Raw genomic sequence first — 144,179 nt, 5'->3', positions numbered from 1 at the left:
TATATAATACATATGTATATAGTTACAAAATAAAACAGTAACTGTTAGTTTCCCCCTCTACCTTATTAAAATAGGCTCTGAACAAGAACAGTAATTTTTGCACTATACAAGGAAATAAAGATGATTTCATGTGGGTTATTTTTCAGCCAGCCAGCCTATTAAATTATAATTGCTTTAGACTAAAAGCAATGTTAGATTTTAATTGTACCTAAAACCGAGCCTCCTGGCTTCATAATTCAGGGATACCTATTCTATGTAAAATGTCGTACAATTTTAACCAACTTCTTGGGTGGGACAATTTTTTTTTAATAAAAGCTTTTAATAATGGGTTGTAGGAGTAAAAGATTTATCTATAACTTACATTTAACATTGTTCTACAAAACATCACAAATCACTGAGGTTCATAAACTAATGTAAGCTTATATTCTCAAAATTTTGGATACATTTTCTAATGAAATAGAGATCAACATGTTCTAACATTCATAGTTCCCTCAAAGTGTGTTGAATCATTTCAGTTGCCTAACTTGACATTGGAAATCTTTCAATATCTGTAGGACTTATATACCCAACCGCTGACAAATTAGCATCAGAACCTTAGATGTACCTGGCTTTTCCAGAGCTCCATTCATATTTAGGGTGTCCCAAAATTCACGCAAGAAGTAATTTTGATAGAAAACACAGGTTTATAATTAAAAAATGTAAATTTTTTATTAATTCACAAAGTATATAGTATAGGGTTATGTATGGAATAGGACAGTGGGTAAATGGCCTCCACGGCTTTGCTGGAACATATGCAAAGCCGTGGTCTTCATTGGTTTTCATTGTCCCTGCTCCTGGGCCATAAATGGTACTTGGTAATGCTTATCAAATTGAAGGGATTGAAATCAAAGGGCAACGGATATTAGAATCTGATTCAATAAACCAAGTAAAATTAGGCTTTTATTTTGTTGTTGTTGTTGTTAATGCTCAAGCAAAATCAAATCTTGAGTGAATTTTGGGACACCCTATATAACCCAAATTAACAGGATCATGCCACTATGGGCACTACTTTAATACTTCTGGGAAAACTATTTATGATCAGACTTATAGATCAAACTTAGAGATAAATTTTCTTACATTTCCAAACTATAGATGATGTTATCATTGACTTAACATTTGGTGTGTCCCAGCCTGTAGGCATTGTTGACATGAAAACACTAGAATGATTTAATGATAAGCACTGTTTCTCTCTCCTAGAGTATTTGTTTGTATAACTACCTGGCAAAATCAGAGGCAACCCAAAATTATCTATACATTCCGATCAATATTCTTTCACCCAAAAAACAGATAATGCCTTTATCTGAATCTTTCCCTTCTGTACTTTATAAAAGCAAACCTATTGAGCAGAATTTCATTATGACTTATTATTGTTATTCCTTGTTTTACCCCTATTCATATTTTAATTCAATCTTCTATTAAACACGAATTTAATAAAGGCCTAATTGCTAACACAATTTTATTTTTAAAAAATCAAGAAATAAACTACATTGAACTAATACTGGTCAAACAGAGATAACTTATAGGTAGACAGACCATTTCAGATATTACAAATTTATCTGCTCTTTGTATCAGTCTAAGATTAAGTGTAGGAGAAATAGCTTCTTGACAAAGTAAGTAACAATCTAAAATATTTTTAAAAGGGTTGTGTTTTGTTTTTTGTTTTTTTTTGTAATTTCATGTAAGACCATGAATTCGGGCATTTTAAATACTGTTTAAACATAAAACATCATAGAAAAAGGGAGACAGGCATCCTATATTCTACATATGTGAGTTTATTATGAAACAGAAGCCAATAACTAAAACATTTTTTTCTAGGAATGTAACTCATAAAATAATATAGTTTAATATTGATTTTAATGAAGTGAAACTTTGCTTAGCCAGGTATATTAGTTTCCTAAGGATTCCATAACAAAGCACCTCAAACTTAGTGGCTTACAACAAGCAAATCTATTGCCTCACATTTTTGGAGGCTGGAAGCCTGAAATGAAAAGTGGGCAGGGCCATGCTGCTTCTGAAATCTTTCAGCTACTTCTTTGCCTCTCTGGGCTCCTTGTGGTTTGCTGGTACTAATTGGGCTCCTTGTGGTTTGCTGGTACTAATAAATCTCTGGTGTTCCTTGGCTTGATGCTTTGTAACTCCTGTCTTTGTGTTTATCATCACAAGGCATCCTCCCAGTGTTTGTCTGTCTTCACATGGCCAACGTTTTATAAGACGCTGGGCATATTGATTAAGAGACCATTCTACTCTAGTATGACCTCATCTTAACCAAGTACATCAGCAACTACAACATTTCAAAATAAGACCATGTTCTAAGAAGTACTTGAGTTTAGGACTTCAATATTTCTTTTTTGAGGAAATACAGTCCAACCCATAACACCTGATATTTTTATTATTTCCAAAGCCGACATAAACCAACTCAGTTTATCAAGGAAATTTGGATGCATTTGCCTGCACACTTTTTTTTTGCTGGGGAATCGACTGAGCATCTCTGCCACCCACGGATATTACTGAATTGTTATAAGGGCAGAGAGATGAATGCTTTGAACATTTTGCAAATTAAAACATGTTGCCATGGGCAATGATTTGCAATTGTGGTATCTCAATCAAAAGTTATCCCAAGTTTTAAGTTACGCATAAGCTACTTTTTGGAAACACACACATGCGCCAGACACACACACACACACACCAAACAAACAAAAAACACAGGTGAGCTCTATTAGTGCTAGGACTTTTCTTTGGAGGTTCAACTGGAGGAAAGTACTGCTTTCTCGTTCTAAACTTCAAAATAGACATCTTTTACTCATTACTTCTTGTAAACATGAGATAAACAGTGGCTCCCATGTATTTTCTAGGTTTTTATTTATACACCATTGCTGTGCTGAAGCGTTTAGTTCTATTCTAGAGGAATTGGAAGCATTACAAAATTCCTAAACCATGCCACACAATGGTGTGTCCTCGAAGTTTAGACATGGTCAGTACATGTATTTCTACTTTAATCCACTGCAGCAGGGAAGACAAATGTGATTTATGTAAATATTTACAGGATAAAGAGTTATTGAATAATCCCTATGGGAGTGTTTGGCCGTCTTTCTGCTCTGGTTGCTGCTGGTACTGCTTTTACTCCCAATTCAGGCCCTTTAAAATGAGCTATAGCGAGGTCACAGGGGGAGCTTGGGTCTTTCTGCTCAAGGTTAGCAGGACATCCTAGCTCCTGTCTTCCTTCCTTTATCTCTGAGAGAGTCATGGCAATAGAGATAGATTTACAAGAGAGCATGAGATATGTTTCTATATGATTTTCTAAAAATATGTTGGCATATGTTGATGTGTTTAAAAACTTCCTGGCTAATACAGATTGATTCCTCCAAATATTTTGTGGGTTTTTTTTTTTGTTTTTGTTTTTTGATTCATCAGACAAATCACTTAAGTTGTTCATTCAAAAACAAAACAAAACAACTTTTAAAGGCCATGAGGAATATTCTTTTGTTTACAAAAGACAACTCAATGTATTCTTAGCATGTTGTTTCAAGGTGATAATTAACAGGATTGAGATTTCACTTAAGGCAATTATTAATTCCTAAATGACTTAAGAAGCTCAGCACTTACCCCACCCAGGAACTTGCCCTGGGGGATCCCAATGTCATCAAAGTGCTAAGACTGACATTATTTTAGAAAAAAATTCCCTCTGCCTCTCTGCCACCTGCCTTCGTGTCTTGTTATCCACTTTACCATTCTACCATCTGTCACACCACTGAAGTGACCTACAATTAAGAATTTTGAAGAAAATTCAATCTAAATTATGATTGGACACAGTTTTTTTGTGTGTTTTTTTATGGCCCTCAAAATATAACATCATTCCCTTGCATGGCGGTCTGGAGAGGACTGGCATGTGCATGGAATAACCTTCCTGTCTTAATGACCGTTAATTATGCATTTGATTTTCAAAAGGGACAGTTACATGACAACCACACAGTTGCTTTTCCAAAAAAAGAAGAAAAAATTTTCTAATTATCTTCATATTTTCTTCCTGGACATATAATACTTTTTCTTTTAGTTTTCATCAAATAATTTCCATATACCATGAAGTTACTTTTCATTTTCTTTATAAGCACATAATATAGTAATTATCTTATTAGTATGTTTTTAATACAATATAAAATGTTTTGGTCATATAAAATATGTGTTTTAAAGGGAAAACAAGAATGACTAATTTGAAAAAAAACTGCTAAAAAGATCAATCATACATTCTGAATAGTAATGTAAAATTGCATGAATTTTATTTTAATATCTGTATTCCAAATGCCAGATGGTCCCACAATGATAAATCCTATGAGAGGAGGAACACTTCTCACTTTATTTTTAATGATTTCAAAATTTATTCAACTCACAGATTTGTTAAACACACTGCAGATACCTTCTTGATTTCCATATTTTCTAATTCTTAAAGACAACACATTGCCATTTGGATTAAGTTTTAGGGCAAATTAAGCTGTATCATTTGGAAGTATAATGTCAAACATCACTAAGTAAAAGGGAGATGGAAATAAAGTGGTTGGATTATTAAAAGAAAATTGAGTGTGAACTCTCACTCATAAAATCTTCTCGTCTTTAGGAACAACATACTACTTGTTTTTAATAGATTGTCAACTAAACACATTCAGCCACTTAGCTGCTGCTTAAAGCCGAAACACAACCCCCAGCCCTGCCTGTTAATATCTCTAGAGCCTATGTCCCAAGACCTCCAATCTGTTTTTGATAAGTTATCGTTGCTAGAATGATCTGACTTGATAGTGAATCAAGAGGTCTTCCCCAACTCCCATTCTCTATTTTGAAGTGATAAACTCTTGAGGGACACATCCCAAAGCAAGCCCTCCTTCACCTCACAGTACCTCAACCCTGTGAACACAAGTCCATTTCCTAATCTAAACATTTCTAACTCTTCACAACTGTTGATATGACAAGAAAGTCTTGTTGGTTTTATATATATATATATATTTCAGAGAGGAAGAGAGAGATAGAAACATCAACTGGGAATCAAGCCCGCAACCCTGGCATGTGCCCTTGACTGGAATTGAACCCGGGGAGCCTTCAATCCATAGGCAGACGGCTAGGACATACTCTGAAACACATACTTTTTATTTTAATATGTTGAGTAATTGTCACACTGTATGAAATAAATCGATCTTTACCCACTACAAGCCATTTCTGCTGACCATCTGAGTGAATGAAGAATCTTATAATGAATAAGGCATACAGGGTATGGAGAAATAACCCTAATGGAAACATTTGATTCTTCAGCGCCTTTCAAAAAAAACATAAGGTATTAAAACCACATTGACAGCCAGCTATCATAGTTATATATCAGCATCTGAGCATTTAGTTAAACTATATGCTCTTGATATATATTCAAAAGGGGCTGTAAGTTATGCATTTAATACTATACTATATCTCTACTTTCCACATTAATTATATATATATATAAATTTCCTTACATTTCCAAACTAAAGATGATGCTATCATCTTTACATGTAGTCTGTTTTCTGAGAACATTTCTGAGCTATGGTTCAAAATATTCACTATAATGTTTAAGCTGTTCCTTCAATGACAAAAACAATTAAATTTGTTGACTCCACTACTGTGAAAACAACATAAAGATACTTGTGTCCTCTTTTCCTTATTATTTACTCTTCCTCACTCATTTTAGATAAGTCAATGAGCAGAAATGAAACGAGCATGTGAGACTTTTAAAGGCCAGCTGCTGCTGTTGGCATGCAGTTGAAACTAATGGCTAATCTTCAAACACAGTGCCAGTTTTGCTTAAACCCGAATCCTCTTTCATCCTGACAGTCTATGTTTCTGAGCCAAAATCAGGGGACAGTTCTTGGATTCCTGAATCTTTTATTTGAGACAAATGTAGGATAAACAGATGCTGTGTAAAAGAGAAGAAAAATGTTGTTTATCCTCATTTAATTCTGGATGATGCTTTCTTTTTAGTTTGTGTTATTATTTTGAAAGAAAAATATGGAAAACATTTTCTATAAATTATCAAAGATATCCTCTATACTTATACACTATATATATTTTTACTTTCATTATTTTATACATGACCCAGAAATATTTAAAATTAAATATATTGGCATCGCTCTAAACCAGTGATGGCGAACCTTTTGAGCTCAGCGTGTCAGGATTTTGAAAAACCCTAACTTAACTCTGGTGTCGTGTCACATATAGAAATTTTTTAGTATTTGAAACCATAGTAAAACAAAGACTTGTATTTTTGATATTTATTTTATATATTTAAATGCCATTGACAAAGAAAAATCAACCAAAAAATGAGTTTGCATGTCACCTCTGACATGTGTGTCATAGGTTCACCATCACTGCTCTAAACCATTTCACTGATATGTATACAGTTTTCGCTTGTTGATATGATTTAGCATTCTTGTAATTTGATTCTTAGTGTTGTGTTATTTTTAAATAATTTCCAGCCCTAGCCAGTTTGGCTCAGTGGATAGAGTGTAGGCCTGCAGACTGAAGGGTCCCAGGTTCAATTATGGTCAAGGGTACATGCTTGGGTTGAGGGCTCTATTCCTAATAGGGGGCTTGCAGGAGGCAGCCAATCAATAATCCTCTCTCATCATTGATGTTTCTATCTCTCTCTCCCTTCCTCTCAGAAATCAATAACCATATATTTTTAAAATAATAATTTACAAATGGCATAATTCAGAATTTATAATATAGTGCCTTTATAGTGAAAAAAATATTTGTCTAGTTACAAAACTAATGTCTTATAGCAGTGATGGCGAACCTATGACACGCATGTCAGAGGTGACACGCAAACTCATTTTTTTGGTTGATTTTTCTTTGTTAAATGGTATTTAAACATATAAAATAAATATCAAAAATATAAATCTTTGTTTTACTATGGTTGCAAATATCAAAAAATTTCTATATGTGACACGGCACCAGAGTTAAGTTAGGGTTTTTCAAAATCCTGACACGCCGAGCTCAAAAGGTTCACCATCACTGTCTTATAGTTATCATAATGCTAATTCAACCTTGGCTTCTAATTTTTCTGTATTTTAGAAAACATCCATATAGCTATTCAAAAGAGAACATTGAATAAACAAATTAGACAATCTAGTGAAATAAAGTGCTAAAAGTATGTCTCTTTTAATTGAGCAGCAATCAATTTGGTGAATTTTAGTATTACGTTAGAGACTGTTTCATAATTGACCTGTCATCTTACTTGAAAAGTAACATTAGTTGCCCAAACAGATTAAGAAACATAGGTTTGTATTAATTATCCTATATAATAAAGAGCTAATATGGTAATTAGACTGAACAACGGAATGACCATCCAGATGACCTTCCAGATGAAGCTGGGGCTACAAGGGCCGAGCCCCTTGCACAAATTTTCTGCATCAGGCCTCTAGTACATATATATAATGTATCTCATATATGCATATTTATGTCCTCAAGTGTTTATATATGTACTTATAAACATGTATATTAATATAATTGTGCCATATTTAACACAAACAAGCAGAACAGAAACAGACTCATAGTTACAGAGAATAGGAGTATTGGGGGATAGGTGGAAAAGGTAAAGAGATTAAGAAGTAAATAAATTAGTAGTTACAGAATAATCATGGGGATGTAAAGTACTTCCTAGGGGATATAGTCAATAATAATATTCTAATAACTATTTATGGTGTCAGATGGTTTCAAGATTTATCGGGATGATCACCTAATAAGTTATATATAAGGTCTAATCACTGGGGTGTACACCTGAAACTAATATAATATTGTATTAAAACTGTAATTGAAATATAAAAATGATTTTAAAAAATAAAGTGCTAGTGATATATTAGGAACAGAGAGAGGCAGTTTGAGGAAAGTAGGATCATGGGAAGTGAAGAGATGGTCTAGACTAAAGTATGGTTGGCAACTTTTTTCTTAAAGGACTATGTAGTAAATATTTTAGGTTTGCCTGCCTTTGTTTTCTTGAATCTACTGTTATAGTGGAAATCATAGAAAACAAATAATGAATGGAGAAGCTGTTCCAATAAAACTTTATTTACAGAAAAAGATAACATTGGAGTAGAGGAGGACCTAATGAATAGGTTAGAGTAGAAGTATTTTTATTAAGAACCCCAAGTATATAATTATGATAATGATGACGATGATTTTTCAATATAATTAGCCCTAAGAAATACAGATTTTATGTAAATAGAATGATGCAGAAATATAATATTTATAAGATTTAATTTGATGTCTGTGAAACAGACATATTGTGAGAATGAGCTAGGAAAACAATTAGAAACTTCCCATGAAACAGCCTTCTTCTATGCCCCCAACCCTGCTATCATGCTTAGTAACTTCTCCATCCAAAGGGATGAATCTACCAAACTCCTAGACAATCAGTTCCCTAACCAAAGAGCCCCATCATATATTGATTATAAGAAAGTTATTTGTATTCCTATATCTAAGCAATACACACTTACAATGTGTGTTGAAAAAATACGACTTCACATACTATATAGAAATACATCTAACATATGCATATTGATGAGATAACCTGGGAACTAGGTGTTAACAAGTTGTATAATCTGATTGAAAGCAGGTAGGACTTTTTTATGTATAAGGCAGACAAGGGCAATTTAGTAGAAGAGATAATATGTAACTAGGGTTTGTGTAGAGAGAGTAAATCAAATTTATTCAAAAAAGGAAACAATGCAGGGTTGGAAAGTGGAAATTTAGATGAGAGTCAGGTCATGAATGGCTTATTGTATCAGATTACAGAACTTGCTCTTTATTCTCCTGTCAATGCTGAAGGAAATGGAACTAATGAAACTGGGAAAACTGATTTAATACAATCAAAGATGTATTTGAGGAAGCAGAGGATTCTAGTGTATGGACTAAAGCAAGGAGAGCCTGAAGACAAGGACACCATTTAAGCATATCATCTCTTTAAGCATATCATTTTAACTTTACATTTAACAAACATTAAAACTTTCCAGTGAAATTACTTTTGTAATCCATAACCATTCAAGCAGTGCTACTCTTAGAATATGCATTATGACCGTGTTTTCCTTCAGCGTATTTTTTTTGGAGCCAATAAACCTCTTCATATATCTTCTTAAAGTGGCAATCACCACTACATAATTCTCTTCATGTCTTATTAATATTGCAATAACCATTAAGACTATACAACATATATCTTAGTAATAGAGCAATAACCATTAGTTTATTTTAATGCTAATAACATATGTAAACATGTCACTGTAATACATACTGCTAAGTTCATATTCATTCATTGGTTGTTGGCTTTAATAGTATAATGGAAAAGGAGATAAGTCCTAGAGTGGGAAGTCATGGCCTTTGGAGTCAGATAGGCCTGAACTTCATTCTTGGCTCAACAATTTTCTCATTAGGAACCTGAAGGAGGTTTTTTTTCTCAGATTAAATTTTTAATCTCTTTACAAACATGGATGGTAATGCCAATCACACAGTGTGTTGAGAATATTAAATGATATATGTGAGATTTCTAGCCCAGTTACAAGCATATTATAGCCCCAAATAATATGAGTTTCTTTCAAGATTCCCTTAACTCTACATAATACAATAAGAAGAAAAAGAAAGTATCATAGAAATGGCTCTGCTGTGTGTGTGTGTGTGTGTGTGTGTGTGTGTGTGTGTGTGTGTGTCGCGGGTGGAGATGGAGAACTTCTGCAGGCTGAATAATGAAAAATATTAAAATGAGAACTGAAAATTAATTTTTATGCCCCATATATTCAAATAATTGAAAGCGTGCCAATGATTGACTAAAAATTTTAGCAATTATTATAAGTCATCATTAATATCATGGTGGGTTAAATGAAGTTCCTAAAAATAAAGTCTGCAAAATGATACAAATGGTGAGAGAAGTTATCATTTGTCATGCCTATATTACTCACATGGTAACATATAATCAATAAAGCACATATCCAATTTTTCCTAACATCTGCTTTTATGGTAAATAACATTTATCTTTAGAATCACCTTCATTTAAATACCACAAAAATGTTAAGGGAATCTACACTGTGGTTCTTAAAAGAGGATGTCTGAGTCCATTTGTGTGTGTGTTTGTGTGTGTGTGAGTGTATTTGTGTGGTGTGTGTGTGTGCATGCACATGAACATGTTTCCATTCAGAAGATAAGAAGAATAAAGCTGGAAGACAAGAAGGCCACTACAATTGACACAGAAAGATAGAAGTATGGAACAGTGGCAATAAGGATAACAATAGCCAAAACTGACCTTTGTTCGAGTCGGGATCCAGCATGGGTGACCCGTGGGAACTGAATCCAGTACCCTGTGTTCACCAAGCTCATAACTTGCTCAGAACAGTAACTGCATCCATCAGGATCGAGTTTTTATGTGAGCAAGGTATTTATGTGCCAACAAGCTCGCCGACACTTTCAGGTACTGCATGGCAAACCACATCTTAAGTGAACTATGTGGTTTATTCGTAAAATAGATGCCTATAATATTGTGTTGTGTTAGTTTTTGTCCTCTGACAGGAAGAGACTATGAAGAGAGATGTACATGCAAGATATTTGCTGATGGGGAGAAGGTAAGGCGGGTAGCCTAAACTTTAGACAGTTTACTTCCTGCCTCTATCTCTGATGAATCCTGGCTTCTACAGAATCCAAATGGCCTAACCTTAGAGGCCCCTCCCTTCCTGTTTCTTAGAGCATTCACCTTAGAAAACATGGCATTGTGATGTCTTTGCTTTTTTGAGGTGTCAATCTTTTAAATAAGTTTTTTTTGTGTCAATTTTACAAGCCAGGACTGTCTGTCTCAAGGGCTGAGGAGGCCCCCCCTTTCAAATGTAGTCACAAAGGAGGGTAGTGCCCCTATTTTCTCAGGCTCTGAGGGAGGATAGGACCTCACTCCCATGGGCACCTTGCCCCAAGTTATAAAACTCCCTGCTATCATGGAGATAGAAGAAAGTTTACTGTCTTTGGGTAAGACCAATTGGCAAATGCAGATGGACTTCTGATTCCCCAACCAAGGTTGCCATAAAAGGTATCCTGCTTTTCTTTGTAATAGACTGAGCCCAGTACCCTGGCCACCTATGGTCATGGCAATCAACAGGGTGTGGCAATGGCACAAACATAGTTGTGGAGACAGGGAGTCAGCAGTCATTTTGGATCGCACAGCAGGAGAGCTAAGCAGTGCATCTCCATGTCCTCTCTTGTCCATAGTGCATTCTTCTCTCTACAGGTTCAGGGAGCAGCTCCTTCATGGTTCCAGTGGGCCTTTCTTCGGGGAGGGGGGTTTGGAATGCGAGGGAACTTCCTATATTTGGCCTCAGTACTGTAACCAATTCTTACCCTTACCTCTTCTACTATTCATTCAAATCCCCCACGTCTGCAGCTAACACCTCCTCTGGTTTTAATGGCTTACCTGATGGAATAACCCAAGTTTCCACTCCTGACGGACATGAACCCTCAGCAATCATACCCTCGTCAGGCCAGGGTTACTGCACAAATCCTTTCCTGATTACAGCAGGACAAAGAGCTACTGGGAGGCTCCACTGGATTCTAAACATATTGTCTCGAGAATCTTCATTTCTTTAGGGCTGTTGCAAGTACGGTAACTGAAGGTGAAGAAGCAGAGTCTCCCCTCCTCCCTCAATGTTTTTATTGATTTCTGAGAGGAATAGAGAGGGAGGGAGAGAGAGAAACATCAATGATGAGAGAGAATCATTGATCGGCTGACTCCTGCAGGCCCCACGTTGGGTGTTGCCCTGACTGGGAACTGAAGCGTGACTTCCTGGTTCATAAGTGGATGCCAACCACTGAGCAACACCAGAGTCTTGACAGGACAACTGACAGAATAACTTCTCTGCATTTTACTGATGAAAACACTGTATGGTTGGAAGAAAGAAGCAGAGAAGCAAGTTCACTGCTATGAATAAAGCTGCCCCATCCAACCTTGAGGGGTGCTTGCAGCTCCACCATAACCCCAAATGCAGCTAAGGACTTGTACATGATGGGCCTTTCCCAAACTCAAGGATCTGGGTGCAGGACAGGAGAGGAGGTGCTCCCTCAGAAAGGGAGGTTTCTTGACCTTTCCTGGGAGCACAAGGCAGAATAGCTCCTAAGCCCACAGAGTCTGCCCCGGTCCCACTGCAGGTGGGTCCTGGTCCCCTTACCTTGAGGGTAAGAAATGTTATTTTACCTAAGACACCAGTGCCAGGATATGGCTTAATGATAGTGTGTTAATAGATGATGTTTGGAAATAGTTCAACATGTAACATCACAGTAAATGCCACCTTACTTGGAACTGATTTACAGGAAGATTTAGTGACATCTGTTCACACCTAAGTCACTCATATAAAAATAATTTTCAAGGATGAAACTTATGAGAAATTAATTAGTATTTGGTTTGCCGTAAAAATATTAAGCTAATCCAATTCTTATTAAAAACAACAAATAATGATATCCTATAAGCACAACAACATTTTGGATAGTCTTTACAGACTTTTGGGAAACCTTTTCATAGCAGAGTAATGGAATGTATTAAAAAAAATAGACAATTTGAAAAGTAATTCATTTCACTTCTATCTATTTTGAACCAGAATCTATGACCACTGAGAGAGTGTTACATGGTGGAAGAGCCTGTGTCTAGGGAGGAATTTGACATATTTAAATTTGCTATGATTACCTTGTCAAAAACATGGCCAGACTACTGTGACGATATCAGTCCATAATATTGTTAAGGTGAAAACTATTTTTGACATTTTGACATTCATATTTACATTTCATATATATATACATTGATTCATTATTCTAGGAGAATTTTGATCATTACTTATTTTGTTCATTCTCTGTCTTATATTCTCATAGATAAAAATTAACCATATAAATTATCTTGGGTCAGCTGCACTTGACCAGGAAAGTTGATTAGTGGACAAGAAAAACATTTTGGTACTTAAGGGAATAAAGTCTACTCAAGCATCTTTTCTTCAGAAGTGTGTATTAGCTTTCATTTGTATAACAAATACTCAGTATGTCATTATTCTTTTCCCAACTCTTCAATTTTTGACACTTGACTGTAATTTCTTTATTCAATCTTGTGAGGGAAAGGCAGCAGGGTTAGGTTAATACAGTAACTCAAGACAAATGCCAAGAGTATGTCTTATGAGACTTATATTCTCCATAGAGAAAATTACAGAGGCAGGGAGCAAGGTGATATATATGAGTGTGGCACCAAAGTTCTACAGATGGATGTAGATATATTGAGTTAGGCACTTAAAGCAATTGCTTTCAGTCATCTCAATGATAAGCAGCCACCGATGAGATGTGTGCATTTGAGATGAAAGAGCTTAGTGTAAATTTAAATCGAATCCAAAGTCTGACATTTACCTCATTTTGGTTGGAGAGGAAAGGAATATATTTAAAGTTGAGAAACAAATTTAAATGCTCAGCATGAGTTAAAGAGAGTTGGAAATTCTGTAATAGAATCTTCACTTAGATTCACTGCAGAAAAATTAGTTGATGACTACCTCATATATTTGTATTTACATAAATAGAAGCCTTCTTTGATTATGTACTGAAATAAGATTAATGTGTGATGACAAATTAGAGGGCAATCATTTGATTGTTTAATTATAAGAGAAAATCAAGAAAAAAGACCAGGATCATTAAAAATATACATAATATTCTAGGTTCATTCAATATGAATTATATCACACACAGAGCAGACAGAATGCTGTGATGCATAAAATAGTCATAGAAGCCCCCTGACTATATTAAACAACAAAATATAAGCTGCTTTTCATCATAAATCACTGTGAATTTAGATTTTCAAAAGAATTTATATTTTTTAATTATGGTATGGCCCTTTCAGTATAAAATGTCCCCAATGTATTTTAATAGGTAAATCAGAAAAACATAGGTCAATGAGACAGAAGAAATCAGAAATATTGGTGAAATGTTTTAGTTGGCCATTGAATAATCCTGAGGACTCTCCTCAACCCCCATTTTTGGGCACATGAGTATGTGCAGTGACTACGGAAGGAATTACAGGTGACATCCAACTAACTGGTCAACAGCTTCTCAGGAAGCTCTCACAGTCTGAACATTCACCTTCATGATGAATGTGGTTGGGACACAAGAGATGACAATGACCAATACTCAGATAGTGTTGTTTTTTTAAATGTTATTATTGACTTTTAAAGATAGAGGAAGGGAGAGGGATAGAGAGATAGAAATATCGATGAGATGAGAAACATCATCAATTGGCTGCCTCCAATTGGGATCGAGCCCACAACCTGGACATGTGTCCTGACCAGGAATCAAACCTGTGATCTCTTGGTTCCTGGGTTGACACTCAACCACTGAGCTATACCGGCTGGGCTGCTCAGATAGTTTTGACCAAGAAAGGGAATCCTTTCTAGTTGTTTGTTCAAAATGTAGAAATAATGGAAAATTTTAATTTTATTTTAATGTTATCTAAAAAAAAACAAGTTCTACAGGATGATCACAGTTTAATCTTAGCTTAGGTTTCCTAAGAACACCCCTCACCTTCTTACAAAAACAGAGGACTATTCATCTTTGTCCATTGACACACATTGTCCCAGGACAAAGTAGATACATTTATTAACTTGTTTATCCAAAATAACTACTATTTTTCATTTTTTGGATGTTATCAAAATATTATTTTTTAGTGTTATCTTTATTGTTGAAAGTATCTCAGATGTCCCCTTTTGTGTGTTTTTTTTAAACAAAGACTTTTCTTACTCAAAGAGGAATTTCTTGATATATTTAAAATAAACCTATTCTTCTAATTACATTCAAAAAGCTATTACTTCTGCTATTTATCATCGGGTTTGCAGGACATACATATATTCCATATGTGTTCTCCTTGTGCCATTCCTCAAAATAGAAGAATTTGCCGTTACAAATGTGTAAAGAACTATAATCTGCCACAGTTTCAGATTCTGGCAGAGGACATGAGATTCCTGGACCACAAATAAGGGAGTTTATTATTCACTGAACAGTAGGCAGCATGAATTTATATTTGCATTGGCTTCCACTTGGCCCTCCAAGCTCTACTGTGGGACAATCTGGAAGTAAGCCCGACTACAGAGTGCACCGACAGGGGATCTGTGCAACAGGTGAGGAGCTCTAAGTCTATAAAAAACAACATTTTATGAGATGGTTACTAACAAACCTGATCAACTTTGCCCCAGATGGAGACATTATCCTTCTCAGACTCATCATCTGTCCTCTGTCCCCAAAGGGGAACACTATTTCTATCCTCTAAGGCTCTTTGCTATACAAACATCCTTGAAAGTAGAATTGGGAACAAAAGTTATCACAAGACATGTAAAAACACTGTAGAGGGTTATCTTAAAAACTTAAAAAACAAACTATTTGAGAATCAGGTAGGAGGTAGAAAGCAGAAGTAACAGTACATCTCAAAGAAAAAGATGGAATCAAATGAAATAGGAAAACGAATCCCACTTTAGCATTACATGTGCCAATTAACACATAATGGTAATCAATATCTTCTCAGAGGTAGATTTCTTCCTATTACATGCCTTTAAAAAAAAACAAAATGTGCTCTTGCTCTTTCTCTATTGCTGGAATATTTGGGGAAGTTCTTGTGCCCAGTTGATCTTCTGTTTACTTTATTAATAATATTTTTAACAGACACTGTTACAATTGAAATATTTTGTGACTACTACATGCAAGGTTATGATATAGATGTTGTAAGCCAAGGAAATACTAAGCTCAATCACTTTTTAAGAACTTTATTAAAGAAATAAAACACAGTTACAGGTAGTTAAACATAAGCATATAAACACACACAGAATAAAACACATTCAGATACAATAAATGCCACAGAAAATAAGTTCTCATTAAGTCACGGACTTAATCACTTTTTAAAAAGATTTTATCATTTGCAATAATCCTAAACAGGCTTTTTTTCATTCCTTTTCAATCAGAGACATAGCTTGTTTTCATTGGCTTGAACTTGCTATAGATTTGTAGCATCATCTAAAAGATATGGTCAGTTTAACCTTCATCAGCCTTATTGTAACTTTTCCCATGGTGCCCCAGAATAGATTTTTTTCTGAAATTTACAGCTGCTCCGCTCTTGGTGAATTGGAATTGGCACAGAGTACATATCTCAAACAGTAATTTCCCATTCCTAACAGTACAGACCCAAAGTGAAACAAATCCATTGTCCCAATCAAGCAAAACCTCTCAGGCAACTCATGACTAATTGAAAGTTTCTCTTGCTTCAATGTTTCTCCCCACCATAATCAACAAACTTTTTCTAACTGACTATACAATCAGAAAAAGTAAAATATTTGCTTTGCATTTCTTAATAGGTTCTCAGGGAAAACTTATGGTACTTCATTTATTTTAACATTTGGCACAACTATTTTTGCCCTTACATAACAGTCTATCACATTCAGTGACTTCCACTCACCACTCATTACTCTAAGTGTGCTCACTTGGTGTGTATTTTTCTATTAGTAGTTCATTGATCCTCTTGTTTCTTATTTGGAGAGCTGAATAATGCCTAACTGGTGTGGCTCAGTGGTTGAATGTCAACCTATGAAACAGGAAGTCATGGTTCCATTTTATTTCAGTCACATGCCTGTGCTGTGGGCTCAATCCCTAGTGGGGTGTGTACAGGATGCAGCCCATCAATGATTCTCTCTTATTATTGACTAGAGGCCCGGTGCATGAAATTTGTGCACTGAGGGGGGGGAGGGTGTCCCTCAGCCCAGCCTGCACCCTCTCCAATCTGGGACCACTCAGGAGATGTCCGACTGCCAGTGTAGGCCCAATCCCACCCTCCACCCTGCCAGCCTGGTCGCCCCCAACTGCCCTCACCTGCAGGCCTGGTTGCCCCCAACTGCCTTCCCCTGCCGGTCTGGTCACCCCTAACTGTCCTCCTCTGCCAGACATCTTGTGGTGGCCATCTTGTGATCACATGGGGGTGGCCATCTTGTGTGAGGGCGTGATGGTCAATTTGCATATTGCCTCTTTATTATATAGGATAATATCAACCATCTTGATTTTTTCTTTTTCTCTTATCCCCCTGCCCACCCCACTCCACTTTTGCTTGGCTGCACATTCTTCCTCAGTAATTAATTTTAAAATCTTGATTAATTACTTCAAGTGTGTCAGACCATGTGTTCCATCATGAGCATGCAACCTGGGCCATCAAGAAGGAGCCTTTGCTTCTTCCAGCTAAAACTGTAATGGAGAAAATAGGCAATGAAATAAACAAATACAGTGCAGTGAAACATGTGCTAGTGGGTATACAGTAGCATGTATCAAATGTGTAAAAGATCAGGGAAGAGAAGTCTAGGCTGAGTCCTGAAGACTGGAGTTCACTTTCTTCCTCATCCCCTTTTTCTTCTTTATCATCATATAAACTTCTCTTCTTAATATTTATTACTATTAACATAATGTGTACATCTGAGCCTCTATAATATAGTTCAGAGCTTAGTCTTATTTTGAATTATATTTAAATCCTATATCTGTTCATGTATCACTTTATAATCATTAAACTCCTGAGATTTTTGGCAAAATATATATTATAAAATTATTAAAAGAATTTTTCATTGAATTTATTAGGGTGACACTGGTTAACAAAATTATGCAGTGCACAATTTTACAACACATTATCAGTACACCTTATAATGTGTTCACCACCCCAAATAAGTCTCCATCTATCACCATTTATCTCCCTATACCTTCCTTCATATCACCCAAACTCTCTATCCCTTCAAACACCACACTACTATAAAATTCTTAAATGTGTTTTGTTTTAAAATTAGCAATAAAAATAACTTAATTTTTACTATAGGGACATTGGTTAAGAAGAATACTACAACATAATTTCATCTAAATACATATACTAAATACATATAACTACATACGAGCAATGTATAGTGTTTCAAAATTTATGTAATGCAGCAAATCTTTGCCATAAACATCAAGAGAAACTGGATTTCCTTTTGATAATACCTCATTGTCATATAGTGCCTCTCACCACATAAGTTCAATTATAAGAATACCTTTTTTATTAGGCAAGTGCTAGTGGTTATTGCAAAGACATTGAAATCAGAGGGAGTTTGCCCTAGTTGGTCTGGCTTAGTGGATAGAGGGTTAGCTTATGGACTGAAGGGTCCTGGATTTGTTTCCTGTCAAGGGCATATGCTCAGGTTGCAGGCTCGATCCCCTATGTGGGACGTGCAGGAGGCAGCCAATCAATGATTCTCTCATCATTGATGTCTCTCTCTCTCTCTCTCTCTCTCTCTCTCTCTCTCTCTCTCTCTCCTTCTCCCTCTCCCTTCTTCTCTGAAATTAATTAAAATACTAGAGGACCAGTGCACGAAATTCGTGCATGGGGGCACGGGTCCCTCAGCCCGACCTGCACCCTCTCCAATCTGGGAGCCCTCAGGGGTTGTCCTACTGATGGCTTAGGCCCACTCCTCATGGTTCTCTTCTCTCTGTGGACCTGCCTGTTTGATGCCACTGCAGGCCCTGGTATCTGCTCTATGTGGGGGCCTGTCTGCCCCTCGGCACCATGAAGAGGGGCAAACAGCGCCCTGCTATCTGCTCGCCGCAGGGGACTGGGTTGCTGCTTGCCCCTTGACCCCGCAGCAAGGGCTTAAAAGACTGTGGGACTTTGTTTGTGCTGAGGGGACTGGGCGCCGCCATCTTGTGGCTATGGGCACTGCCATCTTTGTTGCGAAGTAACAGTCAATTTGCTTATTCCATCTTTATTAGATAGGATATTCTAGCCCTAGCCAGTTTGGCTCAGTGGATATAGTGTCAGCCCGTGGACTGAAGGGTCCCAGGTTAGATTCTAGTCAAGGACACATACCTTGGTCAAGGTGTGTGCAGGAGGCAACCAATCAATGTGTCTCTCTCACATCAATGTTTCTATCTCTCCCTCTCTCTTCCACTCTCTCTTAAAAAAAAATCAATAGAAAAATATTACTGAGTGAGGATTAACAAAAAAAATTATATATATATACACCAGAGGCCCAGTGCATGAAATTCATGCACAGGGATGGGGGCCCCTCACCCCGGCCTGCACCCTCTTGCAATCCGGGACCCCTCAGGGGATGTCTGACTACCAGGGGGATCGGGCCTAAGCCGGCAGCTGGACATCCCTCTCGCAATCCAGGACTGGTGGCTCCTAACTGCTTGCCTGCCTGCCTAATTGCCCCTAACCACTCCCCTGTCTGCCTGATCACACCTAACTGCTTGCCTGCCTGCCTGATCACCCCTAACCACCTCTGCCTCACCCCCACCACCACAGCTTAGTCCTGAAGAACATCCAAAATGATGTCCGGAAGGTCGTTTGGCTGTCTGGTCTAATTAGCATATTATGCTTTATATATTATATATATTATATATATATATAATTTTTTAAAAAAATAATCAGGTCTCTGCTTTAACAGCCAGAATGAAAAGATTCCCTCTTCAGCTCTATTCAAGAATCATCTGAGACAACCTAACTCAATGCCACCTCTTGTCTCTGAAGTTGACAGAAAGACTCCATTGAGACCTTGTCTTTCTCCTACACAAACGGTTTGCACACTCTGAGTCTTGTTACTTGATCAGGACTCCTTTAAAATGTACTGCTTCAGCCTCAGCGTCCTGCCAAGTCATCGATATTTGGATTGAAGCAGCCAATCTGAGGAATGTATAACTTGTCTCCTTCCAAAAAAGTCTTTCCTCGAAACATGTATTTCACACTACTGTTCTAAAAATCTAGCATAGTATGAACTTCTAAACCAGAGTTAAAAAAAAAGCAACCCACATTTCCCAGAAACATTCGAACATTCATTAAATGTTCTTTCTTCATGATTTTTCCATTCTTATTCTTCACTTTGTGTTCTGAAGTAATCTCCCATTTTTGTAAAAAAAATAATAGAATTAAAAATATTATATTAGCAATATAAATGTAATGTTTTATTATTTTAAAAACTCATAGGGATTATTATATTTTACATTTCTGTCAACCTTGTGAGATTGGAAAAAAATAAATTATTCTCATCCTCATATTACCTATTTAAAAACAGGGGTATATTAAGGACGTAGTGTATCTTTAAGCCCAGAAATACTAAAATAAAGGTCAGAGACTAAACCTGGGATTTTTAAAATTAAAACTTTTTTAAAAAGCATATTATTGATAATGCCCCATAGGACTTTCTTTTATTGTCAGCTGTTCTATGGACTTGTGCTTTGACTAATGAATTGGAGTTAAAAGGAAATTTAAATTTATTTGTCTGCAGAATCTCAAATTACTATGCACATTCATAATAAAAAAGAAATCCTGTTTTTCACATTCAAGATTGTTTTAATTTGTATCACATGAAGAAATAAGCAAAATCATCAGACTTTATAGTCTGATGTTCTATTTGATAACCTGTGTTTCATACTTTCTTTTATAACTTCTTACGAGTCCTTGCATTTGCATAAAGCCATTTACATTTTTTAGAATAATTAGGCATACATAAAGTAGTTCATTAATAGCAGAATTTTATGCTTATATAATATAAATGACTCCTAGCAATTAGTGGGGTGCTTAGTTTTGCCTGAAGTTAGAAAGTTTTATTTTTCTTTCTTTTTGACCCTTGGGTCAGAGATATAAAGCTATGTAGAAATTTGTATAATTATCTTGTGGATTTCAAAAGTTCTAGAATGTCTAATCAATTTAAGTCATGAGTTAGCTTCTTTCTCTTTTTTTTCAAAACCTGTAAATTCAAGAAATATGTAATTTAATCAAGAACATATATTTTTATCTCACTTTAACTTAGTTCTTATTATCAACATTCTTAGCCAATATGCTAAAAATCAATTAATAATTTATTAATCACTACATTGCTGGCATTTTAAAAACAAAAACTTTAAAAAAAAATTTGTACCCAAACTCACTTCATTCATGCATTCATTTCTCAAATATTCATTCCATGTGTCAGCTAGATAACTGAATAGAAAGAAAAATAGGGCATGCCCTTCTTTTGACTTTATATATCATAGATTCCTAAGAAGCAGGCAAAATAGTAAAGGCAGAATATAACAACTGCTATAATAGAGGTGAGTGTGTGTGTGTGTGTGTGTGTGTGTGTGTGTGTGTGTTGCTTCCCTGACACAGAGGAGCAGGACGCACGCTGTCTTCAGGTCGATTGGTTGGCAGGGGAGCTTTCCCAGAGAAAGCTGCTTTTACAGGATCCTACAGTGTTTGAAACAGTTTGCCAGATGTACCAGGTAGGAAATAGGGGAAAGATACAAACAATCTTAAAGTGCACGGATTTTTCAGGCAGAATGAACAAAGTGTTACTGAGAAAAAGGAAGGTGAAGGATGTGAGCCAGGTGCCTTAGCTGGAGAAAAACTTTTAAATGTTAACCTTGTGATGGAAGAACTTGGCTTGAATCCAGCTTCTACAGTAATGACTGTTTCACCTTGGACAAATTACTTGACCTCTATAAGGCTTGATTTTCATATTTGAAATATGGGGATACATAAATATATCTTTGATGGGTTTGTCAAGTTTAAGTAAAATAATAAAAATTAGGTAGTAAACATAGTACCTAATTCTAATCAAATTTCACTTATCAATGTTTTTGCTGTTATTATTATTATTATTATTATTATTAGGGCTTTATTCCATTGGAAGATCATTCCAAAATCTGGGTGGAGGACTCATTGGCAGAGGAAGACACTGCTGGCTGGGGAAACTTTCCCTAGCATATTACATCTATCCAGTGTATAGAACATAAAAACAAGAACATTATCTAAATTTATTTAGTGCCTCAGAAAGAGAGAGAAAGAGATTTTAAGGAATTGGCTCCCATGACTGTGGGGGCTAGGAAGTCTGAAATCTGTAGGGTAGTTGGCAGGCAAGAAACACAGGCAGAATTTCTACATTAGTCTTCTGGAAGAATTCCTTTTCCCTCAGGAAATTATATATATATATATATATACATACATACATACATACATACACTAGAGGCCCAGTACACGAAATTCGTGCACGGAGGGGAGTTCCCTCAGCCCAGCCTGCACCCACTCCAATCAGGGGCCCCTCAGGGGATGTCTGACTGCTGGTTTAGGCCCGATCCTACAGGGATCGGGCCTAAACCGGCGGTTGGAACCCCTCTCACAATCTGGGACCTCTGGCTCCTAACCACTCACCTGCCTGCCTGCCTGATTGCCCCTAACCCCTCTGCTTTCCTTCCTGATCACCCCTAACTGCCTCTTCCTGCCTGCCTGATCACCCCTAACTGCCCTCCCTTGCTGGCCTGATCTCACCCCCAACTGCCCTTCCCTGCCAGCCTGATCTCACCCCTAACTGCTCTCCCCTGCCTGCCTGATCGCTCCTAACTGCCTCTGCCTGCCTCATCGCCCCTAACTGCCCTCCCCTGCCAGTCTTATCTCGCCCCCAACTGCCCTTCCCTGCTAGCCTGATTGCCCCTAACTGTCTCTGCCTGCCTGATCATCCCTAACTGCCCTCCCCTGCAGGCCTGATCTCGCCCCCAACTGCCCTCCTCTGCCAGCCAATTTGGTTCTGATTGGTCAGTTTCTATACCAGTCAGCATCAAAAGGTCTACCTCATAGGCAGCCATTGGCTCCTCACAATTGACCCAGATTTGGTTCTGAGTGGTCAGTTTCTATGCCTATCAGAAAGGTGAGGCTGATCAGCAGCACCGGTGGAAGCCTGGAGAGAAATGGAGGCGCGGCTGTTGGCCAGGCTGGGAGAGAAAGAGAGGCAAGTTCTGATCAATAGCTGCCACAGAGGCTACGAATCAGGCCCTGCCTCTCTCTCTGCAGGCCTCTCTCTGGGCCTGATCAGCAGCCCCCTAGGCAGGCAGGCAGTGCTGGATTGGGGCTCCGCAGTGGCCTCAGTCAGTGCTGGGTCACCATGGTAACCCAGCACTGACTTCCGGTCTGGTCGAGACTTTGGTCCTTATGACCCTGGCTCATACACACACACACACACACACACACACACACACACACACACTAGAGGCCCGGTGCATGAAAATTTGTGCACTTGGGGTGGTGGGGGTCCCTCAGCCCGGCCTGTGCCCTCTTGCAGTCAGGGAGCCCTTGGGGGATGTCCGACTGATAGCTTAGGCAGAGTGGGCTTAAGCCACAGTCTGGCCTCTGTCTATGGGCGGCGACTGGCAGGCCGATTGGGGGCCAGTGCCGCCAGGGAGCGACCAGCCCCACCCTCCATTGCCCCACTGCCACCACTGCCAGTTGCCACTGCCCCTTCTGATCGCCGTCCCCTCCCTCTGCCTGCTGGCACCCACCTTGGCTGGCCTGGTGCTGCCTGCTCGCCAGCCCTGTCCCCTGCCAACCAGTTGTTCCGCCATTTAGTCGATTTGCATATAAGCTTTTTTCTATCGGATATATATATATATATATATATATATATATATATATATATATATATTTCAGAGAGGAAGGGAAAGGAAGAGAGAGAGAGAGAAACATCAATGATAAGAAAGAATCATTGATTGGCTGCCTCTTGCATGCTCCCACACTGGGGGATGGAGTCTTCAACCTGGGCATGTGCCCTGATGGGGAATCAAACCGTGACCTCCTGGTTCATAGGTCAAAGCTCAATCACTGAACCACCCAGGCTCAGTTTCTCCTCTTAGAGCCTTTAACTGATTGGCCTTCACATGAAAGAGGATAGTCTGCTTTACTCAAACTTTACTGATTGTAAATGTTAATCACATTTAGAAAAAAAAGGACTTTGCAGCAACATCTAGACTGGTATTTGAGCAAGCAGCTGGGCACCATGGCCTAGACAAGTTGACACTATAATTACCATCACAATAGGGCCCATGCAATCTAGATTTAGTTTAGGTCAATGATAATCTGTGAAATGTCCTAGAGCCAGTGGAAGGTGAGGTTGGCATTCTAGCCCCTAGATATCTGACTCCGTACTCACACCACACCATCTCCTAATAGAAGTAGATATGGAGAAGAGAGGATCCCTGTGAGAGCTATCTCTATTGGTGGTGAATGAGAAAGAAGAGTGTAAGTAAACGTGTTCCCTATAGTCTATTTTGAATGAATGAGTGGGTGGTAGAGAAATTCTGAAAAAGAATGATTGTGGAGGATGAATAAATGGTATATTTTGGATCAGGTAAGTTTAATCCTGCAAGACATTAAGCAAAGATCAACATGCTACCTACCCCCTGAGTGAAAATCTTTGATGAAATAATAATCATTGTTCCTGCCTCCTTCCTTTTCAAATGTCACCCCTGCAGTGTGAAAAGTCTTTCCACATTTATCCACTCATAACACTCAACTTCTCCCTCAAGTTGAGATGGTATAGTGTCTTGCTTTTGAAGCCTGAGTTTCCAGGACACACTTTTTTAAAGCTGTCACACTCCACAACGATCTCCTTGAGATGAGGGCGTAGCTAACCAAGTGCCTGGTTCCCAGCACTGGGCAGTATATTTTTGCTGAATAAATGAATATCAGTCTCCCTCATTTTATTAATGTAAATATACACATGGGTGGTCAGGAGTATAAATTATTATGAAAGATTTATGGATCTTTTTAACTAGACAGCTTAAGTATGAAACAATAGGTGGACTACTTTGTAAAACAGAGCTGACTTTGTAAAATGTTGTCCCTGGACTCATTGACTCCAAATTACATAGCATTCTTAAGCCTATATATTCATATGGTTAGATAGGCTAGAAAAATGCTATTAATACATTGCCAATGCTGATTATTATGTAACTTGAACTAAGTCTAAAAATAATTAAAGGGGGGAAAGAATCAGTATGTATTACATTACTAAATTACCTTATATAGAAAAACAAATTAGCCTTTGGTATTTTCCTTTATGGGGGACATATAACCCATGTGTTTTTTTTTCATTTGATTTATTTAATTCAGAAAAATCAGGTGACTCTCTAATATTTTCATGTAGTTATATAATATTGTTTTATAATTCAAAATTTTATGATCAAACTAGAGGCCCGGTGCATGAAATTTGTGCACGGGGTGGGGGGTGTCTCTCAACCCAGGCTGCACCCTCTCACAATCCAGGATCCCTTGGGTCCTGGATAAACCAGCAATTGGACATCCCTCTCCTAATCCTGGACTGCTGGCTCCTAACCGCTCACCTGCCTGCTTGCCTGATAGCCCCTAAACACTTGCCTACCTGAATCATCACCCCTAACCACTCTGCCTGCCTGCCTGATGCCCCTAACTGCTCCCCTACTGGCCTGATTGCCCCTAACTGCTCCCCTGCTGGCCTGATTGCCCCTAACCGCCTCTGCCTTGCCTCACACCCAGGACCCAGGATTCCCTCCTCTGGCCAGTTGCAGGGACCCAGGCTTCCCTCCCTCTGGCAGGCTGCAGGCACCCAGGACCTGGACTGGCTTCGCCCGGGCCGCAACCACTGGTGCCTGGGACCGTGGGATGTGCGGCTTGTCTCTCTTCTGGGCCACAGCCTGACTGGTCCCCATTCCTCTCTTGTGAGCTCATTTGTGCCTGGCTGGTCCCCATTCCTCTCTCCCCAGTGTTGAGTGTCTGAGCCATTACGGCATGATGGCATGAGGGCATGACGGCCATTTGCATATTAGCTCTTTATTATATAAGATATGGTTTCAGGCCAAAAATGAATGGATAAGCAGTGCTTTTGAGCAATGAAGACACATTGGATAGGATTATCCTATGCATAGGATTATCTCCTATAAAGGCCTTAAACTTGAATAACGTTGGCATATAAAAATGCAAAAAAGAGCCCAACCAGGTGTGGCTCAGCAGTTGAGCTTTGACAAAGAGTCACTGGTTTGTTTCTCCATCAGGGAACATGCCCAGGTTGTGGGCTCAATCCCCAGTAGGGGGTGTGCAGGAGGCAGCAGATCAATGATTCTCATCATTGATGTTTCTATCTCTCTCTCCATCTCCCTTATTCTCTCTGAAATTAATAAAAACATACTTTAAAAAATAAAAAAAATAAAATCCAAAAAAGAGTAATAGAATGCTCACTAACTTTCATAAAAAATTGAATTGTAAATAATAACAATGCACAGACATGCATTTATTAAACTAGTTACATTTGACCTAATCTGTTGTTCTAGGTAAAATGTTTCGTCATTCTCCTATTCTCTCACTGATCCATTGTGTAGCATGAGTATTATTGATTTTAAACCTTTAAGTAAACACAGAATTGCTAATTCAATAACAGTCTGTGAAATACCAATTATAATCTATTCAGATCACAACTCGCATTTTCTCTATTATATCAAGTTGCCTGGATAAATTACAATTTATAATTTATTTTACCCACTTAATCCTAAACATGTTTCTTTTATTAATTTATCTTATTTTTTAATATGCATGTGGGTATTTGGATTAGCATGACATATTCTGAATCCCCTGTTAGTTTTAAAACACCAGGACATTAGTATTAGCATCTAGGAGAATGATCTCAAAGAGTGTTTCCAAGGAGTGTCCTCGATCCAGCCCCTTCTCCCTATCTCAGCTCCAGTCTTGGGCATTTTAACATGCTTTACATACTTTGTTGACATTACCTTCTTTCTCTCTTGTATTTTCATAACATCATTCAACAAGCATTTAGTGAGTGCCCACTAGATGTCAGACCATCTCCTAATAATTTCAAAAGAACATTCTTCCCTGATAATGTCATATATGTGGAAGAACCAGGGCAAGAAAGAACACAGGGACAAAAAAAAGAAGTAATTTTCTCTTTGCTCTTTGAAAATCATGTTGAAATAGTCTACTTCCTGAAACCTTCCCAATTGAAGCAGATTTTATAATTGATTTTATTTTAACACTTTTTTTCCCCTAGCAGTTTGAGAAACAAATTAGCAGAGTAAGGTAATTGCTCTCTTTAAAGATTCATTTTTCAAAGTTGCATTGTTCCCACAGAATAAACTATTTTAAAGAAGTTTGTAGATAATATTTTTTATTCACTTATTCATAAAACATTGTTGAAAAATATACTACATGGTGGATCTCATGCACAATTTCTGTGAAGAAAACACAAATGAAAATGGTGCCTATCTTCAAGGAATTTACACTTAGCAAGAGGTAAATTAATATCAAAATCATATTCAGAAATGCAAGTTGGGATATGAATTCCACATACTCAATAGGCACAGACAGAATTTAGGTGACAATATAAAACTTAATACTCTATTGTACCTTTAGTTAATTTTCACATAAAAAAATCAATGGCATGAACAAGATTTTATTAATTTTAATTAAGCATCTGTGGTCTTAAAATGAAAGCTCAGATTCAAGGAAATTTTGTTGAGTGAGTTAATATTGTATTGCAAAGAAAGTCCATTTCTTTCTCTTATTCAATCAGTATTATTTTGACAATATTTAGGCATGCTTCTAACTGAAAAGACCCATCAAGAAACTAAAAGGTGCCTGGCTGATGTGGGTAAATGGTTGAGCATCCTCCTATGAATCAGGAGGTTGCGGTTTGATTCCAGGTCAGGGCACATGCCTGGGTTGCGCCGATATCAACTGTGAAGAAACCACTTCTGGAACACAGACAACAGATAATTGCTGCAAAAGTGGGCAGGAGATTGGAGCGTGCCAGGTCGAGTCCATGCACGCAAGAGGCAGCATTGGACTTGGAACATTTGTTGTCAAGGAGACTAATGGGGAGCATAGATTTGAAACAGTTAGACCACTTGAGTTCCTCCAATTTCTGCTCAGAATCAGCACTAGTGGCACTTAATCTTGAGCTGGAGCAGGGAGTGTCAGCCTGAGAATGAAGACAGAGAAATGTTCTTGGGAGCTAATTATAACCAGGAGCGAGGGAACAGCTCATATCCCCAAGAAACGACCCTGGTATGTACCTCTCAGTACCGGCGGCACATTCTGTCCATTTTATACCACATCGGGGAACAGGCCACAGGAAATTAGAACTGGAATAGGATTTAATAGTAATGATGATGATGATAATAGTAGTTTAAACAAGTCACCCAAATATTGGAAAACACTTTTACGTTGAGACAAAAGCAACAAACTAAACCAGGAGAATCAAACAGAACGAAGATAGAAAATAGGAGATTTTAGAATAAATATAATTTAAAAATCTTCAGAAAGATGTCTCTAGAATTGCATGTATAAAAAGAATCAACCAACAACATTGGAGATTGAAATTTTATTTTCAAAATAATCTAAATATCCATTATGTGTAGCATATTGTATCAGTTAAAATAATGGTCTGCTTTTAAAGGAGAAAATGTATATGTTCCTTTATAAACTAGTTGTCTTTGTCTTAGTTTCTTCCTTTTTAAGATTTCTGCATTGATTTATTTTAGAGAGAGAGGAAGGGAGAGCGTTATCTATTGAAAGAGCACATAAATTGGCTGCCTCCTGCACCCCACCCCCCCATGGAGATTGGATGCCTCAATTCCCCAAATATTCAGACTTAGAGGCAATTTTAGAAAGAGTTTGGCCATTGCTATGTTGTTGTATATTTGAAAATTTCAAAGCACTTACATAACTTAATTTGTAATATAGATGTTGTGTGCTTATGACTTGTAAAGAAAAATTATTGTTAAGTACAGGAGTGGTTAGGAGCATAGATTCGGGTGTTAAATCTACAGTGTCAAATCTTATGGTACAATTATCTGTGTGGCCTTGGGTACTTCCCTCACTGAGATGTTATGGGAATTAAATGAGTTCACATATATAAATGATTTAGATAATGTGTTCAAAATTCAAAATCAATGGTGTAATTTATTACATTAACAGAACAAAGAATAAAATCAATATTATCATCTTAATGAAGGTGGGGAAAGCATTTTCCAAATTCAAAACCTAGTCACGATAAACACCTTCAGTGACCTAGGTCTACAAGGTAACACCCTTAATATGATAAATGATATCCATGAAAAACCACTAGCCCACATAATACTTAGTGGATGCAACGAAACTGAGGAACACAGCAGCGATGAAAATGCACTATAGGTTCATCAGTGTGGGGGATATGCTTGCAGATGTCAGCAGTGGTGAGGGTGGTCTCTGTGGAGATAACCTCTGGCCAGAGACAGCACTCTGCGCCCCCAATGCTTTTAGGAATGAATTCAAACAAGAGACTACAAATGGCAGCGAAAGCAGGCAAGGATTTATTTGTAGGAAAGAGATACATGCAGAGAGGACCTGAGCAGGCCCGTCAAAACAGAACCGAGTGCGCTGAGCTGGCAGCTCAGATGGCTGAGACCAAACCGAGTGCCTCGATATTTGGGAGCGGAGAGGATGTATACCCCTGGGCTATAGTGCCTCTAGGCAAGGAGCAAGGCATCCCCTCTTCATGTCTCAAAAAATGTATCTTTGATATAAGGCTCCTTCATCTAGATCTTATGCCATGGGGTAGACCACATCCTGGAGGGCTCTGACTCTGTCCTGCTCACATAGGGGCCTGCCACCTCCATTGCCTATTTTCAGTTTGTCGTGTCTCACACTCACTTCCTCCAGGCCCCAGCTACCTCTCGTAACCTCTCCCAGATCATGATTTTTTTAAATCTGATTACACATATATTTGGTAAAACCCAAAATATGGGAGTGGACAAGAAGCCACCCAATAACGATAGAGGACAGGCTCTGGGAAATTATATTATTTGTGTCTTTGTTCCTTTGCAAATTGACCAAGAGTAAACTTAGCCTACTTGTTGACTCATTGAAAACAAGAAAGCATCGCCAATGTCATATAACAAAGAATAGGACATCTCTGGAGCCCGTTTGGATAAGTAGGTACCAGCAATGAGTAAAGTAAGTATGTCTGTGTTCCCTCCAGTTACTCCCAATTTACCTCCCAGCATGCACCATTTTCACACAGCTTGTCAATTACAACAGACAATTGCAGTCTATGGGTTGTGTAGTACCTGGAATAGCAGTGATGATAAATTATCATCCCTCACTGAAAGTGTGTTTTCCAGTCTGTTAGACATCTTATTTGTAGTTCACAAAACCATTCAGTGGGCCACAATGAGTGTGCTTAAGTAAAATGAAAGTGAATTGAAACAGCAAGTGTATCACATGAGTGACCATGAGTATTTTTTTTCATGAAATATCTATGTTTTACTTTTCAAATGTGTGTGTATGTTAATTTGACTTGTGTAAAATGCTTACCCCATAAGACCACAGATGTTGGTCTGTTTTGCTCAATCTTGAGACCTAGAAAGTCAGATTGCATCAATACCTGGTATTTTATAGGCACTCAATAAACATTTTTAGTAAATACAAGTATTGCTACTTTATTAAAATATTTTATGAAAATATGTTTTCCATAGGGTATTGCAATAAAACAAGAGTTTCAAAAGAGTGCTGTAATTTTAATTAAAAGAACAGAAGACAGGGCTTACACTTATATCCCTCTTCTAGCTCGTTAGGTATGATTAGCTAAAGAAAACTCCATGAACATTAGAAATGAATAGGAAAGACAGTCACAGTGAAAGATGCTGAAGAAAGTAAGCCACCAATAAAAACAAACAAACAAACAAACACAAAAGCAACGTGTGTGCTTGTCTATGTGTGCGGGTGTGTGCATGTCTTTGTGTGTATAATATTAGAAAAAGTAAAAAGAGAATATTCAAAACATGAAACAAAAAGCAATTAAAGGTATTAAGCATAAAAGTACAGTTGTTGAGTGATCATCTAGTTCAAAGCCCTCTTATTCAAAGAGGAAATTGCGACTGGAACTGAGAGAGGAAATAATTGTGGCGTGATCTTTTGATTAACATATGAAAATAGGAATTTGCATATGGCATTTTGTTTTGCCTTTTTGCTACTTCTGATATATTTTAACGATAGCAATTCTATTTAGTTCTAAAGAAACATATTTGCTTTCCTAAATCATTTTAGTTTTACTTTAGCCAGTCTCAACAAGTACTTAGAAGTTAAATAAATAAAAGGTGACAGCAACCCAGCCAGTATAGCTCACTGATTAAGCATCAACCCAGAAACCAGGAGGCCACCAGTTCGATTCCTGGTTAGGGCATATGCCACATGACCGGGTTGTGGGCTCAGTTCCCACTAGGGGGTGTGTAGGAGGCAGCCTATTGATGGTGTTTCTCTCTCATCGATCTTTCTATCTCTCTATCCCTCTCCCTTCCTCTCTCTCTAAAAGAGCAATGAAAGACATATATTTTTAAAGTGACAATACAGTAGGTTTTATCACATTTAAAGCCCCTGCTAAAATCCATCTTTACTAGCACTGTGCATTATTGAGCAATAGGAAAATGTTAGCCCTTTAGTGGTAAAGAATGATACACAAGAGAACTTTGGCTCTGAAGGAAATAGTGTTTGCTTGCATCTGATTCTCTCCCCAAATTCTCCCCCCAAAAGTATAAAAGCAATGGGTAATGAAACACACACACACACACATCCATTCCTTCTAGTATTCTAAGAAACAGAATTCTACAAAAATGTTATTACCTGTAATTAGAGATATAGTTGGAGTTCTTAAAGAAAACAAAACAAACAGAATGAATATATATAAAGCTATAATGCAAAAAAAATCCTTTAGAAATTATTTTTAAAACCTTAAATAAATCTTTTAAAATTGTCCACCATGGACCAGAATGGGTTGAGTCTTGCTTGTAGTGGACCACAAGGGAATGGCCTTAAGCTGGAAATTGCTTACTCATTCTCTCCCAGGTGGGAACTCTACCTCCTAGAGATGCCATACTTACTAGCAGAATGGGCCTATATTACATCATACCTTAGGGGAGTGACAGCACTCACTGATTGGGAATACAGGCATGGGGACACCACAGCTCTAGTCAAAGTGGTGGCAAATATTTGCCCTCTTTGCTTCCAAACAAGGCCCCTGGAAGGCTCCAGGTGGGAACATGTGCCCTGGATGACAGACCCTATTCAGAAGGCAAATTGGTTTTATTGGACCGCTGCTGCCCTCTGCTGGAGCTGGTAGGTACACAACCACCATCAGTGATACTTTCTCTGGAGTCCTGTTGGTTGCTCCCTCCAGAAATGCTGGATGCTACCTTGTAACTTCCTTCTTAACCAAGTGTGTGCTCCGACCAGATTTAAATATTTAAATCAAGCTACCCATTTCACCTCCCAAACTGTACATTCATGGGCTCCAGAACATGGAACCTTGTGGAATTTCCTCCTTGATTATCAGCTCCAAGCAGCCAGACACAATGGTCTACTACTCAAAGATATTGTCCTCAAACTTTTAAACAATAAGTTGTCACCACAAATGGATAGATATTTTACCCCAAGCTTTAATATTGCTTAATTGCTGGTCCTTGGGTCTTCAAATCCCCCACACCAACTACCAGTCTCCTCCAAGGACAACCTTGCTAGGATACCCAAATGCACCCAAAAGGGAGCCCACACTCCTTTGACATTAGAGAGAACAGAATTCACATCCTCTCCCCAGTAAATGCTCCTTATACCATTTGGATATTTTTTAAATCATCTTGCCATCTTCCACACTCACAACCAGATAGAGGGTGGATTATGCAATGTGACCCACGTACGTTAGACAAGCCCCTACCAAATTGCTTAGAGATAAGAATTATACAGATTGTATTGGCCCAGACAATGGCCCATACCAGTTGTAAAGCTAAGGACAAATTAAAAGGTTCATTCTACATAATAACTCTGTTAGTAGAAATCTCCTCACTGTCATTACTCCCAAATATATCAAGATTTCTTATTTTATCTTTATCAATAGTAGGTTCAGCTTTAAGAGCACTAACCTTAGAGCTGTGTCCTTTATGTCAAAAGAATAGAAACTTGGGCAAATTTATGTAATTCTTAGTGGTATTTTATTAATATGTAATATGGAGATAATAAAAGTACTCACCTCACAGAGTCTTTGTGACAATTAAATGTGTTAGTATATGTAAACACTGAACAATCCCTGGCATAAAATGGGCACCTACATTTTATTTTATAAAATATATTTCTTTATTGATTTCAGAGAGGAAGGGAGAAGGAGAGAGATGGAAACATCAATGATGAGAGAGAATCACTGATCGGCTGCCTCCTGCACTCCCCGCAATGGGGATCAAGCCCACAACCCAGGCATGTGCCCTTGGCCAGAATCGAACCCGGGATCCCTCAGTCCGCAGGCTGACGCTCTATCCACTGAGCCAAGTCGGCTAGGGTGGGCACATACATTATAATTACTATCATCATCATCATCTCTATCATATTAATCATTACTACTACCATAAATTAGCTACAACCTTACAATTCCATGTATAAGTTTTCCAAGAACTCATATTAAAGATACAGTGGGGCCTTGACTTATGAGTTTAATTCGTTCCGTGACGGAGCTCGTAACTCAAATTACTTGTATGTCAAATCAAAAAGTGAAGGAGTGAGACACGTGATGCTGGGCTGATGTTGTGGCATTCACTGTGACGTTCCCTGCGCCAACTAGCGGTGGGGTATCTGAAGCTGGCTCATAACCCGAATTTTAGCTCGCAACTCAAAGCAAAAAATCGTCCAAGAGACGGCTTGTATCTCGAAAAACTCGTTAGTCGGGACACTCGTAAGTCAAGGCCCCACTGTATTGTTAATTATGACATTTTCTGTCCTTATGTTTACCATTTAAAAGATGCATTATTCTTTTTTGAATAATTTGGAGAATAACCTTTGTGTCTGTTTTATTCTTACTTTTCAATAACATCGAAATATTTATACCAATAATTTATCAGGCACAAAATTAATTGTGTGCAATATTCTACATTCGAAATGCACTGAGATTTTAGCTTCACAGATAGAAAAATTGAGATAATATGGCTATCTTTAAGTAACTTAAAGTATTCACTCTGACAATAAATAAACCAGAAACTGGATTTTACTTTTTCTATTTTTGGCTCAAAAATAAGGTTTATAAAAGAGTGCATCAATGTGCATTTCCTTCTGTCACCTGAATGCTGTCTGCTCAGGCTATCACTTTTGGGAAGATGATGTAAGAAAGTTTCAATATATAGCTGGCATAATTGCGCATAGCTGCTGTCAAGAATTCCTAGGCAGACACCGTCATCTTAAAAGGTTACTGTGACATTTCTAGAATATGCTTTTTCAAATATGAATGAAACATGTTGCCTTTTTGGTTGAGGGTAGGGAAAATTCTGACATTTTCCACAGTGCCAAAATTAGAAAACAAAGTATTAGAATGCCAAGATTAATCAATCACTCAACAAGTGTTTATGTAATACCTACTTAGGTGTCCAATATGTTGTTTAGAACTAGAGTTTTATTAGGTCTAAGTGTTTAACCAAATGTAACCTAAAATTCAAAGAGTTGCTTTAATATAAATTGCACAGATCTGCCAAGAGAATGTTCCACATGCTGGAACTACTAAAGTACATATGCCCTTTTGAATGAATATTACCTAGACTCAGTTATTACAAATGTAGACTCATATTCTGCTTATAATAAAATTTAACTCTTTAAAGAAACAGAAACTTACAAGTTATATAATTAAGACATATACATATATCAAATCATTATGTTGTATATATTAAGCTTGTGCAATGTTTTAGGTCAGATATCTTAATAAAATTATAAAAATATATAAATATATTTTCAAACAAATAATAACTTTCTAATGTTAGCATCATCTCTTCCAAAAAAAAAGAGTATGCCAGAGTCCATCACTGTTTGGCTGTTTTACAAAGATACCTTGACATGAGTAAAATCATTTAGGAAAAATTTATTTTAAGCTATATTATTAGTGGAGATAATGGAAATAAACATAAACTGTAGAACAGTGGCATGGATTTTATACATTGATAAAAAGAAATTCATTTAAAATCCTTTTGAATGTAAAAGCAGAGAGGGAAAGATCATGGCAAGAGTCTTAGAAATGCTGCTAAATATTTCACACTGAGTGGGAGGTTTGTTCAGATAAATCTGGGAATGAAGTGCTGTTCTTCCTGTGGCATTGTAAATGTCATGTTCCAAATTCAGGAAAATTTCACAGCTGGAAAAGACTTTTCACATGCTGACTACTAGTTTTCTATTATGCTCTTGTTGATCATTAATCCTTCACTATATACATCCTTTAATAAAGAATGTCCATTGTGCTACTTTATACATATGCTACAATAATCCCATTTATAGTAATAGTAGGTAATAAGGTTGTACAAGGGTATATTTATTTTGCTTTTTTGTTTTGTTTTTGCTCTTACTAATTAAAATCGTGAAAAGACCCCTCTCCCCTCTTCTTGTGCTTAGTTAATTTCCACATCTAAAATTGAAATAAAGAGTTAAGCATGAAGGTAAATACTGTTTTTAAAACCTTAAAGAAATAATGAGAACATCAGGAAAATTGAATGCACATTGTAATATGTATAATAAATGTTTGAGTGAACTAAATAATATATGTAGTTTTTCTGGCTTTTTTTGAGAAGAATACTATATTTGTAGCCTTAAAGAAATAATGAAAGTGCTTTGATATATCATATATATGTAATTTTTAATTTTTTAAACATAAAAATTTACTTTGGCTCTAGTAAGTACCTTGGCTCATTCACATCAATTCTCTCAGCTCCTTTTATTGGTTTTGATGTGGGTTCTTGGTTCAAGATTTTTTAAAAAAATATACTTTTATCAACTTCAGAGAGGAAGGAAGAAGGAGAGAGAGATATAAACATCAATGATGAGAGAGAATCATTGACCGGCTGCATCCTGAATGCCTCCCATGGGGATCGAGCCCGCAACCTGAGCATATGCCCTGAAACGGAATTGAACCTGGGACCCTTCAGTCTGTAGGCCAACGCTCTATCCACCGAGCCAAACCAGCTAGGGCTTGGTTCAAAATTTGTCTAGATCCACCCATAGGTAAATTTGAAGGCTGTCTTCTGCATATCCTGTATAATAAAAGGCCAATATAAAAATTTCCTCCTTGACCAGGAGTTTGATTGGGAGTTTGACCAGGGTGCAGAGCAGGCCAGCCAATCGCCCACAGCCCCTCCCCCTGGCTGGCCCCACCCCTGATTGCCCCCCCTCATTGGGAGTGAGGCTGGTCCGCCAACTGCCAGCGGCTCCTCCCCCCAGCTGGCCCAGCCTGGGTAGGCCGGAGCCCACCCATGCATGAATTTTTGCACTGGGCCTCTAGTTAATAATGATTTCAACAAATGAGATTCCTTTAAGGTAATCAGTAAAATACAAATCTAACTCTTTATACATAGTAATTATGGCATGTAGAAAACAAACAAAAATAACATAATAAATAAATAAATTGAAAAACTGAACACCAGAGTTTTCCTTGGGGCTCTCTGTTCTTCTCTTCCACTTCAACATTCCCTTTCATCATAATCTTCCTCAAAAATTTCCTTGATCAACACTCCCTTTATCTGACCCTTTTATAGCATTATTGAGGTCCCAAAATCATGACCCAGAACTAACCACACCAGAACAGAACCCAAAAAGGTAGTCATTCTCTGCCTATAGCATTTATTTTATTTTATGTCAATTTCAACTGTCATAATCTCTGGCACATTGCAAATAACTCAAACACATTTTTGATATAACTTCATTTAAAATAATGTTTTGACTTTCTCAGATTTGTGTGTTTTTTAAGATTTATCTCTACTCTTCTAAAACAATTGACCAAATTAATTGTTAACTAAATAACAACTAGATAAATTTTCATTTATCCTGTACCAGCCCTGAAGAAAAAGGTTTCCCAGAAATTGAACCAAAAAAAAAATCACTAAGATATATCCTATAATTTTACCATCAAAAGGAAGTAGAAATACCATATGCATATAATATGTATATATACATATATATTTAAAATTAAGCATAATATATGATAAATCCAAAGATATAATATTAATTGAAGTTTCTAACAAATGTCTATTGAGTACCTAAACAGATAGACATAATTCTGTTTATTTGGCATTGCAATGAACAAAATTGACAAAATATATGCTCTCATGAAATTTATAGCCTATTTGATGGAGACAGAAAATAATAATTGTAAGTCAAAAACATGTTGAAAAAGTGGTACTATTAGGGAGCAAAATGCAGTCTAAGAGAATGGGGAAGTCTAGAGAAATACTATAACTCTAAGTAGTGTGGACAGGGTAGACTTCTATTAAAAATAGCATTTGATAAAGAACTTGAAGGAAGTAAGGACACAAGTTGGAGAAAGGGATGGTCAATGTAAACAAATGAGGGCAGAAAGGAACAGTAATGAGCTAGAGGCTGGAGCCCAGTAAATAACTCGCAGAAGAGGTCAAATGACTATGGAAAGACTTTAAGGACATTCTAAGGATTTTGTCTTCTATCCTGAGGAAAATGAGGAAGGAATGGCATTTAAAAACAGGGGACAATCAAATGGGAAATTCATTTTGAAAATATTTATTTGACCTCAATGCTGATAGTGGAGGGTAAGTGGGGCAAGGCGACAGGAGAGAGACCAGTTAAGGAAGTTAATTGCTCCTAATTACGGAGAAAAGAAGTACTGTATCAGTGTCTTGGGCCAGAGAATGAAAATGGTGAGAAGTAGTGAGATTCTGTGTATAATTTTTAAATGAAATAAATCTAACTTCTTGGATGTAGGATTTGCATGAAGACGTAGGATCCAGAACAACCACAAAGTCTTGGACTTGAACATAGCTTTGGAAGAAAGGGGGAAATACTGGGCTCTCTAGTGTGCTTTGATCAGACTAGATGCTACTATTCTATACTATTGATAAGCTGCAGGCTGACCTGGTGACTAAAGTAGAAGTCTGAACCCTCTCTGTGGGCCAATACTGCACTCTTTCAAAGCACTGAACGGTCCAGCAGACTGGCCAGGGGATAAAAGGAGATCAAGGGTCTACTTTATTTCGAGCTTAGGGACAGGCTACAATTCTAGCAGATCTGGAGATGTGAGTCAGGGAGGTTCTCTTTATGGCCACCAATAGCTGCAGATTGCCCAAGCAGTCCTGCAGTGCCACCCAGTGGTGCCCTTGCAAGTCCACGTGCAAGGCAACAGGTGAAGTCAGTGCCAGGCAACAGATGGGCATCAGGGTGCGTTGTAGCTGGTGAAGGCATTACATATAGACACTTAGGTAAATGTATTGATAAGTGAACCCAGATGGTAGATATACCTAATTCTCAATCCTAAATCGTAAATTTATTTTAGACTATTCTATATATCTAATTACTCATAGTGTATATGTTGAAGTCTAACAAAAAATGCCTGGAACTCTTGCATTTGTGTGACAGTATCCACTTGACATATAGAGAAACCTCAGCCTAAAAGGACAAATTTATAATTACATATTTTGTTGAAACTAGAACCATTGAAGATTGAGTAACTTAATCACCATTTCTACTGACCAAAGGTTTATAAATCATTTTATTCACTTATCTGAATATTTAAAACATACAAAAGTATGAGAATAATTTTTCTGTTTAAAAAGTAATAATAATAAAAGTTAGATGATTTGTTATAAATTCTGAGTGTTTTGATAACAATTTCGCCCTTTTTTCACTTTTACAAATAGAGGAATTACATACTTATATAATTTATTATTATATCTCTAGGGCTTAGAACACCCTTTGATTTTTATGATAGATGCTCAAAATATCTGATGGAAAGGAATAAATGGATGAATAAATAAAAAGGTCCACAGTGGTCTAATGAATCAATAACATGACACTGAGAGATATTTTCCCCACTTTCCATATGAAAAAAAATTTGGACATAGAATAATCTACATATTAGACATTTCTTTGGGAGAGCATCATGCAAGAAATACTATTGAGGAAGTTTGAGCAGGTCATTTGTTATAGGCATACTTTTTTTTTAAATTTCAGGTTGTCTAAGAAATTAATTATATATCACCTTCATTAAAAAATATATTAGGTATTTGTTACCAAGGACAGTTTCAGTATACTGCAAAATGATTTCTATACAATATAACTGTTATACTATGAAATAAGTCTGCTAATCAATCTCCTTAAAGAGAATTTTTGGAAACATGGTTTGGATGATGACAGAGATAACTGCTATAATTCTTGAAATTTCTAAAATGGATGACAAATAAAATAAATAACAGAGTAAGTTAATGTCAGTGTGAATTATATGATGACTAGAGGCCTGGTGCACAAAAATTTGTGCACTTGGGGGGGTCCCTCAGCCAGGCCTATGCCCTCTTGCAGTCTGGGACCCCTCGGAAGATGTCCACCTGCTGGCTTAGGCCCGCTCCTTGGGGGATCAGGCCCACGCTGGCAGTCAGACATCCCTCTGGCAGCCCGGCAGCCCGTGGGGGGTGTCCACTTACCAGTAAGGAGCAGACCTAAGCTGCAGTCGGACATTCTTAGTGCTGCTGAGGAGGCGGAAGAGGCTCCTGCCACCACTGCTGTGCTGGTAGCCATCAGCCTGGCTTGTGGCTGAGCAGAGCTCCCCCTGTTGGAGCACACTGACCACCAGGGGATAGCTCCTGCATTGAGCATCTGCCCCCTGGTGGTCAGTGCGTGTCATAGTGACCAGTCATTCCCAGTCGTTCTGCTGTTAGGGTCAATTTGCATATTACCCTTTTATTATATAGGATAGAGGCCTGGTGCACGGGTGGGGACCGGCTGGTTTGCCCTGAAGGGTGTCCCAGATCAGGGTGGGGGTCCCACTGGGGTGCCTGGCCAGCCTGGGTGAGGGGCTGATGGCTATTTGCAGCTGATCACAGCCCTTTCACGGTGGGAGTCCCCACTGGGGTGCCTGGCTAGCCTAGGTGAGGGGTTGATGGCTGTTTGCAGGCTGGTCATGCCCCCCCCCCCCAGTGGGGACCCTCACCCCATGGAGGTTTGGCCAGCCTGGTTGAGGGGCTGATGGCTGTTTACAGGCTGGCCACACCCCCTTTAGGGTGGGGGGTCCCCACTGGGGTGCCTGGCCAGTCTGCGTGAAGGGCTGAGGGCCATTTCAGGCTGGCCAAGCCCCCCAGCGACCGAAGCTCCCAGCCTCTCCTTTTCTTCTTTTTTCTTTTTTTATTCTGGGATTTATTTACCTTCTATAATTGAAACTTTGTAGCCCTGAGTGGAGCTCAGGGCCAGGGTGGGCGGGAAGCTTGGCTTCCTCCATCACTGAGGCAACCAAGCCTCCTGCTTGTTCCAGCTCCATGGCTGCTGGCCGCCATCTTGGTTGGGTTAATTTGCATATAGTCACTCTGATTGTCTGGTGGGCATGGCTTAAGGCATAGTGAAGGTACAGTCAATTTGCATGTTTGTTTTTTATTAGTGTAGATAATTAAAATATTCAAATAAGAACTTTAATTATTGACATCTAATATCAGTAAAAATAGCTAATGCTGGAAACTTAAAAACTAATTTTCAATCAAATGAGTATGATATTTTGCATCATAACTAATGTGAAATGCTCAAAATATATACCCTCTTTTATCTTTTTTATTTTTTGCTGACTTTATTTGAATGGATAATCCTAATAGGATATTGAGGGTTTTATCTTCCTTCAGTTCAATATATATAATCAAACCTTTATTTTTCCTTAAACTTTGAGCTTTTTACAGCCAGCCTTCTGGGTACATAAATAGGTTCTTGGAATATAGGAAATAAACCAACTTAGGCTTTACTATGATCTAAAGTGCCGCTTAGACTTAAAGTGTGACTGTAATTTTAACTAATACCACATAGGTTTTCTTTCATAATTAGATTACTATGCAAACTCACATGTCTGTAGTCAGAGGGATGTGTATCTTTTCAGCCTGGAAGTTAGGAGAAAGAAAATCATTCAAGGAGATGGAAATAATTAATTCTGCATTAAGGATATGTCAATATTGCACTCTGACTCACTCCAGAAGCATAGCAGTCTCACTAATTAGAGAGAACATGAATCCTTGGTATTGTTTACGATATACTTAGCAGGGAATGAGACTTCTTAAAGCGACTTCTTAGTGTAGGTCCAGCAAAATGGTCCCAAATGATTTATAAATGAACATGTTTGGAGCATGTGAAAGAAGGGATAAGTTAGAATCAGTTGGCCTTAAGATCTCAGGATCTCCGAATAATTAACTGCCAGTTTGACTTTTGTTGTTATTGTTTGCTTTATAGTAAATCATTCATTGACACAAAAATAGACTTTTTGCAAATAAACAAATATGCAATGTATTTTTGAAAATATGATATAATTACAATGCTCTCTCTTACTGGAATATTCAGCATTATTACTCTCATTACTAGGCATTTTCAAAGTCACCGTGGGAGGTGAATATATTTTCCATTAAAGGATTATTTCAGTCTGAAATCCATCTGAACTCTGTTGCCTATGAACCTCAATAGCAAAAATGTCATACAAAAATAAATGTTTTAATCTTTCAGACATTATTTTAGTGAATATGTACAAAACAAAGTAAGTACGTTGCAGGCATTTTGGAATATTCAGCATAAGGATGTCCATGTTCTAAATTTGCTTACATGGGAATTTTTTAAATGGTCTAGAAATGATTATTACTTTTAATTCACATATCTCGGCATAACAAAACTCAATGGAAAAAGGATCCTTACCTACATCATATTAATTTGGTCAGAGCTCTAAACAGCAATGATAATGACTTTGTGTTCTTACCTGTGTTCCATGAAATTCTATACCAAGATATTTAGCCCATGGGAAACCTTTTCTTCCTAGGGAAAAAAAGAAGCTGGAGACAATGTAGTTGTAAAAACTGGTTTATTTTTTAAAAATAAATACAAAAATATAAATATAAAACATTAGCAGATAGAATTTGATGAAATGAAATTGCACAAACGTTTTGTATACCAGGTTGCATATCACACCTACTAACACCACATGTACATTTAATTTAATGTACAGAACAGGATATACCTTAAAATTTGTCTTCACCTTTTTTAAAAGCTTCATTTGCAAGGGCAGGGCATGTATCTAACAGAAGCGGCTTGTTTGTGAGGTTGCTTAAGGGAGAACTATTCCTGTTCACGGTTCTGAAATTATCTTTTATTTCTAAAATGGACACCACTGAATTTCCATAGCTTTGGCTCTTGGAAGTGATTAAATAAAATGCCGTATATATTCCATGAGACATCCTACAGGAAAGAATTAATGTGATTAACGAACAAATTTAAAAAGCAAATGGGGAAAAAATTGTGCTGAGTGGCAGGAAAATCCTCCTGGATGTCGAATATTGTGAAGTGGAGACGGTGTTGGCCAAGTGCCTTCCTCTTGTTTGAGCAGAATATATACCCTAGGTTAGGAGTCTTTGTCGCTTTCCCCGCCACCATACATCTCCGCCAGCTTGTTGAACCGAGGGCCCCATTCCCGGAGGAAATCATAGTTTTGGTCTCCATCAGTGGTACCTGACTCCAAGGAACTCAGAGATTCCGCCACGGAGTCGTTCCCTTCGTAGGCATAGGTGGCCAGCGAGTCGTAGGGAGGCGCGGTGGGGTCGAGATCATGCTCCTTCAGCCGTTCATTGATGAAATCCCGCACATCCGTGTTGTCTGGCGCCGTGGGAGTCCTTCGGGGTATGAATAAAGTCTCCGGAATAATATCTCGCCGCAGCTTCTTCTCCTCGATGGCTGCGGGGTTCCTCAGGGTGCCGATATCAAAGGCCTGGGTGTCCTCCTCTCCGCCCCCCTCGTCGTTGTAGCTCACGATGTTGTCTCTGATGTCTTCTTTAGACAAGATCAGAGGTTCTTTTTTCCGCTGTCTTTTCAGAGCTGCAAACAGTACTACTATCACTTGGAGAGAAAAAAAAAAGATATATTAAAGATCCAGCTACAACACCATGTACAGAACGAGTGGTAGGAATACAAAGGAGTTTAAGTAATGGGTTTTCCAGGACAGGTTAGAATTTAAGATTAATTTTGTACTTTTTGATCATTTTTTTCTTTTGCGGGGGTGGAGGGGTTGGGGGAGGGTATTAACGGATTTAGCTAGGATGGGTAGAGTTTAAGTGTCTAACTTATTTTTAAAACAATTTCCCAAATCCAGTGGCTTATTTTATCTTGCTAAGAACTGTTTAAAGATAGTTCTTGATTGTAGAGACATTATTTATACTTTGCATTAAACAGTGACATAGATGTTATATTTTTAAAATTGACACACATTAAATTCAGCTTAAAATGAAACAATTAAGAAGGGCAAAAATATGTCTACGTTTTTCACATACTCATACATTATTAAAAAAAGGCAGCATTGCCCGGCCAGTGTGGCTCAGTAGTTGAGCATCGATCCATGAACCAGAAGGTCATGGTTTGAATCCCAGTCAGGGCACATGTGAAGGGCTTGTGGGCTTGATCCCCAGTAGGGGGCATGGAGGAGGCAGCCAATGGATGATTCTCCCTCATCATTGATGTTTCTCTCTCTCCCTCTCCTTTCCTCTCTCTGAAACCAATAAAAAAATTTTTTAAAGGCAGCATTTTTCACAAGATATGGAGTACTGGTTTCTGTTAAATAGCTTTACTGATGGATTTGCATAGATTTTTTTTTCTTACATTGTAAAAAAAGACCTTAATTGCTATGGGGGGGAAAATGGCCACATTACTTAGACATCATTAGAAATTATGAAGTTTTCCATGGAAATATATATCACACATGAGATCAAAAATAATTGTTGGATCACATGATGGCAAGAAAGAATACATTGAATTAACTACAAAAACCTTGGCTAGATGCATCTTAAGTGTAGTCCACAAGTAGAAATGTGTATCACTCAATGTGTATCCCTAGTTCCAGAACAAGGTATGAATAATAATAATTTAAATCATACAAGTAATAATAGCATAAAAGTTGAATATAGATAATACCAAATTCCGTCTGGTTGTATTAGTTTCCCATCCTCAATTTGGTCATGATCCTTTAAAATGAAGATTTGAAGAAACAGAGGTAAATTCAATTAGATGAGGAAAGGGAAGATACATATGTTACCAGGCATATGTATGAAGAAATATCTTTGTATTTAGCTTCTTATAACAAAGATTTAAAGAATATGGACTTTATTAGTTATGAACTGAATGTGTCCTCTCCGAATGCATTTTAAAGCCTAAACCCCCAATGTGATGGGATTTGGAGGTAACTGAGTCACAGGAGTGAAGCGCTCATGAGTGGGATTAGATTAGGTGAGATCATTGCTTTCTGCCACGTGAAGAGATAATCATCTGCAAAGTAGGAAGTATGCCCTCAACCAAACACAGAACCTGCCAGTGCCTTGAACTTGGATTTTAGCCTTCAGAACTGTAAGGATTAAATTTCTGTGATTTAAGCTATCAGTCACGGTGTTTTGTTATAGCAGTCCAAACTGACAAAGACAATTATAGTATTTTTGAAGTGGGATTAAGTTATGTTTTCTCTTGTTGACATAGAATGTCAGACTACTTGCCTTTAAGCGTATGTAAGAGGGCAAACAGGAGACTTTTTTTAATGCAACAAAAAAGAAAAACTTAATCCATTGATAAACATTTTTGACCTTCAAAGTGATTAAAAAATTAGGACACTTCCTAGAGAACAAAGATATTTATTCTTCAAGTTTGGGAGAAAATATGACATTTATTTTTCCCAAATTTATGTATTCATACACACGCATGAATTTTGACTTAAAAAATTTAAACTTCAGGTTGTTTATCAACCAAATAATCTTACCCAGCAAAAAAAAACAAAAACAAAAAAAAAAGGTTCTAATACTTACTAAGATTGGCTCCAAAATCCAACTTCATTTCACTGCTTCTTAAAATATCAGGTACAGTGTTGTACAGTGTTTTTGATTAGGGACACAGAAATACTCACATAGTTTTAAGATAATGCAATTACAGAGTAATTTAAACCTGATTCTTAATTCAAAAGCAGTTAAAAATCAATTTGCTCTAGGTTATAAAATCCAGTATGTTTTTTTATGAACAAGTGAACCAGGTAAAAAGGACTATTTGAACATTATTTCAGTGAAGAGGTAAGATAGTGAGACCTCCATCCAGCCATAAAAAAGGTGGAAATAAACTTTAGATGTACTAAAAAATTATACATACAGTGACTAACCCATAGCCTTGCCTTGGTTCAGCCACTCAGAAACGGTGTAACCTTAGAAAACGTTTTGAACATCTCTAATTTTCAGTTTCATTATTAAAAAAAACAAAGGACGGTAATAACTCTGATCAGATAAAATATATTAATATAAGCAATATTCCCTGGATAATTCATATCTAAAACATTGGGGTTAGTTTGGGGAATGTATTTTAATAGCAACATTTCTTGCTTGCAAGTATATTAAAGTAAGCAATCGAAGTTCTCTGCAGCCTCTTACCCAGCAGGATGATGATGCAGAGGAGGATGGCGATCAGGGCGCCGGTGCTGAGGCCGGCGGGGAGCAGCAGGGCCTCGGCGCTGCAGGACTGCATGTTGCCCTGGCCGTCGCATGCGCACACGCGGATGGTCAGCGTGCCCGTGCTGCTCTGAATTGGGTAATCGTTGTCTGAGATCACCACCGGCAAGAGATAGGTGCTTATTTCATGTCTATTGAATCCATTTTTTCTGGTTAGAATTCTGGCAGTATTATCTAAAGTAAATGTTAAAATATTACAAAAGACTTGGAACAGTAAAAACAGATCATCCTGATCACCATGGTTTTAACATATAAATAAACTAATGTTTATGGGAAATATAAAACTAACGTCAATTTTCTTATAAATTGTATGCAATGCAATTAAAATACAAATATAAGATAAAGTAGTTTGAGGAATCCAATACTATGATTGTTTATATATTAGATTTTCAACTGATTCGCAGATGTTTTCAAAACGGTGAATTTTTGTAAGTGAATCATTTATCAAGACTACATAGGTGATAGCATAGTTTTCAGAAACAAATATTAAGCATACCAAGCAAACAAAAAATCTTAGTAAATGTTTCTTATTTACAAATGAGCATGTAAGTCTACACACACACACAACACATTAATTCAATACTCATGCAGAAATAAGATTGGATAAAATTTCAGAACAGTTGCACTTTTAAAATCAACAATGTAGTCAATAAGTTTATGAGTCCCAATCAATATTTTTGAATTTTGATTTCCACCCATTAAAATGAATATACTGCATAACTCAAAGTATTAGTGTAGCTCAAAGACAATGTCTAGTGTCTAATAGACATACAGGAAAAAGTAGGTAGTGGGATGCTGACCTTTCTTAAACCCCTCCCTTTTCCTGTAATTAGTTTAACAGATTTATGACGGAAAGAAAAGTTCTAATTACATACTTGTATTTAGACTCGGCCAATTACCATACATATTCTCAAAAAAAAAGCTGTATACCTTTTTTGTAAAAATAGTACCCATTAGCACATCCTCTTCTTCTAAAATATGTTTCTAATGTTTTTGAGAATGCAAAATTAATTTCAGTATTTTTGACCACAGAGACATTATACAATTCATGTGTTATGCAGGAGAACAGTATATCTTGCTCTTGCAATTACACTTTTGCATTCAATCCCTTCACAACGCCAAGCTGGTGTGGCTCAGTGGTTGAGCATTGGCCTATAAACCAGGTCATGGTTCAATTCCCATATGAGGTGTGCAGGAGGAAGATGATCAATGACAAGTTAAGGTTATTTCTCTTTCTTCTCATTCCTCTTATTGTGTCCTGCCCTTTTTATTAAGGGAACTAATTATTTCCAGTCTTTCTATTGTTTTCAAGATTCAATTTTTTAATTAAGACTCATATAGAGACTTTTTCACATATTTCATTATTATAAAATTTAAGAGAGTAAAGAAATATCTGATAAAAACAAAATTTTTTAATCCAGATCAATAAGCTAATACATCATGTATATAGTTACTGTTACTTTGGGTGAAATTTTTTGTTAATGTCACCCTAAATCACAATGAATAGATCACATTCTACAATTTACCTTCATTGTCCTGTACTGTGAAGTTTGGATTGACAGCAGCTAAACTGAAGAAAAATTTTTGTCCACCTAAAGGGTCGTCTTTGTCTACTGCACTAATAGTCTGTATGAGCTGCAAAAAAAAGAGAGAAAAATGCATATTTCTCAAACTTCCATGGGTTTTATATGCCTTATACTACGTAATTTTTTGACATCCAATTTTGTCTAAAATATTTTAAAGACAATTGACTTTCTTTCTCATGCATTTATCTTTATTTGAATTATTTCATCATTTTTATTATTACTTTTATTTTTAACAAAGTCTCTATCTTTTTTTCTCTCTCCCTCTCAAATTTTCTTAAATATTATCCATTCCTTAAAAATAACACATGGTAATATTACATTCTTGGCAATTTTATCAATTAGACATAGGATTTGAAGTAAGTTATTTCATATATATTTAAACATTGGTCTGGAAAGATATATCTAATGTAGGAACATATTTTTAAATTTATTTTGGTTATGACTTTCCTCCTCATCAATGTAAATCAAAAGCTATTAAAAATGTAGAGATTTTATAGACAACATGATACAACTTTTTAAAAAAAGAAGCACAAACATTTTATTAACTACTTTAATAGTAACAGTTCACTACATCTATACTGTCTATAAAATTGTATGTTTTTAAAATTCAACATATACATACTATGGGGAATGGTTATATTATGAGGGCCAACTCTGGTTTTTCTGCAATAAGAGACAACAGAAGAATCTACCTGCTAACAAAGTAGAAAAATTTCCACCTTAAATTATAATTATGTCATTGCTTTTAACATGATTTATACTAAAAAGTAGGTTAGGAAAAATTGACATAAATGAAATAACATATCAAGAAATATAGACTAATAAAAAGTCACTAAGATTAATAGGTTAACACACAGAGAATGTGAAAGTAGAGCTAATGATCTTTTAAAATAAAAACTATGATGTCTCACATTTATGGACCAAAATAATATATTTCAGAGAATAAAAAACAGCCACATTTTTACATGTATCTGTAAGAAATTACAAACATTTACTTAAGAATTCTAAATTAAAATGTATTATTGTAATAAAACATAGTAGCATTGTAGATTTTAAAATCAGTGGTTCACTGGTACATCTTCATTAAATGCTATGAAGGAAATAAGTGAAGCTCATATTAACAACACAAATAAGATAGAATCACATGTCAGAAATTTATATCAAATTACAATATATTTTTATGACCCCAATACTCCTCTATTGCAGATGGAAGCACGTACTTCCTTTTCACTTTTTTTTTCTTTGAGACACAACTTGGCTTCTAGTGTCCAACTTCTCCATATCCAGCATTTACTTTTAAATCTAGTCTTCCTTTACTTTTCCAGTCATACATTGAAAAATCACAATATTTTGTTTTGGTATATTACCATAAAGTATTGTGATAGAAATCAGAAGTTGGCAACAAGAAGCAGATAAAACTATTTTCTCTTTCTCTATCTAACACTCACTATTTTATTTCCACTGATGATAAATTCATTTTGACCCACTTTCAAAAAACGAGGTTGCCACAATTAGGGGAAATATTCTAATGATGTCTAGTATTCATTTTAAGCACTTGAAAAACAGACACAGATACGTCACTTATATTTTATCTCCTTACCAGTTATATAACTTGTTTACATTTTCACTGGGCTATTCTAAAATAACCTTAAATCAACTTGCAAGGTATTGTAGTGATCAAACTATAATGGAGTGTAGGATGATGAATGGATTTTAAGATGTTTAAAGTTAGAAAACTGGTCACTACATTTTAATTTGGAAAGACTGATATTTTTTGTTGTCTGTGGACATGGGGTTCTTGGGGTGCCACTGGAATGAGAAGCTCTTGAGGCCCCCATGGAGGATGAGATATTGTAGAAAGCTTTATTTCTGAGGAATTACACTCTGAGTTTCCAAAGTTTCATTTCCCTCAGTTCACCATAGAAGTATAGCTGTGGCTTCCACAGAACTAGATCAAAACCAATGTCTTGAGTTTCCACTCCATGTTGGAGCACACACAGGTCTAGTCCAGCATCAGACTAGGTCAGTTTGTGTTCCCCACTGCAGTCCATCAGCCCATTGCTTGTGGGGTCTGCATGGTCGGGGGTCATGGGCAAGTGCAAGAGAGCCATAAGAGCACCAATGGCCAAGAGCCACACAGAGACTAGGGGATTATTTGGGGGGCTTTCATTGGCCCTGCCCCCTCTAGCCAATGATCTCTGTCCCCAGGTATGACTGACAAGCATCATCTTCCCTGCATCCCCAACTTTACTGTACATGCATCTATCTTCCCCTTTGTCCAGTCCCTTCCCCCAGTGATCTGCAGGGAATGGGCAGGTGATTCCCCGAGGAGTGAAATTGCAGCTTCCTGGTGAAGCTGCCCAAATGGCCACACTTATAATGACTGGCCTCCTTTGCCCCTTTGTTATTATTAATAACAAGCTAATTACAATGGTATCAATTTCTGTTGATGAAAAAACTGCCTTTGTTCTAGTATACAGATACTTTTTCAGTTGTTAGGGAAGGAACTAAACATTGTTTAAACTATACATGTATGATATTTTGGGTTTGAGAGGGCCTGGAGTTTAGATACTATTGATGGGTAATGTAAGCAGCACTCCTCCCTGGGAATTCTCCTATGAGATTGAAATGCTATTTCCTTCCCATAGAGATTAAAAATTGTTAAAATATGTTAATTGACTGAAAGTGTGAGGAAAAAATATATAAAAAGAAAAACAGCATGTCCTCTCTTCTCCTCTCTCCTAAGGTTCCTACCCTGTTTTGGAGATGGAAAAAAAAGGAAAATCAAGTGGCCTAGTTCAGAAAAAAGAAGGGAATATTAAATATTAATACTACATCAATTCTAAGCTATATCATTTCCCAGGCTGGAGGGCAGGGGATAGGTTTCTACCCTTCCAGCAAGGAATAGGCAAGAAAGTGGTTGCAGGTGGCAATTAGCTTTATTTTTGTCTCCTCATTTTGTCCAAACACCAAATGAATGAAATTATTTCCCATGTTGTTGTTCTAAATGTTCCTCTTAAGGAACACTTACTTCAGAGGAGTATTGAGTGGATTGAAATACTCCATAAATACAGAAGTCCTAACATAGCTCTTACTTCTTTGGAAGATAAAAGACAAAGTTAACAAATGAATTTCAAGGAAGGATCAGTGAAGAAGGACTTTACCAAATAATCTTTTGATTTTTTCCTGCTGGGATGTCATAACCTAGAATTCCATCATAGAATATCTAACAGTTTAGTTTAAGCAACAATGTTTAAGTCTATGAGACCAAAATGACATCTACTAAACTGGTCTTATTAAAAATAACTGCCATGAGCCCTGGTCGGTGTGGCTCAGTTGGTTGGGTGTCATCCCAGGCACCAACAGGCTGCCAGTTCAATTTCTGGTTGGGGCACATATCAGGGTTGTGGGTTCGATCCCCAGTAGGGCGTGTGTAGGAGGCAGTTGACTGATGTTTCACTCTCACATCGATGTTTCTCTCTCTGTGTCCCTTTCTATCTATCTCTCTAAAGATTAATTGTAAAAAATCTTAAAAATAAAAAAATATAAATAACTGCCATGAGAGACTATTACACATGCAGCCAATCAGACAAAATTTATTAATCATGCTGTTCCTATCATGTTCATAAAAATTGGCTAACTTACTTTTTATTAAAATCATCTTTGATTTGATTATATTTTCCTTCTCTATACCAATTGCTATTTAAAAGTCCAAAAATATAAGGTCACTGAGCTAGATAAAGTCAAAAAATGGAAAAAGAAAGCAATTGGGTCCTAACCGGTTTGGCTCAGTGGATAGAGCGTCAGCCTGTGGACTCAAGGGTTCCAGGTTCAATTCTGGTCAAGGGCATGTACCTTGGTTGCAGGCACATCCCCAGTAGGGAGTGTGCAGGAGGCAGCTGATCGATGTTTCTCTCATCGATGTTTCTAACTTTCTATCCCTCTCCCTTCCTCTCTGTAAAAAATCAATAAAATATATTTTTAAAAAAGAAAGAAAGCAATTTGTATACAGTTGATCTGTATACTTTGAACACATTTGTAAATAAGTACTTATAATGACTCAAATATTCTGAAAAGATATCTCTTGCAAATCAAATAAAATAACCATAGAGGAAGCAATGTCTGCAGCAATTGCTAAGTGGGTATTTTATCTATTAGAGAAAAAGCTTCAACTTATATCATGCTGAGCCTCGCAAGCAGAGGACTATTTGGAATGGTATTTTAGGGCACACACTGTTTCACTAAGAAGTAGGTCGGAAGTAGCTAAGTCACTTAAATATTTCAAATTACACATTTCCATAATGCTTTCAAATTGAAAAAAGAAATCATATTGAACAATTTACCATTTCAAACAATACACAGGCTATTGAATCCCTATTACAATCTTCAGAAGGAAGTATCTCAGTTATTCCACAAAATAATTTACATAAAAATATAACCATGGCATTGATGTCTATAAAGAGCATCAAATGATGTCAAAACACCATATAGTTCTATGATGGTTCCTCTTTCTTTAGTGAAACAAATTTGATGCCCAATTATTATTTATAACATGCAGCTTCCTTCTGTGAAGATAGCACTTAAACCAATTAAGAGCATTTCTTCCAGCCATATATGCTGGAGCTTTTCAAAGAACAAAATGAGTCCACTGAGGACAAGGCATAAAGAGTTATAAACAAAGCTGATGCAGGAAGAATGTTTTAAAGGGTGAAAACTAAGTCATTAAGCAGTTTATGTGTTGTTATCATGATGAAATGCAAGTGCAAAGGTAAGGAGAAAATTCCGCAGCCCCACTTCAAAACCGTGTTTGCAGACATTGAAAAGTTGATGAAATGTTTTGCCAATCCCATGCATTTGTCTGTGTTTTTCCCAACTTTTATTTCCCATCTCTCTATCAGTTTTCAATATTTATCTAATGGAATATCAGAGGTTTTCCTTTGTTTGCTTTTTAATCTGTTTTTGTTATTGAACTTTTAAGAATCTAAAGTTATTTACTCTTACAACTTAACTTTTGTGGGAATGATAACATCTTGTATACATTAGAAATTTACTGTTATTTATAACATCTTCAACCTTAAAAACATCAGCATTTGTTTGTTTTTAATTATATTACTGGCACTTTAAATGAGTGTTTTTTTTAATCTCCACTTTCTCATTCCTCTCAAGATTGGGAAAAGAAAACATGTAATCATGCCGTTAAAAATCTTCCTATGCTTAAACCCTAGGAGTACTCACCTGGCCTGGTCTGGCATTTTCACACACAAAAGTGTCATAGAAGACAGCAAATTGTGGGGCATTGTCATTAACATCCAAGATTCTCACAAAAACAGCCACACGGGTCATCTCTTTGGGATTATCTAGAAAAGGGAAAGAAACATTTGTTTAGAAAGACACAGTTTGCACTATATTTATTTATATAAGCATCTGTGGATTAAGTGCTCACACACAAATAAGCATCGGGGCAATTCTACTAGCATAATGAGCAAATGCAATAAAGACAATTACTAAGAGCCTAATTATATGGTCATGAATTCAGTTATTATTGGGCTCAAGTGTACTATTATTTTGGAAAATACTTTTTAAAAGCACAATGCAGTGTAATTGAGTTTATATATATATATGGTTTGCCATCCAAATATATATATATATATATAATGTGTATATATATATAACAAATATTTAATAAAGCTTTATTAGACATCATTATATTACTTAATCTTTCCTGATTTTTTTAGTTGAAGAAGTAGTTTTTAATAAATTAGTACTGCCCCCAAAGTTATTAGCTCCTAAGTGGTAGCTATTATATTACAACTTACCTGTCTACTTTTATTACTAAGATGTATTCCAATAGCTATTCTCAACTCTCCTTTTGGAAATTTTGATATATAGCTACTAATTTTACAAATTAGATAGAAATTTACAATGAAATTTATTTTATTAATATAATTATTACTAGTACTATTTCAACAATCTAGGCACAATTCTGTGTAACAAAATTAGCTCAGTAGTAACATACAGTATTGTAATTATTATTATTTTGCTACAAATGCTAAAATCAAGAGCATCAACATTTTCACATAAAAAACATGCATTTGAAAATTGTTCCAAAAAATGGAATTTTACAATAGAAATGTTTATTAAGCTTAGCCTTGGTTAATAACCTAATATCAATTATAATTACATTATCTTCACTATAGATATTTTCTAGGTACTGATATCTGAGAGCGTTTTGACATTTTAAATTCAGGTTATATTCATCAACCTTTGTGATATCAAAATCTCAGTCTTTGGATATGGTTCAAATTCTGTGTGAACTTTGGTGAACTCAAGCTGAAGATCAATATAAAAGGAGAGATAATTAGCTAAAAACAAAGCAAACAAACATACAAAGAGCAGATGAGCTGAGGGACAGCAGCAATCTTATTTAATGGCCTCTATTAACATGCGTTATGAGTGAAATTAGATTATCTGACTTTCTAATTTTATCTAAATAATTTTTAGGTACAAGGGTAAATATATTGTCATGGGCAAATAGGGAGTGTGTCACTATTCAAAAGAATGTATTTCTTCTCTCTTCTCTCCATGTAATTATAATGTTGCTAAAATAAAGAGATTAGCACTTTTTTAAAATATTGGGTAAGAACTGATTACTCAGCAGGGACATTTACAAGGCTGAAATAGTATGAAGGCAGGCAGGCTGAATGCTAAATCCATGTTGAAGTTTATTTACTTTCCTTCTTATTTCAAGAGAACTTTTCAAAGGCCTGCCTTCTTTAACACTCAGTCTTACCTCAGTCTTCTTAACCCACTTGTGTTCAGTTCTCAGATTCTGGTTTCATCTAATCTATTGCTACATATTTTACTTCTCACTGTGTCGGGTGATTAAAGAGTTCAGAACCTGGGGCCCAACAGAGGGTTGCTTTGATTCCCATGTCCACCACTCATTTCCTGTGTGACTCTGGTCAATTTATTCCATCTCTCTAATGCCTCAGTTTACTCAACAGGAATCAAAATAGAACTTCTTGTAGAGCTTTTTGAAAAATTAGATGTGTTAATGCACGAAACTTCTAAGCAGAGTTTCAGTTTGTTGGTATTGACTATTATTATTAAGATTGTCCCTGTTATCACGGTCATATCTTCTTCATTTCCTTACATTACTTAAGAGCTTAAGTTCTTTCTCCATACAAAGCATCCACACAATAAAACCTGTTAACTAGCTTTCCTACAATTCATGTGGGTCTGAAGAGGGCACCTGTGGGGAAAAGTGAAGAGAGGAGAAAAATGTTTTTCAACTACTCTCCACCTCTCCTGCTTCTATCTAGACCATTTGTTAACACCCAGAGGCACAGTGCTCACCTGCATATGAACCCTCAACTCTCTAAAGTTACTTGAAAGAATGAGAAGGGGTGATTCTTCCATGTTTTCTAGAACATGCTCGTTAAACTACTTTCATAGCTAGTGGACATAGCTATATTTTTCTTTCAAAGTCTTGACCTAAAAATAAATCTTTTGTGGGTAGCAATTCACTTTCTAACTATGCCACAGAGTCAAGAGAAAGAGAAAGTCTCGTATCTAAAAAACTGCACTATTATGTCAGTTTCCTCTCTAACAATTCAGGTGTGGACAAAGGTACCTTTACAGTTGCAATACAAATAAGTCACACAATAATTAATTAATAAAAAAATACAAGAATAAACTTGGTGTTCTCTGTGCTCACAGCTGTGAGCCTACTTTTCCCACCCCCTGTAGGTAGAGACTCTCTGGGCTCTTTTCAAAGAACTCAAGGCTCTTCCAATGAAAAGCTAAATCCACAGGGGAAATGTGCTTTGTAAAGCATCAAGCCTGGAGTCGCCTATTCTAAAAAGTGCTTGCACTGATCCTTTTTACTGGCGTATGCTGCAGCCTCTGTATAAGTAAAAGTATTAAGCATTCCGAGGAAGCAGCACACTGAAGAGTAGTGGCATGCATTTACCACCTGAGTCTCTCTCAGTCATCAAGGCAGTCTGTTGTAGCAAGAATGTATCAGCAGTCAAGAATCTTAAAATTCTGTCCAAAGATGAATTTGTGCCTATGTATCCACAGGCTTTTCCACATCTCTCAGAAGAGGAAATCAAATCATTATCATTATCGAGAAATCTCAGGCTTTAGAGAGATGCATCTTTTCTATCTGCTTAGGGCAAGGCTTTTCACTAATAAGGAACTAGGTATAGGTAAGAAGTCAGTCCTCCAGCATAAACTTTACTCCGCTGTCCTCAGAACGAATTGCAATGATTATAGTTAAAATTTCAGATGTGGTGGAGGAACTCATGGGTCTCTACAGTGATGTGTCCTACGATCCCTAATTGTGACCTTAATTTTAGGATTTTTATTCTTCACATGGTATCTAAAATGAGTTTTTAAAGAAGCAGATAAGTTATTCATGGTATACTGCACTAAATAATTACCTGAAGTAGCACTTGCCATATGATGAGATATACTGCTCTGGACTGTAGAATTAAATGGTTAGAGAAAGGGCCGGGAAACACATTGGTAAGAAGTACATTTATATGTCATTCTGCCCTGCTTAGGGCTTGGTGTATGACATGGTTATCATAAGCCCAGTGTTTAAAATCTAGTGAAAACAATTTCCTGTGTGCTGTTTCCCTCTTACCCCCATTCCCATTAATAACCGGAACAGCATAATGGGCCTTTGACTACTTGTGGTTTGGCAGGTAGACATTCCCAGCAGTTTCTCCATAGATTGATCCATTTAAGGGAAAGAAATAAGTTTAGTTTTTAAAAAGAAGAATGTAATTGGCTTAGCCTTTTACAGAATCATAATTACTTCAACTAGCTTTGGAAGTTAAATTTCTCACAGTATCTGAAATGGAAAATGCAATTTCTAGCTCACTGGCTTGAAGAAGGATCTTGAAGCAACAGAGAGACAAACAAACATGGATCTGGAATGACCAGATTGGATCCTATCAGGTGCTTCTAACCATGGTGACATGGAGACAAATATAGAAATAAAAGCTTTCTTTAAAGAAAAACTAAAAAAAAAAAAACTTCGGTTAGCCTTAAAAGGAACAGCCATTTATAACTCACTATGGAAACAATGGATCATTACGTTAACCCATATATCTGAGCCAGATTCAAGGAGAGAGCTGAATCTATTATCTTGATGCTTTGCACTCATTGCTGATGATCTATCTGGCCTAGTTCCACATTTCTGAGACACTTGGTTCTGCCTTCCAAATCCTGGAATGGATATTTAAAATACCTTGACCTTGGTATATGTTTGTAGATTCAGCGTGGTATTTCAGACATGGAATTTATAGGCTCATTTTTTTTACAATGATTAGGACCCTCATTAGAGTGGCTTTTAAGGAAGTTAAGGTGTTGCTCTACTTCATGTACATCATAGTACAGGATTCAGAAACCATGAGCGGGTTTACATGTGTGGACAGAGCTGGTTTCATGGGCATGCACAATTGTTCAGTGTCTCACACTCAGAGGGCCACAAACTTATTTTAATGCTTTGCTGTTTCCATGTCTAGTTAACACTGTGAGGCCCCCGCACACTTCTGGCATTAGGCAAGTTCCTAAAACCCTTGGAAACATATTTCCTTCTCTGTTGAATAAGGTCAATAAAAATATTAAGAGAAAATTAATTTAAAATCCTTAGACTAATACCTGGCACAGAGTGTTTGTTAGTATTATTACAATTACTTTGGTGTCCTTATTTGTAAAAAGAAAGTATCTACCTGCATGTTTGTTGTTAAAATTAAATGATATACATCCAATATCTAGCACAGATTCTAATTCATAGTGTCCATGAAACACATCTAATACATATTATTTCCCCAACAGAGACTATCTTTAATTCCCAATTATAGATTTTTATTTAATTAATATAAAATGCCGATTTATCTAGACCCACAGCTATTACTTAGTATATATAAAAACGATTGAGAAAATTATAGGCATTCAGAAACTTTTTAAAAACTTAGATTAAAATATAAATAAATTATGTTCAATATGAAATTAAAACTAAAAATATATATTAAATATTGTACTCATGAAATTTATCTTACTGATTTCAGCAGCTATAACGGTAAGATTGTGCCATTGAGATAGTTCACGGTCAAGTGGCTTTGATATATAAAGGGATCCATTTCCAGAATGTATATTGAAGATCCTGTCAAGGTCAGTATGACGATCCAAGGAAAATCTGAACATAGAGGGCCAAGAAAAATAGGTGGCAGTGTCACTGATGGTTTGTAGGGTAAAATGGTAAAATGCAAAGACACACATGTAGGGATATATAATAATTTCAGGAATAGTATTGATCTAGAACACAGATTATTTTATCAATTTATCACACACACACACACACACACACACACACACACACACACACACCTCTTCCCAATGCATGCATTGGCAAATTGTTCTGCATCCTAGTTCTATTCTTCTAAATTTTGTTATTATCATTATCTATTTCCATATTCAACTGGCCTTGATGTATTTCCCAACAAAACAGCTGCTGGTATTGCATATGGTAACATTATCAACTGACTTTATCTAATTATTGAGAATTCTATTGAGGAATTACCATAAGGAGCCAATGCAACAGACCATTCCCAGAAGCAAAATCATTTTCTTAGTCAGAAAATTGGAGACAATATTAGTTTCCTCACAGTAGTAGTTCAACAATTTATGATTTTTTTCTTTTAGTTCATGGACTGATTACCTATGTAGCTTCAGTTTCTTCACCAAATGTATCATTGAAAGATGTATACATATTAACCAGAGATGTTTTAAAAACAGAAAAGTTTGGGATAGAAGTTTTTATAGATTTATATCAAATGAAGCCTTAGTATATGTATTCTGCAAATTGACTAACGGAATTGTGTTGGATATCATTCTAGAGCCAAACAGCAGGTTTATCAATCAGGTAGATGTACTTTGGATAATCGCATTATTTTTTTGGTTTGTAGGTCAAGGTTTAAAACAGCTTTATCCCTCATCGGTTGCTGCCACTTCACAAATGTAGTGGCTTACAAATGTTTCACAGTTCTTAAATTAACAAGCATGATCCTCCAGTTATATTTAATACTGTATATTTAAAAAAGGCAAAACAAAACAAAGATGACAAGATGAGGAGTAATATTGAGTTATGGTATATCTTTTCCTAAGCCATAACTCATTTATTTTAAGGAAAAATTAATGAAATATTGTTTTAAAGTGTGTTCTGTAAGTAATAATACAAATAATTAAATGATGCCATAAAACTCTTCCCTTGTAGTGTCTCAAAATTGTATATTTACCAAAATCAATGAAAATTTATTTAAATCAGTTCTAAATAGAACATACCAGTAATTTATAAATCTCCTTAGTAAATTCTAGCATTTTTTCTATTAACATAATATGAATTCAGTTTCATATTCAAACTAAACTTCTTACCACTTACAAATAAAGCAAAGCATTGTGTCATTTTATCTGGAATAATTCATAAATTCTATCTCAAGTTGACAAAATTCTTTTACTTCTGAAAGACAACATACATTACTTCCTCCTTGGAGTGTTCCATTATTACCTGAAGTAGAATCTATTTGCCCCCACCTGTCATAAAGTACCGTTCACCACTCATCCCTGTCATTTAACACACTGCAGTAGGAATTCATTTCATCTCACATCTCATACAGGAAATCAAACATGAAAACACCAAGCATCTTACTTGGTGTCTAGTAGGCACTCAGTGAATATTATTTCTCATACTGAATCATCTTCCTTAACAGACTAAGAACTCCTTGAGAAAGACATTAATATCTGATATGGTGATCCACAAATATTAGTTGCATTCTTTGGCATAAATGGCAAATTATAGGGTTCCTTATTTCTATAGAAATATGACATGAAGTCGCAATATGTAAATCAATATAAAACACCATTTTGTTCACCAAATCTATAATGCATATTTTGTTTTAATTATTTGTTGTAGTTTAGTTTAAAGGAATAATGACAAAATTTAGAGGGCTATGTAAAATTATCTTGAAGATACAGAGACCCTGGTTCATGTTCAAACTTGATATAATTATATTTTTCAATTACCTATTGGAAAATTGTGTGTTAATTTTCCTTTTCCTCTTTAAAATCATTTTCAAAACACATTTTAAGTAAATCCCTTTGATTATTACTTCAAGATCCATAATATATGACAATTTATAATATATACATATTATCCATCCTGTAATTACATTGCATTCATAAAGCTACTTTATTTCTTTAAAAATAATTTTAACCTCAATGGTCTTTCAAGAATGTTTACTTGCATTTTCTAAATCATGGTGGCATAAATTCAAGTATACAACAACCTTCATGGTACAGACTCTGTCAATAATCAATACAGTTATTAATTCTATTGCACATAGGATACATAAATGGGTTCTTTTCTCCTGGTCCTCATACTTGCATCCAGGTTAAATATTTTATTTTTTGTTTCAAAAGTCTACAGCCATATTTTGACATAAAATAATTATCAGTCAACAAGAGGATGATAAATCCATTTCATTGTGTGGAGAAATATCTTTATGTTTGCCAGTTAATGCAACTAGATTTAAATTGAACTCTTTTAAAATATTATATTTCTTTTCTTTTTAAAGGTCATTTAAAAATCAGGAACATAGAGCACAGCCTGTTAAAGTCAGTTGGGAGCTATGCCAAGAAAATGCTGGGTAAGTATTTAAAGAGGAAGATTAAATGTGTATATTGGTTATTTAAAAGCTTCAAAGGAAAAAAAATTAAAAAATGCAGCAATTTCAATGAAGATAAATGGATTGGAGAAGAGGCATTTATGGGAAGGTGATGCTGGCAGATGGGAGTTCTATGTGATTACTATGTATACATTTCTTCTGACAATATGTAACCTGTGATGCTGCATGTGAAGAAGAAAATATTTGGGTAAATTATATAAATCAAATAGTAATGTTAATATATAAAGTATGACTTCATTGAAGATTTGCAGAGTCAGGGGGCACATAAAATCAGAGGCTCTCTCGATTCCACTGCTGCAAACGTAGAAGGCAGAGGACAGGGCACGTGGAAACCACCAGCCATGTGAACTCCTGCGTGATGGGTCCGCATGGAACAAGGGGCAAGCAAAATCTGCCTGCTGGGAATTAGGGAAGCACAGGAAGTTCAAAACACATGACAGACTAACAGTTTACGGTGAGCAGTCATTTTGATGCTGAGTGTTATATATAGACATCTGTACTTCTTTAAAATGATACAAGACATAGTGAAAACTTTGAGTCTTTCATATTTTTCTGCATTTATCACATCTCATATGTTTTCCGGCTGCCATTTACTCTTTTATTATTTGTTTATTTTTATTCTTTATTGTTTAAAGTATTACAAATAGTAGTACATATGTCTCCTTTCCCCCCCGCACCAACAATGAGATACCACCTCACACCTGTCAGAATGTCTATCATCAACAAACCAACAAACGACAAGTGCTGGAGAGGATGCGGAAAAAAAGGAACTCTCCTTCACTGCTGGTGGGAATGCAGATTGGTGCAGCCACTGTGGAGAACAGTATGGCGTTTCTCCAAAAAACTAAAACTGGAACTGCCATTTGAGCCAGTAATACCACTTCTAGGAATATATCCCAAGAAAACAGAAACACCAATCAGAAAGGATATATGCACCCCTATGTTCATAGCAGCACAATTTACCATAGCTAAGATCTGGAAACAGCCTAAGTGCCCATCAGCAGATGAATGGATTAGAAAACTGTGCCATTACCCTTGTCTTCCTGGAATGTTCTAATATTTGTTGATCAAGCCAAACAACAACCAAAAAAACACTTCTGCTTTGATGGCAGGAGTATGGGGGAATTTCTAACACCACAATGTAACTGTATTGAAACACTGTTATAATTATATTTTAACTTACTGCTCCTCTCAATTTCACATATTCTTTAAGAACTTGAAAGCACAAATAACGTGATTTAGTTGCACTGTAAACATACAGATGAAATAGTAAAATAGTGCCCTTTATCTATACCAAGGATCAGAGCAACAAAAGCCTTACAGAAACAAGCAGACGATACAAGACACGTTTTGGTCTCAGGAGCATGGTTAGAACTGAAGGGAACTATGAAACTTGTGCATGCCCTGCCCCAAAACAGAGACACTGTTATGTACAACTTATTGAGAGGCCCTCTTATCTTTCAGTGCATTAAATGCTTTCAATAGAATTTCACGACCTCTATATTTACTTCAATTCTGTTTCTGTTCATCTTAAACATACACATAATTACCTAATGGTGCTAGAAGTCGAATCGGGGTCCCTTGCCATTACAGTCCCAATGATTGTGCCCACTTCAATATCTTCGTGAACCTCAAACAGATAGGAGGATCTGCTAAAAACGGGAGGCTCGTCCACATCTTCTATAGAGATTTTGACAATCGTTGTATCTTTAAATGGTCCTAGGTAATAAAATCGTGGATCCACGTGGGTATTTTCTGCTTCCACCTTCAGAGTGTAAAGTCTTCGGCTCTCATAGTCAAGCGGCTGTTTAATAAAAAATAAACCATGAAATTCGAGTGAGGGAAAATGGAGTAGATGCTCCTTCCAAGTTACAGTATGATTTTTAAAGCATGATTGAGTTCTAAGTTGTCCATTAACTGTAAATAAATAAAAGTAATTTAAAATATGTTAACATATCAATAGGATTCAAATTTACTTTTTAATATATTCAATGTGTGATACTTTAGCAGTGGCTCTCAATCTTCTGGCCCTTTAAATACAGTTCCTTATGTTGTGACCCAACCATAAAATTATTTTCGTTGCTACTTCATAACTGTAATGTTGCTACTGTTATGAATCATAATGTAAATATTTTATATGCAGGATGGTCTTAGGCGACCCCTGTGAAAGGGTCATTCGACCGCCAAAGGGGTCGCGACCCATAGGTTGAGAACCGCTGCTTTAGAGCATAGGAAAATGAAATTTTAAATCTTGGAAAAATTAAAAAGGATTAAAACCTAAGGTGGTGACAAAATTAGGCTGATAGATTGTGTGTGGGGGGGGGGCGGGGAGAGGGTTGAAGTGTTGGCCATTGCTAATTTTTTCTAATAAAAAATTCAGTTATCTTTTAAAATTTATGTTGTGATATTTCTATTCAGTTTAATGGGCTCCTCGTACTTTAAGAAATTTTGAAGACTAATATAAAACTTTCAACAGCTATATGAGATTCCACCTGCATGACTATTACTTCCCAGTCATGAAAAGTAACGAGAAAGCTGCTTTCCCCTTTGCTGTTACTGTCCATTTAAAAGTGGTTGTGTACCTTGGGCTGTGCAATAGAATGTCAGGATAGTTTGTGATTAACCAGTGCTACGGTGGTCACTTTATGCATAGAGTGCTTAGGATATTTCATTGGATCTAAATTTTATTGTGTCTTATTTTTTCTTATAATTATGGTACTGACTCTGTAATAAAAAAACAACAACAGTTACCTTTAAACCATATTAATAAACATATTTTGGCAGAAAAGTTTAATTTATGTAGCAGAAGGGAAAGTGTGAACAACTAAATTATCCTCCAATCCATGCTATTTATTTTTATTAGCAGCTTAATTATTACTTCATACATCTGGATAGAAGGTATGCTACTTTTTGTGCTTCCAACTGTGATAATATATTGACATTACTAGCTATTAACTGTTTTATTTAAGAAAATATTATTATGGAAGGCTTTTATTAATGTGGCTCAGAAATATAATCACACATACAGGATGGGGCAGAAATAAGATTACAGTTGTATGTGAAACTCAGAGTTTATTCTTGTATTATTATGTATTAATTATTGTGTTATTTCCCCATATGAATAACTGTAAACTTACTTTTGCCCCACCTTGTATATTAACTTGCCTTGTAAATTTTGTGAAATCTCAGGTTTCTTGTTTCATTAAAGAAAACATTTGGTCAAAATGTCCAAGATCTTTGGCTTTATGTTTCTCAGACTATGCACAATATAAATTACATTTGAACACGATGGTGAGATTTCTGAATGGATAATGCGTGAGTGGAGACTACATATTGAAATCTCTCCTTCCTACAGTCGGGTGATAACGTATGCTGATGGTGTGCACCTTTTTCACAGTTATGATGCCTTCCTGTGTGTCCTTCTCAGTTATGATGTCAAATAATTCGGTATTCAACTTCAGCATTTTTCCCAGTGTCAGCATCAGTTGCTTTTACACTTCCAACAGCTGTGCCAACTTCCAACAGCTGTGCCAACTGGGGAGGATTCAAGTACTCGAAGATGGATGGTGTCTGCAAAGAATGAAGAAAATGAGAGAGAGAGAGAGAGAGAGAGAGAGAGAGAGATTTCTCAATAGAATATTCAAAGGTAAATGTGTTATGAGAGAACATTATAAATCTTAAACACGGCATGATGATAACTGATTAATAAGTTGAATACACATAATAAAATTATATTAAATTAAAGTCTAAGGAAAGAAAAGTAGAACTTTGGGGTATTTGTTCATATTATGAATAGCGAGTTCCAACCTCTAATCATATTAGCAATTTGTCTTTTTTTGCATTTGCACAAATAACTAGACATCAGCGTTGAGTGAAGATATGTACATATGTGTGTTTATGTAGTTATAACAAACTACAGAATAAGCAGTGAATGTTTGTTAATTGTTGTTCCTATGTTGTATTTATTTACATACTACTTAGCTTGCTAGCCGCAGAACATTACAAAATTCCAAGAAATAAGCCATAATCAGGAAGAATCCTGGTTCTTTATTATTTCTATTTGTGACAGAAGAAACAAAAGGTTAGTCTGTGGGGGAAATACAAAGTGCCCTTCACAGTATCAATATAAAAACACTAAATTGTGACAAACTCCCCTACATTCCAGAGCAAAACAAGAATTTATCCAATCCCCTCTTGCATATAGATATGTTTCCAGCTTGAACAACCTCTACTGCTAATGAGATTTATGTTTTAGCTTTTGATCTTGAACTATGCTACTGACAGATTAATAGACCTGAAGCACCTCTGATTATAGCAGCTTCTTGATCATAAGCCTTAAGCAATTCTCCTTAATATACATAATGAAGTCCAGAATGCTTAAACACTTGCCAGAGTATATCTTTCCTAATGTATTTTTCCTTCAATCACGTCCATGAAAGCTTTTCTTCAAACTGGACTTTCCTAAGTGTTCTTGTCAAAACTTGATTTCCTACATCCCCCTTTACATTTTTTTACATGTACTTCCTTCATGTAAAATCACCCTCCCCCGTTACCTGCATAATGCAATTAAACAAACCTGATGAAATGGCACTGTTATCGGCTGAGTGTTTGGGGGGCTGTGCCCCTCAAAATTTATATATTGAACCTTTATTCCCTAGATTGTGTATGCAGGGTTTTTATACACATCATTCACACCTTCTGTACTATGTTTATTTATTTTGCTACACTTTCCATTTATTTATGATGTATTTGGTGTGGTTTGTGGTTGATCATTTCTTGGAAAATAAAACATTGGTGTGGCTGTATTTCACATATACTCTAGATTTGAGACTAGAGAATCATGGTACTGCAGATTTTAACAGAAACCCGATTTTACTAGATACTGATGCCAAAATTTCTGGTCGGGTCTCAATTTGTTGTCTTACAAAATTGAAGAATTTTTGAACAGTGATTATATTAAAAAATTGTAGTAAAGGGAGTAAATCTTGTTTCATATATGCAAATATGTCAAAAAGCCAAGAAGGAAGGTAACTATTTGTATTAGAAATAAGAAATCTAATTATGTCTTTGATATAAAAAACTAAATAACAGTAAGTTATTTTCTATTAATATGTTAATTGATCTTTGCTTTAGAATTAAAATATCTGTATCATTCAAAAGGAATTTAGAGTGCTATGATTTACAATAATAGTATTTAAAACTTTTCCGCATAAGAGAAAATCTTATACTGTAATAGAATAAAAATATTTCAGTTGGAAGACTATGATACTAGAACCGATTACAACCTGCTCTTGTAAATCAGCTGCACATTTTGTTTTAATTGTTGTCACTCAGAAAGGCTTAGAATCCCACTTCAATAGCATGAATCAAAACCCTGATGCCCAAACACTTGTAATTATTACAGTGTTTTTCTATAACATAAACCAAGTCTTCTTAGAGATTTGTTCTTTCTAAATTTGAGGAATGAAAAGGAAATTGAGATCAGGGTTTTTTGAGAGAGAAATTAGGTGCTCTACCAGGGATTAATTGGATCATAGAAAAGTACAAAGAAACCAATCTTCTTGCCTCTACTGGTCAGCAGTTTGAAATCTGATCATTTATAAGATCATTTAGTTGATTAGAATACATTAAGTTAGACTTGGTTTCTGGTGGTGCAAGCTAGATAATTCAGTTCAACTTTGTAGCTTGAAAACAGTTTTTGGATCATAGATAGAGACAGAAATACAAGGTATTAAAAATAAGTACAAACTCCAAATTAGAAAGGAAGGAGAACCCAGAGACACAGACAGAAGAGAGAGAACAAAAGAAGAAAGGAAACATTTCATCGTTTAATTAACTTTATTGTCACTTAGATTTCACTCTATTGTCTCTGAGAATTCATTCTCCCACTTTTTATTTTTAGCTTGGACTTTTTTTTGGAAACCGCTTGTATTTTTAGGCACATGCTTAAATTCTAAAATCTGCCTGCTTATTATAGTTTTGGTCAAGGATCCAAACTTATTTATCACTTCAAACTACCTTCATCCCAGGTTTATTTCATTTTCCTTGGAGTAAGCTTTATCCATGTTAATTTTCAGTACCTTCTGAGACTTAACCAGGGAAGTGATGATGCTGCATTGGTTCATATGTACTTTATAAGCCTAAAGTGTAGTAGCACAGTTCTCTTCCTCAGTAATTTGTTGGAAGGGACACACACACACACACACACACACACACACACACAGCAGTTGAGCTGTGTGTGTTAATATATGCACATTCATATATTTAATTTTCCCAGAAACATTAATAAACGTGTTTTTCAAAGGATCCATAATTTCCAGAAAAGCCATGATTGATCCATTCCTCAAAATAGTATAGATTTAGTTCTTTTGTTAAGTAATTCAAAAAGCTGTATTATAAATATATATGTTGCATACACACATACAATACACACATTCATGATTGTTTTGATCGTATGGTAACTTTAGTAATTAATCTATTCAACACATATTTACTCAGTGCCCGAGATAAATAATTCAAGAATGCTTTCTCTGGAATTACGTTTATGCTCATAGACCAATTTGGTGACAAGATTTATTGGGTCTATCTATTTCAAAGTTAAAAAGTACATTTCTATATTTTAAACGGATGAAAGAGCTACTTTTATTTATTTCCAAGACTAATCCGTTGAAGACAACCATCCTAGTTTGTCAAGCAAAATGCAATTACTTTAATTAAGAGCCTGCAAGGGTGTTTAGCATGTAGGGCAAGCAGCAGGGGGGTACCCAGAAAGGAGACGGATTGCTATGCACACACTGACAAAGGGAAAGTAGTGCCTGTCACCCACCTTAGTTTTTATCTTACAGTTGATGGAGCTTTAATTATGTGGTGTGCTTCCGTTTTCCTATCCACTCCAATTTACAGTTATTTTAAATTCATTCCCAGGTGTCAGAATGAATCATCTGCTTCTCTTGTAATGCTTAGGGCAGATAAATATTTCTTCCTGATGACTATGTCTTTAGTTCGGTAATCAACGTAAGTACAAAGGCATAAATATGAGGAGGAGAGAGGTAACTGACGTTTCTGTGAAATATGGGGAAAGTTATATTTAGAAGTAAACGTCTAAAAAAAAAGTAATATTGCAACAGCCTCTAGGGCCTGGACAAGATACATGGCTCTTTAGATAAGTGCACTTGGAGACCGCTGCTGACAACCTCACGCATCGGGCTTTTCATTATTAAACATTTTTATTTTTGAATAAAAAATTTCAAACAATGTTGCTATCTTTTAGGCCTTTTGGGAATCAAGACTAAGTATTCCAGATCACCTGTTCTAGCCAGAATTTTATCCATAGGACCTTTTCACATGAATGTTAAAAGCACTGCAGATTTGGTACCAGAACTAGAAGTAATTGATTGCTCAATGTAAGAGGCTTTGGAGGAAAAACATGACAGGGTTAGTGAGAGATGGGAGAGGGTGAGTTCCTCAGGAAAGACAAAGGAGATGCCAGGAAACATCAGAGAGGGCAACAGGGCAAAGCCAGGTTTTGAGGTTGGCTACAGATAACTGTGTTTTGTTTTACTGATAAAAACAACAACAATGAGGTTCAAAGGGAGATAATTTATCTTTTTCCTTTGTTCCAGCCCTTGTTTCTACCCACATTTGCATAAGAAGTCTGCTTTTCTGCCCTAACCGGTTTGGCTCAGTGGATAGAGCATCGGCCTGCGGACTGAAAGGTCCCAGGTTCGATTCCGGTCAAGGGCATGTACCTTGGTTGTGGGCACATTCCCAGTAGGGAGTGTGCAGGAGGCAGCTGATCGATGTGTCTCTCTCATCGATGTTTCTAACTCTCTATCCCTCTCCCTTCCTCTCTGTAAAAAATCAATAAAATATATTTAAAAAAAAAAAAAAAAAAAAAAAAAAAAAAAGTCTGCTTTTCCAGAGTTGAGATTAAAAAAACACACAAAAAAACCCCCAAAAACCCACACATATATGAATCAACACAATAATTTAACATTAGTTTAATTTTTTAATTTATGTGTAATCTTATTGTAACATCGCTATGCTGCATAATAATCTCAAACAACACTTGCTTTAAGAAAAATGACACAATTATGCACGTTTATAAACCATTCCATTGTATAATGTTTAAAATATGTTTTTTAATGAGCTTAACAGGAAGACATTAAAAACAAGATAAAGCTCCTTGGAGGGAACTGCGGGTAGTTAAGGAAATTATGCAACACTAAATGGGCATTTAGGAGAAAGGAGAGGAGAGCTCAAAGTCACGCCGGAGACTGACAGCGGAGGAGGCTCTGGAACTGAAGACTCTCACCGGAGAAGACAGAAACCTCAATTTGTGAGCACTGGAGACGTGATCACCAACTTAGCTTTGGGCGTTTAATTTAAATTAGAGCAAACTGAGATGTCTCAGTTTCCTGTTGGTGCCACTGAGGAAAGTGACAAACCGAAGCTTTGAGAGAAGCTACCATTGATCCCCGGAGCCTAGGGGATCCATCCCAGTATATTTCTTTGAAATTGTCTCCACGTTGATTGGCATCGATAGATACACACAATTGCAATGTGTAGAAACATAACAAGCGCATAGACTTGGGGGAGGTTAACATAACCTTAAATTAGCCCTTCATAAACACATTACGATGTATCAGGTACTCAATCTGTTTGCAATGTGTCTCCAAGCAGGCATAGTGAAGACTGTAAAAGCAGTCTAATTGAGTCTAAACATATTTGCACAGCTAGCTTTTATATCTATATATCTCTATCTGCCCAGGGTTTGTTTATTTCCAAAGTTTGTTCCAGAGGAAGCCATATACATAGAAACTTTGAATCCCATTATGCAAAATGCCCAGTAGTCCAGTCTAAGGCAGCTTCCCACTAGAATAACTGGACAGTCCCAAGTGGATTTCTGTATAATTTCCATGCAACTCTATTTCTCTTAGGGAATTTTACAAGGTGGGGAATAAAGTAGGTCAACAGAGCTTATCATTTTATTTTAGTTTATTGATTATTGGATTATTCTCAATACAAACAGCTGTAAACCTACTTTGCCCCACCCTGTATATTTCATCACCCTGGTGAGATCCTATATTTCCCCAGTGACATCACTCTAAGCATTTAGCCTGATATCATACACGTCTGTTTTCACTTACATGTCATGTGTGCACCTCATTTCACGATCTACTAGACATCTAAGCCCCGCTACCTTTCCGCAGGCGTCTCCATTCAAAATGTTCAAGTCAAACTGAAATCCTGTCTCTCTCTCCATACAAGCATTCCTGGTAGAAAGCTAGAAAGTATCTTTTGCTCTCCTCTCTCCCTCAAACCTTTTGTTGACCTAATTACAATGCCTTGTGTATCACCCACTTAAATATTTCTCAAATCTCTGCTCTCCTCAGCATTAGTGCAGACTCTCAACTCCTGCTCTCCTGATCCAAGCAGTGTGCGGGTCAGAATAATTAGCTGCTGCCAGAATACTCGGTCAAAACCAAGAACCATGCCTTGTCTCTCTTAAAAATGGTTCCTTAGATAATATATGTGGCACTTTATGTTTGTATCCCATGCACGTCATGATGCCAGCACTGCCTACATTTCCATCCTCATCACTCCCAACCCCTGCTTCAAACCCTGGGGACCAGCCATACCAAGTTGCACACATTTCCCCGAACGCCACCTTTGTTCATCCTCTCCTCCCAACAAGAATGCTCTGCCCCTTGCTGTCCTCCCTGGAAAACTCTCAAATAATTTTCTTTTTGTCCTGATCTCCCTGCCCTGAAAAGCTTATCATTTTTTGGTTTGGGTTTTAATTGATAATTTTAGCACATAATGTTATTGCATCAGTCTCCATTTATATGTGTCTACATAGGTTTATATACATACTAGTGGCCCGGTGCATGAAATTTGTGCACAGGGTGTGGGGAGGTGTCCCTCAGCCCGGCCTGCACCCTCTCCAATCTGTGACCCCTTGAGGGATGTCCAACTGGCAGTCGGACATTGCTCTTGCAATCTGGGACCGCTGGCTCCTAACTGCTCACCTGTCTGCCTGCCTGATTGCACCTAACCACTCTGCCTGCCAGCCTTCTCACCCCCAACTGTCCCCCCCTGCTGCGCTCCCAACTGCCCTCTCCTGCTGGCCTGCTTGCCCCCAACTGCCTTCCCTGCTGGCCAGATTGCCCCTAATTGCCCCCCCCCCGCCGGCCTGATCGCTGCCAACTGCTCCCACCCTGCAGCCTGCTCGCCCCCAACTTCCCCCGCTGCTGACCTGATCACCCCCAACTGTTCCCCCACCAGCTTGTTCACCCCCAAATGCCCCTCCTGCCAGCCTGATTGCCCCCAACTACCCCCCACTGCTGGCTTGCTCACCCCCAACTGGCACCACTGCCAGCTTGTTCACCCCCAACTACTCCCTGACCCGCTGGCCTGATCACTCCCGACTGCCCTCCCCTCCTGGCCTGATCACCCCTAACTGCCTCTGCCTCGGCCCCACCACCATGGCTTTGTCCGGAAGGAAGTCCAGAAGGTCTCTCGGTTTAATTAGCATATTACCCTTTTATTAGTATAGATAACCACAAATATGCACACATATACTTATATTTATGCATAATATACATACAACCTATATCTAAATATAAAAAAACACACACAAATAAAATGAGAGACAATGTATGTGAGAGAAACTAACAGCTACAATGTAACATGTGAGAGAAACTAACAGCTACAATGTAACAAATTAAAGGTGTGTGTGTGTGTGTGTGTGTGTGTGTGTGGGAGAGAGAAAGAGAGAGAGAGAGAGAGGAAGAGAGAGGTTGTGTCTGCATAACCTTTCAAAATCCAAACCATTTATGGATGTATCCTGTATCTTATTTCTCACTTTACTATTATTAGTTTACTATTATTTCCTAGCATAGTTCTTGTCATGTATTAGGGCTTCAGTCAATGTTTAATGTATCAGGGAATGCTTTAATAACATTACTTATTGCTAATTCTTACAAATTATAGGCATTGAAACCATGGCAAAGAAATCCTCCTGATATTTGAGGGTATTTTGATGGTTACAGTAAAAATCATAGTTATATGAAACAATATGAATTATAGAACAGTACTTTTGAATACCTTGATTTTTTCCTAGATAATAAAAAAGGGAAAAGGAGACATTTTTAATTTAAGTTCCTGCTTTCTCTTGCTAAAGCATCTTCCTTGGGAAATACCTGACTGCTGCCCTAGCTGAAATGTGCTTGATGATTTTGAAATATGCAGATAAGCCTGGGGCTCACATTACCTCGGAATCCCCAGGTGAGGAGAGGTTGACTCTATTTACAGAGTGAAAATCGGGACTTATTAAATCAAATCTCTCTTGTACCAGGCAGGGATTAAGGTAGTCTCACAACCCACTGAATGAACGTGTCTTAAATCCCTATGTATATCATATAGACATTTTCTTGAAAAACCTTTTCTCATGCAAACTTGTTTATTTATCTGCCCAAACTGGTTTACTTAAATGATCCCAGCAAAGAAGGTAGTTGTGTTTGGTAAAAGCACCAACCACCCAAGGTATGATTTTCCTGTGTTAGTATCAAATTGCACAGACAGCCCTGGCCAGCATGGCTGAGTTGGTTGGAGCATTGGCCATACACCAAGAGGTGTTGGGTTCGATTCCTGGTTGGGGCGCATGCGGGAGGCAACTGATGGATATCTCTCTCTCTCTTTCTCTCTCTCCTCCTTCCTCTCTCTAAAATGAATTTTTAAAAATGAATAGACATTTTAAGAATTTAGTATGCCCACCTGAAGTTGTTCCTATAATACATATGTACAAGTAGTGAATCATGAAATTAACTATCTTAGATGTATTAACTTTCTTGGTGTGATGGTCAGAAGTACAGATTTTTGAGGCAAAGCAACTGAGTCCCCAACCTTTTATTTATTCCTAAGTTTAGAACCATTAACAAGTGACTTAAGTTTCTCTGATTCAATTTTTAAAATTTTAACTAACAAAAATATATCTACTTCATACAAATGTTGTGAAAGTTAAATTAATTAATATTTGTATTATATTCCATAGTGTTTAATATGTACTCTAACACTGTTTTATTTTATTTATATTTAGGCAAACCATAAAATCCATATTTATGTAATTTAAAGCACTAAAGTTAGTAGCCAATCAAGGTAACTCAGATAAAAGAAACAAACATATACATGAAATATCTTTTAAGCTCTGAGTGATTCTGGAATAGCTCACTTTTGCTTCTGAATGGCTATAGTTATGTATAATCTTTAGAGATAGTTTGGTGCAAAATATAAAGACATGATATCAAAATACTCAGGAAATTGGAGTCTGAGTTAATGTATCTGCCCACCCAAAATATCCTATCATCTATTTTTTATTTTAATAAAAACTTGCCTACAAGTAATCTGTATTACTTCAATCAGATGGTAAAGAATTGATTTTTTATACTATTGTCAATAATTTAAAAAAATATATAGTAGACAGCAATAAATTTATTCTTTTGAGTGTACTCGGGGTAGATCTGGAAGCTTAATAATAAATACCATATTAAATTCATATAAATTTGCCCAGCTGGCATGGCTCAGTGGTTGAGCATCAACCTATGAACCTGGAAGTCATGGTTTGATTCTGGTCAGGGCACATGCCTGGGTTGTGGCTCAATCCCCAGTAGGGGATGTGCAGGAGGCAACCGATCAATGATTCTCTCATCATTGATGTTTCTATCGCTCTTTCCCTCTCCCTTCCTCTCTGAAATCAATATATATATATATATATAGTTAGAGGCCCTGTGCACAAATTTGTGCACCAGTGGGTTCCCTCTGCCTGGCCTGCAAGATTGGGCTGAAATTAGCTTTCCAACATCCCATGAGGGGTCCTGGATTCTGAGAGGGCACAGGCTAGGCCGAGGGACCCCACCAGTGCACAATCAAGGCCGGGGAGGGATGTGGGAGGTTGGCCAGCCAGGGAGGGACCACGGGAGGGCCCCAGGGCGTGTCCGGCCCATCTCACTCAGTCCTGATGGGCTGGACCCCAGCAGCAAGCTAACCTACCAGTCAGAGCGTCTGCACCCTGGTGGTCAGTGTACGTCATGGCAACTGGTCAAACAGTCAACTCTCTGCCCCCTGGTGGTCAGTGTACGTCATAGACAGTGGTTGAGCAGGCTTAGCATATCATCAGCATATTACACTTTGATTGGTTGAATGGCCGACTAGTCAACCAGACACTTAGCATATTAGGCTTTTATTATATAGGATATAAATTCTTATAAATTTGATATTACCTAACAAAATATATCCTAGAACATATTTTGAGATGGCCAAAGATAAATAAATACAAATATGATTGTCAATCAATCATATATTTTGTCTGCAATTCATATATCCCCCCCTCATAAAGGCTCAGCTCAGCTGACATTATGTAAGTGTACTTGTTACTTGATCCTGACTACCACTTGTCCACCTAAGCTGGATCTGAACATGTCTGTGATGATGTTAATAGATCGGGGACATGATTCTGAGAGCTCTGTTTCTCAGGCGCCCATACCATCTGTTAAAAAGAATGAGAAAATGAATCCAGTCTCTTTGTCATTTGTCTCTGTGATAAGATGTGTTGGAAAGCAGCTAAATGTGAATAATGAGCTGTGATCTCCTTGAACAATGTTCTAGAATTGTCTCATTTGTGGGTTGGGACTTTTGGCCTGGGTGTAAGCTGCTAACTCTTCTTCCTTCTTCTTGAGTCCTAGTAAAATATTGCCCTATCCAATAACTAGAGCCAAATCCTAGGCACCAGCTGGCTGGCTGGGACCCTGACCATCTGCTCAAGTACTTTTGTAAACTCTTTTTCTCTGGACCTAGACTTCCTTTCTGACATCTATTGTTTGTTTGTATGTGGGTTTGTTTGTTTAATAGATTTGAGAGTCTTATCACAGCATTATCTGGTCTATTAAGGCAAAGACGCTCGGACTAGCCTGCTAGCCTGGCTTCTGCAGATCAAATGACCTTAATCACTGCATCTGATCTGGATGAAAATCAGCACCTTACTTTTTTCCAGAAATGCTTTAAAAAAAGCCATTTGGGCACAAATCCTGTTATCCAATTGATTTTGCCAAACCCTACAATGATTAGGTTCCAGTAATTTAACATTTTATAGACTTCTGCCACGGAGACTATTTTTGTTTCTCTGATTTTAGAGAAAGAAGGAATGAAATGAAAATGAGGTGAATGAGACAAATATCCAAGAAGGAGTACCATGTGGTTAGATTTAAGGTAAGGGACTAGAAAGTTTTTCTATCTTAGGACAATGAAATACATCAAAATTCAAGGACCATTGGATGTTCGACTGGTTGGAGAGCAGGGAAATTTGCCTTGGACTCCTCATGCATAGAAGCACTCATTTGTTCAAACATGGTAAGTGCATTTATTTTTTTGGCTTCCAAGTTTATATGTCTCTCCAGACTTATGGTACTTTTATTTAATCTTTGGTTGGCCATACAAGAATAACAGCATGGTATCATAGCAAGGGAAACAATAACCTTGGAAACATGACACACATTCCTTCAAAAGGAAAGGGGAAGGGGAGAAAATCCATGTATGGAGAACCTATGATATATTATAATTGCTAATGAATTCATTTTATTATTATGTTTAAATATATTTTTATTGATTACAGAGAGGAAGTAAGAGGGAGAGAGAGAGAGAGAGAGAGAGAGAGAGAGAGAGAGAGAGAAAGAGAGAGAGAGAGAGAAACACCAATGATGAGAAAGAATAATTGATCGGCTGCCTTCTGCATGCTCCCTACTGGGGATTGAGCCCACAACCCAGTCATGTGGCCTGACCAGAAATCAAACCTGTGACCTCCTGGTTCATAGGTCGACACTCAACCACTGAGCCACGCTGGATGAGCTGAATACATTTTATACATGAAATCATGTATCTTACTTGTAACCCTATGAGATAAGAACTGCATATGTAGCAATTGAGGTCTAGAGAAGATAAATTGCCTAGTTTTATGCATTTTCAGTTTCTGTAGTTATTCAGGCTTCCTTAGAGTATTCTCCTCTATTAATTCTTTTTAAAATAACACCCCTGCCATTCTCTAGTCATGTTCCCTGCTTTATGTTCTTCACAGCACTTACCACCTTGCTAGACCTCATAAATACAATGTGGTTATCACTTTTTGTCTACGCCTTCAATGGGTAGCTCAGGTCCTTGCTGGCCACTGTAGCCTAATTCCTGCTTAAAGCCTGGGATATAGGAGACTCTCAAAATTATCCAGATGAGTGGATTAGAAAACTGTAGTACATGTACACAATGGAATATTATGCTGCTCTAAAAAAGAAGGAATTCTTACCATTTGCAACAGCATGGATGGAACTAGAGAGCATTATGCTAAGCGAAATAAGCCAGTCAGAGAAAGATAAATATCACATGATCTCACTCATTTGTGGAATATAATGAACAAATAAACTGATGAATAAAAATAGAACCAGAGACATAGAAGCATCAAACAGACTGTCCAATCTATGAGGGAAGGCGGTGGGTGAAGGGGTAAGAGATCAACCAAAGGACTTGTATGCATGCATGTGAGCATAACCAATAGACACAGATAGTAGGGGGGTGAGGGCATGTGCTGGGGGGTGGAAGTGGCTGGGGAGAGGTCAATGGGGGAAAAAGGAGACTCATGTAATACTTTAAATGATAAAGAATTTAAATTTAAAACAATGATCTAGTGACCCATCTCTAATTCAGAACTTTCTCTACTCCTTTTCTATTTTATTTTCATGTACATCTCAGCTACTTAACGGGTAGAGACTATTTGTTCAGTCCTCTTTCTGACTTCCTTTTATTCCTCAACTTGTTATCCTCCAGCTTTTTCCAAATGATTTCAACTAAAACTAACGGGGAAAGATCATCCACAATTGCCTGCATTATGTCAATTCCAATGGCTGCTTTCCAGTGCTCATTTTATTGTCTCTTTTGTCCTTTCCATTCCATTACTCTCTTTTTGTTAGAATTATCAAATTACAAAAATATATAAAAATAGAAACTACAGAAAAGCAATCATTAAAGTCACCTACTATTTCATCACCAAAGGTAATCATTGTGGTCACTTTGAAGCATGTTCCTCTTTTTCTGTGCAGAATATGCCCACTCATAAATAGGTAACTTTGCTAATTTCCAACTTGATGACCTCTCCTTCTCTTCCTATTCTTATGGCTTATAGTAGGTATAAGTATAGTTTTAAGAAAGGATTTAGGTCAGGTAATAGGTTCTCCAAAAATAGCTTCCACTATAAAAGGCACTGAGTCCCCCAACCCCCACCCCCGATATTTGGACCAGTGCTGCTCCTCTGTACACCCATTACACTGTGCATTGTTCCTTTATCACGCTTGTCATTTCATATTAAAACATCATGCTAGACCAGTGGTTCTCAACCTTCTGGCCCTTTAAATACAGTTCCTCATGTTGTGACCCAACCATAAAATTATTTTCGTTGATACTTCATAACTGTACTGTTGCTACTGTTATGAATCGTAATGTAAATATCTGATATGCAGAATGGTCTTAGGCGACCCCTGTGAAAGGGTCGTTCGACCGCCAAAGGGGTCACAACCCACAGGTTGAGAACCCCTGTGCTAGACAGTGACCCACCCGTAATCAGAAATCAAGACTTATTTATCTTCATATGATTAATTGGAAATAAAGTGCTTGCTCCTGGAAGGTAAGCAATAGATTTTTTTCCTTTACTTATTGTTTTTAAAATTAAATTATAGCACTTGAAATAACTCATGATTCTGAAATAATTTCAACAGAGAGATCTTTTTTTGAGAGTGAAAAATTTATACCTAGCGAAAAGCAGAAAACACTTTTGGAACTCAGTTTTCAGATGCATCCCTAACTTTGAATCCATTGCCTTTATTTTAGAACCATACTATGGTGCACATGTCATATTAATGTTCACCTCTAAAACCACAAAATCCTAATGATAAGTTAGATTGGGCACACAGTTATGTTTGTTAACACTAATGAAATTTTACTATTGTCAATGTTCCTGTGAGTTTCTCCCATACTAGTCCCTCCGCTTGGAGAAAGTTCCCATCTCTTTGTATGGCTAGATCTATTTTATCTTAAAGTATTTTGATGAAATAGTACCTCTTAAATAAGACATTTCCTTATCTTACCCTCCTACTATCACACACATATTCTTCCTTTATCCAGAACTGAGCCAATACCTTGTATGTATCCAATGTCTCTATTTATGTATGACCTGCCTCCCATGCTTTAATGAAACATATCATAGGGACAAAAAAAAACACAGTGGTTTTTTAAGCAAAATGCATACATCTAACTTCTAAGATAGCATTCTCAATAAGTATTTTTAGGTAAAAGTTGATTTCACTTGAACAGCTCCTCATATAACATATCAAAGTTTCTCACTCTTGGCACTGTTGACAGTTGAGGCCCAGTAATTCTTTGTTTTGTGAATTCTAAGGACATCTGCAGTATTTCTGGCTTACACCCACTAGATGCCAGTAGTACCCACCAATTCAGAGAAGCAAAAATGTCTCAAGACATGGTAAAATGTTCTCTGGAAGGCAAACAAGAGAAGGACTGTTATAGATCCACGCAATAAAATTAGCTAAACAATGAAGGAGGAAACACAGTGTTTGCTCCTGGAAGGTAAGCAGTAGATTTTCTGAGTTTTCTTCTGCCCCTTTGCCTTCCAAATGACAGATTTTTATCCTCCACAGATGTAGCATATTGGGAAATGTTGAATTTGGATCAAACAATGTACGTGGAAGTTTAAGTTCTGACACCACTTTTATAACATTGAATAATAATAATAATAGATCAGTACTTGCACAAATCAACATTATTGAGCACGTGAATACACTAGTGGCAGTCACTGAGTCCAGGGCTTCAGAGACACTCAATTATTTCATTTTATACCACTTTGTGGAATATGCATTGCTATTTCATTTTCCTTAACTGACCAAGATGAAAAAGGTACTGGGTAGAGAAAACAGCATTGGGACTCATATAGGATGACTCCACAGTCTGCTCCTAAGCTGTCCCAGTTCACAGCCACTAGCGAAGCCAACAGCCCTCAGGCAGCTATTGGCTGGAAATATGCTAAGTCTGAATTGAGACTTGATGTAACTAGAAAATACTCGTTGTAAGGGTTTCAAAGAAACATGGGAGAAAATAATGTAAAATATCTAAATAGGTTTTACCTGGTACATCGATGATATGTTTAAAGGATAACATTGGGTTAATAAAATATATCCTATATAATAAAAGGGTAATATGCAAATTGACCCTAATGGTGGAATGACCGGGAACGACCAGTCGCTATGATGCGCATTGACCACCAGGGGACAGATGCTCAATGCAGGAGCTTCCCCCTGGTGGTCAGTGCACTCCCACAGAGGGAGCTCCTCTCATCCACAAGCCAGGCAGATGGCTGTGAGCGCAGCGGCAGTGGCGGGAGCCTCTCCCACCTCCTCAGCAGTGCTAAGGATGTCTGACTGTGGCTTAGGCCCGCTCTCCCAGGGAGTAAGCTTAAGCCGGCAGGTGGACAGCCCCAAGGGCTCCCGGGCTGCCAGAGGGATGTCTGATTGCCAACTTAGGCCCACTCCCCCAGGGAGTGGGCCTAAGGCAGCAGGTAGACATCCCCCAAGGGGTCCCGGACTGCGAGAAGGTACAGGACAGGCTAGGGACACCCCCTCCCCTCCCCAAGTGCACGAATTTTTGTGCACCAGGCCTCTAGTGATTAAATAAATGTCCTCTCTTTTCATTTTTAAAATATGGCTGACAGAAAATGTAAAATGACATATGTAGCACACACAATTGGTTTGCAATATATTTCTATGAAGCAACACCAATTTGTTTTCTTTATCATCTCCACTTGGAACCTCCTTTACTTTTCTATACATTGGGTATAAGAAAAATATCAATGGGTCTATACAAGTTAGTTGTGAGATTTTAGTGATGTCCCATTAGAAAGGCTTCATAAACTGTAGAAGCCTCTCCAAACTTTGGCTATTTAATGTAATGATGTTAGAAGTTAAAAACTAGCCCTAGCTGGTTTGGCTCAGTGGATAGAGCATCATCCTGCAGACTGAAGGGTCCCCAGTTCAGTTCCAGTCAAAGGCACATGCCCTGGTTATGGGCTCAATCCCCAGTAGGAGGTGTGCAAGAGGCAGCCAATCAATGATTCTTTCTCATCATTGATATTTCTATCTCTCTCTCCCTCTCCTTTCTTCTCTGAATTCAATAAATATATTTTTTTAAAAAGAAGTTAAAAACTAATGTTTTGGGTGTTAGATGACTTAAATTATCAAGTAACATTCTGATTGCCATTACTCAGTGTTCCCAATAGTAAGATATTCATTGAAGAAAAGACAATTGAGAAAATAAAAGTTCAAAAATTATGTTTCCTATGATTACAAAATAATGAGACAAGATACAGTATACTCTAAAATTTCTCTAAATGAATTGGTTTGTACATTTGGAGTTGGATATGGATGTCTACCCACCTCTGCCATTAGCTGCAATGTGGCTCTTATTGTCTCATTTGTAAAATGGAGGTCATAATACTCACTTGGATGATTACATAAAGTAGACCAGTAAGTAACTTGGTATGGGATCCAATAAAAATGCTATTGAGAAAATATGTTATGCTTTATTATTATTAACATTATTATTATTATTTCAGGGCTTATATGATATGCCTACCAGATACCAATTACAAATTCTGACTTAAAAGAAAACAATTATTGAATTAATAAAGATGTTATAACAGATAAAAATATTTTCTTCAGGAATTATTAACTTTCAAATGTCCATTTTTATTTAATTAGAATCTTAATTTGCTTATTGAATGCACCATTTTTTAATGGACTGCCATAAAGACACATGTGTATACATGTTCCTCTTCACTTAAAATATAATACTCCTTTTAATGGTTAGTTATTATTATTTTTAATAATATTTTTCAATTGATTTTAGAGAGAAAAAGGAGAGAGAGATAAAAATATCGATGAGAGACAACTGCCTCTTGCACGCCCCCTAATGGGGATTTAGCTCGCAACCCTGGCATATTCCCTGACCTGGAATTGAACTGGTGAACTCTTGGTTCATGGGTTTATACTAAACCACTGAGCAACACTGGCCAGGCTGTTCAGTTATTATTAATAAAATATTTTTCAGAAATATTTTTTATCATTGCAGAATACACAATTGGACAATTTTTTTTCCCTCCTGAACTTGTCTGGCCATTGTTCTGGTAACAGGCTTGCACTAAAGGACAATCAGAAATAAATATAAAATGTGAAATTTAAGTTTTATGTAAAGAGGCACCTCTTTAGACCTGTTCTGAAAGAACTATACAGGATTATAATTGGTTTCCTATTCCCTGCCAATGTTAAATGTAACTTGGAGCTGAAACCTGATTATTTAAAAACAGGATAAGTAAACACCCTCCTCCCTGTATTTTGGGCCAGACACCACAATAGCAGACATAACTGTCATGTACCTGAAGTATCTAACAAAAGAATTGTCACAAATACATAAGCATATGATTAGTCTACTAACACAATTCTACTTGAATTTCATATTTCCACAAACGTGATTAAAAAAAAATTCAATTCCAATCATGCACTTTCAATTATCAACATTAGACAAAAATAGCACAGAAAAGAGGAAAAATGCTTTTAAAGAGCCAAAATAATACAGTGAATCCTCAGACTATAATTCTTTCTGTGCAATGGACTTTAGTGTAAAAATATAAATATCACAAGAAGCTGTACTTTAAAACTTTATCACAAAGGTTCACTTAAAATTAGGGGATCAATTCAGAAGTTAATACACAGTAAATGCTAAAAATTAAGTACATAGACCTTACTAAAGCCTCCATTTTTATGCCACATTCGTAATAATGTAGAATCTCATCTTGAGCATAGGATCTTTTAGACTGGCAGGAAATTGGCTAAGTCTTGGAGTGTCCATTGAGGCCTAATAAACATCCTCTCTACTTGCAGGTCTACTAAATTTGTATAAAAAAAGAGAATAAAACCTGTGTTATAATGTCAGAAGCTAATGATTCTTAAGCCATTCATGACCTATTTTGAGAATTTGAAGGTTAATTCTATAACACAAAATAGACCTATAAATAGATAGGAATACAAAATGTTTTATTTATGATTGCTATTCCAAAGGCAGAGAGATTAAATGCAAATCTGACACTGATATCCAAATGCAAATCTGATTAGTGCTCCCTACGGTGTCCTTTCTAATCTGTCCAATTAGATTTTTTTATTGAAAAAAATGTACCCTCAAGTTAGTATCCTCCTTATTAAATTCTAAGTGGAAATAAACAGACTTGTTGTAGAATTATCTCTTACTTTGTTGTCCAATAAAACATTATTTTCTTTTGCTAACTGGAAGAAATAGTTTTAGATTACAATTATAGATGAAGAGTATATATATATATATATATATATATATATATATATAGAGAGAGAGAGAGAGAGAGAGAGAGAGAGAGAGAGAGGGGTTTTTTTTCTGATTTTTTTTTACTCTAAAGCTTCTACCCTGCAGAAAGACCATTAAAGGCAGCTTACTCTGGGGGAAGCGAGGTGGATTGTCATTGACATCTGTCAGCGTGATGTTGACGGTGGTAGTCCCCGATAAGCCTCCCATCTGGCCGCCCATGTCCTTGGCCTGGATAACCACTTGATATTGCTCCCTGTTTTCTCTGTTCATGTTTGGCAAAGCAGTCCTGATGATACCTTAAAGAAAATATAAAAACATTTGTTATCTTCACTGTCACCTCAATTATCTGTTGATTAAGCTCACAAAGTATATGTCCAAACTAGAGACTTTTAAAAGACAAGGTATGTTTTTTGCTATTAATGTTTATTGTCTAGAAATTTTAAAAGTGATCCAATGCAGATATTTTACAATTTGGGTCATGTTCCTAATTCTTAAAGAATACCATAGGTACTGGATAATGACCTAAGCCCATGTGACGCAAACCCATACGTAAAAACGGGCATCTTTTCTTTTTTAAAAAATTTTATTTTATTGCTTAAAGTATTACAAAGAGTATTATATATGTCTCCTTTTTTTCCCCCTTGACATTCCCCCAGCCTCCCCTACCCCCCAGTGTCTTGTGAACATTGGTTATGCTTATATGCATGCATACAAGTCTTTCGGTTGATCTCTTACCCCCCTCGCCCCACCCCACAACCCTACCTGGCCTTTAGCTTGCTCAATCATTCAACTTGAAGTTTGTAAATCTCTAGGTGTGGCATCATCACTCTGCTGGGAGTATTAATGGTAATGTTTGTTCTTATTTTCACACCTTTTTTCTACTTGTAGAGATTGTAAAGAATATTAAATTAACAAACCAATTCATGGTTCCTGACCTGTTTCAGGCTCCACAGAGAAATACGGCTGCCCTTGGAGTATGCTGTAAATGACTCTGGCGCTGTTTCCATAGGAAGGGTCATCGGCATCGGTAGCTGTGACTTGCACCACAGAAGTACCTGAAGTATCCAAATTCAGCTTAGTTCTGCACAGTACCAGAAGGAGGAGCAAAAGCACTGGTTTTCATGGAAGACTTGAATGATTTTGGCTTTAATCATGACCTCTTAAAAAAACATGTATTGATAATTTAGATGAAAATCATACTGAGAGTTAACTCTGAGTTCAAGTACATATTTATGTAGCCAACAAGTTTATTTTTATGCATGCAAATAGATACTGATAGAGTGTATCAGATTTTTTAAAAATGCATTCACTTTACAAATGCTCAGGTTTGATACTTAAATTAATTTTCTCATAATAGATTTGTTTGATGTAAAGGGCATATCTAATCACAAAGGAGTAAGTATGCTCCTTTCCCCCTCTGCACTAATTAACTATAAAAATAATTAACATCTGCTCTAGAATACAATTTTATGAATAGATTAAAATTTAAATTTAGAAGCAATCCAAGATGATCCCAAGTTCCACCAACTATGAAAAGCTATCTCATAAAGTTCAAGGCATTTAAAAGGGCTTTATAATAAGGCAATGGACAAAAGTCCTTGGGATTCAGTGAAGTAAATATTAAATAGTAATCCTAGAACAATGCTTTTGAGAAATGAAGAGTTCAAACTTTGCTATAACAACTTTTACAAATTTTTTTCCAATTGTTATCAGTTTATATAACTTGTCCTACATTTGAGAAATGAATCTATTTTACTAAATCCAAACATATATCTCTAAAACTGTTTTCATATGTTGAATTTTTTATAATCCTCTATTCATAAAAAATGAATGTGGTCTATGTAAAATAATTGGATGATCTCATTAACACCATCATTTATATTGTCAAGATAATCCAGACAAACTCAAGGTAAATGACTAGACTATATATGCAGAGACTCTTTTTATACCTATGTTCTAAATGTACTTATATTTGGTGTCAAAATATTACACAGCTATTATCCAAATTTATGTGACAAAAATTTACATTTTCATAGTTTTCTACTAAGTTAAATGGTATTTTCTTGGATTTTTGAGGAAAGTGTCCACTTCTTTGTATTGTAAGATTTACAAATACAAAAACTCCTGTCCTAAGTGAGGATATTATGTATGATTTTTGTAGGAGTCAATGGTGATTTCAATTAAGTGGTCATAATATTTTGAGAATTTCTTGTTTTTTAAATACTTTTTGAAAAACACCATAAATGTTTTTTTTTTTTAAAATATATTTTATTGATTTTTTACAGAGAGGAAGGGAGAGAGATAGAGAGTTAGAGACATCGATGAGGTCTTTGTATTGTAAGATTTACAAATACAAAAACTCCTGTCCTAAGTGAGGATATTATGTATGATTTTTGTAGGAGTCAATGGTGATTTCAATTAAGTGGTCATAATATTTTGAGAATTTCTTGTTTAGCCAAACCGGTTTTGGCCACCATAAATGTTTTAAATACACTTACCTACGACAGACATTTCAGGAACACTAGCTGTATAAATTTCCTCTGGGAATGTTGGCTCATTGTCATTGATATCGTGGATTTTGATCACAAACTCAGACTCTGGTTCTACTGGCCTCAGCGTTCTTCTGTTAATAGCTTGTGCACGTAGAGTATAAAAGGCCTTTTCTTCTCGATCAATTCTTCTTGTGGCATGAATGTCACCTGTTTTTTCGTCAATAATAAAAAGAGTACCAGCTCCATCTCCAGATAAAATATATTTGAGTGATCCATCTCCTTTATCTTGGTCTGAATGAAGCTAGGAAGAATAAAAAAAGAGTATACCCATGATAATGTCTAAAGGCACGTAATGTTGAAAGAATTCAAAGAGTTTCTTATATCCCATCACTGAATAATGGGGTCAGTTATTTTAGTTTTTTAAATGAGAGTTGAGCCCAGCTAGTGTGGCTCCTTGGTTGAGCGTCAACCTAAGAACCAAGAGGTCACTGGTTGTTTCCTGGTCAGGGCACATACCTGGGTTAGAGGTGAATATAACAGTGGGTGAATCTGGCCTTAAGGTGGCAGACCTGGAAAAGAGACCCTCCTTGGACCAAGAAGCAAGTGCAGGGATGTTTGAGTAGGGAAAATGGATCCCAAGAATCTCAAGTACAGTCTAAAAAAGGACATACAGGTTCCAGTTGTAAATATCCATTTGCTCCCATGGAATTCTTACCCCGAGGGGAGGGGCTCGCCATGGAAGGAACAGAGCATGGCTTTGTAAAACACAAGAATTATAAATATCTCTTTAATTGTACCATCCAATCAATAAACATTTTCTATGCTAAGATCACAGTTTGATTATTTGCAATAAACGAGTATACTTTTAAAATTTATATTTATTTTTTTATCAGATAAGAAATATAAAAACTATAAAGCATTTATAACAATTTAGATATTGTGAAAGTGTTTTTTAATATTCATATAAAATGTAGTAATAATTCATTATAGGCATACTGACATGTAGCTTAGAGAATTAAAAATTGGAGACTATATTTTTCAATTATGCAAAAAAATTAGAGAGACATATTTACCTAAATAGGTTTGATTTTTGCTCTTTAGATGACATATCAACATGCATTTTGATCTAATTACATGGGAAAATATTAAACTGATTATTTTCTCTTTAAAATATAATTTTGTTTCTTTATTTGAAAGTTTCATTAATGGGAGCTTGTAAATGAACGTAACTGTGAAAACATTTTATATGAATATCAAAACTGTTTACCTTAAATAAATATTTTGAGACACAAAAATGCTAATATATTGTATTACTAGTATTGTTGGGTCTACAAAAGTAGTCTGCTTTTTGCCTAATAGTTTGCAGTAATTAGCACTTAGCCATCAAATTTGGATCAGACTCCATTTTTTTATTTCTGGAAAATTACTCATTATTACAGGCCTAATGGATAAAGTAAACCCCAAATTGATATATACTTTGGAGGAAAAGACGTCAGGTGACAATTTTTATGGCATATTTTACTATTCATAAACAACAAAGCAAGGTTGAGAAAACTCAAGAAACAAACACCTGCTATTAAGTAAAAAGCTCTTAGAAGTAACTAATGACTGCGTTGTCCAGAGAAACACTCTCAAAAAGTCAAAAGATTGATGCTTTTTAGTAACTGAAATTGCACGTAGTTGCCGGGCAACTTTCCAATTATATGGATGTGAAACACTGGGTAATTTTCCAAATGGCAGGCATAAGCATTGCATATTTCTTACTCTGTCTGGGAATCAACATAATTCAAGAAAAGATTATTGATATTATCAATCATTTGATCAGATAAATTTGTGGTTTGTAGTAGAGAGTTATAATGTTTACTGTCTAATCTTTCAACATTTTTAATCTTTCAACATTTTTAATTGAGAAATATTTATTTACTCTCAGAAGAATCAGGTACTTCTAAAAGTAAAGCAGCAATTCCTTATTAGTTCTATGGAAGATTCAAACACTGTATGTAATGGAAATTCACTTAACAACCCATAAGCTAGCCCATAGAAATGAGGGAGTGTTTCCTTAAGTATATAACACATAAGTTACTTGATAAAGAATGAGAAGAAGTTTAAACTTGGAAATTTTCTTGCATTTTACACTTCCTGGGGAAATACCGGATGAATATAGAACATAGATTTGGAGTAGAGAGGGTATAAGGCAAGATGGGAATCATTAATACCAGTTCTATTTTATTCAGTTAGTCATGAAAAAAAGTTGCTAGTATTGGTGAGATTTTAATTTTAATAATGCTCCATTTTGGACTATGAATCACAGCAGGATTTTTGCTTTCACTTATACTACAGAGAGTGGAAATTAAATTTCACATCCTGGGAGTTCCTGTTGGATTAGAAAATTGAACATGGTATTAGGGAATCAAAAAGATGAGGATTGGAAGTTGGACTGTGGTTTTGAGAAATAAGAGGATTTCAACCTCCTCATAATTAAGAGAAATAAATTAAACCTGTGAATTTATACCTTTTGGCCTAAAGATCTAGAACTACAATAAAATTTTCTTGAACCATTAGAGCGTACATAAAAGAAAAGTGAATTTTCTTCTTTGCAAATATATTTTTATTGATTTCAGAAAGGAAGGGAGAAGGAGAGATAGAAACATCAATGATGAGAGAGAATCATTGATTGGCTGCCTTATGCACACCCCACACTGGGGATCCAGCCCTCAACCAAGGGCATATGGCCTAACCAGGTATCTAACCATGACCTCCTGGTTCATAGGTTACTGCTCAACCACTGAGCCACGCCAGCCGGCTAAAAAGTAAATTTTCTTAAAAAGGGAAACAGCTGATCACTAACACTAGATTAAAGGGCCAAAGTAACCATGTTTGGGGGTTTCCATTAGCATATGTTTATCAGAATCTTCTTTAAATAAACATATTTGAGAACTGGACAGTAAAGAAGCAACAGATACTAGCATAATGCCGAGAGGTGCATTTGGGGAGTTGCTCCCTCCTGTAGGTGAACAGTGGGAGACAAGAACTAACAATAACATTGATGTTGATATTGATGATTTCCTAACAGGTAAAGAAAAAGAGCCATGCACAAAGTTCTTTAATCACAATCCCCTGCCCTCTTCTTTTTAAGTTGCTTTTTATTACTTTAATTACTTCTTCCCTGGTATTGTCTCTCTCCCTCATGTGTGTTTATTTCACATTTCAACTCATTTACTAAGTCCGTGGTTGGCAAACTGCAACTTGCGAGCCACATGCGGCTCTTTGGCCCCTTGAGTGTGGCTCTTCCTAAGCCTTAGGAGTACCCTAATTAAGTTAATAACAATGTAACTACCTATATAGTTTAAGTTTAAAAAATTTGGCTCTCAAAAGAAATTTCAATCGTTGTACTGTTGATATTTGGCCCTGTTGACTAATGAGTTTGCTGACCACTGTACTAAGTAATATCAGATGAATGTTAATACGAAAAACTGTAGCTTTCTTGTTGCTCTTCACTTTTATATTTGAACTAGAGGCCTGGTGCACGAGATTCGTGCACTGGGAGGTGGGGTCCCTCAGCCCAGCCTGCACCCTCTTGCAGTCCAGGAACCCTTGGGGATGTCCACCTGCCAACTTAAGCCCGCAGTCAGACATCCCTCTTGCAGTACAGGGTTCTCACAGTCTGGGACCCCTCGCTCCTTACCGCCCACCTGCAGCAGAGGCGGGAGAGGCTCCTGCCACCGCCATTGCACTCACCAGCCATGAGCCTGGCTTTTGGCTGAGCAGCGCCCCCCTGTGGAAGCTCACTGACCACCAGGGGACATCTCTTGCATTGAGCGTCTTCTCCCTGGTGGTCAGTGCGCATCATAGCAACCGGTCATTCCGCTGTTCAGTTTATTTGCATACTAGCCTTTTATTATATAGGATGTTAGTTATCAATACTTGAATTTATTAAACATTTAACTGAATAAAATCAGTTGTTTCTATTACTGAGAGGTGGGATTATGAATTATGTGTCAAATACCTTACAGCATCTACTTTGAAATAACTTTTATATTGATTTGACCTTGTGCTATTTTATTATGTGAGACATTAAGTTTTCTTTAAATGGAGAAAAAATGTCAGATTATTGAGGCTTTAGTTCCTCAGTAACACCTGTTCTTTGGTGTGAAACATTTGTGCCACAAATCTTTAAGAAGAATTTTATGTTAATGCTGACCTTTTCTTTCCTTGAGGAAAACCTATTAAAAATTCACAACCTGCTATGTTCCTTGTAAATTCACAAGCAGATAAAGGACATGGCAAGATACATGACAATTAATGAAAATAGAACAACTGGTGCTGGGCTGCACATTTAAAAGTCATTTTCCTGATTTAACTTTTTTATTTAGATGTGGTTAATTATAACTCACTGCTTATACTGAGCAGTTTCATAATTAAAGCTGAACAATCCATTGAATTTAAAGTCATATTTTAAGTGCAGATAAGTTAATGAAATCTGATCATTTAAAATGTGGCATGTTCAGTCAATGAAGGAAACATGCATAACATTCATCTTAATATAATTTGTCTACAATTTTATAAGGTAAAAGTGGTCTTGTGGCAATATATAGTTTAAGGCTGTCTTTATTTTATTTTTTACTAGAGGCCCGGTGCACAAAATTCATGCAAGGGTAGGGTCCCTAGGCCTTGCCCACGATCAGAGCCGATCAGGTTCCCCGCCTCCCCACCTACCCGCCTCCCCGCCTCCTCCTTCCCTAGCTCCCTCAGCACCCCACTGCCACTGCTGGTCACCCACCATGTTCCACGCCAACCCTGGTGGTCAGCACACATCATAGTGAGTGAGCGAACTCCCAATCTCCCAGTCGAACTCCTGAGGGGACACTTTGTATATTAGCTTTTTATATATATAGATTTTTAGACTAAAAGAAGAAACTGAGATCCAATCGATTTTTTATCTCACAGAATTAAAGTAAGATTACACTTCAGGATAGGTATTATGTTGATGGAAACTTTACCACTTAATATCAGTTAACTTTTATTTTTCAGTTCCTCACATTAAATGAGAAATTACGATGATATATTTATGAAGTACAGGAAAAATATGTAATTTGTTACCAAAAGGATAATCTATAAAAAATGTGATATTTTCACTCTTCATTTAAAGAAAAATGAAGAGCAAGTCTTAAAAAGTGAATAAATATCTATCAATTCTGTCTGTAAAATTTTGATTACTAGTTCAGAAAAACATATTGTGCGAGATTCTTTCTCACTCAGAAATATTGATGCCTTTTGGATATTGGTAATTGTTGGTATTTGGTTATATTTCAAAAATGGACGGACCTGGAGATTACTATGCTGAGTGATAAGCCAGTCAGAGAAAAACAAATATCATATGATCTGCCTTATATGTGGAAGCTAATGAACAAAATAAACTGACAAACAAAATAGAAACAGGCATTGATACATGAAACAGATGACAGCTGTCAGAGGGGAGGGGATAGCGGAGGACTGGATAAAAGAAGCTGACATGATTGGTCAAAGAACATACATGCAAAGCCCTTGGGCACAGACAACAGTGCGATGGTGGCCAGAGGGAAGAGGGGCATGATGCTGGGTGGAGGTGGGCAAAGAATAGGAACATGGGGACATCTGTAATAGTGTCAACAATAATAATAAAATGAGAAAAACTGGGAAAATTTTGAAAAATTAGAATTATATTAGTAAGATTACATTGCGATTAAATGGTTGGGCTAGCAGCTCTTTGAAGGATAAATTTTGATGAATGCATCACAATGACTGTAACATTCATTCTCCAATTTAACAGCTTCTATTTTTGTGTGTGTTCATTAACTTTAAAAAATCTAGAAATTTTTAAATAGATTTACTAATGCACAGTTATAATTTTATGCCTGCTGTTCTTCCAAATAGCCAATAAATTCTATATTTGTTTTTTTTTAAATCCAGATTGTGGCAAATATGCTATGCTATTCTGGTAGCATCCTCATTAGCATTTTGCTCTTTCTGCTCTAGTGAGTAAGATAATATCAGATGTAAAAGAAGGAATTCAATGAAATAACTTTAAATTTACAACCAATAAGACATTTAGAGAAGACGGCCCAGTATCAGGAAGCAGCTGAAAACATGTTAAAGCACGTAAACACAGTCTGGTCAGAAATAAATAAGTGATTACTCATTTTGTTGAGCCTGGAGGGAAAAGGGAAAAAAGGTGGGAACTCTTGAAATGGAGTATACAAAAGTTACAGAGAAGACTGAACATTATTTTAATACTAGAGGCCCGGTGCATAAAATTCATGCATGGGTAGGGTCCCTACACCTGGCGGGTGATCAGCACCAATCTGTGGGGTGACCGGAGGGGCGATTGGGAGGCCCCCACTGTCATCCGCCTTGGCTGGCCTGGGGCCTGTGGGCGGGGGCAGCTCATGCATTGAGCGTCTGCCCCCTGGTGGTCAGTGCACATCATAGTGACCCATCATTGCACCACTGGTTCCACAGTTCGGTCAATGGGCATAATTAGCCTTTTATTATATAGGATTGATAATATAGAAAAATATAAATGAAGTGTTATGAATCCAAATGAAACCATTACTTTCCATCAAAAATAGAAATGAGAAAGAAAGCTTAACAATGGAATGGATTGTAAAAATATTTATGGTCATTTTAAAATAACTCACATATATAATTTATTATTTTTATTTTTAACTTTATTTTTATTTTTGACACTATTATAGATGTCCCCATTTTCCCCTCCTTTGCCCACCTCCACCCAGTCCCTGTACTCCTTCCCTCTGGCCATCAACAAATATATAATTTAGATTGATAAATACTTTCCTGAACACTTTCTTTCTGGGGCCAGAGAAAAGCACAGAGGATGAAACAATGGATGGACAATGATGTCTATTTGGCTTGGTGTCTGGCATAAAAAATAAGTGATTTATTTTCCACATGTGAGAGGGTTCTCTAAAGATCTCCTCCAAGAGAAAAAAAGAACCTTAGTGAGGTCTGGGTTCAATAACTTGAGATTCCTCTTCCCATCTGGTCTCCCAAGAGTGCGACCAGTTGAAAATTGGCCTTGTTTCATGGGCCACCCTGATTGTGAGTCTAATCTGGGCTGGTCCTAAAGCACTGGGGGCTCTCCTTAAAGAAATGAGGGGTTACTCAGGACCCTACAACAGGTCAGATTTCTTTTCTTTGTCTATAAAATTCAAGACATCTCCTGCTAAACTACTGCTGACTTACACCTTAAAGTGTCTTAAGAAGGGTACATTTCTTTGCTAGTACTGTAAAGATATCGAGATTACTTTGAAGACATTTATTTAAGTTTTGCATAGACATATATTTTACAGGACATCATCTGCCTCAAGACCTTAAATGCCATGTATAATATACAGTAGAAACATTCTTTCTAATAATTAATTTATCCTTTCTAGAGAGAGTCATTGGAAAATATTTTAGATAAGGTTTATATTCTTCTAGAAGCCTGGCATCTTCCTTCTTACAGTTTTGAAAATCACTGAATTAAAAAAAAATCTTGAGGTGTGCAAATGACATTGAACATTGTATACCTATTTTTCCTCACAACTTCAAGGAGTCTTCTTAAGCATTTTGGATTTAAAATATAGGAATATATCTATCAATACATGTCTAAAAATGTAAGTAAATGCAAAATACTTAAAACCATGAGATTTATTTTGATTAATAAGATAAAAGAAATTAGAGAAAAAATAACAAATGATCACCCCTTTCCTCTGGGCTACAGTGGCAGCTGAGAATATTTCCTCCTTCCTTTGTGCCCATAAAGGTGCAGTGATAAATAATGTAAGAGGAGAGAAGGCTAGGGATAGGTATTTATTGAAGGAGTTTACTTAAATAAGTATTTCTTAAACTAGATTGAACTAAGATAAACTAAACTGAAGATAAACTAAATTGTGCTATTTTAGGAGTTAGAGGTTTTAAAGACTTTTGCTAGAGGCAAAATCTCTTGGGTTTCTAAGGCTTGTAAAGGTGCTTCTATCTTGAAATCTATAGAGTAACAAGTACCTAATTGGATGTCCAAAAGAGAAGGACCAGGCAGCTGCATGTTCTTTCTAGGGGTTATGGTCAAGGAGGAGAAAAATTAAAACAAGTTCGGAACTTTACATTTATTGTTATTTTTAAGGCACTGAATGAAATGATAATCTAAAAAGGGATAGGAACCCCTACCCTAGGAAAAAATTTGCACGTTTGTGTGTCTGTGTGTAAAATACAATGTTTATGTGATATCAGGGGGCTCAATTATCCTCTAAAATATAGCCATAGACCACTAAATTTAAAAAAAGAATGCTTAGTCTAGTTCAGCTTTCTATGTTTTACAGTCTGGTAAGAAATAAATAACTAAATAAATCAAGTAAATGTCCTAGTCAAGAGAGGAGATTGTTGAGGTTGTTGCCTTAGCTGGTTGGGCTTGGTGTATAGAATGTCAGCCTGAGGATGGCAGGGTCCCCTGTTCAATTCTGGTCAAGGGCACATGCTCAGGTTGTGGGCTCAATCCCCAATAGGGGGCATGCAGGAGGCAGCCAATCAACGATTCTCTCTCATCATTGATGTTTCTTTCTCTCTCTCTCTCTCTCTCTCTCTCTCTCTCTCTCTCTCTCTCTCTCTCTCTCTCCTTTCCTCTCTGAAATCAATAAAAATGTATTAACAAAAAAGGAGATTGTTCATTTGGCTGAGACATTCATATCTTCATCAAATTATAAAACCTATTCCACAAACTTACCAGAAAATAGCATGCCTCTATAACTTGTATCCTTCCACATTAAGTTGATGTACCCACCCTATAAATTCTTACTCTTCTATCAGGTCCCTATTTATGCCTTATATCCTATATGAAGCCCATTTTCAAGCTCTTTTGAAAGGCTAACTTGACCTCTCTTCCCTTCCTAATTTGTGTTTAAAAACAGAATTCTAACTTGTGTGTTTGTATGCATTTGCATATATGCACCTAATTTTATAACACCTAGACACATTTTAAACTATTATGTTTATGTCTTTATGGAGCTACAAATATATTTATTTTGAGAATAAATATTCTATTCTTTTGGACTCCGAACATTTCACTGTACACACACACAGAATTATTTATTTGTAGGAGGGATGGACATAAAAAAGTCAAGTGCCACAGACATGAGAACTAACGAGTTCATCTTGTGCTACTGATTTGAAAAGGCTGAACATTCTGGATGGAGTAAAATTGAATTAGAAGCCCATAATAAAAAAGTGGGGATTGATCACCCTATATTATAAGTATAAATGTACATAAAATCATTCTTCATATTGAAAAAGACTGTGCTGCAAGTTAGATAGAAATTTCAGTTAACTTTGAGATTGAATCAGTGAAATATGATATCTACATGAATTACTGGGATACAAATTTAATTTTTTTTAGTAATAGCTAGGGATAGAAATGTGAATCTAAATTTGTCTCTGAAACTATATGATAAGTCATTATAGACATCTGTATTTTATCATAGTTAATAATAAACAGGACAACATTCCCACTGACAAAATATAGAACAGCCAAATAGATTACCCAAAAAACAAACAAAGAAAAAACCACACATATTGCCAAGGACAAATCAGTATGCAAACCAGGAGAATTGAATGGACTAAAACCTGAGAGGAGAGAATTGTACAAAGGAGAACTGTGGATTGCCAGCTGTTTTTTTCCTCAGGGGAATTTGCCTTTCTGGGCCTAGACTTGGAGCTAATATCTGTGATTGACCCAAGAAGAAGATAGTTGGGGCATAAGAAGAAATGAAGATGGATGGAGGTAGGCAAAGGGTGGGGGGAAAGAGCTCACCTGCAATTTTGCCAATAGGTTTTCTATTAGAAGCGCATTAGGCCTTCTGGATTTATCCTTCACTGTTTTATTCATATCACCCCCTTTTAACATTGGCTTTGACTATTTATCATGTGAAATAAAATACATGTTTCAAATGATTCTTTTTATAAAAATGTCCTACATTTTTCCACTTCCTTAGAAATTTTAATTTAATTATTCTAAAGTTCTTTACTCTCTGTGACTTATTTCTTGGTACCCCAGAGAGGGATGCTCTATTTATTAAATGAGATTCTTCTTTTTTAGTGCTGTGGGATTTTCTAAAATGTTAGTGACATTTTGCGATTTTTTTACATTTGTGTAAAAGGTTCATTAGAGGCTTAAATGACTTTTCTCCTTCCTTACAAGCCTGACCAATAAGTGAGCATGAGGACTGCATGCCTTTCAAAGAGGACTGTCAAGCAGACCCTAAGTAGTGCGTTATGGCAGCTGCTAGGTGGGCTTGCCACATCTCATAGATTTGGCCACTAAAGACACAATGAACACAAATAGATTGAGATGGTTTACTAGGTTAAGCAGAGAAGACATCCAAAGCTTCAGGTTTGTATCAGTTTCCCTTGCTCCCCAAGTCCCAAGGGGAGTGATGTAGGCTCACAGATCAACTGTGCATGTGAGTTGGTGTCACAGCTGAGAGACACTGAGCTCAGGAAACCACATGGGAATTCCTAGCTTTACCTTTATTCTCTGGAATCTAAGGAAACCTGCATGGGGATTCTACCATGCTGGAACGCCCCTGGGTAGCAGCTAGTTTCTATTTGTACTATCCTGGAATGTAAATTAATCTAAGCAAATCGGGTGTGTTAATACCTAGAAGTGAAAAAAAATGTGAGAAATTTATGAAAAGTTGTCTTCCAGCAAGAATAGAATATGTCTATTGGAATCGAGAACTTCAAAATAAGTTGCACACATGGGAAATGGGAAGGTAATGTGGTCCCATGTCCACTATAATGTACAGATACAGTGGGGCCTTGACTTACGAGTGTCCCGACTAACGAGTTTTTTGAGATACCAGCTATCTCTCCGCCGATTTTTTGCACTGAGTTGACAGAGTAATTTGAGTTAACGAGCTCCTTAACGAGCTCGGTCTCGGAACGAATTAAACTCGTAAGTCAAGGCCCCACTGTTCTGGTATTACTAATACTCAATTTGAGAGCCATAATCTTTTCCAGGAAGATATGTGATTGAATGTTTTGCTTGTGCTATTAATAGAGATGTAAGTGGGGAGGTAGGTAAGAGAAGCCAATCTACACAGCTAATTGTGGAGGAGAAATCGAACAAAATATCCAATGAGTGCAAAATGAAGTTGAAATCAACACTAACTTCCATCTCAGCTTTCTCCTATACTACTCTCATTGTCTACTGCAGTTCTGGTGGTTGGTGTAGCTATCACAGTGACCCATTCCACTTTAGGTTGCCCATAAAGTCTTCATAATTTTTGTTTATCTGAATTCTCATCAGCTTGTTCACAAAAATATTTTACATATACTCTGACATATTGGAAATGATTTAAAATTTAATTTTAATCTCAAGATTTTTCATATTTCTTTTTAAATATCATAACTCTAAACTATATTTAGAGTTACTGCTTTCAAGTTTGCCTAGGCCACCTCATTTCCTTTGTCTAAATTCTATGAAAAAATATTGATGTGGATAACTGGTGGTGATATGACAAGGGGGATAGATGGTTTTCAGTGTTGTTAGTACTATATTCTACAATTTGAAAACATATAAAAGTGGGGTTATTAAAATCAATTCCTGTATTAATTTTGTATTTACTTTTTACACTTCAATTTAGATACTTCCTATTTACCACTGTTATCACCTTGACAAATTCCTAAATTGTAATTTTCTGGAGTTTTCTGCATTGTTTGTACTTTGACTTTATTGCTAAGTACAAAAGGCTTGATATATTTATTCTCTTTTAATCCCCTTAAAATTATTCTCATTGTCCTTTTTTCTCATTTTCAAATTATATTCATTCTGTTTTTAATAAAATAAAACCAATTGCTAGTTGAAAAAAAAATAGTTCAATATATTTCCATATAATTTCACACTTAATTTCCTTCATGATCCTCTTAACATAAAAATAAAGACAACACACCATTAAAATTCAATAGCTTAATTTCATTTTTCAGCTAAGTTGTTTCTTGCATTCTTTAGTCATTAGGCAAGGGAGAAGAAAATGAGATGAATTTTCATTCAGTTAAAACAAGAAAAAAAGTGAGGTTGTCAATAACTTTCTCTGTCTATAAGAATAAATAACTACTTCAGCTTCTGCAGCCACTGATGATAGTCCAACTAAACCCTCCCTGCTGAATTTAACAATTACTTAAAATGTGTTATAATCCCTAAACAAAATGATATGAAAAAATGGACTGAAGATACGACTAATGATCCATATCAGTTTTCTCAGGCAAAAATTGAATGTAATTGTTAACTCCTTTGAGAAATCATTACAGAAATTGTATATATTTGCTTAAAACTTCTAACCATTCCCCAAATTCAAGGTTTTTAAAAAAGGCACAACATATAAAAGTAAATTACTTTGAGCCTATTATAATTTTATGTGATATTAAGCAAAATAAGCATAGGAAAAAGAAAAAGATAATTTTTTTAAATAGAGAGTTATGTTATAAACCAAATATCACTTAAGTGTTGAAAATCTGTAAGATTATCAGAAAGTAATGTTGAAAATTACTTAAGATTTGAGGCAAATTTCTGTAACTGAAGATGTTTAATACAAAGCTCTTACATTTTATCATTTCAGAATATTTGGCTATACAGAAATTACATATATAAATTACATCACTAAATTTGTTTAGCTGTTCATTATTATAAGTTATTATTTGGATTCTGAATTTTACAGAACATTTAGAATTTCAAATATTCTTATAAACTATTATTTATATTTAGCAAGCAATGAAACTATGACAAAATGATTATAAGAAATTTAGTAAAGTAATAATCTATTGGAATGGAAGTGTTTAAAACCATAATTAGTCTGAAAAACTATATTTTTATTTTAGGTGACCACAAGATTTTTCATATTTAAAATCTTGAGTTTATATGGAAAACTCTATCGAATCCCTAAAGGGATTAAATAATCTACATTTTATAGGCCAGATTTCAGTTAGTATACAGCTTTGGGCCAGAGATGAATTAAATGTATAGCATACTTTCCATGTTTTAAAGTGTGACTTTTTAATATTTTGGTATTTTCATGTCATTGTTGATTTATTTTTATCTCTAAATTTGTGAACATCTGCTATTTACCTTTTGCCTTTAACTTAACATTTTTTGGATGATTTTACATGATCCCAGCTGCTTACCCTTTTAAAAGGCAGATGTTCTTACTTTCTGTTGATTAAATTAAAAATAAGGTTATGATGTTTCATTTGGAAATATTTTAAATTCTATGTGTGTTATGTGAGTGTAAGTGTGTGTGTGTGTTTCAATGTTCTATGCATTTCCATTGGCTTACACGTTTTGGCATAAGAAACAGGCCAGTAGGAAAATAGGTTGAGAAAGAAGTCCAACCACCAACATAAGCACATAATTAACATGTAATTATTATCTATGTGGCCACTTCCATTTCTGAGTGTTTCCTTTAGATTCCTCTTTGCATTTATATAGTTAAAACAGCTTTGAAATAAATGAGCTTTTTGTTAGAAGCTATTGTGTTTTTCAATTGATATGCACCCTAAATTGTAACAATGCTGTGCATTAAGATGGGGTGTGATAAGAGTTTTAAAATTTTGCCCATTCATTATCTACTTTTGATTTCCGAAATTACAACTTTCACGAATAGATGCCATTATTTCCTTTAAAAATATAGAAACTAAGACTGATAGATTAGGTCAGTGGTCGGCAAACCGCGGCTCGCGAGCCACATGCGGCTCTTTGGCCCCTTGAGTGTGGCTCTTCCACAAAATACCACGTGCGGGCGCGCACGTACAGTGCGATTGAAACTTTGTGGCCCAGGCGCAGAAGTCGGTTTTCAGAAAGGAGATAGACGAAACAAGTATACAAGACGAGTGTGGATGGGAGAGTTGGAAGGAGTTGACCTCAGCGAACGTACCTCAATCAGATTGAGGATGTTTTTAGCAAAGGCCAGATTAGGAGTACCCTAGTTAAATTAATAACAATGTACCTACCTATATAGTTTAAGTTTAAAAAATTTGGCTCTCAAAAGAAATTTCAATCATTGTACTGTTGATATTTGGCTCTGTTGACTAATGAGTTTGCCGACCACTGGATTAGGTCATAGTTTCAAAGAATTTGGCTGCTAAGTTGAAACTTCAGGGTTCTTTATAAACGATTGTCAGCATTTTAAGAGTAAAGGAATTTCAGGTTGAAATGTATTGCTGGTAGATTTATGCATTCAATAAGAGTACTACCGACAAAAATAAAATGTAATAAAGAAAAGTTGTGCTTTCTCTGTGATGTTTTACATCTATTTACTAATATGCTAGAATACTATAGTGAAATAATTCAAGTTTCCTGATAATATAGTACCAAGTTTGAATCCTAGCTGTATAATAATTTAAGAGCTATGTAACTCGATATAATAGCTAGCTTCTCTAAGCTTCAGTTTCCTTTTGGTAAAGTAGGAATAGCAATCTTTGTATTACAATATTGTTGTGTAAATTACAGCATCTATAGTGCCTAGCAATAACTGGCATACACTATACCCTCAACTAATTTACTTTTATTATTTAACATTTAAAAGGATTATATATATTCCACTTTTATTTAGTGCTAATATTATGCTTACATATATTAGTAGTAAAAATAATATAAATGACATAATACTTATGAAATTTGAAAATAGACATTTCAGGGGATTAACATACATTTCTTACTATACATTAGTTACTTCAGAAATACGTGCTTGGTACAGATTTGCATTTGATCAAAATGGATCACAGACCTAAATATAAAATGCAAAACTAAAACCTCATGGAAGATAGCATAGGAAAAAACCTAGAGTAAACCTTGGGTATGCAAATTGCATTTTAGATACAAAATCACAGGCATAATCCATGAAAGAAAGAATTGATAAACCAGACTTCATTAAAATCAAAATTTCCTGCTTTGCAAAAGACAATATAAAGAGAATGCGAAGATAGAACAAAGAAGAAACAAAATATTTATAAAGAGAATGATAGAGGACTGTTACCCAAAATGTACCAACAACTCTTAAAAAGCAACAATAAGAAGACCTTAAGAGATAACTTGCCAAGTAAAATATACAAAAGGTAAATAAGGACATGAAAAGACCCTCTACATCAGTGGTTCTCAACCTTCCTAATGTCGCGACCCTTTAATACAGTTCCTCATGTTGTGGTTACCCCCAACCATAAAATTATTTTTGTTGCTACTTCATAACTGCAATTTTGCTCCTGTTATGAATCGTAATGTAAATATCTGATATGCCAGATGTATTTTCATTGTTACAAATGGAACATAATTAAAGCATAGTGATTAATCACAGAAACAATATGTAATTATATAGGTGTTTTCCGATGGTCTTAGGCAACTCCTGTGAAAGGGTCATTCGACCCCCAAAGGGGTCGCGACCCACAGGTTGAGAACCGCCGCTCTACATCATTCGTCATCAGGAAAATTCAAATTAAAATAACTATGAGTTACCACCACACACCTATTCAAATGCCCCAAATCCAGAACATGGACAACACTCTTGCTGGCAAAAATGTGGAACAATAAGAACTCTCATTCATTGCTAGTGGGAATGCAAATAGTGCAGTCACTTGAAAGACATTTTGAAGATTTCTTACAAAACTAAACATACCTTTACCAATACTGCTCCTTGGGATTTACCCAAAGGAGTTGAAAGCACTTGTGTCCACACAGTAACCTACACTTGGGTGTTTATAGCATCTGTATTACAGAGGTTGGGCAAATGAGATTTACAGGTGTGTGTATGTGAAACAGTTTGTTCTTGTATTATTGTTTATTAATTATTGTATTATGTATCTGTATTACAATTGTAAAGCTATTTTGCCCACCCCTGTATAATTGTTAAACCTTGGAAGCAACTAAGATGTCCTTCCATAGGTGAATGTATAAATAAAATGGTGCACTCGGACAATAAAATGTTATTTTTTGCTAAGAAAAATGAACCAGGAAGCCATGAAATAATCTTAAATACATATCACTAAGGGAAAGAAGCCAATCTGAAAAAGGCTACAAAATATTCAATTCTAACTATGTAACACTCTGGAAAAGGCAAAGTTATTGGGAAAGGTAAAAAGACCGTGATTGGCAGGGATTGGGGGTTGGATTGGAGGGAAGAGATTAATAGGTGGACCACAGAGGATTTCAGGGCAGTGAAAATACTCTGTAGATAACATAATGATGGGTACCTATCAGTATACCTTTGTTTGAAACTATAGACTATACAATACCAATGTTAACCCTAATGTAAGCATGGACTCTGGGTGATTATAATGTGTCAGTGTAGGTTCATGAGTTCTAACAGTTTTACCATGTTATTTAGTGATGTTGACAATATACATGCCCCAGAGTAGGGAGTATGCAGAAAATATCTTTACCTTTCCTTAATATTACTGTGAAACTAAAACTGCTTTAAAAAATAAAGTCTGAAATCAAATAAGTAAATAAACAAGCAATAAATAATTCTATGAGAAAATTATGAAGATAAAGTTCAGTGGGAAGAGAAAAAAGACAATACTATTTATACTTCTAGCAGTGTTACAGAGAGTTTACTCTGAACTTAATTTAAGGTTAATTGGTGACCACATTCAAACAATCCATCAGTACTAACCTTACTGCATTCTTCTTTTCCTTTATCTCACTCAGTGTACTTTATATTTTAAAGAAGCCAAGGGACAATGACTATAGTAATTAATTAAAAACCAGGATTCAGAACTTTAGGGAAGGCCAGGGTCATGTATCTGTTCCTACTGTGTACCATGTATAGGAATTTAAAATAAACAAGCAAAATGTTGGCTCTTATTGTTGACCAATAGAATCAAAGTCTTTCTGAGTAGGGCAGCTAAATGGTTATTTGTTATTTTTGTTTCTAATTTGGTAGATGTTTTAAATAAATTCAATAATTACAGATGAGTAGTTTTGTACTATGTTTGCCTTAACTGTGCATTTCTAGTTTTAGTTTTTATTATAAGCAGCTTTAAAATACTTTTTTTAAAAAATTAGGCTTGTTATAAAATAAAAATATGTAAAATAGAAATCATACAGAAAAACATTCATGTTTTGAATGTGTTACCTCCATAAAGGAATATTGAACATAGAGAATGTAATCTTAATTTGCATTTAAAAATCATTCAAAATTAAATAATTTAAAACAAACATTCTAATTTAAAAATGTGGCTCTGTGATTGAGCATTGACCTATAAACCAGGAGGTCACAGTTCGATTCCAGTCAGGGCATATGCCCTGGTTGCGGGCTCGATCACCAATTGAAGGTGTGCAGAAGGCAGCCATTTGATGATTCTCTCTCATCATGTATGTTTCTCTCTCTCTCTCTCTCCCTCTTTTAAAAATCAATAAAAACATTTTTTTAAAATGGGCAAAGCACTTGAATAGACTTTTCATCAAAAATGAACTACAACCACCAACTTACACCATACACAAAAATAAACTCAAAATGGATAAAGGACTTAAATGTAAGATAGGAAACCATAAAAATACTAGAGGAATCAAAAGGCAACAAAATTTCAGACATATGCCGAAGCAATTTCTTCACTGATACAGCTCCTAGGGCATTGGAAACTAAAGAGAAAATAAACAAATGGGACTACATCAAAATAAAAAGCTTCTGCACAGCAAAAGAAACCATCAACAAAACAACAAGAAAGCCCACTGCATGGGAGAATATATGTGCCAATGATATCACCGATAAGGGTTTTATCTCCAACATTTATAGGGAACTCATACAACTTAACAAAAGGAAGATAAACAATCCAATCCAAAAATGGGCAAAGGACCTAAATAGACACCTTTCAAAAGAGGACATTCAGAAAGCCAAGAGACATATGAAAACATGCTCAAAGTCACTAATCATCTGAGAGATGCAAATCAAAACAACAATGAGGTACTATCTCACACCTGTCAGAATGGCCATCATCAACAAATCAACAAACGACAAGTGCTGGAGAGGATGCAGAGAAAAAGGAACACTCGTGCACTGCTGGTGGGAATGCAGACTGGTGCAGCCACTATGGAAGACAGTATGGAGTTTCCTCAAAAAGTTAAAAATGGAACTCCCATTTGACCTAGTGATCCCACTTCTAGGAATATATCCCAAGAAACCAGAAACACCAATCAGAAAGGATATATGCATCCCTATGTTCATAGCAGCACAATTTACCATAGCTAAGATTTGGAAACAGCCTAAGTGCCCATCAGCAGATGAATGGATTAGAAAACTGTGGTACATCTACACAATGGAATACTATGCTGCTGTAAAAAAGAAGGAATTCTTACCATTTGCAACAGCATGGATGGACCTGGAGAGCATTATGCTAAGTGAAATAAGCCAGTCAATGAAAGAAAAATACCACATGATCTCACTCATGTGGTATGGATAATAAAGACCATTATAAACTGATGAACAAAAATAGATACAGAGGCAGAACAGCATCGAACAGACTGTCAAACTACAGTGTGAAGGCTGGGGAGGGTTGGGGCAGGGGTGGGGGGGGTAAGAGATCAACCGAAGGACTTGTATGCATGCATATAAGCATAACCTATGGACACAAGACACTGGGGGGTAGGGGGGGAAAGGGAGACATATGTAATACTCTTTGTAATACCATATGTAATACTCTTTGTAATACCTTAAGCAATAAAACAAAATAAAAAAAATGAACTACAAGAAGTCAATAAACTTATGAAAAAAACACTCAACCTCACTTGTCCTTATCACAAATGATATCACATTAGGATGTGTATTATCAACAACAACAAAAAAAAAAGTGTTGGCAAGGATGTGGAGAACTCAGAACCCTTTTGTATTGCTGGTAAAATGTAAAATGGTTCAGCCACTCTGGAAAACAGTATGGTGGTTCCTCAAAAGAATAAATATAGAATTATTATAACACAGAAATTCCATATATGGATATACACACAAGAGAATTGAAAGCTACAACTTGAACATACATTTGTACAACAATGGCCACAGCACCATTATTTACAATAGCCAAAAAGTAATCATAAAATAAATGTCCATTGACAGATGAACGCATAAACAAATACTAGTAATAGCATACATGTACCATACAGTATTATTCAGCCTTAAATGGGAATAGATTTCTGATATATACTGCAACATGAACTTTTAAAAGATTATGTTAAGTTAAATAAGCCAGAGCAAAAAGAAACAAGTATTATGTGTTTTCACCAATATAAAATACCTAGAATGGGCAAATTCTTAGAGGCAGAAAATATAATGGTAATTTCTAGGAGCTCGGGAGAGGGAGTAAAAGGAAGTTTTTGCTCTGTGGGTACAGTTTCAGTTTGGGATGAAAATGCTCTAGAGATGGTGTTACTGCTTGCACCATAAAGTCCATGTACTTAATGCCATTGAGTATACCCTGAAAAATAGTTAAATTGGTAAATTTTATGTTATATATATATATATACACACATATATATATATACACATATATATATATATATACACATATATATACACATATATATATATATACACATATATATATACACATATCACTACAATAATGAAAAAATAATTTTAGGAACTTCATTAGCATACTGATTTTAATATATATGATGTGTAAAGCCTTTTATACATATGCTAAAATAAATGCAATAAATGCATGCCTCTAGAGACCCACTGAGATATTTTAAAAATAATTTCTATTGTCAACAGATTTCCCTCAGAACCATTAACGTAATTTCTAAAATAATTTGTGCAAATTTATGTTATCTCAAATATTTTCATATGTTTTCTTAATTTAAATAGTTCAATTTTTACAAACTTTTAGTAGACTTGGTAAATTTATTTCAAATATATATATTTTTGAATTGTTACATTTTTCTGGTGAGATACTATTGTCTATGTGTGTGTCTGTTTGAGCAAGTGTGTTTTCCTTGAGATTTATTTTTTTTCCAAAAATGTTATAATTTTTCTATTCAATTGGCAATTCATTATTTTCTTAGAGATATTATTTCTGTAAGAACTTTTTCAGATGACTTTAAAAGTGATAAAATATTTCTATTCAATCTTGTTTGAAATGAAAACAATCAGGTTAACATAATTATCTGTGTTTGTGTATAGAATTACCAGCTCTAGTTTGGCCTGGAATGTTGCTCCAGCGGAGTGAAATCCCTTCCATGGATTGCCTCAACTTCCGGAGCTGCCTCACTCCAGGTCAGCAATTCTGAGGGAAACCCATATCAGAAATCTGATGGAGCTAAAGGTGTAAGGGTCTAGACCACTAGATATTCTGGGAGAATATTTAAACTCCAGAGAACCCATGAGTTGAGCTTTAGGCCAGAGGACTTGCATCACTGACTGACTCTCTCTTTGTCCGACCCTAATTCTTACATCTCCCTTCCACAGGTGTTTATGATAACTCCCTAATATATATTCTGAAAGAATGCTTCTTGCAACACCTAAAATATACACCTAAAATATAAAATTGTTTGTCATCTGACTATCGCAAAAATTTATACTAGTAAAATGTTTTCTGCATTTCTGTCTAATCAGATCTCAAGATTTAAAACCTGTCTCCAGCCCTATCAGGGTTGGCTCAGCAGATAGAGTTTCTGCCTGAGGACTGAAGGGTCCCAGGTTTGATTCAGGTCAAGGGCAAGCACCTAGGTTGCAGGCTAGATCCCCAGCCCTGATCCTGGGTGAACACAGGACGCAACCAAGCAATGTATCTCTCTCATCATTGATGTTTCTATCTCTCTCCCTCTTCCTTTCTCTCTGAAATCAATACAAAATACATATTTAAAAATTTTAAAAGAACTGTCTCCAGAATATCTGGAAAATATATGCTTATGATTCTTTTGGGCTTCATTTTTTTAATCTAATTTGCGTTGGCAGCATTTAAGTTTTATCAATTAGTAACGATGTACTTTTTTGAATGCTTTAAAATCATTGTGATATCCAAAGGCAGTTTTGACCTGGCTAGATTCTTTGTAATGTGAGATGAACAATGTAGTAATTAGTATTTGCTGGTTTTGAAGTTCTGCTAGTTTATTACCTATTATAATAAAGATTTGTTCCTGTTAGCTTTATTCAACATTTGATCTTAAGAAAAGAAATAGTGCCCATTAACACATTCATTTTCTTTTTAAAAATTGCATATTATTGAAAATGGAATTTTGCCTTAGTAAATATCCAATTTCAAAGTTTTGAGAGAAAACTAATCCTCTCTCACTTTACTGTGGCATCCATCATAATCAGCATCTCAATAGTCAGTTATGGATTGTAAATAAAGGATAAACATATTAATTGATATGATTTAGTGCATTGAATAGTGAAATTCATGATGAACCTTCAAGACTGTATAGACAATGGGAAAATTTTTAAGCTAGATTTTTTTTAACAGGAGGTAAGATATAAAAAAAGAGCTTCAATTAAATTAAGGAGAGATTGATTAATATTAAAAAGCCACAGAGATCAGCCATAATAAAATGCCTCAAAGAAAAAATATGAGAAAACTGTGACAGGAAAATAAATTAATTTAAGTCTCAGGTCAAAAAACATTATTATTCAGTTTTGAGTCAGTATAAGAATAATAAAATAGTTAAGAAATTCCATGAGAACTGTAGTTAAGCTAGAAGGGGAATAGATTACAAAATTTTATTTAGTATTTACATACAACATGCCAGAAAACATACTTATGTATCCATAAATTATTATATTAAATTTCAGCAATATGTTCATGAAAGAAATGCTAATTTACAGTGGTAAGTTGGCAACTTATTAACAACTAGCTCTCCAGAAGCAGGATTCCTAATTTGTGTGTCTGCCAATTCCTGTGGTGTAACTATCACACCATACTCAATTTTAAAACTGTCACCATGGCATCAACTGGCATGAAAAACATCATGAAAAACTAACAATGAACTTTATAAGCCCAGCAGGATACAGTATACCAATACTTCCAAGTCTAGTTTAAAAATAAAGACTAATAAAAATCCTAAATACAGGAAAGGGTAGACTCAAATTTATGTTTTTCAAAAACTCAGACTTTTACTAAGCCAGTTCTGAAAACAAAACAAAACAAAACAAAACAAAACAAAACAAAAAGTTGTCTGCATGGCTATTGCAAATGTTATCCTAGAGCTCTGGTTTGGCCAGCTGACAACATTTATTTGGAGCTTAAAAGGATCTAAGAAACCCAATAGCAGAGCTAGAGGAATGAAGTCCATCATACTGTGGACATCCAGAAAAGAGTCTTACAACTTTGAAACTTGTCTTTCAACTCTCAGTTTAAAAATAAGAACATACCTATAGAGAAGGTATCCTTCTTCCTATTTTTCAAAACAAAGGATTTTAGGAGATCAAGAAAGAAAAACAACAGACCAGTTTTAGAAAAAAAAACCAAGTGATGACTTAAGGCTACCTATATGCAGTGAATTTTAAAAGAGCAGGAGGAAAATAAATTAAGAGAGGATATCTGGAGTTGAGGATCTAAAAAAAAAGTTGGCCGAGTTCAATGTGACAAAATACTTGGTATTACACAGAAAGAAAAAATCAACACCATCTTATTTAGAAAAAAGGAAATGGTTACATGGGCTGGTGGCAGAAGTAAAGAGCACCAGTTTTAGTACACACATGGCAGGGTAAAATGAGTCACACAGAAGAGTCGTATTTGCAGGAAGCTATGTTGGCATGAGACTACAAGAGATGAGAAATCTACATTTTGAACTGTCCTAGAGCTTCTAATTTGAGTCAGCCACAAAGAATTAAAATCAAAGCTCTTGCCTGTATTCACACCATATTCACATCTACATCACATCACATTCACACATAGAGTGGGTTCTTGTCTTCCACTCTTCTCTCTCCTTTACGTATTGCCTGGACAGGACAAAACTGGACTCAGACAAAACTTGTATTCAATGAGCGGATAAATAGATGCAATCATACACTCAACATATTCACATTAATAAAATATAGATGAGAAATGAAGGCAAGGAGAAGATACTTGATTTAACCACTGACAGAAAATTATTGGCAGAAACAAGGTCTTCTGATTAGTAGTTATATTATTATTCTAACTTTCCCTCTGCTTTAACTGAATGAGAAGTAAGGTGTTTTAATTTTCCTTTGCTTTAACATCTTAAGCAGAAATTGGTTTTTATCTGATAAACTAGAGGCCTGGTGCACAAAAATTTGTGCACTCAGGGGGTCACTCAGCCAGGCCTGTGACCTCTCGCAGTCTGGGACCATTTGGCGGATGTCCACCTGCTGGCTTAGGCACGCTCCCCAGGGGATTGGACCTAACCTGGCAATCAGACATCTCTCTGGCAGCCCGGGAGCCCTCAGGGGATGTCCACTTGCCAGCGGGGAGCAGACCTAAGCTGCAGTCGGACATCCTTAGCGCTGCTGAGGAGGCGGGAGAGGCTCCCACCACCACTGCTGTACTGGCTGCCATAAGCCTGGCTTGTAGCTGAGCAGCGCTCCCCCTGGGGGAGCACACTGAGGGCAGCTCCTGCATTGTGTGTCTGCCCCCTGGTGGTCAGTGTGTGTCATAGTGACCAGTCATTCCCAGGCATCCTGCTGTTAGGGTCAATTTGCATATTACCCTTTTATTATATAGAATAGAGGCCTGGTGCATGGGTGGGGTCTGGCTGGTTTGCCCTGAAGGGTGTCCCAGATCAGGGTGGAGGGTCCTGCTGGGGTTCCTGGCCAGTCTGGGTGAGGGGCTGATGGCTGTTTGCAGGCTGGCCAAACCCCCCAGCAGGGACCCTCACCCCAAGAGGGTGTGGCCATCCTGGGTGAGGGCCTGATGGCTGGCCACGGCCCTCAGCCACCCAAGCTCCCAGTGGAGGCTGGCTGGAAGCAGGTATCTGGGATTTATTTAGCTTCTATAATTGAAACTTTGTTGCCTTGAGTGGAGGCTACAGCCGGCCAGGGCAGGCGGTAAGCTGGGCTTCCTCCATCGCCGGGGCAACCAAGCCTCCTGCTTGCTCCAGCTCCATGGCTGCCAGCTGCCATCCTGGTTGGGTTAATTTGCATATAATCGCGCTGATTGGCTGGAGGGTGTGGCTTGGGGCATAGCGAAGGTACAGTCAATATGCATGTTTCTCTTTTATTAGATTAGATTATATGCCATTCATTCTTTATAGTAGTGGTTCTCAACCTTCTGGCGCTTTAAATACAGTTCCTCATGTTGTGACCCAACCATAAAATTATTTTCGTTGCTACTTCATAACTGTAATGTTGCTACTGTTATGAATCATAATGTAAATATCTGATATGCAGGATGGTCTTAGGCGACCCCTGTGAAATGGCCGTTCGACCACCAAAGGGGTCGCGACCCACAGGTTGAGAACCCCTGCTTTATAGGATTAGATTGGCTAATTTTTTGGCTAATTCTTATTTTTTCTTCTCTTCATGCATATGCTTTTTAGTATTGTTCTTACTCCACCAGTGTAATTCTCTCCACTGTCCCTATTCTGAGCTCAATATACATTTCTCACTACAATGTGTGTCTATCACCATCTTTCTATGTCTAGTAATTGGGGCACATATTACTCCTATGTCTAAACTAATCTGAAAGAAGGATGAATGTAATAAGTTCATTAGAAGTGATGTTGGAAAGAATATCTGGGGAACTTTTAATTTTTTATACTTCATGAAGAAAATATGTCTTAGCCTCAACTTATAATCATTATGACATATGTTTATTGAAGTAATCTACATTGCATATTGCCTTTTTGGCTTATATAAATTTATGTTTACATCTAAAATAAAATTTTAATTGTGTAAGTTATTAATGCTATATAAATAATTAATAAGTAGTTAATATATGTATATATTACAGTATAGATAAGAAAATTTTTAAATAGCTATTTCAAAGGTCATGACATAAAAGACAAAAGGGATTAAAAATGACACTATGTACATTAGAGGCAAACTCAGAGCTACAACATCTAATATTTCTGTTAATCTAGTAGTTCTGCATATACTGTATAGAAAAGAACTGGCAAACACATTTCATGAATTCCTTAGCTCTATTGTCATTAAAGAGTTTTCTGATTTGCTTTTATAAAGCAGAGAACAGAAGATATCAAAATGGAAAAATCTGAAGTATACACCAGCTTTAATTGCACATAGTGATGTAAAATTCTAGATTTGTTTTCCCTACCAAGAGCCAAGTGGAATCAGATGACTCTGGGAATTTAATTCAATAGAAATCAGGTCAATTCAATCAATTAATAATAAGCTCTACTATAACAGCTGGAAACAAAGAGCAATAGAAAGTTCTTGATTTCATTGTGTTCATATTCTTTGGGGAAAGAATAAATAAAACTACATATGAAGTAGCTTGAATATCATGAGAGTGCATAAGATAAGTATAATTCAATTTATCAACATTTATTAATTCCTCATTAAGGACTAGATGAAGAAAAATAGATGTGAATAAGCAAATAACTGCTATGCCTAGAAAGAATCAAAGAAAACTATTTATAGTTTATATGGTTCGGGTTTCTATTATATTTTAATATGGTTAGTTTCATAAACTAAAACTTGCCTATTGCAGCAATCCTAAACTTTACCTTAGCCCTCTGATCTTGGGCATTCAACCAGATGAAGACTGTGACAAGTCACTTCTATATGATTTCTGGTAATATTGCGTAGGTCGCTGTTTCTTTTATTCCTCCTAATACTCAATATGACACTTAACCTTTAATATCATCATCCCCATATTGCCAGACACTTAAAAAAAGACTAAAATAATTGAAACATGAAAAAAATGTATCAAAATGTTTTAAAATCAATGAACATGTATCCTCTAAAAATAGTTTTTCTTACTACAAAAACTTTTAGTTCACTTTTAATTATTTGAATGAAGCTATTAATGTTTGGGTTAATGCAAAAGTCACCAACACATGTATCTATCATAATTTTATAGTGTTTACATGTGATGTATTAACATGTGATTATATCTGTTTTCCTTTTGTTGGTGTGTTTAACTTCTTATTTTTCTTAGACATATTTTCATAGACTGTCCAAAAAATAATAACCCTAACTATTAAAGTGAATTCTTTCTGAAGACATTATCTAACTTTGATTAGATTTAGATAGTTCCAAGAAAAAGATTGGAAATTAATACAATCTAGTGTATAAAAGCAGTTATTATTGCAGTGCTTGTATGTCACATTTCTCATTCCATTCCCAACCACATCTAATTTTCCTTGCTAACTTTTTTAATTAAACAGAATGACAATTCGTTTTTGTCTACAACATATTGCAATAACTAAACTAGTATTGCCCCTTCCTATTTATTTTCATTTATAGAATTGTATCTATTTTGAGACTTAAGAAAAATAAATAGCACATATCTGAAATAAGTTTTCTTATAAATATGAAATTTTATGGCCTTAGGTTATATTTTTAATGACAGTTGCTTTCTCATTCTGTAGAATGTTAATCAACTTTTAAACGTGTCCTTTCTTCCTTACTGAATTCAACAGGAATACAAGCTATATATTTTTTATATTATTTATATGCACTGTCACTTTAATGACTATACTGACACAGTTTTGTCACTTATTGATTTCTAGCTACGAATTCTAAAATTGCAATTTTTAGTACTGCTTTAATCCATAAGTTAGTGGACAGATTTCTAGGAAATGAATTCCTTTATCATGTTATATTCATTCTTTCCATAGTATTTTAAATTACAATTTATATCCTATAAACTAATTTTGCTTTACAAATATTTAGAGAATCAAATTTATAAGACTGATGCTCTTGATGACCTTCAAATTTTCTTTAATAAGACACATAAGGAAAGAATGTAAATATTTGAGATTTCAATAAAAACTTACCTTTCCCACATATTGATAATCAGATCCTGTATATTCTTCCAGTAAGAAAAACTGATTCCACATCCAACCACGTTTTTGACGATGCAGAATTTTGCCATCACTTCTAGGTATGCGTGGACCTAAAATTCGTTGCTGAGGCACAGGAGTCCTTCTGAACATTATCTCTGGAGAGCAGAAGTGTGGCAAGCATACCCAGAGGAGAAACAGTAGCAAAAATCGATCTATTGTCATAGTTCACTTCTTGAAAATTCCCAGTGTGGATGAAGAAAAAGCAGTCTTACTTTATTGGGTTGAATTTTACTGTGTTTCAACTGGTTTCCAACATTTCATCAATGTTTTGTACATGTTTCCAAATGCTTCAAATAAACAAACAAACAAAAAAGTCAGTTGACAATATTATGAATGTTACCTGTCAGTTTAAACTTAATGTGACAAAGATTAATGGATAATAGCAACCAAAATATTTATTTCCCTTTTTTACATAAAAGAATGATTAATTTGAGAAACACTGCTTGTCTAGTAAACATGTCTACAATTTAAAGAAAATAAAATAGTAAGTGATTTCTTTCAAAACACATTCTATAGATGGGGCACATTAAGCTTTTATGGCTTTTTCTGTTTTGGCGCTTTAACTGTTTCAGGAATTATATTCTCTATATAGAGTAGAGAGATAGTTAATTTTGCATGTCAATATTTCCAGAGTAAATTCATATAATTTAAACATTTAAAACAAAATGGTGATATATAATATAACAGTAGAGAAGCATGCAACTGTTCTGCAATGCAATGGTATGTAAATGGTTTTTAAACAGCGTCACCCTTTTCTTTAATTTAATCCTGCTCCAAAGTTAAAGTAAAGTAAACAAAAACAAAGTAGGAGTGCCTTCGGCTGAAGACCTCTCCTCTGCTCCCCATAGATTGGTCTGTGGAACACCTAGCGTTAACTAAAATAGAAAAAAAAAATCACTACTACAGCAAATCAGTTTGTAAAATAATGAACACTATTGTCTGGAAGAATTTAATCATGTTGCTATGTTTGGAAATCTTGTCCACTTCTAACCACACCCACTGCCACTCTGCAGGTCTCCAACTCCATGATGCCCCTGACTGCTCTCCACCTCCCTTCCTGCATTTATTTTCTCAACTAAAAATCCCAGTACTCCTGTTACAATGTCAGTCCAGCCAAGTCACATCTCTGCACAAAATACTCCAATGGCTTTTCATCTCACTTTGATTAAAACCCAACATCTGACAAGGACCTACAATTCTGTACTTTGTTTTGTGACTTCTGGTCACTTCTCTGACCTCATGTTCTACTCTAATCCCCTGCACTAGTTCCCCAAATTTGGCCTTTCCAGCCACAATGTTCTTTTCACTTCACCTTGAAACTCATATCATATGATGCTCTCCTCAACCAGGACCTTTCCTCTTGTTCCCTCTTCCTATAATGCTTTTTTTCTGTAGATATCAACTTCAGTAGAACAATTGTTTTCTGAAGAAATTTCTTAAACCACCACTGACATGTCATATATACCAATATATTACATGTGCTTTATTTACTTATTATGTATATACTAGAAGCCAAGTGCACAAAAATTTGTGCACTGGTGGCGGGTGGGGTCCCTCAGCCCAACCTGTGCCCTCTCACAGTCTGGACCCCTCGGAGATAACCATCTGCTGGCTTAGGCCTGCTCCCCTGGTGGCAGATGGCACGCCCGATCCCGCGGTGCCTGCCCCATCTCCCCCGGTTGCAGATGGCAGGGCCCGGATCTCGCGCTAGGTCGGGCAGCGACTCGGATCATGCTGGCGCCTGCCCCTTTCTCCTCCCCGCCCCTGGCCACACATGGCAGGCCTGGGCCGCGCTAGGGCGGGCGCGGCTCGGGATCTCGCTGCCGTCCACCCTGCCCGCACACGGCAGGCCGGGATCCCGCGTTGGGGCAGGCAGAGGCTGGAGATCGTGCTGCCGCCCACCCACCGCCCTGGGACGCACACCACAGGCCAGGATCCTGTGCTGGGGCGGGCGGCGGCTCGGGATCGCGCTGCCGCCAGCTCTGGTCAGGGCAGCACAGCGGGATCTGCCTGCAGTATGCAAATTTAATGGCCATCTTTGTTGCGTTAATTTGCACACATATTCTGATTGGCTGATGAGCGTAGCGAAAGTACAGTCAATTAGCATATTTGTCTTTTATTAGTGTAGATACTGTCTTCCTGCTATAACCAAAGGAAGGAAGGGAATTGACGCTTTTCTTTGCTACTCTTTTCACTGTGCCTAGAACAGAATATTGTGCCTAGTACCTTATCAATAAATCGAATGAATGAATGAATGAATGATAAGTTGATTCAAACATCCAAGTACTATACTTCCTCTATGTAGTTATGTCTCAACATTTATGACTTGAAATACATATTTTAAAATTCTAATTATTTAATTTTATTCTTCATTTATATTATTATTTGAATATTACTTTTTATTTTAAAATTTTCAATTTGTTGTTTTGTTTTCTGTTTGTCATGAATTCTATTTCAGGATAGAATAAAATATGCTATATAAAGTGGTTTGGGGACCAAAAGGATTTCATTCTGCTTCTCTAATATAACAATGTGTTCTCAGTGTTCCAGCATTGACATTTATGCTTTGATCCACAATAATTTGTAAGCAATCTGTTTACTTCTATTGTTTTATTATTAAGAAGATTTAGAGGTTAATGCAAACATGCTTAGAAATAAGATTCATGGTAAAGCAGTATTTCTCTTGAGTGCATTAAAAGGCAGTGGAGCTCTCCACAGCATGTGGAGATTACAACATGACAGATGTAAACTGTATTAAAACACATCCTGTAATGCCCTACTCGGGGCATAGAAATTTTCTGATGCATAAAACAGTTTTATATCAGGAAGCACTGACTCTAAAGAAATTCAAATTGATTGGATTCTAAGTAATAGGAACATTTACCAAAATTATGTTTGTCTTTTAACATGCCTTTTCAGGACATGTTAGATCTTATTTTCTATAAACGTATACTGTTCCCTAAGAGATAGAGGAGAGTTTGCATAATTTACGGTAACTTCTCCTTTGTAAACTTTAAAAGTTGTTGAAGCAAAAGTCATCTTTATTTCATCTCTTACTTTATATTTTAAAATATTTGCTAGAAACTATTATACCTGTGATCATTTCCAGTACAATTATAACATTTCCTATTATTTTAGAAGCTTAAGCCCGATATTTTGGGAATTAGTAGTTGGGAATTGTATTAATAAAAGTTGTTAGTTAAATAATTGGCACTTCACATATGCATGGAATCTCTTCTCCATTATTGTTCTTGTTTCTATTATTTATAATCAAGTTCCTGAAGGCTCTATAGTGAAATACATTACTTAATACTTATTTAAGATAATCAAAATATCCTTAAAATATATTTGAAATAAATATTATTTGATAAAATGATTTCAAACAATGGCAAGATTAAATAAATGTGAAAAAAGTAAAATGTTTTTAATTTTGATTAAATTGATTTATGAAGGTTTTTGTTATATATATATAGATTGGGCCTAACAAGGTCAATAAGATTTTCTCATAGGTTTCCATTTAGAAATGTTTTTGATAAGTTATTTTTTAAATTGTTGACGCTATTACAGATGTCCCCCATTTCTACCCCTTTGCCCACCTCTACCCTGTCCCCACCCCTCTCCACTCTAGCTTCACCACACTGTTGTCTATGTCTGTGGGCTACGCATACATGTCCTTTGGCTAATCTCACCTTCTTTCATCCAGCTCCCACAACCCTTCTCCTGTGCCATCTGTTAGTCTGTTCCATGTATCCATGCCTCTGGTTCTATTTTGTTAGTTTATTTTGTTCATTAGAATCCACATATGAGTGAGATCTACATTTAGGTTTATGGTCCTTTGTGAATCAAGTTCGGCATATGTTACTATGTATGAACAGAAAGTTCTTGTCTTACTTATGAATAACCAGTTGCTCCAGCACCATTTGTTGAAAGCCTATCCTTTCTTCACTGAATTGTCTTCGTGCCTTTGTTGAAAACCAGTTGTCTACATATGCATGGGTCTATTTTCGGACTTTCTTATATCCATCTATTTGTCTATACCAGTGGTCGGCAAACCGCGGCTCACGAGCCACATGTGGCTCTTTGGCCCCTTGAGTGTGGCTCTTCCACAAAATACCACATGCGCGCCCGCATGTACAGTGCGATTGAAACTTCGTGGCCCATGCGCAGAAGTCGGTTTTCGGCCTGGGCGAGTCTATTTTGAAGAAGTGGCCTTAGAAGAAGTGGGGGGTGTCGGTCAGTTGTGCAATGGGAGATGTGGCGCAGGAGGGCCGCGGGATACGCAGCACGGGGGAGGTACATTGTTTTGAGGTACATTCGCTGAGGTCGACCCCTTCCAACTCTCCCATCCACACTCGTCTATCTGAAACAAGTATACAAGACAAGTGTGGATGGGAGAGTTGGAAGGGGTCAACCTCAGCGAATGTACCTCAATCAGACTGAGGACGTTTTTAGCAAAGGCCAGTTTAGGAGTACCCTAGTTAAGTTAATAACAATGTACCTACCTATATAGTTTAAGTTTAAAAATTTGGCTCTCAAAAGAAATTTCAATCGTTGTACTGTTGATATTTGGCTCTGCTGACTAATGAGTTTGCCGACCACCTGTCTATACTATATCAATAGCCCACTGTTTTGAATATTATAATTTAAAATTCTTAAAATCAGTGTAAGGCCTCCAAATTTGGTCTTTCTATACATTTTTTTTGTTTATTTTAGTTCTTTTGCATTTTCAATTTAATTTTTATAATCACCTTGCAATTTATATATAAAGGCCTGTGGGGATTTTGATTGGGAATGTATGCATTATTGAGTTCACCGTAATGGTGTATAGATTTTAGTATACAGGTCTTGTTGAACTATTTTGGATCCAGAAGAGATGGGAAGACTCAGGACAAACTACTGCTCCCAAGATCGGGGTGGGGCTCAATATTGTGCGATTTACCTGCAGGAGCTTGACCTGGTTTCCATAGCAAATATCTGAGAAAAATCCCCTTGTGCTTCTTTCAACAAGGGGAAAGGAAAAGAAAACATTTTTAAACACTTCAGATCACTCTGATCTTAATCGACCTGCCTCAGAAGAAACCAGTTAACCAGAGCCTAACATGCTGGAGTATTACCATAGCCCAACTGAACTGGGCGAAAGGAGATATCCACTTCAGCCAGCCCCCTCTGGCCAGCCAGTCCCTAGTAAGGAGGGGAAAGACTGAGAAGCACTTGTTAGTTTCACAGTCCAGAGACAAAGGATCGTTAAAAGACAGCGGTATTAACCATAGGCTGTAGAACGCTTCCCCTGCTCACATCTAACCCTCACATTACTAAGGACTATGACAGCAGTTCCATTTCCCAGTACATCGTGTCTGGAGATTAAAAAAATATATATATAAGGCATACCAAAAGGCAAAATGCACAACTGAGGAGGCGGAGTAAGCATCAGAACCAGACATAATAGGGATGTGGGAATTATCACACTGGGAATTTAAAGAAACCAATATGCTAAGGATTCTAATGAATAAAGTAGACAGCATGCAAGAACAGATGGGCACTGTAAGCAGAGAAATGGAAATGCCGAACTAAAAAGAAATGCCAGTGAGAAAACAATATAAAGGAAGTGAGGAATGCCTGTGATAGGCTCATTAGCAAGTGAGTGGACATGGCTGAGGAAGGAATCTCTGGGTGAGAGGATATATCAGTAGAACCCTCAAAAGCCTATACATTCATCCTTATATATGAGTCCAAACCCATAAAATGTACAACTTGGAGAGTGAACCCTAAGGTTAACTATGGACTTTGGGTGGTTATGATGTGTCAATGTAGGTTCATCTTGTTTGTTTTTTTGTTTGTTTGTTTGTTTGTGTTTGTGTGTGTGTGTCTGTGTGTGTGTTTTAAAGCATCATTCTGATAATATGTGATGTTGATAAAGAGACTATGCATGTGTAGGCAGTGGGTGTACAGGAGAACTCTGTACTTTCTCATTTTCTTAGAAACCTAAACGTGCTCTAAATAAGGAACAATTGATCAACACACACAAAATAAAGAAATAAAAATAAGAAATTATGTGAAACAAACCAATAATTAATTTGCCCTGTGTGAATGCTTCTCTCTGGTAATGGTTTGTAGCTAGACTATTAATTAGTCTTTTCAAAACATGGCTCCTATATTATAAATACCACAAATAATAACTCTTCCAGTAACCTGACTAAAAATACAAATCATCTTTGATACTCCCATTTAACCAAGTACCTCTTACATTGTCAGTCAATATATTCCCTTGCTTTTTTTTTTCCTTCTTGGCTCTCAGCTCTTTTTTCCATAGTACATGTGTCACCACAATCTTTTAAATCATCATCGTTTCATGCAAAAGAGTGTAAAGTATCTACCAACAGGTTTTTGTAACCTTAATCTTTCTTATTTAAAATATATTCCACAGGGTATTAGCTAAATTAATTTTCTAAAACCCACTTCATCAAAACCCAAATCAATTAAAAATTTTAAACAAGTCTACTACTGGGAAGATAACATCTGAACTTTTATTTCATTCCAGCATCTAAAATCAGATATTTTTGAATTATTCTATATTATTTCCAAATTTTAATTTAATTTCAAGCCTGGCATATAATTTCTTATGTGTATAAACTACTTTCTCATTAATATATAATTCCAAATCATGTCTAGGTGATTATACTTTATTGAATTTCCCTCACTAGTGGATAGCACATTGTTATGTACATATAGCTGTGAGTAAACATTTCTTTAAGTAATTAGTATATTTACAAAAAAATCCTTATGAATAGGTTTGCTTACTTACAGTGAAAAATCAAACCTAAATTTTACTGGTAGAGTATTACAAATATTATTTAAGGGATATTAGTTGTTTGAAATTGTAAACAGAGTTATAATTAGAAAGAATCAAGTGAGTTGAGATTACAATTAAAATATTTCCTGGAATAAAAATACAAAAAGTTAATAATATTCTATAATGTTATTTCCAGTTAATAAATTTCATTTTCAAGAAATCCTTTCAAAGCCACATTTTCTTATTTTAGGCTCAAAAGTAATTTATCATGAATACTACATAAAGTTTAAGAATTATTAAATCACCCCTCAACATTCTACATTCCCGTATTCTCTTTAAACCTGTGCTTTCGAACTTTATTATATGTTCACATCTCTTGGGGCTCTTGTTAAATATCTATGTTCTCATTCCCCAAGCCTGGGGTGGGATCCAAAATTCTGCATTTCTAACTAGCTCTCCGGTAAATGCCCATGAGGCTGGAACCACATACTTTGAATAGCAAAGCTGTAAACCTCTCTAATCCTAAAACATCTTCAGAATATATTTACACCATTTTCCTGTTTAGTGCCTCACAGCTCAGGTATGTAGCTTAGTACACTGATGGGAAAATAAGATATAAGTTGACTACTGTGGAAGAACAAAACATTTAATTTCTGAATAATCAGGCTTTTTTCAGAATTTTGTTTTCAACCAGAAGAATCTTTCTAAATCAAGTCAGCCCACATTATATCAATTATTTTACTGCTTATACTATAAACTGTATTTTCCTTTATATGCACATTTTAAAGCATTTGTCTCATTTAATATTATTTTATTTTTGCAGTCATAGAGATTTCATTAGTCTTCTGAAATACTTATCACAATTGCTTTTTTTCCATAACATACTAATTTTATTATATAGGAAGCTAAGGAGAGTAACTCACAGAATATAATATAATAGGCATGTTGACATATCTCAATTATTAATTAAGTCTCCACACATCACAGGTGATCAATTAAGCTACAATCCATCCTTGGCTAATAAAAGGAATTAGTCATTCTTTAGTCAGTTGATTATGTTGATTAAGATCTTAATGTACCTGCTTTTTTTTCTTTAATTTTATCATTTATAATCATAATAGAAAATACTAATGATTATTGCAACCCAATCCAAGCCTCTATGGATGAACAATTTTAATCCTTTTAGAGTTTCATAGCACCAATACAGTCTAATGAAATTTCAACAGTGAGAAATAAAGGTACATTTTTCAGGTGTGTTTATACAATTAAAATGAGCCAGTGCATACTAAATACTTTCTTTTACGCGCTGATAGCATTTTATGCATCTTGTATAAAGCACTATGTGACATAATTGAATCAAAGCATTCCACTAAGGACTCAGATAATGTGAGTCCATATGCTTGATTATATTTTCCAAGAGTTCATTACACACTACCTACTGTGCTCTAATCTCATAGAAAATATATAATTCCACATTTAATATTTATCACTCTATGTTAAGTATGTATTTGCATATGAATTACTATTTAGACTCTAAACTTGAATAAGGGTCTTACATATTGCATCCAAAGTTACTAATATTGGGATTTGCTCATTGTGTTCAACGAAAATATTTTGAACTGGATTGAATATTGTTATTTCTTCTAAATATTTCACTTGGAAGGATGTTTGATTCCTTTCCCTAGGAAAGCACAACAAACATGTCAAGGGCCATTTACCCCATTAGATGCTTATATCCTATTTATATATAACATCACAGAACTCACACAAGGCATTAGTCAAACTGGCAATCTATACAGCATTGTTGACTAAAATACAAAAAAACAGAGGTATGCTAGTTACAGATATAAGTTATTATATGTTATTGCTAAGGTCATTATCAATGTAGAGAGAACTGCAAGAAGAATCTGATCCTGGCTATTCGTCTCACATTAAAATTCCCCTTCAAGCAAAATCATTTGAAATTAATTTTATTCTCCAGGACTGTGACCTGTACAGCAAGCAGTAATGTATTTTTGCAGATATACCACGTGCTAACATCTTAACGAGATAATTTGCAAAAACCAAATATAACCATATAAATGTGGGGTGGTGGGTGGATAAAGCATATGGCAGCGTGAAAGCATTAGTGAGAGAGACACATAGCTTGGTGTTACCATTTTCTGTAAGATTCTGCTAATGGGCTCAGGAATGGCACCCGAGTGTTCTTCTGACTCTCTCAGCAGCCTTTTTCAACATCAGCAGTGAGTGTGACAGTCCCAGATGTAACTTGATCCACGATCAAGTTAGCAGTGCTAATATAGCTGTGACATTACACCTGCTGTTCCTGGAAGTCTCATTCTACTGTAGCTCGGATTTATTTCATTACGTGGAAATTGGTAGAAAGAATACTCTCAACGAGAATGCTCTCCTAACTTAAAGATGCTAGAATGAAAGCCATCTAGTACCCTATTTCCTTTAATCCAGGAATTGAACTACTTCTGAAAAATCAGTGAATGAAGAGATGGGGAGAGAGCACTTGAGAGTTTATTACTTATTCCTACCAAGGTTGGGGTGTCAGTTCTCATTTAATGTATTACTAGTATATTCAGAGTTACTTCTAGAAAGACATTCTGGGTATAAACTAATAAATGGTGTGTTAACAATACACTCTAGAGCAGTGGTTCTCAACCTTCTGGCCCTTTAAATACAGTTCCTCATGTTGTGACCCAACCATAAAATTATTTTCGTTGCTACTTCATAACTGTAATGTTGCTACTGTTATGAATCATAATGTAAATATCTGATATGCAGAATGGTCTTAGGCGACCCCTGTGAAAGGGTCATTCGACCGCCAACGGGGTCGCGGGGTCGCGACCCACAGGTTGAGAACCGCTGCTCTAGAGTGTCCACCATGTGAATGTGTAGAAAATGGACTAAACTGGAATTAATTGCATTGCAAAATGTATTGTTGCTTTTATACCTGAGAGGGCAAAAATATACACAACACTCAGTTGTGAAAAATACCAAAGGTACAAACATGGATATATTATTGACCATTAAAAACCTACTTAAAAGTATAAATATACTTATTACATGAGTATAAGCACAGTAATCATTAAACATCTTTGTTACATGCATTTATGAGATGGTCAGACTTAAATAAAAAATATTTATCAGCAATAATTTTTATTCTAATTATGCTTCAATATTTGCACAATTCTAAGAAAGCTCATTTTTTAGATAGCCTGTATTATCTCTAGGTGAAACTCATCACCTAAAAAAGGATTAACTCCTAAACTATGAATCTGCAGCTGAGATAGAAAATTGGAATAGCATTGTGTTAGTTAAATTTCATTTTTTAAGGGCAGAAAGGGACTAGACTTAACTTATTTTCCCATAATGCTTGACTCAATGCTAAATAGCACCTTCATCAGTTTTCACCAGCACTAAAAACACAATACAAGGTTTATTTCTTTATTTTTCTAATATTTACTTTTTAAAATTCTTAAAGGTTATCAATAGCTAAGTATAGACTTTAGACTCCAAACATACTTTTATTGTAAATACTAGGAGGATAGGCTGTATTATAACATGAACTACTTGTACATTGTGTGAGATTTTCTCAGTGGAGTGCATTTAGAGTTTCCATTCTATAGATGGGGTCACTGGGGCTCAGCATTGTTCTCTCAGCAATGAGTGTGGAATAGTCTCATGCCACACATTTTGCCCTACAAAATCTTTCAAATGGGAACAAAACTGAAATTATTATTGATATCTAGCAATTAAACAGTGTGGATGAAAACATGGGTGGCCTGCGAAATCTTCTTGGAGGAAACCATGCCCTAGATAACATGCAGGTGAGAGAAAGCAGGCTGCAAATACATGAAGGAGGTAAAGTGAGGTATGGCAATAGGATGGGATTGTGGTCCATGAATTGGAATAGATCATGAGTTTGTAACGGGTCATAAACAGGGGAAAAATGTGCAAAGCTCAAGGGGACTATAAGGAGCATATGTTTGCACAAATGGAAATAATTTCACTTTGGTCGTATGACACAGTCTAAGATGACTAAGCTCAAACCCAAATTTAGGCCCAGGCTTGTTACAATGCAGAATCCAAATCATCTAACCCGTCAGCCACAATTTTCTGTCTTAGCCAGCGCTGTGTTATGACTTTTACGGGCCCTGGGCAGCTTGCCTTTGTGACTTTTCCCCTTGATAAACACAGTAGAAAATGTATCTTGTAACTGCATTTATATAACAACACATATTAATATTATATATTAAAGCATTGTCTTTGTCCTCAAAGCTCATTTATTTCCTCTGATTTTTAAAGAAAATAAAACATTTTCATGGGCCCTTACCTTAAAGCATCGAGGGCCCTAAGCTTGGTGCTTACTCTGCCTAATGGGGAAATTAGCCCTGACCTTAGCAGCAAACACATGTTCAAGTACTTTTGAACTGAGCTTCAGAAATAAACACTTTATCCTATAACTTAATCCAACAGTTAAGAAAACAGTGTCAAGAGTAATTTAGGTGGTGTGCTTAGTCTCAAACTGTGTCATAACCAGAAATATAACTCAGGTCACTGTTCTGAAATGTCTTGCATAATTTAATAATGAATCAATGTTATAATGGTTAAAACTTACACGTTAATGCTCTTATCTAGAAGACTTTCTGGCTAACTTCCAGTTTTCTGAGCACAGAGATGAACCACTGGAAGCAGGAGATTTCTTACATGCAGGAAGTGTCTGAACTGGAGGCCAAGCTAGTGTTTGGACACGTATAGTAAGGTTTTGAATATATATATTCAAACAAAAATGTGTTTCTATATAAAACATTAATGAAAATGTGTTTAGACATGTAAATGCCACAGATAGCTTTGGACTTGAAACATATCATTGACATGTTGAATTTTAAGTATAAATTTGTTATTCAAATCCTATTGAGAACAAAGATCTTGTAGCTAATTTTTCTGTTTTAAGAATTGTGTCATTGGAGGCAAAGTCTGAAGTGTTTAAGGTTGTAAATTAGTTAATAAAAAATGGATTTGAACAATCCCCTTAGAAGGTATGACTACATTTACTGGTTTCTGCCCCCTAGCTTCACTAACTTCATACCCGATCCTCTCCCTACCACTGCCAATCCCTCACTACGCTTCCTGGAATTCAAATACAGCTTTCACATTACCAAGTTTTGGGAAGGATGAGAGCTAATGAATCTTCTACACCTTGCTGATGTGAATGCAAAATAGTATTGCCACTGCAATTACTTAAAATGTTAAGCATGCCCTTATTTGATATTACATTCCCATCTTAGATATTTGTCCAGGAGAAATAAAAATATTTATTCACATAAAACCATATGTACATGGTTATACCCACATCATTATCATCAAAAATTGGAAATGACCCAAATGTCCTCAAATGAGTAAATGGACCAAGAAGCTTTGATACATTCATACAGTGGCATGCCCCTTATCTATAAAAACTAAGAACTATTCTATTGATATATGCAACAACATGGATGAATTGCAAATGCATTATGCTCAGTAGAAGGAACCCTACTCAAAAATCATAGTGCATGTATCCATTTGTATGACATTCTTAAAAAGGTAAAAGTCTAGGGATACAAAACATAACAGATTAGTGGTTATCAGGGCCTATTCACCACAAAATGATGTGAGGGAACCCTTGGGGGAGAGGGAAATGTTTTCTACTTTATATGTTATTGTGGTTAGGAGACTATACACTTGTCAAAATTCATAGAATTTTACACTAGAAAAGACAAACTTACTCTATGTAAATTATACTGTCATACAAATGGCCAACAGGTACATGAAAATATAATTATTACTAATCATCAAAGAAATGCAAAACAAAACCACAATGAGATATCACCTCACACCTGTCAAGATACCTATTATAGAAGGATGAATGCCATTTTTAAAAAAGGATATTTACCTTCCTTGCACTTTCCTTTATCAAATATTAAATATTTGAATAATTAAAAGCATTTTAAAGTGTGCTTTTATAAATTATTGAGTAACTAAAGACTAAAAATGTGTATTTCTATAAATTATTGAGGAATAAATCTACCACATACTACTCATAAATCTAAATATACCATATCCAGAAAAGGTTTATCATTTTGAAATTTTATGCACACCAATGGATCCTTTATTCTACTCTGAGACATTGGTGTTCCAAAGGAAAACATGCCCTAAGTTATATGCCCAGTATTGTTTCCTGTTATTCTGTAATTTTAGCTCCTTCTAGTTGTCAAAACAACAGACTAAACCTAACACCTAACAGTGTTTCAAATATCTTATTCGAAAAAAAAAATATAAACTCTCATCAGAACTTTATATCCTCAGCTTGGCCTGGACACTTGCAGCGCAGAAAACAGGGCCTCGGTGGAACGGTGCCTAAAATGTTCGGGCCCAGAAAGCCCGTGCCTGCTTGGGGGAGTGTGCAATTTAATCAAGTGTTCATTGATGTCAGCACGCTGGCTCATCACACTCCTGTTGATGTGGAAGCCTGAAGCGCAGAGACTCTGCTAATTAGATGACGGAAGTAAGATTACATTTTCCCTTAGAGAAAGACACAAAGGTGTGAAAGATATTCTCAAAGGGGTTTAGACATATAAGTATCTGATGGAAGAGAACAAAAATAGGGAAGGGTGCACTTTAGGGAAAGCCAACTAGGGAAACAAACTCAACAGAGTTCTATTGTTTCTAAGAACAAGAGCTATGAAAGACACCAGCAGGCTTCTCTTGTTCCCACTCTGTTAACAGAGATTTTGAACATAAAATGTAAAAAGAAGAAATAATATTTTTCTGACTTATCTGCTAAGCTCTCTAATAGTCCTTTGTAGAATCACTGAGAAATTAGAGCTATGAGTTCATTCCAAATATTGTATTTTACATTTTAGTGTCTAGGAATGTCCATTAATTACACTTTTTAAAATGATAGCTAAAAAGTCAAATGAATGATTTTGCAAAAGGAGTTGAATTATGTATCATTCACAGAGCTATGAAGAATTTTTCATGAGATCATACAAAATGAAAGTTTTGTTCATATTTAAGTGATAGCAAATATTCTGTGATTTTCACTGAAGTGTTTTATTAAAACTTTAAATATTTTATCACCTTGCCTGACTTAAATATTAAAGATTATCTGGTGATAACATATTAACTGAATATTGTCCTAAAGGAATTTTATATTCTAAAGCAAGCTTTCTGTTTTTACTGTTATTATTATTTTGGGGGGGCTGGGGGTGTAAAATCAACCTGGACATTTTAGCTACCTGACAATGGTTTGAATCTTCAGTTTGCTACTGAAATATCCTTGACAAGAACACATATGTAATACCTTAATCAATAAATAAAATTAAAAAAAATTAAAAAGAGAAAGGACACTAAACAGTGTATCTGAGACAAGGTTTTGTATTTTTGAAAAATAACATAGTTATACTCCTACAAAATTAAACAGGCTGAAAACAGAACAGTCACATTTTAAACCAGTGGTATTGAGAAAAGGTACGGAGCAGTAATACATTCTGTCAAAACTGAGTCATCTCTCTTGACTTTTCTTTCTCTACATGTCAACACAATAAGTGTTACTCTTTAATTGCTTGATTTACAATCACGTGCTCCACAATAACATTTCGGACAATGACAGATCTTATATATGAAAATGTCCCATAAGATTAGAATGGAGCTGAAAAATTCCTATCATTTGGTGATGTCAGAGCCATCATGATGTCATAGAACAATGCATTACTCACATGTTTGTGGTGATGTTTGTGTAAACAAACCTATTGTACAGGTAGTTGTATAAAAGTCGAGCACATACCAGTATGTTCAGAGCATAATACTCGATAATGATAATAAGTGACTATGTTACTGGTTTATGTATTTACTATACTATGTTTTTTATTGTTAGTTTATTTATTTTTTATTTTTTAAATTTATTATTTTAGAATGCACTCTTTCTAACTATTAAAATATGTTTACTGGACACAGTAAGCCTTGTTACACCAGCAGCAAGTTCATACATCTGGTGTTACTGCATCTTTTGAATGCACCATTTTCTCTTAAGCTTGATTTTAATCTCATGTTGTTCTGCATAGCAAATGCTGCACAGGCTTGCAGTTTAAGAGCAACAGGCTATCCCCTACAGCACAGGTGTGTCGTAGGCTATACAGGGAATCACCTAAGGACACATTTCTCAGAATGTATCCCTGTGGTTAAGAGGAGCATGACTGCACTTAAGTTTTGAATATTTAGCAAAATATTTCATAATAGAACATCATGATGCAAATTGCATTGTCACAATATTTCAGTGAAAATAAACCATTAAAATGTTTACCATCTCACCTGGCTGGCATTGCTCAGTGGTTGAGCATCGACCTATGAACCAGGAGTTCCCAGTTCAGTTCCCAGTCATGTCACATGCCTGGGTTGTAAGCTTGATCCCCAGTGTGGGGTATGCAGGAGGCAGCCAATCAATAATTTTTTCATCATTGATGTTTCTATTTCACTCTCCCTCTCCCTTCCTTTCTGAGAGCAATAAAAATCTGTTTTAAAAAATAACATAGCCCTAACTGGCTTGGCTCAGTGGATAGAGCATAGGCCTCCGGACTGAAGGGTCCCAGGTTCGATTCCAGTCAAGGGCATGTACCTTGGTTGCGGGCACATCCCCAGTAGGGGGTGTGCAGGAGGCAGCTGATCGATGTTTCTCTCTCATCGATGTTTCTAACTCTCTATCCCTCTCCCTTCCTCTCTGTAAAAAATCAATAAAATATATTAAAAAAATAAATAAATAAAAATAAAATTAAAAGTTTACTATCTCATCACTTAATCCATTCAATGAACAACTATTTAATACTTAGTAAAAAGCAGCTACTATAGTATATAATTTAAAATTTAAAGGTACAACAACACTTCTAAATAAGCTTAAAAATTCAACAGGGAGAAATATTAACATTATAAACTGAAGAAGTAGAATTTTTAAAGGTATTAAAATCTGTGTATTTAAAAAACTTCCCTTGATACATTTTGCTCATTGTTATACCTCGATTGATTTTGCATCATTGTTTGGGTTGGAAGATTTGGGTGTTAGGATCCAAGAGTGTAGATAGAATAAAGTTGTGATTACTTGGCACTGAGTTTCCAATTGTATTTTATTTAATACTAGAGGCCCTATGCATGAAATCTGTACACGAGTAGGCCTTCCTTCCCCCAGCTGCCAGCACCAGTTTCCCTCTGGCACCTGGGACCTGGGCTTCTCTCTGGCCGCCGGCAAGCACCCGGGACCCAGGCTTTCCTCACAGCCCTAGCTTCATCCATAAGGTCGTCCGGAAGGACATCCGGAAGGATGTCTGGCCTAATTAGCATATTACACTTTTATTATTATAGATATTTGTAGAATAAATGCCTTAAGCATCAGTGACTATTGAATTTGTAAAGTTTTAATAAGAATTTCAGTATGAAGAGAACTAAGGATAAAATGTGGAATTCCAACCCCACTGGAAAGGTGGAAACTGCTGTGAGTTCTGAAAAAGGGCTCTCAGAGGAAAAAATAGAATGAAAATGGCTTCTGGCACTTTTTTTCTCTTCTATGTCTCTAGTCAACATCCTTGAGGCTTGGCTGAAGGGTGGGGAGGAAAAGTTAGAGGCACAAACGGAATGGTGGACAGAAATGGCTGATGAATGTGTCTCGGTGAGTGAGTTGTTGAGGATAGCCTCACATGGTCCCATCCATTTGAACATGTCTGAGAAAGCCACTCATGAACCAGAACAAACATTAGAAGAAAGAGAGAAAAAGAAAAGAAAGAGGGACACAGACTTCAGCAGCAGATTACCACAGGCCACTTCTAGAAATTGTAACTGATGCCATTGTAAGCAGCTAGTTATTAATAGGAAAGGAGCAAAAAGGGAAGGCCAGCCATTATAGTCATGTCATTTTGTCAGCTTCACCAGGAAGCTACAACTTTGCATACCTCAGGGATCCAACAAGGGAAGATAGACACATGCCCAGTAAAGCTGGGTGACTAGGGCAGGTTCCTGCCAATCATACCTGGGGACAGAGGTCATTAACCAGAATGAGTGTGGCCAGTGCAAAGGATCAAAGATTTGAAAATACATAATTCCCTAAACAAAGGAATTTTCTCTCTTGTTGCTCAAGTGGCTCTTGGCTCTTGGCTCTTGGCTCTTGGCTATCTTTAGTCTGCCCATATGACCCATGGCCAGGCAGACCCCATAGGCGATGGACTGATGGACTGCAGCAGGGAAACACAAGCTAAGGTAGCCTGATGCTGGACCAGACCCAGCTCCAACATGGAAATAAAACTCTAGACATTGGCTCTGATTTTAGCTCTGCTGAAGCTATAGCAACATTTCTTCTATGACTAGACTAAAGAAAGGGGCTTTCTTCGGAAACCTAGGGGTATAATTCCACATAAATAAAGATTTCTACTATATCTCATCCTCCTATGGCAGCCTCCGGAAATTCTTATTGCAGCAGTACCACAAGAATCCTACTCCCACTAGCAACAGGGGAGATGAGCCCCTCACCTATTCTATAACATAAACACACAGAAACTCCAATTATTTACCATGAACCTTCCTTCTTACTGTTCATCCAGTCCCTTCCTTAATTATCAAGCCCTTAGGACATCAGATTCTGGTCAGTATAAAAATGTCTTAAGAACAAAGCCTCAGATCTGTTGACCACAGAAACAGAGTTTTGGTCAAACCAAAGATAACATCTTGACTACAGCTGTGTTTCAGCCCCAGGCCTATGAAAGCTGAAGGACTCTACACACCACACCCTCAAGAAACCAGACAGAACAAAGACATGGCTGTTATCAGGACCTGATACAATGATTAACTACACCCTACCCTCACCCCAACCAATCAGTACAGTCCACAACCCCAACTCCTTTAATTACATGATTAATGATTTCTCCCCTATATAACCCATCCCCTGGAAGCCACTGGGAAGCCATGTCTTGGACACTAGCTTACCTGGGAACTCTAGGCTTGGTGCCATTTCCTTAAATAATAAACCTTATTTCCTTGGCTTCCAACTCCTGCTCCCTTTTGATTGGACTTCAATGTGTGCAGGCAAACAGACCTCTTTAGTCCAGTTCTGAAAGTATTAAGCACAACATCAGAGGCCAGCACAACTTTGAGGGTATCTACCAAAATGATCACCCCTCAAAAGCATATGATGTAGGTTTTTAGGTACTAGAGACTTGCAACAGAGACCAACAGGAGTCTAAGAGACCAGGTGCCACCACCACTAAACCATATGAGCTTCCCTGCAATGTTCTGGTCTCTCCTTTTCCCTACTGGATCTCTCCCTGTAAACACATTCTCCAACTTGGTTTGAGTCATCCTCACTACTGCTGACTATCTACTAATTTCTCAGGTCAGCCTGCTTTGCCTCCATGGTCAGGTGCCCATCAGAATCACCGATCAAGCTATTCCCTGCCTCTCAGATATCTGTTCACTTCTTTCTATATAAGTCCCAGAATTCAAACAATAACATCTGGTAATCATTATAATGCAACACAGGAGTGCAGAGCAGAGGAGTATGGAGGGGAACACAGAAAACGTTTTGAGCATATTTTATGGGGTTCTGGATCTAGAAATATGCCAGATTAACACACACACACTTGACATTTTTAGCTAGTTAATCCTTGCCTGTAGAGCCTAATTTTATCTTGAGACAGTTCTGAAAAATTAACTTTCATATATGACTAATTATAATATGCCAAACACTGAGCAAGGTACTTTCACAAATGCTAATTCTTCAAATTCTGTGAATTAGATTTCTAATTATATAAATGGAAAAATCAGGCAGAGAATCCTTAAGATGCATGCATTAGCTATAGAATATAATATCATGTTAAATTGGTTCTTAAATATAAATTGAATTCTTTAATCTTAATTTCAATAAACAGTAGTTTTATAGCCCATTTAAAATTTGTATTGAGTAGGGTCATCTGTATTTTTACTTCCATTATGCTAATTGTATTTGATTAAATTTAGAGATAGATGTTTAAATATTAATGTGTTTTTCATATTATAAATATGAATGTTTGACCTGTATTTCAAAAAAACACCTATGAATAAAACATTACATTTCCTCTGAATGGCAATGTTAAGTAGCTCTACCAAATGGAATTATGATCCTTGAATATGGAGATTATATAGTGATTTAATTTATTTCTGGTGAAATTTTCATACTAACATTAATAAATATTTCCTGCAATATTCTCATCCTTAGCATTTTATTTTCCTCAGTTCAAATCCTCAAGAAGATTTTAAGTGCCTTGTTCTTCTGCACTTTTGGGGGGGGGGTGGTGATGGGAAATGATGAAGAGGTAAAGAAATGCAAACTAACAGGTGAGAGTGCTAAAAATAAAAGGGATGATGCCCTTTAATTGATCTTCTAAGAGTATAACAATTGCTCCTTTGTTGTCACTGAAGGATGAACAATCAATATATAGTAAAAGAAAACAGAAACAAAAAGACCTCTAGAGGCAGGGCCAACATTAGCTGAGTACCTATAAGCCAGATATATTTCTATATAGCTTAAATACTGTTTCTCATCTTAGATTAGTTACTGTTCTGGGAAAGGATTATTTATTGCTTAGTCTTTTATCCCTAGGAACTAGAATGGATTCTGGTATGTGTTGTCATTCAATAAATTCTTGGAAAGTAACACATTTTTCCCTCACCAGATACCCACAAGTAGATGATATTAAGTATTAATCCCATTTATTTGATAAACCATTAAAGGCTGAGAAGTTAAGTAATATTTTCAATGCAATATAGCTCTAGTAAGTGATTAAACTAGAATTCTAGGTCTTTCTCTTTCCTCTTTAGCATATGCTCTTCTAACAATAGACTCTTCATAACTTAATAAAACAGCAAAAACACATAGTTATAGGGGAGAAAATAAAACAAGATCACTAGAAATTATTTTTTTTAAAATTCCTGTCTCCTATTTTTCAGAGTAGACTTTTATTAACAATTGTGGTAGGTATACATCAAAATGGTCCCCAATGATCCCTTTTTTCCTGGCATTTACTCCCACATTAATGCATTCCTCTTGAATGTGGGCTGGACTAGTGACTCGTTTCTAACCAACAGAATACAGAAAAGGTTAAGGGTAAGATTTATTAATTAACTAGAGGCCCGGTGCATGAAAATTCATGCACTGGAGTGGGGGTTCCTCAGCCCAGCCTGCCCCCTCTCACAGTCCGGGAGCCCTCAGGGGCGGGAGGCAACGCAGCGATCAAGGGAAGGCGATGCCCCATCACACTTCTGCTGCTGCCACTGCCGGCAGCACAAGTCTCGGCCGGCCCTGGTTACCTGCACCTCAGGACGGCCCTGTGTGGCTGGGGGGCTGAGGGGACTGAGGGACTCTGGAGGCAGGCGCGCAGAGCAGCTGGGCCTGCCTGGGGTCGGGCCCGGCCTTGCCGCACCTGCCACCCTGGAGGGGCTGAGGGGACTAGGCGCTGCCATCTTGTGGCTGTGGGCACCGCCATCTTTGAGGGTGGGACAGTCAATTAGCATATTCCCTCCTTATTGGCTGTGGTTGCCACCATTTTGTGAAAGCATGACGGTCAATTAGCATATTTCCTCTTTATTAGATAGGAGGATTAGAAAGATTGTGAAAGACATCTTACTAGAGATGCTTGTCTTCTCTGTTTGAAGAATTACATGAACAAGTTGCCATGCTGAAAAGGGTCATGTGGAAAGGGACTGACCCTGGCCCATGGCCAAGAGCAATCAAGAAATTGAGGCTCTCAGTCCAATAACCCACAAGAAACTGAATTCTGCCAACAAACATCGGTTCAGTTCCACTTATGATATCTTGATTGTAACCTGTGAAAGATTCTAAAGTAGTGGGGCCCAGATAAGTTATGTCTGGATTCATAACCCACAGCCACTGTATGACAATAAATACATGTGTTTTTGTTTGTTTGTTTTTATTGATTTCAGAGAGAAGAAGGGAGAGGGAGAGAGAGATAGAAACATCAATGATGAGAGAAAATCATTGATTGGCTGCCTCCTCCATTGGGGATCGAGCCTGCAACCCAGGCATATGCCCTTGACCAAAATTGAACCTAGGACCCTTCAGTCTGCAGGCCAACACTCTATCCACTGAGCCAAACCAGCTAGGGCTACATGTTTTAAGCAGCTAAATTTTGTAATAACTTTACACATTAATATATAACTAATACAATAATGTGCAAACAAGTTAATTTTATAAAAAGGATAGTCTAGGAAAAAAAACTATCAGTTTCTTATGAGCATATGAGTGTATATAGAAAAGGAACAAAGTGTCTTAGAGGTCCACTGGAAGAATAGCTAACTGAATTATAATAAATGCCATAATTAATGTGGTTCCAATTGCAATAAGGTTTACCAAAAGGAAAACTTTTAAAAAGTTTTAACTTTTTTTATTGTAAACCCCTTTTCTTTTAATCTTATCTCATCAATTCAAAAATCCATTTTTTTCACATTTTGCCATCTTTTAATGTAGAAAATGTTTTTCAATTAATGACAGTTGAATAAAATAAAGCTTGTTATTTTATTAACACAAAGTAGTGCTCATACAACTTATGAACCACAATAATTTATAATTGTGTTAATGATATACATTTTTTTATGTTTTTTGTTCTATGATATTGGAATAAAAAAACAGGTTTCTGAACATAGTGGTCCTTAGGAATTCTGAAGTCAACGAAGAAAATATATAGCCCATAAATTTACACACATATTTCTTACAGCAATTTAAAAAGTTATTTTTTCACTTGTTCAAATTTATTGGTGTGGCCCTAGGTAATCAATATAGTGAAATTGATATGACACAAATTGAACTCTGGGAATGTAGGGTTGTTTTTTAATCCATCAAGCAATGTATGTGATAATGACAGCCTCTGATGGAATGTTGCTATTATGCTTTTGAATCTTTTTTAAAGGATAATTGGATTTCTTTATCAGGAGTGTGCAGTACCCTATTTGCAAAGCATGAGGACATGCCCCTCCAAGAGATGTAACTCACATCTTCTGTTCCTGAGACAAACTGCAAATAACTGGTTGTGGGTATCACAGTCATCATCTAGGATAATCCTAGAGCACTTCCATACAGAAAAAAATGTAAAAACAGTGCAGTGTAATGGTTTCTATTCTACCCTTACTGGAGATATTTGTTTCTTAAGACTGAAAGGTAATTGAAATGCAAATCAGCAGGAGACAATAGAGATGAAGAGCGATATCAGCATTGAACTGTTATTATTTCATGTTTTGTTTGACTACAGCTGGAGTTAGTAAAATACCTTAAAAAACAAACTCAGGAGAAAATGTGTTTGTACTTTCTGCTGGTAATATGTCTGTAAGCAAGTATAAATAACTGGGTGGTCAAATAAGACTCATTTTCACAGCAGTATGATTCACTTTTTATAGGCTTCCTGGCAAAAAAGATTAAATCATCTTTATTTTTTATGTGTTCTCTTTCTTTTCTGTATAGTAGCTTCCAAAATTTTGTTCATCATTTTCATTATGTTCTTTGCTCCATTGTTTGGCTTGCAAGCATTCCCTTTACTGATGACAAAAAAAGAAATTAAAAAAATTGTATTTTTTTACTTACAATAAAAATAAAAGAATGTCCTTGGCAGCTGGTGAAGACATTCTCACTATGACTGAAACAGTGTGGCTACATAGAACATCCTGTGTATTGTCTTAAGCTTTAGATAAACTATTAATGGTCCAATAATTGGACCATTAAAGAACTAGTTTCTTATGATGATGATACAGTACACAGTAGAGTTGACACATTTTCACTGTGTTTTGAGTAGAAAGACTTCTAGCAGAAAGACTTGTTGAACTGGTTTTCTGTTGTTCTCCCACCTCTACTGAAAACTCCTCGACTAAAGTATTCAGTAAACGGATGTTTGTTGAGTAAAGCATTTGTGTAATAGAAAAATGGCAAATACAACTTTGAATCTGAGGAATTATCTCTTTGGAGAGATACATAAATAGCAAAGCTAACATTGTATTGTAGGTAAAAATACGGAATCAAGAAGATATGACTAAAGTCAGATCAGACAGCTAAGAAAGATAGTCTTATAATACTTTTGAAAAGGGTGTTTTCTGGTTCTATTGTAAGGTCAGTGTTGCTATACAGCTACAACACAAACATGGTGGATCCGAAAGTGTTAAAAAATAATTTCTTGCTATTGATAGAACAAATTCTGTGAGTACTAAGGATAGAGCACATCACTGCAATGAAAATGCAAGATGGAATAGGAAAATGTAAATACCTATAGATGAAAGGCATGTTTGAATAATTGGACCTTGCATAACACAACATGCAATATATTCCCTTTCTAAAACCATAGAAAATACCATATATTAGCATATATATATATATATATATATATATATATATATATATATATATATTATGCTAAGTGTCCATCCGACCAGTCACTATGATGTGCTCTGACCACCAGGGAGAAGATGCTCAAAGCAGGAGCTGCCATGACGTGCACTGGCCATTTACAGAGAAAGGGCACTGTGGACCTGGCACCCTAAAAGAAATACTCGGCTTCCTCCAAGTGGGACACAAACCCCACCACCACCCCAGAGTGACACCCCATCATATTGCAGCCAATGCTGCCAAGACCCCATGATGCAAAATGCAGCCCACAGCCCAGCCCAGCCCAGAGAAGGTGGCTGTGGGCACTGGGTAATGACATCACATAGCAATGCCCGGCTTCCTCACCCTAGGGACTAGCCTCCTTGGAGTTTCTACAGCCCAGGAACACAATTTTCTTTATAGCCAGGTGCAAACATTTTACACTTTAACCAAATGTCTGTGAAGTGTTTTCTTGTGCCTTATCTCATTTGATCTTCACAGAAGTCCTGGAGTAGGTAGATAGGAGACTCAGTGGAATCCTATTTTATTTTCATTAGCCAGAGAACAGAGATTTAGAAAGCTTAGAAACTTGACCTGACTGAAAATAAACAAGAAATGGTGGACTTAAAAATGACTTCAGGTTTTCTCACTGTGCAGAATATAGTCAAATATTGCTGCAATTAAATATTTTACCCTTTGTTCTCCCTGCATGATCTACAATAATAATCTGCTTCATGTTGATATTTACTGCTGTGTTACTGACAATTACCTGAAAGAGAAGTTGGGGTACTTCACTGGGCTGGAAAAAGTTTAGCTAAATCAGAAAGCAGGTCTAATTAAGCAAGTTTATTCTATATATATAAAAGGTTAAGTTGACTTGTGCATACGCAATACATAGAAAGCTCTCGCTGGTGCCAATTACACGCATGTGTGTCAATCTGTCATTGTTGATCATGAATTTGGTTGACACTTCTTTTATAGAGAACAGGCAAATAGTGATATTAAAATATTTCTTCTAATTAATTTCCTTTCAATGTGCATGAATCTGTGCACCAGGCCACTAGTTGTCAAATAAAAATTAGAACTTGAACCCTTTAAATGGTAACCACACTCCCTCCTGGTCATATGGTAACAAAATGTAGACAATATTAATTTGGAACAGAAAAGTAAGAATCATCAAACTGTATTTCCTGGTCTGATTTTAGTTGAAGATGTGTATATCCAGATTTTAAATTTGAAACAATAAATGATTGACAAGTATTTGGCAAAACACCCAATATGACATGTTAGAGACTATTAAATGGGACAGGGGTCAATCCCACCATACTTTCTTTGCCACTGTCTTTCAGAACCTTCTCATTGTCAGGGACACCATTCATTTTATTTTCCAGATAAGGTAAACAGAGAACTAAACACAACTATTAGGCTAATGGTCTCTACAATAATTCTCTCTCCTAACTAGTCTAAAATGTGATATATATCAGAGAGAAAGGGAGAGGTGTGAGAGTTAAAAACATAAATGAGAGAGAAACATCGATCAGCTGCAAGCCCACTACTAGGAACTGAGCCCACAACCAATACATGCCCCTAACTAGAATCGAACTAGGGACCCTTCAGTCCATGGCCCAACACTGTACAGACCCAAACCAGTTAGGGCTGAGAATAGGGATTTTTTTTTAATGTAGTCCCCCTCTGCTTTCCTAATGCCTAGAGCAGTAGCTGTTGAAGATGTGCAGGCTTTGACTTCAAACATCATACCATTTCAACTGCAGAAGTCAAGCGGAGGCATTCATATGTTCTGATGAGGGTGGCCACATTCCCAATCCATTAACATTCACTTACAATGATGCTTTCTTTCATTTTTAATTGACTTGATTGATATATACTAAATATATTTTTGAAAATGCACATGTTTAAGGTATACATTTTGATGAGTTTGGACATATGCAAATACTCACGATATGATCACAACAAAAAAGATGATAACATATACATCATGTCCAAAAGATTTCTGCCTTCCCCTTGCTTTTGTGTGTGTATGGGGGGGGGGGCACGAAAGTACTTCCTGCATAGAAATCTCTGCTCACATTTCACATATTTCACATTTCACATTGTCAACTCTCAACTCAGAAATTTCTGACTGTCCTACCTAAAACTAGCCCTCAAAGACATTCTCGTTCATTTTACATCATTCATTTATTTCACACAGATTTTGTTATTTTTATCTATTGTTTCACTGTTCATCATCTATCCCTGAATGTTCTATACAAATCCAAGATACAAATGTTTATTGCTCTTTGTTGCAGTCACGATAACAGAAAAATGTTTAGCACATTGGAGAACAATGTTCTGTTAGCAACAAATCAAATGAAACAAAACTTTCTAAGACTAGGGAGCTTCCTTCAAACCTTTTATATTTATCATGGATGGTGCTTCTTCTGGTGAATATAATGTTCCATACAATATAAAAGACTTCTCTAACTTTTATTTGATTTCCAAGAATCCAGTTTGGATTCTTATTTTCAAGCCTAGCCATTAGACTGGTAACTCTTTAAAAAAATTTTTTTTAAATATATTTCTTTATTGATTTCATAGAGGAAGGGGGAAGGAGAGAGAGATAGAAACAGAGTGATAAGAAAGAATCACTGATAGGCTTCCTCCTGCACGTCCCTAGGGGATTGAGCCTGCAGCCCAGGCATGTGCCCTTGGCTGGAATCAAACCTGGGACCCTTCAGTCCACAGGCTGACACTCTATCCACTGAACCAAGCCGGCTAGGGCAAGACTGACAAGTCTTTACATTGCAAAGACCAAGTAACATTGAAATATTTACTATGTAAGTCATTAAAAGATTAATGATTTTTTGTTTGTTTTCCAAGGTAATGAGAATCAGAAATCTGGTTTTTAACCAGTAAATTTGGATTATGGTTAGAATATGGTTTTCAATATTTTTTTTTGCATTTTTAGAGAACACTGAATATGGGTTCTACACTTGGGGAGTTCTTAAATCTGGAAAACAAAATAAGAAAAGAAAGGACAAGATAAACAAATATAAAACGTGGTGCCATTGATAGATGAAAAGTAGGAGCTATCACTAAATTGCAATTATTCTGGAAAATCTGGACATAACTAATATTTTCTATTTTTTAAAAAAAGTATTGTACAAGCAATTGTCCTCTTCTGTGAGAAGTTAGATGTAAAACAAAATTATACGTATTCTCCAGAATCTTTTGGTAGGCATTCAAATGCTTTTATTGATCTCAGATAAACAGAAGTATCAAATTCATATATCTATTCGACCACTGGACTAAGGTCCATGTCTTGTGTTTCTCAATTTGTATGTCAGAAGTTCCACTCTGTGGCATTACGATTGACAGTACTTGTCTTCAGAGTGTATGCACTATCATTCCTGTAGCTTATGAATGGAATATATCTTATTTTTTCAAAAACACCTAAGCAAGATAGTGATTTTAGCAAAACAAACATAGCCTGGCCAGTGTTGCTCAGTGGTTGAGTGTTGACCTAAGAGCTAGGAGGACATGGCTCAGTCATGGTTCAATTTCAGTCAGGGTACATGCTGGGGTTGTGAGCTAGATCACCAATGGTGGGAGGGGGTATGCAGAAGGCACACAATCAATGATTCTTTCTCATCATTGATGTTTCTAGCTCTCTCTCCCCCTCTCCCTTCCTCTCTGTAATCAACAAAAAAATATATTTAGAAAAAACACAAATCTCTCATTATTATGATTTGATTACATTTAATACCTCATCATTTAATAACATATATCTCTTCAGTCAAAAGTTTTTGCATGGTTATTATAAAAAAGAAAGGGCAAATCTAACCTGTTGCAAATTCATCAAGTTGTATTCATAGTACATTTATATCAGAGATTTTTAAGAATAAAATTATTGGCATTTTAGATTGGCTAATTATTTCTTGGGAGGGCCATCCTGTTAAAGGTAGAATGTTCAGCAGCATCCCTGGCCTCTCTCCATCCAATGTCAGTAATGCCCCATGTAAACGTGTGACAAACGAAAATTTATCCACATATTATCAAATGTTCAATGGGGGAGTGGGAGCAAAATTGTTCCCAATCAAGATCCACAGAATTCTAATATCACCTTGAATTATGTATATTCAGATAAAAGCTTAATTAAGCATGAAAGCCAGTCTTATAACAAAAAATGTGTAAGTTAAAGAGAAATGAATACTGAAATTAGGATCTGGCTTAAGTCTTGAAAAACAGTAGGCATTAGCATATGTTTGTTTGCTAATTAATTCCTATGCAAACTTAGAATGTAAACCAAGATTTTTCCTATGTAAACTTAAACTGTAAACCAAGATTTTTATGAATATCATTCTGTTTTCTCATTTCTAAACTATTTTCATAAAGCTTAAAGTTTAAAATGACCTTAGAGCTCACCTAATTCAAATTAGTAATTGTACAAATGCAAGGAATGAGTCATCATAGAGCAAATTATTTCCCCAAAGGTTAATACTGGCATTAGCAGATCCAAAACCCCAACACTCCAGACTCAATCTCACACCAAATTCCCTGAATCATACTCTGTACACTCAAGCATCCAAGTCTCCATCCTGCAACACACTGAACTGAAACTGAAGAAAATATTACAAAGCTCCTTTACACTAAAGTGTGTGATTCATGAGGCTTAGTAAATTCTATTCTGTAATAACTGGCCCAGAGATTTGCTGGAAAAATTAGCACTTGAGGTATGTTGGTGAAGGTAGAGGCAAGAATGCTTGGGTTTAGAGGAGTTCATAAAGTCACCTCCCATTGCCTGGCTGGTGTGGTTCAGTGGTTGTGTCAATCTATGAACCAAGAGTGTCGAGCCATGAACCAGGGCCAGGGCTCAATCCCCAGTAGGCGGTGTGCAGGAGGAAGCCAATCAATGGTCCTCTCTCATCGATGTTTCTATCTCTCTATCCTTCTCCCTTCCCCTCGCTCTAAAATCAATAAAAATATTTTTTAAAAGAATCACCTTTTATAAGAAACAGTAATCTACACTAATAAAAGACAAAGATGATAATTGACCATACCTTCGCTACGCTCATCAGCTAATCAGAAGAGTATGCAAATTAACCCAACAAAGATGGCAGTTTAATTTGCATACTGCAGGCAGATCCCGCTGCGCCGCCCTGCCTGGGGCAGACGGCAGCAAGATCCCGAGCCACTGCCCGCCCCAGCGCGGGATTCAGGCCTGCCATCTGCAACCAGGGGAGAGGGGGCAGGCACCGCGGGATCGGGCGTGCCATCTGCCACCAGGGTAGTGGGCCTAAGCCAGCAGGTGGTTATCTCCCGAGGGGTCCCAGACTGTGAGAGGGCACAGGTTGGGCTGAGGGAACCCCCCCTGCCAGTGCACAAGTGCACTGGGCTTCTAGTGTCATATATAATTTTTAGAGTATTTATCCTGAGTCTCCCTAAGTATCTATTGTTATTTTCACCTTGGGTTTCAATGGAATGCACTAACTCAATGTATTTTTTGAAAAAAATGTCTTCATTTTTGGTTTGAAGACAATAATGACAATAAATTATTATTTCTGGTATTTTTGATGCTTTAGTGATCTTGGATTATGTGATTTTTTTTCAATACTTATAGTTCTTCCCCAAATTAAAAAAACAATAACCAGTCAACATAATTTAAAACATGGAAAAATGAATATATTCAGCCAAATTTGCTTATGAAATTAGTTGAGTTTTTGAGATAAAATTAGATCCTCATAGTCTAGGGATGTCAACATAAATTCGAAATGACTAATAGAGTCAATGTAAAAGAGAAATTATTGTTTAACTAGTGGGTGCACAAATTTGTGCATATTAAAAGGAAATTAATTAGAAGAAATATTTTAATATCACTATTTGCCCTTTCTCTATAATAGAAGTGTCAACCAAACCAGATACAGTGGTGGGGTATCTGAAGCTGGCTCATAACCCGAATTTTAGCTCGCAACTCAAAGCAAAAAATCGGCTGAGAGACGGCTCATATCTCAAAAAACTCATTAGTCAGGACACTCCTAAGTCAAGGCCCCACTGTATACATTAATTTCATACCAGAAAAAGATGATTTTGGTACTATTCGAGCTACATTTGGAGAAAACAAAATACAGCAACTTATGATTCTAATGAAATATAAATCAAAATAAATCTAAAAGTAATTATAAAAATCTCATACCACAATGATAGATAATGACGTTTTCAAAAGTCTTTAAAGACTTTTAAAGGTTACTATAGATATTCAAAAAAAATATATGCAACATATATGATAAAGGATTTAAAACCTCTAAGGGACAGAGTACTTTCACAAATTAATAAGAAAAAAACATGCAATGAGAACCAAAATGAATGCCCAAAAGAAAGATAAGAATCACTGAATTGCATATTTGTCATTATTTTTGCTAACATGTTTTGTTTTAAATATCTTTCCAATTTATTGAATGACCTACTTTATAATTCCTGAATCCCAAGGAATAATTCCAAAGTATAGATTTCTTAGCCTCCTTTGCAGTTAGGAAACCCACTAGTGAATTTGGCCTCACACACCTGATGCATCAAAATCTGAAATGATAGAAATTGGTAGAAGTGGTTGCAGGCAAGCACTGGAATCCTTAGGACAATAGAAGAAATGTTGACTTCATTATCAGTCCTGGTATGGCTTACAAAAATCCAACTGAAATTAAAAATAAAATTTTATCATAACATGGTTTGTAGTAGCAAAACAGCTCATTAAATTATGACGTATGGTAACCTAGAGTAAAATGCCCACTGAGCACAAAGCATTGTGGGATCAGGTGGCTGTTCTGAGAGAACAATCTAAATGGCATGACGAATGTGTGAACTGTGAAGGTAAATTGCTCATATCAAACTGTACTGACAGCTTGAAGAAAACGAGTAACAAGCTCAAAGCCTTAAATTCTGGCTCAAGGCCCAGAGAGGAAACCACGGGGGTTTTATGACTGATGAAATAATTTTGTATCATCTACAACCGTAGACCTGAGGCAGAGGACTAAACGTAAAAGTTTGATCCTGACAATGATAAAATGTAGAAGTTGGTTGTATACCCGGGCTCATTACTACCACAGTACGAAAGCTAGTGAACTGATTGAGAACAAGTAAGATTCTGAACATTGGTGCTGGGAAATGAGAGAGGATCCAGATGGATGAGTGCCCCACCAACTCCCAAACATCTCTATTGTTTGCAAAAGCCCCCCTTTCTTCCAAGTCCAAGAAGGCCCTTTTTGCTTTTGTTTAAAATCCAATAACAAATTCATCTGAGGCTTACCTTATAAGGGAAAACTATTCTTATTATGCCCATCCTCCACCACTTCTAATTATCTCCTGATCTAAATTAGAAGCAGAGCTCAACATGCCCCAGGGAGACAATTACAAACTCAAATTCTAGAAGAGATGATTAAGCAGGAAAAGAGTGCAACGATTTTGGGATTTCTATCAGCAAAATCAGAAAATATACATGGAAATAAATTTTGAAAGTACTAAACCAAGGATAGCAGAACATAATTTTATAATACAACATGTATTAACATGATCATCCTTCTCATAAAGTTTAGAATTGCTGTATGAACCTCTGTGCATGATAATGGGTTTGCTTTGTTGCTTGGTTACTTAATTAAAATCTGGACTTAATGAAGACTCTGAGATGCCTAAAACTCTTTAATATTTTGTCTATAAAAATATTCATTTAATTAAGGAAATTAAAGTGGTTTTATCAGTAATTCATTCAAACTATTCCTTATTTGGCTAAGAGATAGAAAAAAATGCTTTCTAACCTGGGTATTGTGAAATACATGGATAATGGCACAGCAGTATCTTTCAAAAGTATTGTAGAGATTGTTCTCTGTTACCTAGGAATTTTACTACTAAGAGATTTTGCAATTAAAATAGGGTCTCTTATTTCCATGGGCACAATGAGATCCTTGGGTGTTAAGACCAAATAATATTAATGAACCATCAGATGCAAGATACAATTTCTGTAATTAATAGTGGTGGTGCAAGAGAGTGTTTTTCAGTCCCTACTTGATCATAGAGTGTCTAGGACTTACATAGATGTACAGCACCCTAAGATCTACAATAATTATGTAAATGAAAAACCTTTTGGTTGGTCTGGCAGAAAAAAATGATGCTCCAACTACAAAGAGATCTGGCTCTTCAGCCAAAGTTAGTTGAATTACTCAGATCTCAGTTACTTCAAAGACTCAGAGTCCAGTTCATAATTAAATATTTGGGTACATCTGAGTGATAACCATGATAACGGGACAAATATCTTCTCTCTAGTATTTCTGAACAAGAGTTTGGATATTTTCTGGGGTAACTGTTAACTAGGAGGACAGAAATAACTACATATTTTGAGAACTTGGATAAATTTCAAGCTAAGGAAAATACCTAGGAAGACCCAAAATATTTTCTGATTCACTGACTAGATGGTGATTTATGAATATTAAAATAGATGCCTAATCTAATTTGTAACTGAACCCAGGTTTGGCTACCTGCTACAACAAAAGCCAAACTTGTGAGACAGGTGCTGATGAAAAGAAAAGACATTTATTCAATGCCGGCATATTGACAAGATGGGGGACTTTTCCCAGACCTCAAAAACCCATCTTTTTTTCCTTAAATGTTTAAATTGATTTTAGAGAGAGGAAGGGAGAGGGAGAGAGAGACACACACACACAACCCAGGCATGTGCCCTGACCAGGAATTGAACCCGTGATATCATGTTTCATGGGTCAACACTCAACCACTGAACCACAATAGCCGGGCCAGTTATGAAGACTTTTAACGGTCACTTCAATATAATTTATGCTTTCTAGAAATTTGCCATTTGAATCCTTAAAGGTGTGTTTTCGTACAAGTCCGATCTTGCACATTGGAACCACTAGGACATTTGCGAGGGTTTTTAAATTTACTAATGGGCTTATGTAATAATATTAGTGTCATAGTTTTTATCTGTTACTTGAAGATTTTAAAAATAATTAATAGGCATAAATAAGGATTTAAACCTTTGACTATTTAAATCTTAAGTCTAAACCACTAATTTAATCTAATGAATAGTTAAAAATCTGTAACTTCATTAATATAGTTCATGTGTCTGGTATATAATGCCAGATATTTTAAGTTAAATAATTTATGACTACATTTTTCCCCAAGATTTAGGATGCTCACAGATAATTTATATTCTTTCAGAGAAGAGGGTCTAATTTACATCTTGCTAAAGTGTGCAAGAGGGTGCTTAGAGTTACCCTTTCTGTGCTTCTGCCTTTTCAAATTAAAAATAATAACATGTATAAATATTTAAATATTAGGAAATTCATATCATTATTGTATACTAGAGGCCCAGTGCATGGATTGGTGCACCGGTGGGGTCCCCAGCCTGGCCTGCAGGAATCAGGTCGAAGCAGGCTCTCTGACATCCCCCAAGGGGTCCCAGATTGCAAGAGTGCACAGGCCAAACCGAGGGGCCTCTAGTATGCATATAAGATTTTTGATTAATCTCTTCCCACCCTCCTCCCTTTCCTCTGAGATTCATCAGTCTGTTCCATGTTTCCATGCCTGTGGTTTCCACTCCTGCATTGAGCATCTGTCCCTGGTGATCAGTGCATGTCATAGCTACTGGTTGGATGGTCGAATGGTTGGCCAGTCACTGAGGCTTTTATATATATAGATAATCTTACCAATTTCCATATTTTGAGTTATTTTTAAATTTGACTGTTTTAATATATTATTGAACAATCCTATAGAACACACTAAAACAATAACTGATAATCATCTAACTTATTAAACAAATGGTCCATTAACTAGTACTAGCCATTTTATTGAATCATAGAGGAGATAAAAAGGTTATACTATTCCCTGACCAGTTTGGCTCAGTAAATAGAGCGTCGGCCTGTGGACTGAAGGGTCCCGGGTTCGGTTCCAGTCAAGGGCATGTACCTTGGTTGTGGGCACATCCCCAGTGGGGTGTGCAGGAGGCGGCTGGTCAATGTTTCTCTCTCATTGATGTTTCTGACTCTCTATCCCTCTCCCTTCCTCTCTGTAAAAAATCAATAAAATATATATATTTTAAAAAAGGTTATACTATACTAGAGAGGCCTGGTGCATGACATTCGTGCATGACATTCAATAAAATATATATATTTTAAAAAAGGTTATACTATACTAGAGAGGCGGGATCGGGGGAGGAGTCCCTCAGC

General features: G+C 36.3%; 1 protein-coding gene across 1 annotated transcript; it reads right to left on the bottom strand.

Moving 5' to 3' along the window:
• Nucleotides 1–42,296: 42,296 nt before the first annotated feature.
• CDH10 (cadherin 10) lies at nucleotides 42,297–110,902 on the bottom strand. Its single transcript, XM_023752714.1, is given in 13 exon segments — nucleotides 42,297–42,787; nucleotides 45,343–45,594; nucleotides 46,947–47,055; nucleotides 52,242–52,363; nucleotides 57,080–57,216; nucleotides 61,312–61,565; nucleotides 63,148–63,202; nucleotides 63,204–63,295; nucleotides 63,297–63,331; nucleotides 81,385–81,552; nucleotides 82,192–82,311; nucleotides 83,755–84,049; nucleotides 110,672–110,902. Coding segments are annotated over 13 exon segments (2,361 nt in total).
• Between the last annotated feature and the right edge of the window lie 33,277 nt (nucleotides 110,903–144,179).

Source organism: Myotis lucifugus, unplaced genomic scaffold (genome assembly GCF_000147115.1).
Source record: "Myotis lucifugus unplaced genomic scaffold, Myoluc2.0 scaffold_0, whole genome shotgun sequence".
Taxonomy (NCBI): domain Eukaryota; kingdom Metazoa; phylum Chordata; class Mammalia; order Chiroptera; family Vespertilionidae; genus Myotis; species Myotis lucifugus.
Note: the sequence above shows the minus strand (reverse complement) of the source record. Positions and strands in the feature narration are given on the sequence as shown.